Source organism: Balaenoptera ricei, chromosome 11, assembly GCF_028023285.1.
Source record: "Balaenoptera ricei isolate mBalRic1 chromosome 11, mBalRic1.hap2, whole genome shotgun sequence".
Lineage (NCBI taxonomy): Eukaryota > Metazoa > Chordata > Mammalia > Artiodactyla > Balaenopteridae > Balaenoptera > Balaenoptera ricei.
Window position 1 is genome coordinate 65,608,467 of NC_082649.1, and position 101,811 is coordinate 65,710,277.

The 101,811-nt window shown below is 43.8% G+C and overlaps 4 protein-coding genes and 1 long non-coding RNA gene across 7 annotated transcripts in view; 3 read left to right on the forward strand and 2 right to left on the reverse strand.

Annotated features, from left to right (window-relative positions):
* The first annotated feature begins 6,505 nt into the window (after window positions 1-6,505).
* On the forward strand, window positions 6,506-8,809 carry RTP3 (receptor transporter protein 3). Its single transcript, XM_059937622.1, has 2 exons — window positions 6,506-6,660; window positions 8,110-8,809. The coding sequence occupies exons 1-2, from the start codon at window positions 6,506-6,508 to the stop codon at window positions 8,807-8,809; spliced, it is 855 nt and encodes a 284-aa protein (XP_059793605.1).
* Window positions 8,810-18,758: 9,949 nt separating this feature from the next.
* Window positions 18,759-55,357, reverse strand: LRRC2 (leucine rich repeat containing 2). Of its 2 annotated transcripts, XM_059939438.1 has the most exons (10): window positions 55,201-55,357; window positions 48,489-48,578; window positions 43,817-43,960; window positions 37,915-38,122; window positions 32,565-32,721; window positions 28,186-28,322; window positions 26,124-26,269; window positions 24,362-24,517; window positions 23,419-23,555; window positions 18,759-20,719 (listed from the first exon to the last, which is right to left on the reverse strand). In XM_059939438.1, exons 3-10 carry the CDS (start codon window positions 43,939-43,941, stop codon window positions 20,670-20,672), a joined length of 1,116 nt encoding a protein of 371 aa, XP_059795421.1. In that variant the 5' UTR covers window positions 43,942-43,960; window positions 48,489-48,578; window positions 55,201-55,357; the 3' UTR covers window positions 18,759-20,669. The 2 variants fall into 2 exon arrangements, with proteins under 2 accessions (XP_059795421.1, XP_059795420.1); XM_059939437.1 differs by lacking the exon at window positions 48,489-48,578 and having other exon boundaries at window positions 55,201-55,356.
* A 12,143-nt stretch (window positions 55,358-67,500) lies between these two features.
* Window positions 67,501-70,674, forward strand: CRIPTO (cripto, EGF-CFC family member). The gene is made up of 6 exons (XM_059939439.1): window positions 67,501-67,529; window positions 68,322-68,374; window positions 68,457-68,591; window positions 69,050-69,164; window positions 69,249-69,358; window positions 70,562-70,674. Exons 1-6 carry the CDS (start codon window positions 67,510-67,512, stop codon window positions 70,672-70,674), a joined length of 546 nt encoding a protein of 181 aa, XP_059795422.1. The 5' UTR covers window positions 67,501-67,509.
* A 6,249-nt stretch (window positions 70,675-76,923) lies between these two features.
* Window positions 76,924-83,551, reverse strand: LOC132374939 (uncharacterized). 2 transcript variants are annotated; one of them, XR_009505834.1, is made up of 5 exons: window positions 83,189-83,551; window positions 82,339-82,450; window positions 82,131-82,205; window positions 81,644-82,031; window positions 76,924-80,557 (listed from the first exon to the last, which is right to left on the reverse strand). It is a non-coding gene; the product is annotated as an uncharacterized LOC132374939 (long non-coding RNA). The 2 variants fall into 2 exon arrangements; XR_009505833.1 differs by having other exon boundaries at window positions 82,339-83,551.
* A 17,024-nt stretch (window positions 83,552-100,575) lies between these two features.
* Window positions 100,576-101,811, forward strand: part of FAM240A (family with sequence similarity 240 member A) — a 3,988-nt gene continuing 2,752 nt past the window's right edge. The window contains exon 1 of the mRNA XM_059939440.1: window positions 100,576-100,724. Within this exon, the coding sequence (XP_059795423.1) occupies window positions 100,582-100,724 (143 nt within the window). The 5' untranslated portion in view covers window positions 100,576-100,581. The remainder of the gene's footprint in view (window positions 100,725-101,811) is intronic.

Here is a 101,811-nt window from a genome sequence, read left to right on the forward strand (position 1 = left end):
TTAGCCTCGGCCCCAGGGGAATGTGTCCTAATTTAATAAAGCAGCCCAATTATGACACCTTGGGACCAAGGGGATGAGAAATGCAGACTCAGGTTGGTGGCCCTACCCCTGGGCTGGTGGCAGGACAATCCCAAGTGTTGGTGAGGATTAGAGCAATTGAAACACTCATAAACTTTCAAAAAACTGGCTTATGTACCCAACTGTTGGGCTGCACCACACAAACCTACAAGGCCTGTGCCTGCCCCACTTCAAAACCAAAGAAAGAACCCGGAGTCAGCAACAGAGACGTCAGGGGTGTAATGGATAGGGGTGCTTACACGTCTGAAGCGAGGTCCTGGAGCGACACCCCACCGTGTGCGGTGGACGGGGAAAAGGATCATGGTGGCAGTCTTTGCTCCTCCTTCGCTCACTGGGAAGGGGAGATTACCAGTTACAGGGGAATTGATGTCAGGTGGGCTCATTAGTTACCAGGGAAACCAGCGGAGGGGCACGCCCGTCACCGCCCCTTTGATAAGAACAATCACCAGCTGGGGCGGGGGCAGGAGTTTAGGAAGGTCAGTCGTGTGTAAGATACAGGTGAAGCAGACACTGGTAGGGCAGGGGAGGTACAGAGAGCCATCTTGAGTGGCCCGACCATACACCAAAAAAAAGGCCTATAAAGGTGCATAAGAAGACATGTCTTAAGAATATGCATAGTCCCATTATTTGTAATAAGCAAACATTGGTGTGGATAAATACATTGCAATTTTCATTCAATGGAATATACACGATTAGGAATCAATAAATTATGGCGGCATGGCACAAGATGGATAAATCTCACATACATACTATTGGGGAAAAGAAATGTTAAAAGATAAACTGAGGCACATTAAAATTTTCAAGAGTTTGAGCATATATCAACTGGAATCAGGCAGCACCAAACTGAAGGTTGGCTGGCTATGCTCCACCGACAGGGGCTGGGGGAGGCTTTTCTAGAGAAGACACAGAAGCTAAACAAGGAGACCATCTGATTGGCTATAGCTTACCTGGTTGCCTAATTTGGGAAAGCCTAGTTGGCTATTTGTGATAGGTTGTTCTTAAGTTTCGTTTTCTCAGATTCCAGTGCGTTGATTCTGGCTGAGGTTTCAGTTTGCTTACAAAGACTACCGAGGCAGAAAAACCAACTCAGTCTAACGGACTCCTTGCTTAATTACCTTAACAGAAACAGGGGGCTGTGTTTAACATTTTAATAATAATTTTTATTTTTAAAAAAATGGTCATTTAAGTTTTCACTTTTTTTTGCACCATTAACAACAGAATTATGAAAAACTAAAACTCAAAACACAAAGATGCTCCAAGAGAAGACAAAGCGGCTGAGCAGTGAGGGTCCCTGCCCACGATAGGGGTCTCCATTTTCATGGCCAGAGCAGGCTGGGAGCTCTGCAGTCAGGTACCTCGGGCCTCAGAGCACCCCTGAGTACTGCACTGGCCTGTACACCTCATCCAGATGTCAGTAGGTGCCACTGAGCTGCCTCAACTGCTGTGCTGAGGAAGGCATTCATGTGGCCAGTCACTTGGTCTCACATTCCTTCTGGATTGTTCATTACATTAGCCCTGGCCCAGGCTCTGAATTTTAACTCACAGGGATAGTGAATTTCAGTCCATAAACAGATAATCAGTAATGAGAACTTTTATAATCTAGAGAGCAAGTTGTCTTAATGAGAAGTAAAAAATTCTCAGTTGAATGATAATAAAAACAGAAGTTCAAACGGAATTTTTAAAAGTCCCAAAGATGGAAAATTCTGTTCTTAGGAATTAATTACTGATTAGGAGACTGGTTAGGGTTTTATCAGTCTGAAGGAGGAACTAAATTGGTTTACAAAGCTTTTTTTTTTTTTTTTCTTCTTGCACTCAGCACAGGACAGGGACAGAGCAAAATGAAAGAAAAACCGTGGAAGACATTTGTATTAAAGTTGACTTAAAGAGCAATTTCCTTGGGGAATAAGATCCTAGAGGCTAAGGTGGTCAGATTTGAAAAAGAGACCTGTCCTGACCCAAATGCTCTTAAAGCTGAGACTCTGAAAGAGGGCATTCTTTTGGGATGGATAGATCAGGGATGATGACACGTCCCAGCAAGACCCAACAGGAAAAGAGGCAAATTATTAGAGAGAAAATGGAAATGATCCCGCAGAGTGGGAAACTGTGGACAGTTGCCCTGGAAAAACCCGACAGCAGCAATTGCAGGACCACGCCCATTCCTCCCTCACCCCACCCCCAGGCCCCGGATTGGGATTGTTCTACAGAGCGGCAACAGAATTTGGACAGAATTCATTTAACATTCATTCAAGTAATTCTTGAGCACCCAGGCACTCTCTGGGTGGATAAAAATTCCCTGCTCTCCTATTTCAAATTGGTTGTCTCCTAGAAACTAAGGCTATGTCAGGACGTGGTTTAAAAACAAACCCCCAAAAAGATAAATATAGAATGGTGAGAGGGAAAGAGTGTGGGAGGGGAGGTGAAGGGTGCTACCATATCTAGAGATTGAGGAAGGCCTCCCTACTGGGGTGACATTTGAGGGGAGACATGGAGGAAGTAACTGAGCGAGCCCTGCTCCAGCTTATCACGTTCATGGAGGAGTGAGGAGGCGGGCCTGGCCAGGGTGTGGCATCCGGATTGATTGATTGATTGATTGATTATTTATTTATTTATTTATTTATGTATTTTAATTTGGTTGCCCCGGGTCTTAGTAGTGGCAGGCGGGCTCCCTAGTTGTGGCTCAGGCGTCTGGATTTTAAAAAAAGCTCTTTGGCGACTCTGTAAAGGCTGATTTTTCAGAGAGAACACTAGGGGAAGAATATGAATCAAGGGGCTATCAAAATTGTCCGGCCAACAAATAATGAGAATCTTTTCTCATTATTCCAACAAATAACGAGGAAGCGGTAGCTGGTAGGGAAAAGAAGGAATGCACTATATGCTGCAGTTGCTTCCTGCTCCTTGTACCTGTTGGAAAAGCAGGCAGGTGGCCCCAACCCTCAGGACTGTTGGGAAATGCCAGGAGGCTTTAAACCCTTCTGTATTCATTTCTTCACTTACTACCACAAGCTGGGTGGCTTAAAACAATGAAAATTTATTATCTTACAGTTCTGGAGGCTGGAAATCTGAAATCAAGTTGTCAGCATTATGACTCATGTCTGAATGAAGCTCATCTAGCACACATGTTTTCTCCGTAGGGCACATCACAGCCTTTGCGCTCTTAGGAACTCAAGACACTACTTCAGCACTACACTTGGGGCCTCTTTAAACAACAGAATCACCAACAAAAAGCACAAAAATTCGAAAAACATGGCACAAATAGACCATGAAAAGGACACCTGTTTACAGCATGAGAGCTGATTCAAGAAGGCAGAGTGCTGTCTTGTTCCCTTTCAGCTGGGAGCATGTGCATTGGGTAACTCAAATTTTTCCCACTCTGTGCATGTCCCAAGCTTTCAGAGATGGTCTCCTCAGAGCAGCTGACCCAGGGCCCAGCCCAGGGTTCAGAAAGAGTATCAGGGAGTGTCTAGGCTGAGTCCTGACCCTGTTTGAAAGAGAATGGCTCCAGGCTTGGAAGCTGAGATGAATGTCCAGAGGGACCGGCCACAGCCATTCCCCATGAGGAAGGGACAGAATCCTGCTGTGCCCTGGCCAGCTGAGAGGCAGTGAGGCAAGCTCCTATTTATACACATGAATTTCCATTTCCGGAGTGGATGGGTCCCTGTGAGAGTTGAGGGTGTTCCAAATGAGGTCCTGGAAATTGTGTTTGTCAAGCTCTCCACATAAGAGACCAGCATCTATGGGCTCTTCTCTGTACCAGGCACACCTAGAATCCTTCCACATAAAAGGCACATTTCATCCTCCAAAAGCCTGAAGCCACTTGTTCACTGCCACACAGACCAAAGACCCCTGACTTCCAGTCCAGACTCTCCCCTGTACCCTCACCCTCTTCCTAAATCTTCTCCTAACCTGCCCTGAGGTTGAGAGTACGTGGGAGGAGCACAGAAAAAGAACTTGAAAGAGAGAAATTGATTAAGCGGGCTCCCCAAATCTGGTTAATTTGTGACCCGAGCCAAGTTAATATAGAGAAACAAAACTGGAGGGTGAGGAGGGCAGACTCAGATGGCCCAGGGTGGGCCTGCTGTTGAAGGAGCTGAACTCTGGTGCAGCAGCAGAGGGCGGGAGAGAGGTGGCTGTGAGGCTGCCAAATGCTGCCATGGCCAGCCCCTCCCCCTCCCCCTCTCTTCCTTTTCCTCCCCACCCACCCCTACTGCCTCCCTCCTTCCGGCTTCTGTCCCTTCCTTTTCCCTCTACGGCCCACTGCTCAGATTGCCAGTGCCTGACCCAGCTGGTGGATATGCCACCAGGCAGCCCTAGGGACTGGTTTCCCCAAAAGCAGGCTCTGTAAACCTTGCGGGAAGGAGGGACACCTCCGTCTCCCTCTCGTGTGATTGCTACCAGGATCTCTCCAGGTTTCCCTTCCCTTCCGCTTCCTCGTGTGGTCTCCACCGTAACCGAGCATCAGAAGCACTTGGGGAGCTTTTTAGAAACGCTGATGCCCAGATCAACTCAATGAGAACTTCTGGGGCTGGGACTAGTAGTGTCCCAGTGAGACACGAATATGAATACCCCGCTATCTTCTCTTCAGCCCCACGGAGCTTTCCCAGGCCTTGGCATACCCCACCCCTACCCCAGAAACCCAGAATTCTCTGGAAAAACAGGTTAAGTGATGTTACTCATGGTAGTTAGAGAGAAGACATTCAGCCTATGTTAATTTAATTGTGACAAACACTCTCACATTCTTTAATACTTGTGTTCAAATATTTCTATCATTTAAGTGCACAGAGTTTTCAAATTAGAATATTCTCACCAGAGCAAGCGGCTAAAGGTAATCTTTACGTGACCCAGAAACACTATCTGCGTATCTTTCAAGATCTCCTTACACAATTATTCTCAAAGGTGGTTTTAATGAAACAGAACTGGATATGACATTTTCACACAATATTTCACACCAGCTACAAAGTCAGACCGATCCTTTGTTTAAATATTCTCTGGTCACCACCTTATTATCTGAATGAGCTTTACGCTGCAGAAGAGTATTTGCATTTGTTCAACTGCAGGGGAAAAGGAGGAGGCCATTCTCCCCTTCAGGAGATCTCTTTCTCCAGCAGCAGTTAGGAGGCAGGCACAGGAATTTCTTTAGTTAACACCAGGCAGGCCCAGGGAGTGAACAGTGGAACATGTACTGAGCGGGCCCTAGAACCTGAAGGTGAGCAGGAGACATGGGAGGGAGGGAAGGTGGGTGCTCTGGGTGGGGTGGATCTGCGTACAAGGCAGGACGGTAGGGAGGGCAGGAGTGTTCAGAGGATGGCCCGGAGTGTGGGGCTGGGGTTTAGGGTGAAGGCGCGGATACGGCCTTGGGGGAGCATGAGCCTGGCGGGGCTAAGGCTGGTAGAAAGGCAGGGCTGGCCTGTGAGGGGTCTGAATGCCATGCTACACCCCCACGTAGGTGGGGGTTTCCGCCTCTGGAAAGACCTGCAGCTGCAGTGTGGAAAGTGGCTCAAGCAGCCCTGGAGGTGCCGGCAGGCCAGGACAGAGGCTGTTCTGCAGGCCTGGGCTGCGGTAGGAGCTGCCAGCCTGGAGGCCTCGCTGAGGGCAGGGCTTTCCTCGTGAGAGGTAGTGTCTCCCGCTTTAGCAGCCACCCCGGCGTCAGCCCCGCTCCTCTCTCCTTCCTCCTTCCCTAGGCTCTCCTGGAGGAAGTAGGCGATGGTGAAGCACCTTGGGGTGTGGCCATGGCCTCCCACCCACGTGGGGACTTTGTAGCCTCATCTCCGGGGCATGGAAACTACAACAGCTTTGGTCTCCAATGGGTGGAAGAGTGAGCTTGGGAGTTGCCTTGGACAGCTTAGTGTCTGTGAAACACGGTCCCACAGAGACTTGGCGCAAGCAAGGAAGTAAAGAGCCAGAGCGAGGATGCAGGGAGGCAGGAATTTGAGCAAAAGGTCCCAGGACGGCCATGTCCTTCTTTACGTCTCTCCTCCCGGGTCGTGAGCACAGCAGCCCAATGGATAAGGATTTTCAAATGTTACTTCTAGAAAGGGACACTGCAGCCTGTCTCCACCATCTATGGGGCTTCGGAGGTAAAAAGGTGTGTTCCCAGTTCAAGGTGGGCAAACAGCAGAGCCAAGCTGAGATCCACCCCTCCTGACACGGAGGCCGGGGCCCTCTCTTGGTAATATTTTGCTGGATGAAGCCATGCCTTCCGTGTCTTTCGAAATTCCCTGTGGAGCCTAGTGCTGTTCTCGGAACTTGGAGCCAGAATCAACTGACATTTGTCCTTGGGGCAAAGACGTGGTCCACGAGCCCAGTCCAGGGACATAAAGGGAGAGTGGGTCTGAACCCTTGCTCTCTAAAGTGGGAAACCTCATGTCCTGCTCCAGCTCCGTCAGAGCGCAGGAGACACTGTCGCACCCAGCTCACGGGGACAGCGGCAATGCGTCAGGACATGGAGGTGTGGAAGCAGGTGTTCCAGGAATTAATCCGGGAGGTGAAACCATGGCACACATGGAAACTGACACTAGACAAAAGCCTTCTTCCTAACATCCTGAAGCCAGGGTGGACACAATACCAGCAGTGGACCTTCGCCAGGTGAGTAGGGAATGCGAGAGCAATATTCCAGAAAATTCTTCCTTATTTCTTACGGTGTACACTCGTTACTTGCCTTCTTCTGCTCATGCTTGTAAATTGAAGATTACAGGAAGCAAGGTGCCCTTGATCCAAGACGTTTTGGCTTCATTAAAAATGTTTCCTTATTACACTGAACCCCAAAACAATTGCAGGACTGGGCTAATGCCCAGATAGAGAGAAAACAGGCTGCGAGGGGCGAGGGTGAGAAGCAGTGAGGAAAAGAGAAGGGGAGGAATGGAGGCTATTTCCCTCAACCGCAGGAGAGTTGGATGAGCAGGACGCCGGGCTCATGCTCCCTGCGTTGGGAGACCTAGGGTCCAACACAGAGTCTGTGGGGAGAGGCCCTGTGTGCTGAGGAGAGCCGTCAGGGAGGGGCGGAGGACGAGGAGAGCTGAGCAACACTCAGCAGCCTTACCCCTCTCTACTCCAAGCTGATGGAGTCTTTTTAAAATAGGGCCCTCAGAAGTCATCCAAAGTCTCACCCTCTCTTTTCCAGTTGGGAAAGCAGAGCCCCAGGGATTGGGGGTGGGAGGCTGGGACTCTATCCCAGGACTGGGGCCGTGCTCATTGCCTGCCCACCGACCCCTCGCCGGGAGAGGGTCCGGGCAGAGGAAGCAGAGCTCTCTTCTCCTGGTGGCGCGTGGTTTTCCCAGGCCAAGAGCATGGGAGCAGAGTCTCAGCTCATTTTTCCCAGCTCTGGAGGCTGGAAGTCCAAGATCAAGGTGCCAGCTGCTCTTCTGAGCCACAGGCTTCTCACTGTGTCCTCACATGGCAGAAGGAGCTAGGGCGCTCTGCGGGGTCGCGATTATAAGGGAACTAATCCCATTCCCAAGGGCTCCACCCTCACAACCTAATCACCTCCCAAAGGCTCCACTTTCTAACACCATCACCTTCAGCGTTAGGATCCCAACATGGGAATGTGCGGGGGGACACAAACATTCAGACTACAGCACTTATCCACACCCCCTTGTATCTATTTTTGGATTTCAGTTCAGGGTTCTTGGGTCTGTTGCACTTGTAGCCTTTGACCCACTTAAATCTACATTTGAAGAAGCCTTGATTTGGGGTCAAGAGACTGGAGTTCCAGTCCTGCCTCTTCCACTCACTGGGTCTCTGGGCGTGACAAGTTCCCAGCGTGTGCCCCATCTCTAAAATGATCACACCGGACTTCGAATTTGCCCAAGATTCCTTCCAGCTCTGATGGCTTGTGATTTGCTGTTTTCATGGCAGACACACCTGTGGGTCACAGAGCATGTTGGTGGCACAATGGAGATAGGAACAAGGGGCTCGGGATTTCTTCCCCACTAATCCATGACCCTGATCAAATCATGTTTCCGTGTGTCCCTCCGGCACGGCCCACAACTGGGCCGTACTGAGCCAAGCTGAGGGTCTTGTCTTCTTTCTCCACAGGTTCCAGTGCTCCTCATGCTCTCGAAATTGGGCCTCTGCCCAAGTTCAGGTCCTTTTCCACATGCACTGGAGTGAGGGGGAATCCAGGGGCCAGGTGAAGATGAGGGTCTTTGCCCAGAGATGTCAGAAGTGCTCCCAGCCTTCGTTTGAGGTTCCCGAGTTCACAGAAGAGAACATCTCTAGGATCCTGAACAACCTGGTGCTGCGAATTCTGAAGAAATGCTATAGAGAAGGATTTACGTTGGTGGAGATTCCTGTGATCAAGGAAATCTCTCTTGAAGGGCCACATGACAGTGACAATTGTGAGGCATGTCTGCAGGGCTTTTGCGTGCAGAGTGAGTCAGGTCTGGCCATGTGGTCACCAATATCCACATTACCTCCCACAATAAGCTCACCCGTCCTCGGGATCACCACCGAAATACCTTCTCCCACGAGGAGTAGCACCGGAGGGGATGCAGTGAAGAAAAAGAAGGTATTACCCAGACAGTCGTTTCCTGAGACCACACAGGCTGAGAGCCTCCCCACTTCCTGGAGCCCCGGAGCAAACACCAACCTCCAGGCAGAGAGAAGAGACCAGAACTCCTTCAACAATTGCACTTTCTATTCCCACACAGCCCAGCATACCAGGAGCTTAGGCATGAGCTGCAGCTGTCTCATCCTAATAATCATCATTGTAATTGTGGTGAAAACCACTATCTGAGCCTGGAAAGCATGATGTTGAGTTAAAAAAATCAGACACACAGTCATCTATTGTGTAATCCCATTGACGTAAAATATTCAGAATAGGTAAATCTAGAGACGGCAAGTAGATTTGTGGCTGCCAAACAAGGGACTGGGGGGAGAGAGGAAATGGAGAGCAACTATTTAATCTGTATGGGTTTTTTTGGGGGGGTGATGAAAATATTTTAGAGGTGATGGTTGCACAACACTGTGAATGCACCAAATGTCATTTATTTGTTCATTTTAAAATGGTTAATTTAATGTAAATTTCACCTCAATTTTAAAAAAAAAGAACGCTGCAATTTCATTCATTCTCTAGAGAACTGAGACTGAGGCGTTTATGGCTCACAGAACAGTTTGGAAATCTCATGAAACCCGGGGGCCCTCTCCCCAGACGATTTTGCACAGACCTTCTGATGTCAATCTGTGGAGGCGTTTGCCGTCCAAAGCATTAGTCTGAAAAGTCGGGTTCTAGAGCAGTGGTCTCCACCGAGGAGCTACACGCAGCTGAGGGCTGAGACAGGACCATCCGCCAAGGTGGGGAGATATCCTTACAACTCCATTTAATTTTTGTTTGTGCTTAACTATTTCTTGTCACATGTTTTATCATGTATGTTAATATATTAGTAGAATGGTATAGTGATATGATAAATAAATACACACCCATTTGGAGTGGGTGTTCAGTTTCTCATTGACAGGGTTGCAAAATCAAAAACATCGTTGCAGGGGGACCCTGTTCTGAAGGACCAAGGGTGGAAGTCTGTCCATGGATTCTCACCAGGATTCTGAAACCAAGTTGCTTTCTATACAAGTTTTCTGTTCTGATTAATGAGAATAATTTTAAGACTCATTCTCACATCTTTTTTAATCTAGAAATAGGAATCCTTCTGTATATGTAGCTAAAATGAAAGCAGTAGTCATTGACAGCAAATGCTCCTTTTCACTCGCCCTTGTCTCCTTCTCCATCTGCCTGCCTCTCTCATCAACGACAGTGGTTCCAGAAAGCACAGGGTTGGTCTGGCTGACCCCTAGCCTGCAGGCTGCTCCTGCTGGGACAGTCTCTAGAACTTTTTCATTTTGCAAAACTGAAACTCTGTAGCCATTAATCAACAACTCCCCTTTTCTCCCTCCCCCTAGGCCCTGCTAACTATCATTCTTCTTTCTGTTTGTATGAACCTGCCTACTTTAGATACCTCATACATGTGGAATTATATAGTGTTCGTCTTCTGGTAACTGGCTTATTTCACTTAGCATAATGTCCTCAAGGTTCATCCATGTTGTAGCATGTGACAGGATTTCCTTCCTTTTGGGGGCTGAATAATATTCCACTGTGTGTATGTACCACATTTTGTTTATCCAGTCATCCATTGAAAGACGCTTGGGTTGCTTCCACCTTTTGGCTGTTGTGAGTAGTGCTGCTGTGAACATGGGTGTACAAATATCTCTTTGAGACTCTGCTTGCAACTCTTTTGGCTATATACTCAGAAGTGGAATTGCAAGATCATATGGTAATTCTACTTTAATTTTTTGAGGAACTGCCATAATGTTTTCTACAGCAGCTGCACCATTTTACAGTCCCACCATAAGGATTCCAATTTCCTCACATTCTAACCAGCACTTATTTTCTGTTTTTTTAAATATAATAGTCATATCAATGGGTGTAAAGTGATATCTCATAGTGCCTTCGATTTGCATTTCTAGAAAATGCAATTTTTTATGATGTAAGTTTACACTTTCAAGGCAATATCAGAAATAATATTTGTACAACTCAGCACAGAGATAACTATTGGGAACACAACAGAAATGTGTAGCTAAATTCTTCACAGACTTGCTATTCATGTTCAAACGTTTGAGCATAGTCTACGTATCTGTATTAGGCAAACTCCAGGAACTTAAAATGTAATAGTGGGACAAGACAGAACAAACACATGCCTAAGAAACAAACATCTAAGAGAAAAGAGGGTGCCCCCCAGCAGCCCATAAATAGCTGGAAGCTGAGTAACCAGTGAGGTGGGGAAGGAATGCTGGGTCATTAATATAAAAAGGGGTTCTTAGTGGAAAGAAAATCATAAAATATTAAAGTGGGGATCAGCCTTAGAAATTGTCTTCTCCAACTCTATTTTTTGCAGGTGGGGAAAATGAGGCTCACCCAAAGTGAAGTGATTTTTCCCAGGATTATACAGTGCATTTGTGAAAGAGCTGGCCTTGCAATCCTGGCTCCCTTAGTTCCAATGTTGACTATCAGTCCCTTCAGGAGGTTACAAAATATGTTCAGAAAGTCACAAAAATAAACATGCTCTAAGTGAGAACCAGGGACTTCCCCGGTGGTCCAGTGGCTAAGGCTCTGCACTGCCAATGCAGGCGGCCCAGGTTTGACCCCTGGTTAGGGAACTAGATCCCACATGCTGCAACTAAGAGTTTGCATGCTGCAACTAAAGATCCCACATGCCACAACGAAGATTGAAGATCCTGCGTGCTGGAACTAAGACCCGGTGCAGTTAAATAAATAAACAAATAAATAATTTTTTAAAAAATCAGTGATGGAATTAAAAAAAAAAAAAAAAGTGAGAACCAGATCTTGTTTTGGACTACTTCATTGCTCGTACCTGGGGTTACAGGAGCTACCTGGGGTTGACCAGTCACAACTGAAATTAGACTGTAGTGTAGCAGCTGATTACTAAAGACTGAAGTCCTAACCCCAGACAGTGTCCATCCTTCCCTCAAAGCCACAGCTCTACTGGTGCAAGCTCAGCCTTGGGTCCTCTTTGTCTCCCTGGTGAATTTCACAATCAAGGCAAGTTCATCTATTTAACATCATATCTTCTTTGGTCCCATTACCAGTGTTTAGCTGCTTTCTTTCCTAAGAATTATGAGTGGTGCTAAGGCCCAATACTCAACTATAATTTGCTTCATCTGTAATTTATATTACGCTGCAATAAAACGACATAAGCATCTCAATTTTTCATCCTGATGAAACAGCTAGAGAACCTAAACAGAGATATTTGAGCTGCCTATTAACACTGCAGTTTGGCATCATTTCAAGTTTTAAAGCTTAGATTTAATTTCCTAATTTTTAGAAATAAATCCAATATACATACCATAAAATAAGCATTTAAACCTACATACACCACAGAACGATAACTAAGGAAACATACAGATGACCAAAAGCACATGAAAAGATACTCAACGTCACTAATTATTAGAGAAATACAAATCAAAACTACAATGAGGTATCACCTCACCCCGGTCAGAATGGCCATCATCAAAAAGTCTACAAACGAGAGCCTCCCATCAAGCCTCTTAGATAGCCTCAACCACCAGAGGGCAGACAACAGAAGCAAGTAAAACTATAATCCTGCAGCCTGTGGATCAAAAACCACAGTTACAGAAAGATAAAGAAGATGAAAAGGCAGAGGGCTATGTACCAGATGAAGGAACAAGAAAAAACCCCAGAAAAACAACTAAATGAAGTGGAGATAGGCAACCTTCCAGAAAAAGAATTCAGAATAATGATAGTGAAGATGATCCAGGACCTCGGAATAAGAATGGAGGCAAAGATTGAGAAGATGCAAGAAATGATTAACAAAGACCTAGAAGAATTAAAGAGCAAACAAACAGAGATGACCAATACAATAACTGAAATGAAAACTACACTAGAAGGAATCAATAGCAGAATAACTGAGGCAGAAGAACGGATAAGTGACCTGGAAGACAGAATGGTGGAATTCACTGCTGCGGAACAGACTAAAGAAAAAAGAATGAGAAGAAATGAAGACAGCCTAAGAGACCTCTGGGACAACATTAAACGCAACAACATTCGCATTATAGGGGTCCCAGAAGGAGAAGAGAGAGAGAAAGGACCAGAGAAAATATTTGAAGAGATTATAGTCGAAAACTTCCCTAACATGGGAAAGGAAATAGCCACCCAAGTCCAGGAAGCGCAGAGAGTCCCATACACAATAAATCCAAGGAGAAACATGCCGAGACACATAGTAATCAAAATGGCAAAAATTAAAGACAAAGAAAAATTATTGAAAGCAGCAAGGGAAAAACGACAAATAACATACAAGGGAACTCCCATAAGGTTAACAGCTGATTTCTCAGCAGAAACTCTGCAAGCCAGAAGGGAGTGGCATGATATACTTAAAGTGATGAAAGGGAAGAACCTACAACCAAGATTACTCTACCCGGCAAGGATCTCATTTAGATTTGATGGAGAAATCAAAAGTTTTACAGACAAGCAAAAGCTAAGAGAATTCAGCACCACCAAACCAGCTCTACAACAAATGCTAAAGGAACTTCTCTAAGTGGGAAACACAAGAGAAGAAAAGGACCTACAAAAACAAACCCAAAACAATTAAGAAAATGGTCATAGGAACATACATATCGATAATTACCTTAAACGTGAATGGATTAAATGCCCCAACCAAAAGACATAGACTGGCTGAATGGATACAAAAACAAGACCCATATATATGCTGTCTACAAGAGACCCACTTTAAACCTAGGGACACATACAGACTGAAAGTGAGGGGATGGAAAAAGATATTCCATGCAAATGGAAATCAAAAGAAAGCTGGAGTAGCTATACTATAAAATAGACTTTAAAATAAAGAATGTTACAAGAGACAAGGAAGGACACTACATAATGATCCAGGGATCAATCCAAGAAGAAGATATAACAATTATAAATATATATGCACCCAACATAGGAGCACCTCAATACATAAGGCAACTGCTAACAGCTATAAAAGAGGAAATCGACAGTAACACAATAATAGTGGGGGACTTTAACACCTCACTTACACCAATGGACAGATCATCCAAAATGAAAATAAATAAGAAAACAGAAGCTTTAAATGACACAATAGACCAGATAGATTTAATTGATATATATAGGACATTCCATCCAAAAACAGCAGATTACACGTTCTTCTCAAGTGCGCACGGAACATTCTCCAGGATAGATCACATCTTGGGTCACAAATCAAGCCTCAGTAAATTTAAGAAAATTGAAATCATATCAAGCATCTTTTCTGACCACAACGCTATGAGATTAGAAATGAATTACAGGGAAAAAAACGTAAAAAGGACAAACACATGGAGGCTAAACAATACGTTACTAAATAACCAAGAGATCACTGAAGAAATCAAAGAGGAAATAAAAAAATACCTAGAGACAAATGACAATGAAAACACGACGATCCAAAACCTATGGGATGCAGCAAAAGCGGTTCTAAGAGGGAAGTTTATAGCTATACAAGCCTACCTAAAGAAACAAGAAAAATCTCAAGTAAACAATCTAACCTTACACCTAAAGAAACTAGAGAAAGAAGAACAAACAAAACCCAAAGTTAGCGGAAGGAAAGAAATCATAAAGATCAGAGCAGAAATAAATGAAATAGAAACAAAGAAAACAATAGCAAAGATCAATAAAACTAAAAGTTGGTTCTTTGAGAAGATAAACAAAATTGATAAGCCATTAGCCAGACTCATCAAGAAAAAGAGGGAGAGGACTCAAATCAATAAAATCAGAAATGAAAAAGGAGAAGTTACAACAGACACCGCAGAAATACAAAGCATCCTAAGAGACTACTACAAGCAACTTTATGCCAATAAAATGGACAACCTGGAAGAAATGGACAAATTCTTAGAAAGGTATAACCTTCCAAGACTGAATCAGGAAGAAACAGAAAATATGAACAGACCAATCACAAGTAATGAAATTGAAACTGTGATTAAAAATCTTCCAACAAACAAAAGTCCAGGACCAGATGGCTTCACAGGTGAATTCTATCAAACATTTAGAGAAGAGCTAACACCCATCCTTCTCAAACTCTTCCAAAAAATTGCAGAGGAAGGAACACTCCCAAACTCATTCTATGAGGCCACCATCACCCTGATACCAAAACCAGACAAAGATACTACAAAAAAAGAAAATTACAGACCAATATCACTGATGAATACAGATGCAAAAATCCTCAACAAAATACTAGCATACAGAATCCAACAACACATTAAAAGGATCATACACCACGATCAAGTGGGATTTATCCCAGGGATGCAAGGATTCTTCAATATACGCAAATCAATCAATGTGATACACCATATTAACAAACTGAAGAATAAAAACCATATGATCATCTCAATAGATGCAGAAAAAGCTTTTGACAAAATTCAACACCCATTTCTGATAAAAACTCTCCAGAAAGTGGGCATAGAGGGAACCTACCTCAACATAATAAAGGTCATATATGACAAACCCACAGCAAACATCATTCTCAATGGTGAAAAACTGAAAGCATTTCCTCTAAGATCAGGAACGAGACAAGGATGTCCACTCTCACCACTATTATTCAGCATAGTTTTGGAAGTCCTAGCCACGGCAATCAGAGAAGAAAAAGAAATAAAAGGAATACAAATTGGAAAAGAAGAAGTAAAACTGTCACTGTTTGCGGATGACATGATACTATACATAGAGAATCCTAAAACTGCCACCAGAAAACTGCTAGAGCTAATTAATGAATATGGTAAAGTTGCAGGATACAAAATTAATGCACAGAAATCTCTTTCATTCTTATACACTAATGATGAAAAATCTGAAAGAGAAATTATGGAAACACTCCCATTTACCATTGCAACAAAAAGAATAAAATACCTAGGAATAAACCTACCTAGGGAGACAAAAGACCTGTATGCAGAAAACTATAAGACACTGATGAAAGAAATTAAAGATGATACCAACAGATGGAGAGATATACCATGTTCTTGGATTGGAAGAATCAACATTGTGAAAATGACTATACTACCCAAAGCAATCTACAGATTCAATGCAATCCCTATCAAATTACCAATGGCATTTTTTACGGAGCTAGAACAAATCATCTTAAAATTTGTATGGAGACACAAAAGACCCCGAATAGCCAAAGCAGTCTTGAGGCAAAAAAATGGAGCTGGAGGAATCAGACTCCCTGACTTCAGACTATACTACAAAGCTACAGTAATCAAGACAATATGGTACTGGCACAAAAACAGAAACGTAGATCAATGGAATAAGATAGAAAGCCCAGAGATTAACCCACGCACCTATGGTCAACTAATCTATGACAAAGGAGGCAAAGATATACAATGGAGAAAAGACAGTCTCTTCAATAAGTGGTGCTGGGAAAACTGGACAGCTACATGTAAAAGAATGAAATTAGAATACTCCCTAACACCATACACAAAAATAAACTCAAAATGGATTAGAGACCTAAATATAAGGATAGACACTATAAAACTCTTAGAGGAAAACATAGGAAGAACACTCTTTGACATAAATCACAGCAAGATCTTTTTTGATCCACCTCCTAGAGTAATGGAAATAAAAACAAAAATAAACAAATGGGACCTAATGAAACTTCAAAGCTTTTGCACAGCAAAGGAAACCATAAACAAGACGAAAAGACAACCCTCAGAATGGGAGAAAATATTTGCAAATGAATCAACGGACAAAGGATTAATCTCCAAAATATATAAACAGCTCATTCAGCTCAATAGTAAAGAAACAAACAACCCAATCCAAAAATGGGCAGAAGACCTAAATAGACATTTCTCCAAAGAAGACATACAGACAGCCACGAAGCACATGAAAAGCTGCTCAACACCACTAATTATTAGAGAAATGCAAATCAAAACTACAATGAGGTATCACCTCACACCAGTTAGAATGGGCATCATCAGAAAATCTACAAACAACAAATGCTGGAGAGGGTATGGAGAAAAGGGAACCCTCTTGCACTGCTGGTGGGAATGTAAACTGATACCGCCACTATGGAGAACAGTATGGAGGTTCCTTAGAGAACTAAAAATAGAATTACCATATGACCCAGCAATCCCACTACTGGGCATATACCCAGAGAAAACCATAATTCAAAAAGACACATGCACCCCAATGTTCACTGCGGCACTATTTACTATAGCCAGGTCATGGAAGCAACCTAAATGCCCATCAGCAGACGAATGGATAAAGAAGATGTGGTACATATATACAATGGAATATTACTCAGCCATAAAAAGGAACGAAATTGAGTCATTTGTTGAGACGTGGATGGATCTAGAGACTGTCATACAGAGTGAAGTAAGTCAGAAAGAGAAAAATATCGTATATTAATGCATGTATGTGGAACCTAGAAAAATGGTACAGATGAGCCAGTTTGCAGGGCAGAAGTTGAGACACAGATGTAGAGAATGGACATATGGACACCAAGGGGGGAAAACTGCGGTGAGGTGGGGATGGTGGTGTGCTGAATTGGGCGATTGGGATTGACATGTATACACTGATGTGTATAAAACTGATGCCTAATAAGAACCTGCAGTATAAAAAAACAAACAAAACAACTAATACTAAACTTTCATTGGGCTATTTGTATGGAAATATGTTAATATAAATGTTTCAGACATTACATGAAATTTCTAAAAATCTTATATTTGTATTTGTATGAAAATATGTATGGAAATATGTTAATATAAATGTTTCAGACATTAAAAAAAAAAAAGTCTACAAACAATAAATGCTGGAGAGGGCATGGAGAAAAGGAAACCATCCTACACTGTTGGGGGGAATGTAAATTGGTACAACCACTATGGAGAATAGTATGGAGGTTCCTTGAAAAACTAAAAATAGAACTACCATATGACCCAGCAATCCCACTCCTGGGCATATATCTGGAGTAAACCATACTTCAAAAAGATACATGCACCCCAATGTTCATTGCAGGACTATTTACAATAGCCAAGAAATGGAAGCAACCTAAATGTCCATTGACAGAGGAATGGATAAAGATGTGGTACATATATACAATGGAATATTACTCAGTCATAAAAAAGAATGAAATAATGCCATTTGCAGCAACATGGATGGACCTAGAGATGATCATACTAAGAGTAGTAAGTCAGACAGAAAGACAAATATCACATGATATCACTCATATGTGGAATCTAATTTTTAAAAATGATACAAATGAACTTATTTACAAAACAGAAACTCACAGATTTCAAAAACAAACTTATGGTTACCAAAGGGGAAATGCTGTGGGAAGGGATAAATTAGGATCTTGAGATTAACATACACACACTATAAAATAGATAACCAACAAGGACCGACCATATAGTACAGGGAACTCTACTCAATATTCTGTAATAACCTATCTGGGTAAAGAATCTGAAAAAGAACGAATATATGTATATGTATAACTGAATCACTTTCCTGTACACCTGAAACTAAAACAACATTGTAAATTGACTATACTCCAATTAAAAAAAAAAGATAACTAAAAGTATCTAAGTTTCCTTCCCACTCATAAAGGGAAAGACAGTAATTGACAGAAAGGGAAAGACAGTAACTGATTTCCGGAGATTACTGCTCACAATCATCATGAGTTACCCTAAACTGGTGTTTGGCAAGCATGCCAAATGGTCATTCTAGAAAGCTAGAGTCAAGAAATCTGGTGTAGGTCTTGCTATTAATTAAAATGCTCTACTCAATGATTTCACCTAAGTGTCTTTGCCCCTTAACTTCCAGCATATGAAAAATGGGTATAATAATAAGCTTTTGGAACCAGAACATTTTTCTCCTAAGAATTATATTTTCTTTCATTCATATTGCTTTAATGTTCATACATATATTCTACTATGCAAATTACTTTTCCAAATTATGAATCAGTCCATAGGCATCATGCAAAATGTTCAAATCTCTATTATTTCCACTAAGATGCTTATTCTACTTTAGAATCTTTCTGCGTTTTTATGTTAATATGAATAAAGTAAATAGTATTTCTACAAGCCTCATATTTAAAAAATATATTTCTTTGGGGATGTTATGTAACATGAAATAATTATATATCAATGTAGTACTTTTTCAGTTATTTTTATGTAACATCGAGATAAGGTTTTTGCACAAAAGACTGGTTTTATTGAAATAAATTTTACATGAGTTATGGACAGTCAATTTATGTGAAAGCCCTCATTTCCTCCCTTTTCAGATATATTTTCCATTTGGCTGTATGTAACATATACTGTAGCATGAAATAAAATTCCAAAATCATTCACGTAGTACAACTAATAAATCTGCATTATATTTGTAAAGTGTTATAAAGAAAAATACAATTGTTTGAGGTTCAGTTAAAGTGATTTCTCATTTTCCTACTCTTTCCATCTCTTAACCTACTTCTCAGAGTTTGTCTTTAAGTTGAAGCAGTACTCTACTGAAGCGTTACTATGTGGCTTTAGACTGTTCTGCCTGCTTTATGTCTGTTGAGGATAAAATATTTAGTTATGATTAAACCTATTAAGACAAAATATTGGGTGTCAGTATTAACCCCTCTGGGGGTAGACTGGTTCTTCAGATAAGAAAATGAAAATCACTGTTCATTTCTAGACCAGATTAACTTCTGAAAAACCCAAATGGCTCGACCCTGTTGTACAATATGGTAGCTACATTTGGCTATTTAAATTTAAATGTAATTAAAAATTTAGTTCTTCAGTCACACCAGACACTGTTCAAGAGCTCAAGAAGCACATGCATCTGATGGTTACTAAATTAGACAGCACAGGTGCAGAACATTTCCTTCACTGCATAAAGTTCTACTGGACAGCACTGGGCTAGACCATATAGGAGTCGATTCATATATAAATATATGTGAAGATATGCATTTTTTCCGTCTTAGTCACAAAAGCTACTTGTTTAAACTTAGCTTCAACACATTCACAATCCTGTTTATTTTAGCCCAAGATAATAGAATAAAAATAGATATTTGTACAATTTCTCCAAATCCTACAATGTGATATCAAAGTTCAAAGCCCTGTAATGAATACCTTCTTTGCCAATGTAAACCCAGTCTCCTGAGCTCCCTCTGGACCGCAGCGTCTTGGCCACAGGCAGAGTTCTCCTGTGGTACCTGCAGGGAAGCCTTGCTAGGAACTCCTCATCAGTGTGGGCTAGTCATTCCCACTACTTATATGGCCACCTTGGAGGACAGGTCCCTGGAGGCAAGGCCTCTGCTCTGTGCTCTGGCAGGCGACCCAGGACCCCCAAGGGGCCCACTCAAGGCAGGCTGACCATCCATGCAGGCCACGCAAGGCCTCCCAGGACCCCCAAAGGGCCCACTCAAGGCAGGCTGACCACCCATGCAGGCCACGCAAGGCTTCCCAGGACCAGCCAGGCCCACACTTACTCCACTAGGGCCACCAGCACACCATCTAAGCCCCATGCCTGGACAGACAATCCAGCCCTTCTTTCTGCCTTCAAGGTCCAGATTATACCTAAAGTCTTTCCTAAAAGCCTACACTTGTAAAATATAACTTAAAACATGAAAATAGGCATTTGTATAAACCCAAGGAAAACTGTCCTCAGTAAAAGAAATAATGCATTAAAACTCTTTCAAAATAACAAAATAAAATAAAGTCTCATCTGACTAGTCCAGTATAAATATTCTTCTCACCATCCCTTTATCTTCAGATTCCTGAAAACAATGCAATCAACTTCAAAATTTGGTCTTTACGTGATAATTTTTAAAAAATAACACATTTTCTAAAATATTAAATGTGCATTATTCGGAAACAAGTGTATGCAAATGAACCTTTAAATATCAATATATAAACCCATTTATCAATTCTCCAGTCCACAGAGAGAGGTACTCACATATTTGAAATTTGAATATCATCTTTCCTAACAACTATGACCGTGGTTTCTAGACTTTGTCTTTAAGCACAAGCCATTATTCCTCTATGACATGACCCACAACAGGAAGATTTACAGCTCCGCAGGTCAGGAAAATTCTGTAGTCTTCTGATGGATGGCATCAAAGCTGAAGGCTGAAAGATACTTTAGTGGTGTAGCTGGGAACAGATTCTGTAACAAAAAGAAAATATATACTCAACCATTCCCCATTTTATTATGAAGTGTAACTATGTCAAAACACAAATTATTGCCACTTCATACTTCAAGTATAGAGATAAATGCATTTATTACCACTAAGTCAACCACTGCAAATGTATAGTCTGGCGTTAGAGATATTTAGATCTAAGAAGAATACATTATTATTAACTCTCATTCTTTTGCAATCTTCCCAACCAACTCACACAGCTACATCAACATCTTGGAAACTGTATGATCCTAAAATAATAAAAGTTGACAAAACAGAAATAGATGGCCAAGGATTTGGGACTGGGGTGCCAGGTGGAAGGGAATACAGTTTACAAGAGAAGTTTGGGCTATTCCTAAATGAAGCACCATCTTATTAATAACCCTTTTATCATTCTTACTCTTCCCACTGGTTACTCCCCACTCTCTCTCTCTCTCTTCACAGCCAATTTTTGTCAAAGGATGGTCTATACCAATGGTTCTCAAGGTGTGTTTCTCAGACACAAGGCATCAGTATCACCTGGGAACTTGTTAGAAATGTACTTTCTCAGGCCCCACCCCAGACCTGATGACTCAAAAACTCTGAGAGTGGGGCCTGCAGCTGATGCTTATGTTCACTGAAGTGTGAGAACCAGCGAGGGGCTTCACTTCCTCATCATTCTTGAATCACATCAGGTTAGACGTCCATGTAGACTCACTAAATCTACTTTTGTTCCTTAGAGTGATGAACTCTCTAACTCAGACGTTAGTCTTATGGGGAAGGAGGAAAAAGAGAGAAGACAACATGATGAAGAAAAAAGAAACAAACTTAAAAAAATTCAGAGCATATGTCCAGCATAGGTTGAACTATTAGGAAATCACCGTTTTCGTCGGTCAAAACCAGCTGAATATTGGCAGTATCATTTAGTTCAACCTACTATGAATGTGTGAAGGATAGAATTATGATAATTATTTAGAAATAAATGAATGGAATCAAAATCTATCATCACTAAAGTTAACTTTGAAAATCAAATTATTTTATTGCTGACCACATAGATCGAAAGATTAATACTTATTTTCTCTAATTTGTTCTTGCATTTTTACATAATAGCACTATAATACAATTATGAAGAAATGAATAAAATACAAGGTTTTTCACAAGAGGAAAGTTATATGACCCAAAGATAAATTTTGATAAATAAATGGTTCTGTTATTTCAGTTTCATGTTTAACATAAATTTCTAATTTATTTCATAATATTTCAGCATTCAAGATTAGGGATGGACAAACAGATTAGAGGTAACTGTATAGAAATTTTCTTAATCTAATTGAAAAACTTTTAATTTGCCAATAAATGGTATTTTTCATTAATGTCATGAGACAGCCGAGTATCTGAATGTGACTCATCATCTTCGGACACCTACTAAGGAGGGAGGAATAAGCTCACATGCATGTTTTCTGAGCGTGACTGATGGAACCTGCCCCCAGGTGCTTGTCTTCAAAGTTTTGGGGGCCAGGGCTACCTCCTCCCTAAACCCACAGGCATGACATCTTTCTTTCAGGTCTGCACCCAGCTTATCAGAAAAAGAGACCTGAAAAATTAAGGGGTAACTTGCAGGCATCCACACCCAGAAAAGAGGTGGGGATTAGAAGAACAAAGGCTGATTTATGCCTTTTCCTGTGTCTAGATGTGACAGAAGGAAGGGGTTCTAAGGCTTCTGAAACACTTCAGAAATAGCCACTGGGGAAAACACTTCTGCCCTTTCCTGAGGTACTGTGACCGCCCTGTTTCTCTGTATCTTCACCACCCTATGGGAAACCAAAACTAAATGCATCTACTTACTAATCTGCCATCTTGTTTTTTCCTTTTGTGATTTTTACATAGGTGTACCTTGACTTATACGAGATGACTTTTTTTTTTTTTTTTTTTTTTAAAGAAGTTTTTTTTTTTTTTTTTTTTAAAGCACTTTTCTTTTTTTTTTATAGCTACTTTATTTATTTATTTTATTTTATTTTTGGCTGTGTTGGGTCTTCGGTTCATGCGAGGGCTTTCTCTAGTTGAGGCAAGTGGGGGCCACTCTTCATCGCGGTGCAGGGACCGCTCTTCATCGCGATGCGCGGGCCTTTCACTATCGCGGCCCCTCCCGTCGCGGGGCACAGGCTCCAGACGCGCAGGCTCAGTAGTTGTGGCTCACGGGCCCAGCTGCTCCGTGGCATGTGGGATCTTCCCAGACCAGGGCTCGAACCCGTGTCCCCTGCATTAGCAGGCAGATTCTCAACCACTGCGCCACCAGGGAAGCCCAAGAGATGACTTTTTTTAAAGTTGAATTTAAATGCGTTTTGACACGGAATCTTTTCCCATTAACTAGAATACTGTTTTATTAATATCATTTCATTGAAAAGCCATGTAAAGTTAGTAACACAATCTTCACATTTTAAGTGCTTGTTTCCCAGCCTCTCTGTCACATGGTTGTAGATGTATTAAGCATGCTAATGCACTAGGAAATTTTCATTATTTAAGGAAAGGCAATGTGTCTTTTTTTTTTTTTGGTAAGTAGAAAAATAATTTACAAATTATTTTTATTTATTGGTTATTGCCCCTAACCAATTAACTTTTTGTCAGTTTGACTTATAGCAATAAATGTGTTGCATGAGTGAATGGAATACTATACACTCATTTTAAATAATTTTGAATATAAGTAACCTACCTCTTTCTTTAAGATCTTCAATATAGGCTTTCATAAATTCTTTATCAAAATGTTGGCGATCTTGTTCACTTTCCATCGTTTCATTACCATCTTGACACTGGGTATTCTCAATAGGATTGTCCATAAGACTTACAAATCTATTCAAGAGAGTATGGAAAATATCACATTTTCACCTATGTATTTGTATTGCGCAAAAATCCTCTCAGAAGAAGTCAACCTTTGTGGCATTAAATCCTAAGTTCTCACTTCTTCTTAGAAGTCACAGCTAACCACATAATATGTGTCACCAGTGGAATTCTACTGTGCAATAATCCAACAGGATTATGGAGTCAGTTTACAGCAGAGACTGTACAGAGGCTTGATGGGGAAATGACAGTTACTTAGCCACAGACAGAGGACAGCGGGCAGGAAGCCATGAGGTGAACAATAACATTTAGTTTCCCTGTCATATATGATGTCTTACTATGTTTGTTTGATATTACTCCCAATTAGTGACATCAAACTCTAAAATGATGTGGCTCCTTTGAAAAGGACTCATAAAATCCCCACCCAGGAGGTATTTAAAAGATGGACTACTGCAACAAAAAAAGAAGCTAAAGGAGACATTCCAAAATGGCATTTGATCTAATTTCTTCACAATTTTGAAAGATTCAACAGCCACTGACCCATCCAGGTCAGCGGTGATGGGAGTGCTGAGTATCCGACCAGGGAGCCCTGGTGCCTTCAACCAGCAGGTAGCATTTGTCCAGAAATCCTCTGAGCTCTACCTCCCCATGCCATTGGCCAAAAACTTCAAAATCCTGTAAGAAGGCACCAGAACTTCTTGTTCTCAGAGTACGAGAACCATCTAATCTGGTTCCTGACACGGGCACCCAGGCTCCAGGTGCTTCTTGCTCTTCCCTTGTGTCTGAATGGGTCTCTACTGGGCTCTCTGTCTACTCACTTTAAAGGTGTGGATGAGTCACAAAGGGCTGTCGGGAGCTCCACCAAGTGGTCCCCGCTGACGACTAACAAGGTGAGCTTCTTTAAGTTAAGCAAGGCAAAGGGAAGATAGGTCAGCTTGTTCTTATACAGGAGCAAGGTCTGCAGTTCTTGTAGCCTAAGAAGATGTAAAAGGGATTAGAACACAAGGACTTAGCCTCATAGCAAGAAAACCAAAGTGAATTAAAAATAAATTCTAGTAGGAAATCCCTAGTGAGTTTATTTTTTTTAAGTGACTCATAAGAATAAACTGACTTTACAATTTAAATAAATAAAGTCATGCCAGGTGACATGATTTGGGTTTCTTTTTTAAGTTTTTACTGACTTAACTGACAGTTGAAGGCAGAGATATAGCAGCAGGATAAGCAAATTACACAATATACAGTAGGTCAAGATGGAATTTAAAAAATCAATATATTCAAGTGTCTACTGCATTCCCAAGGGTTAACAGGTCATGGGAAAGAAATCATATTAGAGTTGGAGTGAGAATAAACAAATTTTGGCAACATATTTCCTTTCGTATGTCTTGAAAACAGTTATTCTTCTCTCCTCATATTTTAACTTTAAAACAGGAATAAACCTGCAGAGTGAAAAGGAAGTGAGAAAAATATGCTCCAAATATGTTTTACTCTGTTTTCCATTTTGCTCTAACTCAGTGCCTCCCTCTCCAGTTTTTTCTTTCATTCATTTGCAAAATTTTGACTGATCCCACAAAATATTTCACAAAGTTCCCCTTGTGTTTCAAACTAAAACAATTCCCACTTAGCCTCATAAACCAGGAAGCATCCATACACATCATATGTACCAGGAGTAAAGAAAGGTCATATGAGACGGCATTCGGGACCAAACCATTTTCGGTTCCTATGTCCCAATAGCTTACTTACGCTACTTTATAACGAAGACTGTGGATTCCAGGAGGCCAGAGAGTTTGTTTCATTTACCACCTTGAACCCAGCCCACTCTCTGGGCCTGCCTAGTAATATCGGTAGAATGAATGAATGAAGGAATCTTACATGATTTAATATAATAGTTACTTTTTAAACAAGAAATAGTTGTAAGGATATAATTTGAAGACATTACTAAGCACATCAATCAAAGCAGTAAATGAAACTTATAAAAATTATCCTGATATCCCAAATAGAATAATATGTTCTGATTCCGTACATAATAAATTTACTTTTCTACTTCTGGGGAGGAAAGGAAAGTTAATGGTTCCATTCTACTGAGAACTAAAGTAAATTAAAGATGTGTTCAAACTATATATATACATATATATATATATATATGCACATACGTATACACACACACATATACATGTGTGCGTGTGTGTATATATATATATATATGTATATACAGTTGACCTTTGAACAACACAGGTCTGAACTGTGCGGGTCCACTCATATGCAGATATGTTTCAGTAGTAAACATTACAGTACTGCATGGGTCCATGGTTGGTTGAATTCACAGATGCAGAGGAACCCCAAGTACGGAGGCTGACTAGAAATTACATGCAGGTTAACCACCTCGTTGTTCAAGGGTCAACTGTACATGTATATGTATGGTGCAGACTGGGAATTGTCTTATTCTATAAAGAATCAAACTGATTTCCTGGAAACAAGAAACTCTGGAAAATCAGTTGATCTCAGAGAACATTCACGTGTTATGCATGTTTAAAATGTTAGTGACTAATTCATATACCTCACCTTCAGAATGCAAGTAGCTACCTGTCTATGTCTTGTGGCAGGTCATTCAGGTTATTGTTGCTGATATCCAACCACTGCAAATTAGACATCCGCAGGACACAGATCGGGACACTGGAAAACTTGTTTGCTGAGATATCTATGAATGAAACTTGCTTCAAATTACTTAACTAGGAAGGAATAACAAAATATTCTAATTACTTTTTAAGAGTGGGAATTAAGTTCAACTAATAATTTTGAGATTGATGTCTCTTCCCAAAGGCATTTCTATGAACATATACAAACCAGATCAATATAGTATGTATGTTGAGCATCTACTAGGTGTCATTCACTGTGCTACACGCTGGGGGTGCTAGGATGAAAAGCACACAGTGGCTGCCCTTGAGGAGTTTATACTTTCATAAACAAGCAATGAAATTTTATGTAGTAAGAACTAGTGTGAAGTTTCCAATTTGCAATGTTCAGTAACACAAAGAAAGAAGTGGTTAATCTGCCCAGCATCACAGTGAGGTGAGGGTCAGGGGTCAGGAAAGATTTCACAGAGAATGGAGTACTTGAATTGGGTCCTGAGGTTCCCTGACAGATGGAAATGTAGGGGAGGAAACTCCAGGTGGGGAACAGCATGTGCAAAGTCAGAGAAGACAGAAAGTGCAAGCCTCAAAGAGTAGGATGACCTGGGGAAGACTGTCTTAATGGGTTTTGGCAAATCTTCAGAAGACTCACATGTGAACCGGTAAAGTGATGTGGCAAATGATCAGAAATCTCCCCTGTTACTCTGAAGGGCGTGCCCAACAGGACTTACTCACGGAGTGGACATGGGGCATGGGAGCAAGAGAGGTGAAAGGTGAGTTGGCTTGCTTCCAGCCTGCGCATCTGAGAGAGAACTGGGCCTCTCTCTCAGATGGGGAGGACTGGGGAACGAGCAGCTTGTGTGGGGAATCCTGAGCCCTGGCTGTGCACCCTCACCGGGACCACTGCCCAGCATTTCCTGGGTGACATGGGTGCTAAGAGCGGAAGTGGCCTCTTCCTCCCACCCGGAAGTTTTCAGGAAGGGAGAAGAATACGCCTTCTAGGACTAGATAGAATCAGTGGCCATGGCCTTGTCAGAGCCTCACCAGCGATACTATTTTTAGCCTATTCACTACCAGCAGAATTTGTGAGATCCCTCTCTCTCTCTTCAAGCACAAGAACCTTGTTGAGTTTTATCTGGCAATAAAAACTGTTCACTTTCATATGTTCTGTTTTATCAGAAAAATAATTTAAAATCATTTCCCCAATGAATACAGACAAAAAGAAACTAATGGATACTTTTAAATTAATGGACTTCTCAAATCCTATCTGTAGAACTGCTTTAGTTATCTATAAGTTTTGTTACAAGTAATATACATTTTTAAATTTTATCCCCTTTATTTATTTCCAACTGTTTTCAATTTATTCCTCCATTATGGATAAATAAATCGGGGTCTGCATTACAGACAACAGGCATCATATATTAAGTAGGCATTAAATAAAAATATATTGCATGAAAATAGGATTTTTTTTTTTTTTTTTTAATAAATTTATTTATTTATTTATTTTTGGCTGTGTTGGGTCTTCGTTTCTGTGCGAGAGCTTTCTCTAGTTGCTGAGAGCGGGGGCCACTCTTCATCGCGGTGTGCGGGCCTCTCACTGTCACGGCCTCTCTTGTTGCGGAGCACAGGCTTCAGACGCGCAAGCTCAGTAGTTGTGGCACACGGGCTTAGCTGCTCCGCGGTATGTGGGATCTTCCCAGACCAGGGCTCGAACCCGTGTCCCCTGCATTGGCAGGCAGATTCTCAACCACTTCGCCACCAGGGAAGCCCGAAAATAGGATTTTTTGCCTAGTTTTCCTTTGATAGCTTTTTTGAACTTAAATTCAGGTTGTGGCCGAGTGTAAGAACATTTTTAAAGACTTGATAATAGCTGGTTTAGGGTGATTAAAATGTCTGGAAAAGTGATATAAATAAAAATGAATTTCATCTTTTAAAATTCTTCCCCATGTTACAGACCATTCCATGTCATAAACCAAATAAAAGTAAATCATAGTACAAACATGTTTCTTTCTTACTTCAAAGGGGAGCTCAGTTAATTCTAGATTTCCAAAACAATCCAGTTTCTCTAGATTTTCACAGTCTCCCAGTTCTGGAGGAATGCTCTTCAGACGGTTGAAACGTACATTGAGTTCCTTCAGGTTCTTCAAACGACCTGTCATCAGAAAAAGAAAACATGCATGGTGTAGGTCCATTAAGGTCTTTTAAGGACAAAAAGCAAAACGAAGATGTAGATCATTTGTATAAATGATGGTGGGAAAGGCATTAAACATAATTCTGTGTTTGTTTTTTAAGCACTCTGATTGAATGTCTGCTCATCTTTTATCCTGAGCATTTTGGTCCTTGATCAGAGCATTTTTTGCTTATTCTTTATCTGTTTAACCCTTTGTGAAACTACAGGCTAGGTGAGTGTGGGGGATTTGTTCCCTGTGTAGACTGGGTCAGGGCCCAGCACCCACAGAGCGCAAACCCCTTTGAAATCACATGATGAATGAAGTAACAGGCAATGGCTTTGAAATGGTCCAGTTCCTAGGAAGCACAGTGACCAGCTATGGCCTATCGGTGGACTCTAATGGGAAGTGAGCTAGGTACTGAAATACACACAAAGCTCTATGTACGTGCTAAATGACTCAAACAAGGAGTCATTGTTTATAGGCTGCATGTAATTCATTTATCTTTGGCTTCAGATTTGCATTTACTAATTATGATGTATCATGCTTCCTAAAGAATATGCTTTAAAAAAGCCTAAGTCCATTTCACAGGCAGGAAGTGAACACACTAAGAATATCAGGCAATAACTGGATTGATGGAGAAACATTGAATCCCAATTCTGTCTTGATTGAATAAATACATGACCAATTCCAAACCAGAAACTAGCACAAGAGTAATATTTAATATTCCAAAAATCATGTCATGTGTGTTCTAAGGCATTGAATACCTTAACATTCTTAACCTAATTTTAAAAATTAGAAAACCAAAATTATTGTTCCCTTTTGCAGAGCAGGCACTCAAAATACAAATTTCCTGCCATTTTATAAATGAGAAAGGGAAACATACAAAGACAGTATGTTGGAGGCAGGGCCACTTCTGAGTCAACTTTGGTGGTCTCACTGTTAGAAGATAATGGTGATGCTGTAGAAATCAGTGGCCCCTCTAACTTACCCACCTGGTATACACTGCAACCTTACAGTCAGCTATTGGTGTCAAAATAGCAGGATGGATATGGGGGCTAATAAAAAATAAGGAAAGACTGCTTTTCTGGGGAGGACTGGAGAGCATGTGATCAGACTAGTGATCGCCACAGCCCCAGCTTCTGTAAGACAGTGTATTGTACAATCCTTCTTTAAATAAGGAAAGTAGAAGATTGGCATAGATGGTGTGAATGTTCTAAGCTGTCTAGTTTCCAGACACGGGAGAGTAAACTTATCTATGAAAGAGTTACCTGATCTGGTTGATGGAGGCATTTGCATTAGGGACACGTTTATACCAACTGTACATGCATTTGTTTATCATGAGGGGATGCAAAGAGAAGGTGAGGTAACTGGAGAGAAAGCTGTATATGAGCTCCTTCTAGCTAGCTCAAAGAAAAAGCAACTTTCCTAGCTCAAAGGAAAAGCAATAGCTTTAGAAAGTCTGTCTCAAATATAACATTTTAATAATGTATAGACACTAAGAAATTATATATGTTTGCATTCAAATTGTTGTTCTCCATGCCACTTATTTCCACAATGCCTGATCTCATTATAGAAACACTACTTTTTCTTTCTCAACATCCTGGTAAGAACTTGGCATTATTCATCTGAGATGGGCTCAGTTGTCTCCATCAGACATGGTGAACAGCATTATCTTCAAGCACCATGAGCTTGAGGTTCTGGAAAAAACAGTTTTTCGGTGTGACAAGGGTCCCACGTCACAAAAACTAAAATAAAACTTTTAAGGCACTGCTATGGTCTGAGAATTCGTATGTTGAAATCCTAATGCCCAAAGGTGATATTGTTAGTAGGTGGGGTCTCTGGGAGGTAATCAGGTTTGGATAAAGTCATGAGGGTGGAGTCCCCACGATGGGATTCATGCTCTTGTAGAAAGATCCCACAGAGCTCCCTGGCCCCTTCCACCATGTGAGGATTCACCGAGAAGTCTGCAACCCAGAAAAAGGTCCTCAGCCCACCATGCTGGCACCCTGATCTCAGACTCCAGAACTGCGAGCAATAAATTTATTTTGTTTATGAACCACCCAGTCTGTGGTATTTTTTTTATAGCAGACTGATCGGACTAAGACAGGTGTCATAGCTCCAGCACGTTATATTTCTAAATAGCTAATGAGTCCATCCCTTCCTAGAATGTTCCAGGATCTTTTCCAACTGAAATGAAATCTCCCTACTTATAGCCCATTCTCCCAGGGCCCTCAGACCTAATTTCCAGTGAGGGGAATATAACCCAACTGAGGCACAATTTGTTGTCCAGAGGCTTCTTGTTTCTAGAGCCCAAGGAATACCTTAAGGAATTTACATACTTTAAGTTATTTGAGTAAACATTATTAAATGATTTCAACAATTAGCTATTTTAAACCCATTTAATGATACTTTCTCAGGAGTTCCACAAAGGATTTAAGAGGACCACCCACTGCCATGCTTAATTCCTTGATGTCAAATGTCAGAAATAATTGTCCTGATAATGAGAAAAAGAACACCCCATTTGGTGACCACTTTCCCTGCACACCCTCTGCTCAGCCAATGCTCAGTAGTTCTCTAAGACAGCACTGTAAGAGATCCAACTCTACCTCCTTTACAAAATACAGCCATTCAACAGAAAAGAGCTCAAAACTCTTCATTCCCATGGTCCTCTTTCTTGACTATCTCATCCTGTAGCTGAGTTTTTTTTAAAGTATTTGCCCAAGTTACTCAAAGTCAGACTAGAATCGTACCTTCAGAATCTCAGACCTAGTATCCAATTACTTAGTTTAAATTTAAAATATTTGAAGAACAAGTTAAATAAATCATGCCATAATCATCACTTAGCCATCACTTAGGGAGAATGACGAAAGTTTGGATATTCTAATATTGAAAAATAACATTTATGTAAAGACAACAATAGAGTGGTGGTGGGATGAATTGGGAGATTGGGATTGACATATACACACTCATATGTATAAAATAGATAACTAATAAGAACCTGCTGTATAAATAAATAAATTAAGGAAAATTTTTTAAAAACTTAAGAAATAGACAATGATGATGATGATGATGGAGGTGGCTAGCAAATGTTGTGGGTTTACCTGTTCTAAATGCTTTCTTTGTATTAACTATTTAATCCTTACAATAACCTTGTGAAGTAGGTACGATTATTATCCCCATTTTACAGATAGGGAGACTGAAAACCAGTGAGTGACCTGCCTAAGGTGACCTGCCAGTAAGTGAAAGACCCAGGCAGCCTGACCCTAGAGTCCACCCCCACCTTCATGGTATGATAAGGGGAAACAAGGCTTAGGCTGAAGAACATGCTGTAAGCCCTCGTATGTAAATATGTTTAGCGTGCGTATATTTTAGCATATGTGTATATAAATATTTTTAACATGCATATATATTTTAACACATATTTATAAATAGATATGGCTACAATGTAGATATCTAGAAGAACATGGGTTGTGTGTACAATTTTGATACCCAGGAAACCGTTAACGGTCCTTACTGAGAGAGTTGACTTTACATTTTATTTCTTTCTAGAATGTTTAATTATTTTGCCCTGCTCATGACTGAGGTTTATGGGGATGATATGTCTCCAAGAAGACTTGAGTGTCTTAGAAGAATCATAACAACTATATGCCCAGCACAACTATGTGCCTCACACACAAGACAAAGAGAAACAGTGATGATGATCGCTGTGGACTTCACTTACGGTAAAGCAAGTGAACAACAAAATGATTGAAAATAATAGAACCTTGATCAAATTAATACAGTAAGCTAAACTAAACTTATCAATGGACTAATATGTGGAAACAATATACTGTTATATTATGTTTACAATAAATATATTATTGCATGTTTATTTCTAAAACTAATATGTGGGAACAATATACTGTGTCTCATGTTTACAATAAATATATTATTGCATGTTTGCATTTCTAAAACTAAAAGGAAGAAAAAACAAAAAGTTTCTAAACACAGCACTGCTCACTCATGAGTCTTGTTTCTGAGAAACTGGCAGATGTCAGTACTGCTGAGTTACATAGGTGAGACCCTGGCATCAACATCCAGAGGGGACGCCACGAACCAGCAGCTCTGGGAACACCCAAAATAGCCCGGCCCAGCAACTTCCTGGGGCAGCAAGAGGAGGAAGAGTTCTTAGTATTGCCTGCTTCCCAGACAAGGGGCCTGAAGGCTCCAGCTAAGCAACATACCAATTTCAGCTGGAAGACAGGAGATTTGGTTTTTTGGCAGATCCAGAACCCTCATGGCTTGAAACAGCTCGATATACTTAGGAATGATCTGAATCAGGGTATTGCTTATGTGCCATTCTTTCAGGTGCGTCTGCTCCTTCAAGGAATCTGGGAGCTCCTGGAATAGAATGGATCCCATCGATCAGAACTAGCTCCTCCGTATGTCGCAGTTCAGAGGCAGGGCACACAAAGCCAAGGAAAATGTGCATTTATTTCAAAAACAAGAGGTGAGAGAGCATGGGTGAGAGCTTAACTGCCAGCTCTATAGCCATTCCAAAAAGAAAGCAAGATGCTGCCAATGTCATTAATTTCATACTAGCAGATTAGCCAAATTTCAAAAGGCCCATGAATTCATGATTCTATTAAAGTCAAATGCCGAGTGAATACTGACAACCAGGCTCCCACCCAAAGCCACACATGTATTATTTATTTACAACATATGGATTTAACATTTTCTAAAAATAAAATCTGGCCACGTCTTAGATTTTAAAATGTGTGCTGCATTTCCTTTCCTCTGTACTAACTGCTTTTCTTTTTTTTCAGCAGACATCTTTTTTTTTATTGAAGTATAGCTAATCTACAATGTTGTGTTAGTTTCAGGTGTATGGCAAAGTGATTCAGTTATACATATATACACAAAAGAATATATATATATTCTTTTTCATATTCCTTTCCATTATAGTTTATTATAAGATATTTAATGTAGTTCCCTGTGCTATACAGTAGGACCTTGTTGTTTATCTATTTTATTTATAGTAGTTTGTATCCAGTAGACATCTTTTGAGCCATGTTATATCCAGGCAGACATCATGTTTGGCACTAGAGATACAAGAAGGAATCAGGCAGCTCTGAAACTAATCGCTTTTTAAAATATTTGATCAACACCCAACACTTGCTATGCCAAATTTCTAAATGTTTTTATGAGTCTTTAACAGGGAAAGAGCCCAGAAGGACAGTGTGGAGACCTGGAGGCCGAGCCATGTTCTAGGGGCACCCCCTCCCTGGGCCCTCACTTCTGAAGTGACAGAGAGGGACTCGGCCGTATCCAGGGCCTCCCCTGGATCTAGTGTTCTGGGATAAAATTGTAAAGGTGTTGAGAAGTGCTTAAGGCTTTAGAGGGGGCTATTTGTCCAGTTGAAGAAATTCAGTTCACAGGATTACGAGCCCCCACTGCACTGAGGTGTACTGAGCACTGAGAGACACACATGTCCCCTGACCTCATGGAGCTGACCACAGCACATCATCAGCAAAGCGGGGCAGGAATGTACAGGGGAGAAGTCGGGTGGGGTGGAGGTAGCAATCAGAAGGTCCACAGTGACCCTTGCTTGGTACCTGGTGCTTGTAATGGGCTTTAGGATCATTGCTATTGGATATGTGGATTAAGCTTTTAACTTGCAAAAGTACTTTCACCTTAAATATGCTTTCACGTAACAGTACCATAAGATAGGCAGAGTGGGCATGATTAAGGCCCACTTAAAAGAGGGACACTGAAACCCAAAGGCATTTAAATGCGTCACTTAGAGTAAGGACAGGCTACATAGTTTCAGGAACTAGTACAAAATGAAAATGCAGGCCCTTTCTAAAAATTAAGAATTTCAAGATGGTGACAGCAGAGCATTAAATCAAGCACAGGGCCCCTCCCAGCATAGGTCCCTGTGTGACTGCCCCCAGCACCTGGGCCTGGCAAACCCATCTCGGCACCTCCTGGTCCTGATCTGAATGCAACCCACACCAGATCAGATGGTTTCCTCCTGCCGCTGAGACAAGATGACGAGCTGGGGCATCAGGGAGCTGACCCTAGGTAATAAAAACACTCTCTCTTTTGAAGCTTCAATTATCAAGTGTCTCATAAATAACTTCTCTCATATTCCTCTTCCAATAATGGCATACTTGGAAAGGCTATTATGCCTTCTAAAATTATATCCATAACTATTTTTAATAACATGGGAAAATCTTAAGATAGCGTGTTAAATAAAAATAAAAGGAACAGGGTAAAGATGGCAGATTGAACACAACACATACACTTTTGCTCCTCTCTAAAATTCCATGAAAGATGACAGTAAAGGAATTATTTTTTGAAGATATAAACCTTACAGAGGGCAAAGAGAAAGAGAAGGGAGGCAGCAGCAGGAAAATGTTGGTAGCTGGAAAACTGGAAGATGGTAACCCATCTCCCTTGATCTGCTCAATCTTAGACCAGCAGCAGCAGGAACAATGAGACACAACCTGAACTTCTCACCAGAGGCCCCCGAGGCTCAGGAAGTGGAAGAGCTGGGCATGTCTGGAGGTGAGAGTGGAAGGCAGGGCTAAAAGAAGGAGGTCAAGTTCAAAGTCTAGGACCAGATCTCTGCCCCCGCCCATCATGTCACAGAACTACTGCCCCTGTAGAAGACTGAGGCTTATCCACTGGAGGGATTAAACAGAGTGTCTGGATTGGGGACCATCAGGTACATCTAGGGAGGGAGGCAGCAACCACAGGATGAGTGATGGATGCTGAGACTTCCCCACCCAGCCCTCCTCTCTGTCCAGAGCACTGGCTGCCGGGCCTCTCCCTGCCTGCAGGATGTGAGAGGATCCTCTCTGTGGGCACCCACCAGCTGCAGACAAATCATAAATATGCACTCCTGGGGCGGGGGGTGGGGGGAACGTGCTGGAGACATGGGGCTCTATAGCAACGCCCTCCAAAAACGAAGCCCTTACCTGACACACACTTGGAGCTTCCAGTTTCTCAGTGCTCCCGACACCCCGTGTCTCCAGACCTCCCAGAGAGCCCCAACATGCCAGACCAACACAAACACCCCAGAAGAAAAAGGAGACTCTGAAAGATGGAAACTTCCTCCAAAAAAAGCTATCAATCCCAAGATAAGTAAGAACAGCCCCCATGAAATGAAAACAGGACAAAATTTTTAAAGGAAAATTTAAGACTCATCCATAAAAGTAGAAATGTAAAGCCACATTACAGGACTCATTCATTCACAAAACAAACAGACAGCTCTTGGAAATTAAAAACTTGACAGTAGAAGTGAAATTTTCTATTGAAAAGTTGTTCAGTAAAATTAGAGAAATCTCCCTGAAAGAGCAGAGCCCAGGGCCTGGGGGCTTCCAGCTCACAAAGAATGCTTGACTCCCAACACCTCCATCCTAATCGGGTACCCAAGTCATAGGTCACAGCCCCACAGCCGCTCCAGGGAACCCCAGGGGAGCTCTCCCCACCCAGTTCCCAAGGCCCCAGAAGCTCCACCGCCCTGTCCACCTCTTGCTGACCTCCTGCAGGGGCCAGACCTGTTGCCTGGTGCGATGTTAGAGGCCAGAACTCCCTCGCTGCCGTGAGCACTCTAAGACAGCGAACATCCTTTAATGGAGCTTATCACTCCTTAAGTAGAGGCAAGACTGAAACACAAATCTCTCTGGGGAAGGAGAACAGCAACTGAAATTCATACTAATGAATGCCTGAGGCCCCAGAGTCTTGCCTTCAGTGGGTACCCATGAGGATAGGGTACCAGCTCAGGGAACCGAATGCAGGGGACAAGAAGGCTGTAAGTAATGAAGCCAACATCCACATAGTTCACCCTGGGGTCTCCCTAGCCTGCTGACTCATAACCCTCTTCCTATCCCCCCGACCACACTCGGCACTCACTAAATGCCCTTTAAAGTGGTTTTCCAAAGGTGCTGTGAGCCGAGAGGACTCAACAGGTTCCCCAAGCGGGCTGGGATCGTGCTTGACCATGGCACACGAGAATGATTTACCAGTGGTATTTAATTAGAAATCCAGACAGGCCCTCCCTCTTGCCCCAGAAAAGGCAGTATCCATGTATCCACTGATCTCAATGATGCGGATGCAGGAGAAAGACCACCAAAGAGGTTTCAGTCACAGCCTCTCCCAGTTTTATAGGGCTGTGTCGCTAACAAGACAGTGTCACAGAATATCCGCTCGTTTAATCCTCACAACAGCCCTCAGAGGGGGTCAAGGCAAGCATTAGCACCACTGAACAGAGAAGGGGATAAAATGTATACAAATGGAGCAAACAGCCTCAGGTCACACGGCCAATAAAGGGCCACCCAAATTATATGGTCTCCCAGTCCAGAGTCCTTTCAGCCACAAAATGGTGGGATAAAAAGAGATAGAGGGGGCTTCCCTTCCCTGGCGGCGCAGTGGTTGAGAATCTGCCTGCCAATGCAGGGGACACGGGTTCGAGCCCTGGTCTGGGAAGATCCCACATGCCGCGGAGCAACTAGGCCCGTGAGCCACAATTACTGAGCCTGCGCGTCTGGAGCCTGTGCTCCACAACAAGAGAGGCCGCGATAATGAGAGGCCCGCGCACTGCAATGAAGAGTGGCCCCCACTTGCCGCAGCTAGAGAAAGCCCTCGCACAGAAGCGAAGACCCAACACAGCCATAAATAAATTAATTAAAAAAAAAAAAAAAAAAAAGAGATGGAGGGCAGGTCCCAGACAACTCTGTCCCACTGAACGGAAGATAGCCCGAGCTCATTTGTGCCGCCACTCAGCGCACACATACCATGTGCTGCTTCAACCAAGAAACATCAGAGCACAGGCAGCCCTGAGATGCCTCTCCAAGCCAGCAGCAACGTGGGGGAGTGGGAGCACGAAGCACCTGTACACACCTGAGGAAAGAAAGAGGGGACATCTTTGTCCTGGCCTCAGAAACTGAGAGGAAAACTGGCTAAAGGGTCTGCGAAATTCCTTCGCGGCTCTACACTCTGTGACAAGTCAGCAAAGTCACCGCCCACGGAGGGGTGTTAGGCAAAGTCAAGCGCTCAGAGCATTAAAAAAAAAAAAAAAGGCAAGGAGTTATTTTTAATGGGCGGGGAGGGGTGGCGAGGAGGCGGCAGAATCGAGCGGGGTTTTTTTGTTTTTTTGTTTTTTATTTGGCTGCAGCCCGCGGCTTGGCGGAATCTTAGCTCCCCAACCAGGGATTGAACCCGCGTCCTCGGCAATGGAAGCGCGGAGTCCCAACCCCTGGACCGCCAGGGAATTCCCAGAATCAAGCATTGTAAAGGCTGTGCCATGCTGAGGAGCCGCTGGGTCCCTCCCAGCGTCGCCGTAAAGATCCAAAGGGATTCCGCTGTTCTTTTCAAGACTGCACAGTCTTTCACCGCGGAAAAGACGCGCGAACCCGGTTCAGAGCCGGCAATGGCTCCTCCGCATCCAGGGGGAAGCTCTCTAAAGACAACAGCAACAGCGCGCACTGGGCCAGGGTCAACGGCCTGAGCTCAGCCTAGCAGCAGACGTCGGCCGCAGCGCTGCAAAGAGCCTCGGCGTGCTGTAGGGACCGAAACGCATGGACTCACCTTCCAGTGCTCCCCCGTAAGTTCAAACACAAACTCACTGCTCCGTTTGTCTCTCTCCTTGGAAACTGCACTCTGCTTTGCGAGGGAGTTCCTTTCAATCTTGTCCAGAAGCCTCACGCTGGTGTCTATGAAGCCATTCTTGCAGTACACAGCCTGGGGGATGCCCTTCCTTCTGCACTCGGCCACGAAGCTCCACTCCTCCTTTATCCTAAAACGGGCAGCAGAGGTCTCCGTTATCTCCTGGGGAATCGCCATCACCTGCCTGGAGAAGTCAGGTGGGCCACCTGGGCGCAAGGGCAGTCCTTCTCATCACCTGCAGTTTCCCAGCAGGAGACAAGCCCTCCCCTCCACTTCCGCCCCCTCTCCCGCCCCTCCTTTCTTGTTTCCTCTGCTGTGGTGGATATGGGGTGCGGGGGAATCTTAAACCCTCAGAGTTGTAAAGTATTAGCAAATCTGACTTTAAAAGTAGAGGAGGTGAGTTAACATGGCTAAAATTTCTACCAAAATTACCTATGCCTTTGATTAATTACAATATCCCTTGATATTATGAGGTGACACCCAAATTTTTTAAAAATGCAAGGCCACAGGAATCTGATGATCTTTCAGGAGCATATGGATAGAAATATACAGGCAGCCCCAGTTTATAAAATTCGACTTTAGAAGGTCATCCATCACCCACCTTGGGAAACTTCACTCCTGTAGATGAACCTGTTATTCATAAGCTCCAGTTCCAATCTGACACTGGAGCTGGCCCAGGACTCCTCAGCCTCCCCATCACTCCCAGCACCTTCTTGTTGCTACTTCTCTGACACATTATTTTATAGTTGTCTTATCCCCCCACCTTGGTCATAGGCTCCATCATGATGGACCACGTCTTGCTGCCCTCCAGATGCTCACTCAGTCATTAGAACAGTGTTTTGCACCTGGGGGCCTTTCTCCATGTAGAGATTTGATATCTGCTTGGAGACTTTAACAGGTTAACATTCTATGTGGTACAAAAACAAGGTTTGTTGTGGTTTTCCTTCAAATCTATCACACAGAGACATTGTCTCAAAATAAGGTAGCCTGCCTTGGATAGGAACTTGGTGCATTCCACACTCAGGAAGGCATCTGGGCCCTACTCAGCCCAACTCAGGGACTTGGTGACAGGCAGGATCCCAGGCTTCTAAAAGAGGGCTCTTTTAGAAACAGGCTGCAGATGCTGCCCTGGTCTCTACAGGGCCTGAAGCAATACAAATGCTGAATAAAACAAAACAAAACAAAACAAAAAACCCTGTAGTAGAGGGTCAGTCCTAGTACGGAAACTCTCAGGTGGTACCTGAAGGAAAAGTGCACTAGAATCACAGTGGCTCTGTTGTCTCAGGAAAGCCCAGGAGCCAAGTGGTCAGGACAGGCAGGAACAGAGGAAAGAGTCTGGGGCAGAAACATCTTTGAGGACTGGGCATGTGGAAAGTCCTGGCCTGGACTACCAGGCACTGTCAATTGTAAGAATAAATGTAAGGCTGAAAAAAGCAAGAGACTGGTGGATATCCTTTTTCTGGAATACTGGAGACTTGGTGGATTTTATCTGATCCTATAGGGGTATGCACCTTTGTCGTTGACTAAGCTATTTTACAACTCGGCAGAGATTGAAGTTAACTTGTAGAAAATTGATAGCAATACAAATCATTCTTGTCTACAGACATTCTTGTCTCTTGGTGTTAAATACATCTATATGCTGATGACGTGCAATTATATATCTCCAGCCAAGACGTTCTCAATGAATCCAGCCTCTTTGCCTCCCAGCATCTCCACCTGAATATCTAAAAGGCATCCCCCAAATTTACATGTTCCAACCCAAACTCCTGATCTTCACCTGCAAAACTTGCTTCTTCCTCCATCTTAGAAAAAGCCTGCCAGTTGCTCTGGTCAAAAAGCTCAGGGTCATCTTTGACTCTGTGCTTCCTTTCATATCTCACATCAAATCCATCAACAAATAGGGTCATTTCTACCAGAATCTGACCATTTCTCACCACCTTCACTGCTCCCATCCTGGTCCAAGTCACCAGCATCTTCATGTAGGCACCACTCTTGCCTCCCTACAGTCTAAACTCATCCAGCATTTTGAGTGAGCTTGTGACAGTGTCAGTCACACCATGTCATGCCTCTGCCCATACCTCTCATTGGTTTCTCATTTCACCCAATAAAAGCAAATGTCTCACTATGGCCTACAAGGTCCTGCGGATCTGTGCACTCCCCCTTGCCTGTCTGACCTCATCCACTACTGCACCCTCACTTACTTTTTCTGGCCCAGTCACTCTAGCCTCCTGGTTCTTCCCTGAACCACCCAGGCAAACCACTGCCTCAGGGTATTTGCACTTGCTGTTCCGTCTACCTGGAGTTCTTGATCCCAGATTTCTGCAGGGCTGGTTCCCCAGCACTATGTGCAAATGTTTCCCCCTTAATCAGACTTTTTGCTATTCAGAAACCACTTCAGGTATCAGTGGAGTTTCGTGCTTGCCATTCATCTAGGAGAACAGGAGCACTTGAAAAAAACCATCTTGCTGATGGCATTGGCTAGCACAGCTACTACCCTACCCAGGTCCTAGTCACAGGTTGCTGAGCTGGGGAAAAGCACTGGGTAATCAACTACCTGGGGCTTCAGGATCTACATATGAAGTCTACAAATAATGTAATAAAACAGATAAATTTTAAAATACCAGCACATGGAGAAATAGGAATTTAATACCAGGAGAAAGTGCTGGAAGAGTTAGAAGTGAGCTCCTCTGGGAAATACTAGCAGGGAATTGGGGTGATTTGCTTTTCATTATTAGCTCTTCTGTGTAATTTAAATATTTTTAATACCATGTGATAAAAATAAGTTTAAATATCTACCTGTAGCTCTAGCTCTGACTGTAGCAGTCAGGGATACAGGGCAGACCCTAGATCCAAGACACTGATTGAAATAATAAAAGAAATCCTCCCAGAATTTTCACAACCAGCAGCACAGCCACAGTGAGTTCTTGTATTCAATGAGCACTTTTCAGATTAATGTCTCTAACTTTTCTTTCTTCATTTCTTAGACTGAACCTGAAGGTAGAGTCTGGCAAGGTAATGAAATGATACCGGTTAAGCCCTCCCCAACACATCTTTCCTATATCACAAATTACAAATTGATGTAACTATTTCACATATCTTGGTACAGCCAACGTAAGTGGAGGGAAAAAGGAAATTAGATGCGCTACTTAAAAAATAGTTAAATACCAAATCTTTTTTGGATTTCTGTTTTAAATGTTTGATGTCTTAGTCCCTTTGAAACCTAGAGAAAGTCACAATGAGAATATAAACTATTTTTACAATTCCATTCTCTTCCTTGAGAGTAATTAACATAAATAAAATGTCATTGTCTTTATACTTTATCGCTCATATAATTGAATAATGGTCCCCTTAAGTCAATTTTAGTAGTATTTCAAATACAAGATAAACATACAAAACAATGCCATTAGAGCTCTATTAATTAAATCAGTAAGTGTGCAAATAAAATACTCTTTCCTTAGGAAATGAGCCCACAATCTTAGTCTAGATGGCAAATAGCCTCACTGGATGAAAAATTCCTCACTTAGAGCCTAACGAAAGCATCTCTATCTCTCCATCTAAATGACTGAGTTTCATTCAAGTAGAGTGATGTTCTCTACTCATAACTTTTAAGTGTTGGTATATACCTCATGGAACAAATACAGTATTACAAAATGAAATACCATGAAGTGAGGTAACAGAACAAGCTAAAGGGTTTTGCCTGGTTTAGTACATTTAAATTAACCAGATTACTGCCTTTTATACAAAGCAGTCATCAGTACATTAACTTTCAGGACTTCCCTGGTGGTCCAATGGTTAAGACTCCGTGCTCCCAATGCAGGGGCCCAGGTTCGATCCCTGGTCAGGGAACTAGATCCCACATGCATGCTTCAACTAAGAGTTCACATGCCACAACTAAGGAGCCCACCTGCCACAACTAAGACCCAGTGCAACCGAATAAATAAATTAATTAAAAAATATATATATATATGTATATATTAACTTTCCTACAGGCAACAAATTTTGAGAAACTAAAGGGTAACCTTCAAATAGTCCTAACAACAACAGTATAAATCATATTATGAAACTTCAAAAATACCTGCCAGAAAAAGGTAAATTCACTACATTCATTTTTGCAGGTCCTGGGAAATTAATGCTTCTTCCTGAACATCACATTCCTCCAGCCACCCTCCCAGTTCCTCCTCACCACCCAGCCAATTTGGTGGCTGTTTTTCTTATCTTGAGCTAGAAAATCCTAACAAATTCCCAAGAAGTTTTCTGTCTTAGGTTAAGATAAGGCACAGCACAAGCCCCATGGCACTGAGCCTAATGCAGGACCAACCCTGTGTACATGAGACGTGTGAATGTGGACACAAAGCCATTTGGCACCACGATGGAAGACAGAGATCAAGAGTCAAACGCGACTGCAAAGTGGCTTCCAGGGCACGGTTCTCAGACCGAAGCTCTTGCAGGTGGCTGCTGTTCCCAGAACCCACAGGGGGTTACCTCAGCTACAGACATCTCCATAAACCTCCCAGGGCTTGGGTCCCCATTCAGCAAGTTGTCCCACCCTAGAGTAACCCCAGATGCTGGGGGTGGGAGGAAGCTGGAGCAGGGCTGAGAACCACTTCGGGCTCATAGGGCCTTGGGACCTGTGTAATTCATGCTCATGTAGATCCCTAAGATCCTCTGCCATGGGTGTTGCCTGGTCTGAGGGTTCCAATTCTTAAATTTAAGATTCATGTCATATTGGATGATCTCATATTAGTGGCAAGTGAAAAGACAGGCCAGCTATCTGTGATTACAGCATTATATCGGGGGAAAGGTTTGGCCAAATCCTCCATTTACCAGCCCTGTCATTTTGGGCAAGTTACTTAGGTCCTAACTTCGTCTTCAGACTGGGGATAATTATAACCACCTGGAACAGCTGTAATGCTTACAGCAGCAGCTTAATTATCAAGCATGATCAGAATAGGTATTTGTTTGATCGAAATAGTTCATAGAAGTGGAGAACCAAGAGTAAAGAGACATTCATACCCTACACATTTTGTTTTTAACCTAAAGCATAGACATATGTCACAATTTGCCAATTTGATGTAGGGTCATGGACCGCCTTTGAAAATGGGTCTGCCAATTAGAATCCCACTCTGCCTTTCTTGTATAAACCACACCCATAACGCATCATCCAAGACTTCCAGTTTGGGTTTCCTCACAGGGCATAAAAATTACAGACGTGCAAAGCCACCTGAATGTGCAACCTTTCTAGCTCATTGTACTTTTATCCGTCTTGTACAGTGTTAATTCAATTGGGTGGTTCGTACTGATCACACACATAGTTTTTCCGAAGCCCTCAACCTAGTTTTCACATACACAGTAACTCTCTTTTACTCATACTTCATGAGTGTATGACAGTAGTCAAACCACATCATTCCAATCCAAGTAAAAATTGCATCAACACAATGAATCTTATCTAATGTTCAGCTCAACGGGCAAGAGCTGAGTGCAGGACATAGAGCAGCCTCATGTGGTCACATGGGTGGATGGCATCAGCCTGCTGAGGGCAGCTGGCGGTCTTTCAGAATTTCCTGTAGAGGAATTTGTCATGTCATTGCTGTCTTTTCCATGCCTAGCACAGTACCTGGAATGTATGTGGGTCCTTATAGCTATGAGTGTTACTGTTATAGGAATCGAATGTCCATTGTAGGCAACAGCGTGAAGACTCTGAAGTCCAATGAGCAAGTGTCACGGACAGGAAGAAATCTCGGAGGAAAGGCATCCCCCTCCACAACACAAATGCAGCCTGTCTTATTCGCTAAAGAGCTACAGAGCAAGTACAGAGAACACATACTTTTCCAATGCGCTTTTCTCGAGCCTTTCTGCCTCCTGCTTCTGCCAGGCTTTGTGCTTCTTGACACGAGTTTCCCACAAGGCTCTGATGACAGAAATGTCGAATACGACCACTTTAGGCCCCATTTTAAGAGCATGAAATTACCTATTTAAAAAAAAAATTATATATATATGTATATATATATATATATGTCAGCTTCATACACACACAGAAGAAAATAGTTTTAACTTGAACTTTAAAATAAAATATGAGTGAATCAATTTCATCAATAATGATGAAATGCCTTGTTTCTTCCAGGATGGCAGTTGCTAATGTTCTTAGGGTCTGAGAGTACTCTTGTTTGTAAGTCAAAATTCAGCGCTCAACTGGGGTCCTCTCCTCTAGAATGTCACACTTGTCTCTCTACCCCTCAGCTGACACGTGGGTTCCCAAAGCCCCCTGGGCATTCCTCAAGCTTTGTGGTTCCACATTCTATTGAATTTACTGGCATCTGATCTTCTCAGTAGGTTGTAACATACTCAGAGGTAAGTTTGATGAGTTAATTAGAAGATACACACACACACACACACACACACACACACCAGTTATCTGAGTCTAAACACCAGTCACCATTAAGTGCACCAAGCATTGTACCAAACCCCACTGAGCACTTTTCCTCCTGGGACTGACCACACAGCCTGGGCACTAGTCCTGTAGGTTTCCCCTGCAACATAAACCCTCAGAGCTGCTGATCTCTGTTTATGTGGTTTCTCAAACACAAGGAAAGTCAGACTCAGGTACATCTTGGTCATCACCTCTTAGTGAGAACTAGCACAGTGTCTGGCACATAGTGGACCCTCCATTAATATTTGTTGAAAGACTAAGTGAGTAAATGAATCAATGAAAGTGAATAAAAGATTTGCATCCAGGTTGCTTCACTCTCAGCCCACTCAGTGAACTTTCTCTCTTCTCTTTATTTTCCCACCTCATATTTACTATTTGTTTTAAGTCATTATTTGCTCACTGCAAAAAAAAAAATTATCAGGACATAAAAGTGCATTTCAACATTCATTCCACTAAGCTATGCTTATCTCCCTTATCGAAGTAAAATAAGTTTCTTTATATTGTTTTAAACTTCCCCTACCTACAGCATCAAAATCTGGCTAAATCCATTTCCTGATGTCCACAAATACACAGAGTGTCAGTTGGCAAACAGTAAGGCTATTGAATATTCTCTGTTCCAATTCCAGACACTTCTAAATAGCAGTCAGTGGGGATACAAAACCAAATATTTAAATCTTCTGACTCGTTTGTGCTCTCCACAAATGGCTTGCCAATATGAGTGGCAGAACTGGCTTATGTTTATGCAGCTGAACATTTGAGGTCAATAAGTTTAGTCTGAAGAGCTGAAAACACTGACCCCAGTTGATTTCCCTCTTTCCTTTAATTTCTGACATCTGGGACTGTCTTTTGTCTCCCTTAAAACTCTTTTACCTAAAGGAGATTTTTGACAAAGATGCAAATGGTGCAAGTTTTGTGTGGACATAAGTTTTCAATTCTCTTGGGTAAATACATATGAGTAGAATTGGGGGTCATATGTTAATTCTATGTTTAACCTTTTCAGGAACTGCCAGACTGTTTTACAAAGCAGCTGCACCATTTTACATTCTCACCTGCAGTGTATGAGGGTTCCAGTACCTCCATATCCCTGCTGACACTTGTTATTATCTCTCTTTGTATTGTAGCCATCCCAGTGAGTGTGAAGATTGTCTTTTTTTAGCATTTCCCTGATAGCTAATGATGTTGAGCATCTTTTTATGTGCTTTATGTGTTAAGCATCTTCTTATGTGTATACCTTCTTGGGGGAAATGTCTATTCAGATTCTTTGCCCATTTTTTAATTGGGCTATTTGTCTTTTTAGTGTTGAGTTGTAATAGTTCTTTATATAGTCTAGATACTGGTCCTTTGCCAGATATATGATTTGCAAAAATTTCTTCCTATCTTGTGAGCTGTCTTTTCACTTTCTTGATTCCATCCTTTTACTTTTAACCTAAATATATGGTTATAATCTATATGAGATTTTATAGACAGAATCTTGTTGATTCATTTATTTAACTCACTTGGACAATTTCTGTCTTTTAATTGGTATTGTTAGGCAATTTACATTTAGTACAATTAAGGATATATTTAGATTCAGGTCTACCATTTTATTATTCATTTTCTGTTGGAGCCCTCTTTTGTTTTCCTCTTTTATATTTTCCTGCCTTCTTTTGTGTTATCTGAACATTTTTTACTATTCCATCTTATTTTCCCTATTGTGTTTTTGACTATGTTTCTTTGTCATTTCTTTTTCATGGTTGCCCTAGGGAGTATAAAATACATGCTTAACTTATCGTGGTCTACTTAGAAACAGTATTTTAACCACTTCAAGTGAGATATAGAAAGCTTATTACCTGGGCTTCCCTGGTGGCACAGTGGTTGAGAGCCCGCCTACCAATACAGGGGATGTGGGTTCGAGCCCTGGTCCGGGAAGATCCCACATGCCGCGGAGCAACTAAGCCCGTGCGCCACAACTACTGAGCCTGCGTGCTACAGTTACTGAAGCCCGCATGCCTAGAGCCCGTGCTCTGCAACAAGAGAAGCCACCGCAGTGAGAGGCCCGCGCACCGCAAAGAAGAGTAGCCCCCACTCGCCGTAACTAGAAAAAGCCCACGAGCAGCAATGAAGACCCAACTCAGCCAAAAATAAATAAATAAAATAAATAAATTTATTAAAATAAAAAAGAAACCTATTGCCATATAGGTCCCCTTATGCTCTCACCTTTATGTTGTAGTTGTCCTATGTATTATATCAGTGTTAGATTTCTTGGCTTCAGATCATCAAACTTGTTTCAAAGAACTCATGAGGAGGAAGCTAGCCTGTCATATCTACCCTGATATTTACCATATCTGTTGTTCTTCCTTCATTCCTATTGTTCCAAGTTCCCCTCTGGTATCATTTGCTTTCTGTCTAAAAAACTTCCCTTAACAATTCTTTTAAAGGAGATCTGCTGGCAGATTCTCCATTTTCCTTCTGAAGGAGGGCAGGAGGCCCACAGAGCAAATGGGCCACACAAGCCTCTGTTTTCTGCGTCAAGAGAGCTGCAGAAAGTTATTGCTAGCCAAGGCTGCCAGGTTGCAAAGGGACCATATTCTGTGCCCATGACTGGGGCAGGCTCCAGTAGATGTCCCACAATGCTGATCCTCCCCTGGGAAAGGCAGGAAACCTCTTCCTACTACACTGTCACTCCAGTGTCCTTTACTGAGAAAGGTTAACAATGGTGTTCACTTCAAAGGACAAATACTTAAAGGAATTCCATTATATATCACAGAATACACACATTGAAGAGTGCATTCCAAGTTGAGAGGCAATAAGTTGATAACTAACACAGTAAGTGATCAATTTGGTTGGGTTCAGACCTCACATTCCAACCTGCCCTCGGAGGTTGTGATTCCCACGTCAGATCAGTCTTCTGACTTTGCAGTGCTCTTCAGCTGTTCTGTGGGCGCCACCTAGTGGCCATCTGGGACAGGGGTTCTAACAGACTGCCAACGCTGGTGAGGGTCAGATCCATGCAGGTGCAGCTCGGGAATGAGCCCAGGAGCTCATAAGCAACCTTTTGGGGTTGTTCTCCAGAGCTTCTCCCTCTCGGTGATCTCTCTGGTCCTTCTAGGTTCCTGGGGCTTGCTTTTCAGTCCTCTGGCCAGAGACCTGGTGCTTTAGCTACCCTGCTTTGCTGTGCATGTCCTACAACTGCACTGTGTTGGGCCAAACAGTGGGAGGACAGTGCAAGGAAAAAAGCAATGAGAGTTTCCTCCACCCTCTGGGGACCACAGCTCCTCTGCTCAGAAAGGAAGGATCCCTTATCCCAAAGTCTGGGTGACTGAGGTCCTCCACTACCAACCTTCTCCCCATTGCCCCTCACTGCTGCTACTACTACACAATCCTACGGGGGCCTAAGGCATTAGAGGGTGGAGAAAAGAAAAAGAAAAAAGACAGGGATTTACCCCCACTCTCTGAGCATTAGGAGGCTGTTTTCACTCCTGGAACAAAATTAGGTGCTTTGTGCTCAATTCTGGGTTTCAGGCTGCCTTGAGTCCAGGCTGGGGAATACTGGAGGGGAAAAATGGGAAACAGACCACAGGTTCTGTTCTACTTTGAATTAGGGTGTCCTTCCCTTCTTCTCTTGCAACTGCTTACTTTTCAGGGTCTTCACATTGCTGTTCTGTGTAATAAGCCCAGGTTTTATAGCTACATTTAGTGGGAGAGACAAGGTGAAGTGTGCCTACTCCATCTCATCCCAAACCATAAATCTCTGCATTTAATTTTTCTTTTACCACTTTCCTTACTCTGTTACCTTCAGCTCAGGAGCACCTAAGCTGCAAAGGTCTTAAGGCTTTGACTTTTGACATAAAAGCCTCCATAAAGCAATGCCAAGCATCAGCCTGAGAACAAGAGATTAAAGACTTTAGCCATTAATGGAGAAAATTTTTTTAAAGAGAAAGAATTAAGCAGCCTAGCTCCTTTGAGGAAATCTCTGCATATAATCCAAGTCTACACATAAAAGCAAACCAAAAAGCCAAAGTACAATGAACTGCTTTTGGACAGTGTGGACAGTCAGTCATCCAAGAGTACCTGAAGCTGGAAGACCCACCTGCTGTCCAGGGTGTGTGTGTTCTAGATCAGCCAGTCATGGCTCTGATTCTTTTGTGGAGTTTCCTTTATTTTCTTAGGCCAATAAATCCTTGAAAAGTAACCAGATCTGTACATTAATATGTACATTAATTTCTATGCATTAATTTAGAGAAATATAATTCAAGTCCCTACATTAGAGAAATGGTCTATTCTTGATGCCTTTATGTTCTATTTTTAAATATTTGTAAACCAACATTAGTCTCAGTATTTTGGTGGAAAAGAGTCTATCCTGTCTGTCATCTAACCACATTCACTATTTTCTCTGTGTTTTTGCCAAGCAGAGAAAGAGGTACTATCCTTCAACTAAGGGGGTTTTGAAAGTGCTAGGATTTAAATCAGGGTTTTGCCTATCAGAGGTTCTGTTTACAAATGTGTGTAATGAAAACTAGAGACTCTAAGGATGGTAAGTGATGACCATGTATGGTGGGGATCTACACTGTAACCTCCAGAGATCCTGCGAAGCTAAGAAATACCAGCTCCTAAATCCCAGGTCCAGCCCAGCTGCTGGCATCCTGTGCAGGACAGGGCTGAGTCCAGGCCTCCCTGGACAACTGGAAAGGATGGACCTTAACCCAGGAGGTAGTAGCCCCATGGGCGGGTGCTGAGATTGGGAAAGTGGTTTTATGACAAGAGCCCGTGAGTCATTCCATCCAGGAAAAAAAGCCCCTTTGGGGAAGAGAGAGGAGGCAGATTCAGGGACAGATGCAGATGCCAGTCACTTAGCAGCTTGGGGGAAGGAGAGTCCCCTGGCAAATTCACAAAGCTAATCTCTTCTTCATAGCATGAACTCCATTCAACCCAGTCTTTCAGGCAATTACATAAGATGTAATTTTCTAAGCATTAACTTTCTGCAGAGCTATAGAAATATCACCATGGTATGCTATACCAAAGCAGAAGAGAGGAAAATTACCCTCTCCAGGATCCAGTCTGGAAGCCCTCAACACAAATAAAACAATAACCTGTCAGAGAAAATGTTTACAACCAAGGAGACGTTTCTGAGACAGCAAAAGAACGCAGAGCTTTAGCCTGGGCCTGCACTGAACTTGACAGCAAAGATGCATGGTTCCAGGACTCTCATTCCAGTTCTTTGCTAGAGATCTGGCTTCCCATGGTGAGCGCAGAATCACGAGAACAAGCCTCCCTAGATTTGGCTGCACTGTCCACAGCCACAGAGCATCTTCCAGAGAAGAAAACACTTGGGACTATGAGAAAGGAGGGAACTGTGGTGTCCCTCACTGCAACAGAAAAGACACTGGCACAGAGTGTGGTCAGGTTCATTCCCCTCCAGTGCCGAGTGTTTCAGGCTCTGAATGAAATGTCAACAATCAGAGACTCACAAAGGTTAGATTCACAGAGGAAAAAAAAATTTTTTTTCCTGGAAAAACTGTTTGCTTTATTGCAAGGGTCAGCAAACTTTTTTATTAAAGGGCAAGATAGTAAGTATTTTATGTAAGTACAATACTTACATAACAAAAGAGCAAACGCTTGGCCTCCCTGCTTGCCTGGGATGGGCCTGCCTGAGCACTGACCTTGCGTCCACGCTTCTGCCCAGTTGCCACCTACTGGAGACATTCTCAGGATAAGAGCGACTGGCCCAAGAGGGAAAGGCCTGGCAGGCCATGAGCGTGGAGCAGGCGAGGGGGGACCTGCTACAGTCAGCTTCGCTCTCTGCCCCAGTGACACCCAGGTGCCTGTGCGTCCTCTCCTCCCACTCACCTCAAGTTGGGCAGCTGGTAAGTCACCAGCTCTTGCACAGAGATTCGACTGCTTGGTGCCTGGCAGTTGCCAACAGTGGAGTCTCCAATATGTGAATGGCAACCAGCGCGGGCCTTGGGCAGCAGTGAGATACAGCTGGCCAGGTAGACAGGTGCCGAGAGTCTGGGGGAATGGGGACGGAGGGGGTTACTCCAGTTTGGTCTCCATGGCTCACAGTGCTAGCCTGCTCTGGCAGTGCCAGGCCTGAGGGTGATCATTTGCTGATCCCAGCTTTCGTGAACAATAAATGGCAGCAGCTTTCATTCCCCCGAGGTGCTAAGTGAGTGGCACCTGCATCTGTCCCTGAATCTGCCTCTTCTCTGCTCCCGAAAATGCCTTTTTTTTCCTGGAAAAAAAGCTTTGGTGGATGTGATGGCTTTAAATTATATGCACAAATTCTTTGACATTCTTCCCTCTAAAAAGGTAGAGCTTAATTCCTCTCTCCTTGAGCTTGGGCTGGACTTAGTGACTCACTTCTAATGAATATAATGTGGTGAAAGTGATGGTGTGTGACTTCTGAGACTCAGTCCCATAAGGTATTGCTCTCTCTGTCGGATTACTCACTCTGGGGAAAGCCAGCCACCATGTCCTGAGGATGCTTAAGCAGCTCTATGGGGAAGCTTCCTGTGGAGAGAAACTGAGGCCTCCTGCCAACAGCCGTGTGGGTGGACGCTGTCTTAACAGCAGATCATAAAGCCCCAGTCAAGCCTTCAGATGACTGTAGCCCTGGCCAAAATCTAAACCTCATGAAAGACCCTGAGCCAGAACCTGAGCCAGAAACCAGGTTTCTGACCCTTAGAAGCTGTGGGATAACAAATGTTTATCATTTGAAGATGTTAAGTGCTGGGGTAATTTTTATGCAGCACTAAATAACTAATAAAGTGAACAGTAAAATAAGAGGCACTTATAGGGGCTTCCCTGGTGGCGCAGTGGTTGAGAGTCTGCCTGCCAATGCAGGGGACACGGGTTCGAGCCCTGGTCTGGGAAGATCCCACATGCCACGGAGCAACTGGGCCCGTGAGCCACAATTGCTGAGCCTGCGCGTCTGGAGCCTGTGCTCCGCAACAAGAGAGGCCGCGATGGTGAGAGGCCCGCGCACCGCGATGAGGAGTGGTCCCCACTTGCCGCAACTGGAGAAAGCCCTCGCACAGAAACGAAGACTCAACACAGTCATAAATAAATAAATAAATAAATAAATAAAAGAATGTGAATTTCTAAAAAAAAAAAAAAGAAAAAAAAAAAAAAGAGGCACTTATAAAAATCAGTCTTAATTTACAGTGACATCTGGTGTCTATATACAGCTGCTTCCTTCACATACCCACTTGGATATCTCACGCATATCTCAAAAGAAACACGATTCCCTCCAAACTTACTCATTTAGAATCTATCCATCCCTGTCTGCCTTAATTTCCCATCTCGACAATGACTCCATATTTATCTGGAGGTCACTCCTTTATGCTTTCTGTTTCCTCACCCTGACCACCCAATATATGGACATGCACACATACACACACATACACACACACACACACTCATTCACACATCCAATTTATTCTGTAGGGGCATGTGTTTCTCACCACCAATTACTGCCACATCTGGCCTCAGTTGTGCAAAAGCCTCTCAGCTGGTCTCCTGACTTCCCACTCACCCACATCCAATCCATTTGCTACACGACGGTGAGCATCACCATCACCAAAGAGAACTAGATCATGCTGCCACCTGGCCCAAGTCCTCCAGAGACTTCCCTTTGGAATGAGAGGGAGATCCCAGCTCCTCACAGGGCCCAGTAAGACGCTGGCACGACCTGCCCTCAGCCAGCCCCTCCCACTCACCCCCAGTGCTCTCCTCCTCCGAGCCCGTCCACCACCTGCTTCCTCCCACCTCAGACCCTGCAAACGCTGCTCCCTCTGCCTAGACGGTCCCCCCATTCACACGACTCCCCCCACCCCGACACCCCTGAACTCAGCTTCTGCATTCCCTCCTCAGCGTGGCCTCCCCTGACTCTTCATCTAAGGTAGAGCCTCCTGCTATTCTCTCTCTCAGACTGCTGCTTACTTACTTCACAACACATAATACAAGTTGAATCATCTGACCATTTGTTTAATTTTACTTTATCTGTCCATGGACGGAACCAGGGTTTACTGACGGGAGCAACCACCTGAGGGGCCCCAGACTTGGGCTCAGAGCCTGGCCCCTCAAGTCAGCCACCGACACTAGGTCACGCAGTAACAGACGCCAGGCTCCCACTTCTGAACCTCAACCCAGAAACCCTGGGTATGGAGCCAGTTTATTACTTGGTGTGTATTTCTGTTCTTTGATTCCCAGGAACCCTAAATAACTGACATTTGGGGACACTCATTAAATGCAGAAAGATGAATGTCCTTGCCTCTGAGCTCTCAATTTGGAGGGGCGAACAGATGTTTAAAGGGATACATTTCAGTGCAGCGTGTGGATTCGACAACAGAGACTGAAGGAGCTGCTGTGCGAGCCAGAAGAGGAGAGATGTCCTCCAGTGCGTGATGGGGGGTGGGAGTAGGGGGTCAGGGAGAGTCCTGCAGGGACTGTGAGGAAGGCGAAAGGACCACTCTTCCGGGTTTGGTAGAATAGTTTTCCATGCTCCCTCCCCAAGCCAGGTATACCAGAATCACTTTACAGAACCATCTGCGATCCTGAGCCAGAGGGCATGACTGGAAAAACACGTCCTTTGGCAGCGGAACACTAGTCTCCACTTAGAATCATATGCCAGGGTTCCAGGTGGGAGGGGGGATTTTCTGGTCACCTAGTCCTCTCACTTCTTGTCAAATGACAGGCTGGGCTGGAAGAGGGAGGGGGTGGGGTACAGGGCTTATATCTCAGAGAATTTGACATGTGAAGGCTCTGGGAGAGTCTGGGAAGAGACTCAACAAAGTCCACAATACAGGTGCCAAGCCATCCTTGATACTCCCTCTGTGAGGCTGGGAGGGGGACAGCAGCAGAGGGGGAGAGGGGAGAAGGGCATGGAGCTGGTGCCAGGGCGGTCACCTGGACCAGCCATGGGGAGAGAGGCCTGGCTCCCCTCCTCCCCACCTGCCCCTTAGAGCCCCCCAGATCCCTCTTCCCTTTGGACTGACCAGCTCCAGGCCTTCCACAGCATTTTCCAGGTGTATCCACCAGGTGCAGAAGACACCTATCATCAGCCTTGCTGGATCCAAGGGAATGACTGTAACCAATGGGAACTTCTGGTGACACTAAGGTACAGTGGAGGCAATAACATGACAGACCAGGGGCTTTAATGGCCCACAAATTCCTTTCTATCCTCACATAAGGCCACTGCCTGGACCCCAGAGGTGGAATGCAGAGTGAGTTTTCTGATAGAAACAGTGGGGGAAATAGAGGGTAAGTATTCAGGTGAGGTCAGTCACAGTAGTCACAATATTTCAGCCAAATTCTAAATTAAATTACATTTTATGTCACCTGATCAGAGTTCCCCTGGGGACACCCATTATTTTACGGTAATTTGTTAAACTAGAAAATCTGACCAAGGGAGGCAGAGGCTCCAGACAGGATCAAGAGGACAATCTCAGGGCTGGAGTCCTGCCTCCCCCGCCGACTGCTGCATGTCCCTGAGATGGCGACCTAACCTCTCTGAAACTCGGTGCTCTCATCCGGACGCCGTGTGACAGCAGCACTGAGCTCATAGGATTAGTGGGAGGATCACGCGTCATAATTTGTGTCACGTGCTTAAGACAGTACCTGGCACCTAGTAAACCTCAAAAAATGTCAGTTATTTAAAGAAAAAAAAAAAAGAAATTAAGACAGACCTTGTTCCCAGTTATATATAAGAACAAAAGGTGCATGAGCATCTGGGGATTTTTCTCTATCAGGTATGGTTACAGAGGTTCTTTGGGAGAACACCCAGCTCCTAAGTTATGGGAGAGGATTTGGTCCATCAGAAGAGCCGCCACGCAGTGGTTAAGAATCCACCTGCCAATGCAGGGGACATGGGTTCGAGCCCTGGTCCGGGAAGATCCCGCCTGCCGCAGAGCAACTAAGTCCGTGCGCCACAATTCCTGAGCCTGCGCTCTAGAGCCCACGTGCCACAACTACTGAAGCCCGCCCGCCTAGAGCCCGTGCTCTGCAACAAAGAGAAGCCACCACAATGAGAAGCCCGTGCACAGCAAAAAAGAGTAGCCCCTGCTCGCGGCAACTAGAGAAAGCCCGTGCGCAGCAACGAAGACCCAACACAGCCAAAAATAAATAAATAAATAAATAAATATATATTTATATAAATATATATAATATATAATAATATATTAATAATATATTATTATTATATAAAATATATATTTATATAAAAATAAATATATATATATAATATATATTTATATATATATATATAAAAGAAGAGCCACCAGCACAGTCAAACTGCTTACAAAACTAGACAATTCTCTTCCGGGTTTCCAATCACTTTCCCACCCTCACCCCCATGCCTCTCCTGGAGGACAGACTTCCCCGGCCAGATGTCAATCATCCCTTTCAGGGCACTGAGGAAGCACAAACAAGTTGATTTATCACCCCTGGACAGCACTGTGGACCAGAAAGTTTTGCGCTCAGCCTTGGGAACAAGGGTGATGCTGGGAGTAACCCACTAACAGGAGCCGGAGTGTGGAGACCCGGCCACAGCAGCAGCCCGGCTACCTAGACCTGCCCGCTCACAGGCTCTCCTTCCCCATTCAATTCCAGGCCTTGCATAATCCTCAATCCGTGTTCGTTTGGGAGGTTCACCCCTGTCAAGCCTCAGCACAGCAGGGACAGACATAAACAAGGAAGCGCTGTCCCCCGCCCCCTCCACAGGTGCCCCATGCCCCTACCCTCGCCTTCCCCACAATCCCCCAGTTTCAGGAGCAGCCGCGCACTCACCCCCCACGCCCACCTACCCGTGAATGGGCTGCAGCCCTGAGCCCCTGCCGCTGCCTGCCGAGTGGAATCCGAACCTGTTTACTCCGCAGCAGTGACACACCGGGGCCGGAAGCGCTCCAACTGCCCCAGCTTCCCGGCCTGTGCGCTAATGCGCTATGTTTGTAAGATGATAATATGATCTGTAGGACATGTGCTGATAAACTATCTATCTATTCTATGTGACTCAGCCCAGCATGAGTCAAAACACACTTGGGCGGGGAGGGCTTGTCACAGCGTAAACGATGTGCCGGCCAATCTGAGCCATATAACCCGGGATTATCTGCACCTCCCTGCAGATGGCGGGGGCCTTTCAACATTGGACATCCTGAAGTGTGCTAAAAAAAAAAACGGGTCAGAGAAGGCAAAGGGTGCCATATTCTTAGCCCGCTAAGCTGGAAACCAAACTGAAAGCAGGATGAGAAAGCCATATGACCAAGGAAATGTAATTTTTTTTTTCAGAATTTGAAGCAGATGTCCAAGGTCTTGATTTCATCCTTACATTTTTTTCTTAATTTAATTTAAGAAATTAATTTCCTAAAACATATGTGAGTTTAGGTTCTCTTTAGAGATTTTACTATTTTGGCAAATATGTTTTCCTGATATCCAACAGTGGGACAATATGACAGTTAATAAGCAGCAATCGTGCCTACACAACCCCTTGGTGCCCCTTCACGGCAACAGTTCCTCATACACCTTCACCCAAAACAGAAAAACACCTTTTGTCTAATATATACATAATAACTCTAATTACAAAATAGTTTGATTTCTGAAGGACTATTTTCTATAATGGAACATTTTCTGTTTGTTGACATTTTAATTAAATTACCATTTTTAATTGTATACTAAGTTAGTGGGGCTCAAATAAATCTTTGTGACTATATTGAATTATACCTCTAAAATGTTAGATGTGCTTTTTACTACTTAGGATAGAATTTTCATATTATGTTCCTCTTTTGATAAATAACGTAAGTTACCTATTTAGTAATTAATGTTTAGTTTGCATTTTGTTTTCTTTTTTCTTCTGGTATCCTGAACTAAACAATATAAATTGAAAAAGCAGTTTCAGTTCAGATTCTACTTGAATACTATTTCAATTTATAAGAGAAACATTCAAAAGCTTAATCATATTTAAGTGGAAAAAATTTTTTCCAACAAATGCATTCAGAATACAATGGGATTGGGCTTCCCTGGTGGTGCAGTGGTTAAGAATCCACCTGCCAATACAGGGCACACAGGTTCGAGCCCTGGTTCGGGAAGATCCCACATGCCGTGGAACAACTAGGCCCGTGAGCCACAACTACTGAGCCTGCACTCTAGAGCCCGCAAGCCACAACTACTGAGCCCGTAAGCCACAACTACTGAAGCCCGCGTGCCTAGAGCCCATGCTCTGCAACAAGAGAAGCCAATGCAACGAGAAGCCCGCGCACCACAACGAAGAGTAGCCCCCACTCGCCGCAAATAGAGAAAGCCTGCGCGCAGCAACAAAGACCCAACACAGCCAAAAATAAATAAATAAAAATAAAATTAAAAAAAAATACAACGGGATGCCTTTATGATGCTGATTGGAGGAACAGGCCATTGTATAGTGCAGACTCCTCAGACTATAATGATGTGCACTCAACAGGATTGAGAAATTTAGCAAATGAAAATAATTTTCAGTTACATTTGAATTTCAGATAAATAACAAATAATTTTTTAATATGTGTCTCAAATACATGAGTCATACCAAAAAATTATTTGTTGTTTCTCTGAAATTTAAATATAAGTGAGTGTCCTGTATTTTACATGGCAACCCCCCACCCAAACCACCCAGGACCTTACTAAAATGCTGAGTCTGATTCAAGAGGCCAGAGAAGGGCTGAGAGTCTGTATCTCTAACAAGTTCCAGGTGATGTGGAGGTTGCTGGTCCAGAGACCATATTGTGAGTGGCAAGGATCTAGAATTAGCATAGTCTGGTGCAGTGATACCCAGGACTGGCTTCTCACTGGCATGGCCTGGATGGACCCCTCTGCCCATCAGAAGTTCTGACTCAGTAAGTCTGGGACAGGGGTCCAGGGGTCGATATTTTCAGCATGCTCCACAGGAGTTGTTGTTTCTGATTCACAGGCAGGGATGTGAACCAGGAAATATTTTAAAATACAAAAGGTACTATGTTCATGCAAGGAATTGTTATTATTGCATTAAACTCACCCTGTGCAGATTGTTGTATCGCTGGGCTAAGTGTGTCCAGAAAGACCTTCCAGTTTCTGAGCTCCCAAGGGGCAGCAGATAGGATTGTGCCCTGAGGTCTTCACATCCCAGTGTCCCCTTACAGCTGGAAGCAGCCCAACTCCTAACAGCCTTATTATTACCAACCCTGGCCACTTTCTCAGAGCTCAACACTTTTTTGTGCAATTCAGCTCCAGCTGGGCTTGTAAACTCATGAAACGCAGTCCAAAGACCACAGCTCCAGCTTCTCCATGGGGAGGTGTATATGTTTGCCTCACATCCAAAGGGGTTCCACACACAAGCTCACCCAGATACCCACAGGGGACTGAATGCTTTCTCACAGCCACTCTGAGTCTAGGATTCCTGTTGGAACATTGAGTCACACGCACCACGAAGCTTTCTTCCAAGTAAATACCTGGTCTCATCAGACCGTTGCCCCTGATTCATGACATAATTATAGAAGAATGAAAAACCCAAACTTTTATAAACTGCTTCATCCTACTTCAGTGACCATTACTAAATGTCTCCCACTGAAGTGGGAGCAAGTGGTAAGGGCTCCTGACTCACCACTTCACATTTGCTGGCTAAAAATCCTGAGCACAGCACCCTGGGTTCAGGAAGGCTGCGCTGGTTATTGAATTCGGGTGATCTATTGATTATTAAGCCAATTTTTCAAAATTATTTTGTCCAACTTTCTAATTGTTTTCTGCAGGTCTGAATTACCTATTCTATCATTACTGAAAGTGGAAACTACAATCATAAAAATAATTTAAAGAAATCTCTCATACATACTTATTTTCCTTCAGTAGGGATTCATTTATTAATTTACCAAATATTTATTAAGTGCCTACTATGTTCCTAGAAGTATGTTTGGTATTAAATATTTGATAGTGAATTAAACAAGGAAGGATCTTGCCCTTTTGAAAGTCACAATTTGTTGGAAGAGGGTCCTCTAAACAAACATTTAAATATCCAACTGTAAACTGTGGATAATGCTATGAATCAAAAACACTGGGTGTTATGAAAAAGAGAATAATGGAATAGTCAGTGATGATCTGATCTCTTGTGTTGGTCAGAGTTCTCGGCTTGTAAAATTTCTGGGAGACACAGAAAGAAGATGGCCATATGCAAGCCAAGGAGAGAGGCCTAAGAAGAAATCAAATCTGGTGATACCTTGATCTTGGACTTCTAGTCTCCAGAACTGTGAGAAAATAAATTTCTGTTGTTTAAGCCATTCAGTCTGTGGTATTTGTTATGTCAACCCTAGCTGACTAATAATAAGTAAATTTCCTAAGTGTATTGGATACAAGATCAATATAAAAATCAGCACCACAAAAATAGAAGTAAAAGATACCATTTACTTTAACATTAAAAGAATAAATATTTAGGAATAACCCAACAAAACTGTACAACACCTCTATACATAAAACTATAAAAAGTTATTAAAAGAAATTAAACAGCACCTAAACAAATCTTCATGGATTGGAAGACTCAATATGATACAGATAGTAATTCTAAAGGAATGCACTCTAATCACAAAATCCTGGCAGAATTTTTTGGAAATTTAGAAAATGGTTTAAAAATTATATGGAAATTTAAAGGTCAAGAATAGCTGATATAACCTTAAATATGAAGAACAATGGGAGAGGACTGATTACCATGCCAAATAGCAAGGACTTTTATAAAGTATAAAGCTACAGTACTGAAGACAGAATGGTATTAATATAAGAAGAGACAGACAGAATAAGGCATTAAAAAAGAAAAAACCACCTCAGCCACACAAACACATGAACAATTGATTCCTGATGAAATAGCATGATAGATCAGTATTATAGGAATGATCTTTTCAATAAGTGGTGCTGAATCTTTGTATAGATTCAACGCAATGGAATACTATACAACAATGAATATGAACAAACTTCTACAAACAACATGGATGACTTTCACCAACACAATGTTGAGCAAAAAGAAGCAGACATACATGTACACTGATGATTATAAAAAGGTCAAAACCGTGGAAAACCAACCTATGGGATTAGAAATTAGAAATGTAAAAGCTTTGGGTAAGAGGGACTGGGCAGTGGTTGTGAAGAAGCAGGAGGTGAACTTCTGGGGTTCTAGTAATATTCTTTTTCTTCACCTGGGTCGTGGTTCCATGGTACTGACTTTGGAAAAATTCACTAACCTGTAACCCTAACTATTTGTACACTTTTATGAAAGCACAATATACTTCACTAAAAAAGTTTTAAAGTGTTTGTATTTGTTTTATATTGCTGTAACAAATTCTCACAAACTTAGTGGCTTAATAGAACATCATTTATTATCTCACAGTTCCCATAGGTTTCCAGAGTTTCCAGAGTGGGGTGCACTTCAAAGGGCCCAGGGTCATTTGCATACAGGAAATCTTCTCCCTGGAGCACCTTAACCCATCTCTGACACAGCTTGGGTTTTGCACTTTGGCCTCCCTCCACTTGCATTTCATCCATTTCAAAACCATTAAGAGCTGTGAAGAATGCCTGAATGCAATCAGATACAAAATCCACTTAAGAAGCACTTTAAAATGAGATCCTCCAGGTCTTGTGAAACCAAGTGGGACCCCAGCTTGCCTTCCCAAGTCTCACTCCAAGAAGTCTGTCTGCCCATCCATTTGTCTGTCAGGGGCCACTGACCTTGACGTGGTCAGCAGCCATCAGGAAGTGACTGCTCCTTCCCCATCAACAGTTTTTTGATAACACTAAAATGGCACTTGGCATAGATTACTGGGCTCATTTTATCTAGCGGGAAGGGGAAAGGGAGCAGGAGCCCAAACTTGGAGATCGCTGTCTCCCCCGATATGCTCAGCACATATAGCTGGTCAGTGAATATTTGTCGAATTAGATTGGAAGGAAAAAAATTTTGGTGAGAATTCTAAACTACAGTCATGTCTACAAGTCTAAATCAGAATCCCCTACCCTAACACGGTTTCCAGTAAATACATCAGGACTATCTCGTCTTGTATATGGTGAACTCTCTTGAATAAGTTGCCCAGAATTTGGCACTGCTTGGAGTACTTAGGATTGACTTTTTTTTCCCTTCACTGTTGCGGGGAGGGAGTATTCTTTGTTGTATTTCCTGGCTCAGGCTAGGAGGCGCAATTTGTTTTCCTTTGGAGCTTCTCAAAGACCTAGTCCACTCCCGCTCCACCTTCCCTTTTAGAAAGTAAGGCTGAAATGTAACGCTGAGTCAGCCACAAATGTGGCAGATGGAATAAGATTTAGCCAAAAGCAAACCAGCACAGGCAGACACTGCACTAGAGGCTGGGGAAGCGAGATTTCCAGAAGACCAGGTTTCTGGATCTCCTAGTCTAAGGGATAAGGCATAGGGGGAGGGGCTGGTGAAAGACAAGAAAACCAGCAATTTACCACAGTGTTGACAAAATGAGGGAAACTCCAGTTCAAGTTCCCTCTAAGAACCACCTGCCAGTCCCTAGAAAAAGAAATACAAGCATCCAATAAACATAACAGTGCAAATCCAAACAACAACAGGATACTATCTTCACATATAGAATTGGCAAAAATTAAGATGCTTCCTGCAGCCAGCTGGTAAGGATCTGGAGGATATGTGGGGAAGGGAGGAGAAGGGAGGGACAGGAGACCGGTGCTGCCTTCTAGGAAAATAATTTGGAAATGTCCACCCTTTAACCAAGCAATTCCAGTGCCAGAAGTTTATCGGCTAGATATATTCCCAAGCAATCACCAGGATATACATATGTATATATATGTATATAAGGGAGTTCACTGCAGAACACAGAAACACACCAAGTGATTCCTGATAAGATAGTTTATGATATGTCTACATAGAAATTCATATGATATAGTCCCCACCCCCTGCACACACATACACAAATGGAGCCCCCTCTTAAGCCCTTCTCTGTCCCTCTTACCCAATTTCTGTAACAGTATAGCTCTAAAATGGCTCGTTTGAGCAGTCTTCCCTACTGAGATTGAAGATTTTTGAGAGCAAGAATGTATTCTTCTAAAACCCACACAGAGGTCTGTAGCAAATACAGAATAGGTTTCCAGCCGCACAACACAGAATAGGGTTTGTTAACTGGTGAAAACAGAAAGCCATTTACTTGATGAACGGGCGAGGGCTCCACTTCTGACAGAGTGTTACTTGAGTTTTATCAGAAGCTGTTGGGCGCTGAGCTTGGTGGGATAAGAGGCCCCGCATTCCTCAGCTGGAGAAATTCCCCAGCCTGGCTTGCCGCTCTCCCCCATCCTCTGGCCTGAGGGGACAATGACAGGAGCAAGACACAACGTGTCCCTAGGAACCCTATGATAAAAGTAGGCTTTGACCTTAAAACCGCCTCATTGTGCTACAGAAATGGCTGCTCTGTTTATTAACTATTCAGTTGGGGTTTAATTCTAAATGGTCTCGACCACTGAAATGTTCAAATTGGCTTTCTAAAACTATCCTACCTCCAAATGTGTTTTCTTCCTTGAATTTGAGACACACACTGGAAGTTTCTCTTTTGATTACAATGTTTTTTGGTTTCAACTATTCTTGGTTGGTTGGATGGTTTTAAGGCAAATTCTTACTTGTATATTTTAAACACACACAACTCTGTCTCTCTTGCCCCAGTGTTTAACACAGGACAGCTCAGAGTTGTCGAAGCCAAGTTCGTGTGCCCAATGCATGTTTCGGTCTGTTTGGCCCCTTTGTGCGTTGGCACACAAACTTGGGTTTGACAACAAGAGGGCAATACCGAACCGTCCTGAGACCAAGACCATTTGTTTGTCAGTGCCCTCCATAAGGGAGGAGGTGGGCTGCCGGTGACTGGAGAACCCGCATTCCAGGGTCTCCCATCCCCAGGCCCTCCGTGGGTCTCTAACACAGTACTCACTGGCCAGATGCTGGGTGGCATCTGTCAGTCAGCAGTGACTGAGCAGAGGTGTCCAGTGGCCATCCTAGAGTCACCAATCAACTCCCCACCCAGAGACAGCCGCACAACTACCATCACTGATAATCGTCCTTTATCCCCCCAGTATGCAGTGGGGTCGCCTCTCACCACTGTGTCCCCAGAGCCCAGCCCTTGACCGGTAACATAGTAGGCTCATTAAATACTTGTTGAATGAACAGTCTGCAGGCCGCCAGCCGGATAGCAAATGTCTGGCTACTCAGGCACCTCTGCCCTCCCCTCTCCCTCATCTTCTTCCTAACTCAAAAGTTTGCCCAGATTCTGTCTAGTGCATACACTTGCCTTTCTTTGCCCTCTGTGCCCGTGGGGAATGCAGATCTTTTCAGTGAGTTCCAGTCTTTGGGTACGCAGAGATTCTGTGTGGGCTGCAGGCTGAACACACCAGCCATGCAGACTCAGGGCCTTGGTTCCCTCCTGAAAGTGGGGAGGTGATTTCCAGGGATCCTAATTCAAGTTCTAAAAGTTCCACAAGAGCCCCTTTAAATAAGGAAGTGTCAATGCAGGGGTGGTGTCCTGCTGCCAGTTCTGCCACAGACCTGCCCAGCCTCTGTGGAAAAAGACATTTAAGTCCACAGACGGGATTCTTTGTTTCATCCATAAAATGAGACTAATATTGCCAATGCTGTTATCTACTTAGCACACCGGATTGTTGAGGACTGTGAAGCACAAAGTGCACTAAGAATGTACTGTACTTTCTTTAAGCCTCCGTGCAACTCCTGGGGTTGGGTGATTAGCTTTCTCCTCTGCACTGGCCTTCCCCATATCCAGCTTCTAGAGCTTCAGGCCAAGTTCCCCATTCTCTCTGAATCTCAGCGTGACACTTGAAGCTTTTCAACAAGTTGAAAGGCCACACAGGGAGTTGAAGCACAGCAGGAATTAGTGAGCTGCTGTGGAGTAAAAATGCCACCAGCTATAAGTAAATGGGCTGCATCGCATCCCACCATTGCTTTGATGGGGACCTACCTCCCACTAAAAATAATTTAAAGTTTAATTCTCCCAAGATGCAGGTGTAGAAGCAAATAACGGCTCTTCTTTAGCACCTGTGGACCTGTTGCCTTCACAGAGGTAGACACTGATGCTGAAATGGCTTCAGATGCTGCTGCCAATTCGTTTTGCCACGGTGTAAATCCAATGGACAGAGATGGGTGACAAGAGAACTGAAACAGGAGGGAAGGGGGCAGGGCACAACCCTTCAAGAATAACACAGTGGTCGAGAAAAGCTGGAGACGACAAAAACTGGTTAGATAAAGATGCAGGTGTAGAGAATGGACTTGAGGTCACGGGGAGGGGGAAGGGTAAGCTGGGACAAAGTGAGAGAGTGGCATGGACTCTCTCTACATACACTACCAAATGTAAAATAGATAGCTAGTGGGAAGCAGCTGCAGAACACAGGGAGACTAGCTTGGTGCTTTGTGACCACCTAGAGGGGTGGGATAGGGAGGGTGGGAGGGAGACGCAAGAGGGAGGGGATATGGGGATATAAGTATACGTATAGCTGATTCACTTTGTTTTACAGCAGAAACTAACACAACATTGTAAAGCAATTACACTCCAATAAAGATGTTAAAAAACAAAACAAAACTGGTTAGAGCCGACCAGGCCCAAGATGGCAGAAGATCTGACTCCCGGTAGACCTTGAGCTCATTATGCACTCATTGTAAACATTAGCATATGCTAAATGACACACCCACAGGCGCCATGACAGTTCCAAGGCTGACCATAAAAGGCCAAAATGTGGGCGGTGGCCCAACTCCTGGAAATCCCTGCCTCTTCCCCACTCGTTAGCCTGTGAAATTACCCAGCCCATAAAAACTAACCAACCCATATTTCGGGGCCCTCTCGCCTTGTGAAATGGACTGCATTCTGCCTATGGAATGTATATCTCTGCTTTCACTTTACTGTGGTTCACTCTTGAATTCCTTCCTGCTCAAAGCCAAGCACCCTCACTTGGTGGCCCATCCCGAGACCTGGGACATGACCATCCTTTCTAGCTCCGTTTTCCTGCAACCTCTTTACATTAATAAGTCTACTTCTTACCTATCACTTTGCCTCTCGCTGAATTCCTTCTGCGCTAAGACATAAAGAACCTGAGCTTCATTAAGTCCTGAGACAAGTTGTGCCATTTCAGCACCAGATAAAAGCTTCACACTTGTGTGCCTGGCAATATTATGTAAACACTGGGCTTTTACTTTAGAAATTAGGAGTGAATGATATTGAGAAACTACTTATGATTTTGGACATATTTAATAACGAACTAAATGATCTGGAGCACTCAGATGTTAGGTCAGAGTGCTACCAAACCCAGGCTCCGTGGCTCGTTGCTCAAGAGTCCAGTACTGAAAGACAAGTGTAGGGTAAAAGGAAAGATAGCCTTATTGAGGAAGCCAGCAACCCTGGGGAGATGGTAGACTTATGTCACAAAGACCTAAACCCCCAGGTTTTGCTCGGGAAAAGAGGGAAAGGGGTTACGTGCAGGGGAGGGGTCAGTCTTCTATTTTCAGAGATGATTGTCTCCATCACGCGGTTCCAAGTAGTCGTCAGGTCTCGCTTGTGGTTGGAACATTATCTGACCCATAAATCTTTGGTCACTTAGTCCTGGAGAATAAGGAACAAGGGTGAAGCCTATAGAAAAACTAATCCTCAATCTCGATACACATCAACAGCTTTCTCCATCAGCAGCAAGCTAAGCTAAGCTAATGGTAGAAGTCAGGCATAGTAATAATTAAGAAATATATTGGGGGGAACCCCCTGCCAGTCCAGTGGTTAGGACTACATGCTTCCACTGTTGGGGTCATGGGTTTGATCCCTGGTCGGGGAACTAAGATCCCACCAGCCTTGTGGTGTGGCAAAAAAAAGAGAAAGAAATAGATTTGGAACAATGCTGAGTTGCTGACAGTTCCTAGTTACAGTCTCATCTCCTCAGTTACAATCCCCACTGCCAGATTTTCCTTCCATGTCTAGGGAAAAGGGGTGAAGACGTCTTCTGTAACTTCAAGCTGAGCATGGGCGACGAAGGATTCTTAGAGTGGAAGGATCTGACATGGTGTAAGAAATATTCTTTGGTTCCCTTAAGTGCCTGTTGAGATTCCAAAAGAGGCATCTCATTACTAACGTTTTAAGTAACTGTTTTGCAAAGAGTTGGCGTGCCAATTATGATCCCTTGACTAGAAGATAAAATCCCAACTTAAGGATTCCTTCAAGCATTGACCTAATCCCAGAGGGAATCCAAGAAAATAGGTTCATAAACCAATCCCATCCACCTTGAAATAGGGGAGTATGGTGGGCTAAGATCTGTTGGAGCCAGGTAGCCTGTTGTGTCAGCATCATCTTGATTGTTTTAACCACAGTTAATCTTCAACTCCAGGGTCAGTTTTTTCCCATTCTCTTGAGGCCAGTTCTTGGAATTGTGCTAGCCATAGATTCAGTGCTGCTCAAGACGGAGCAGCTTACGTCATGGCTACAGTCTGGTCATCATCATGCAGTTAGCTTTTACCCTCTGGTGGCAGTTATAGTATCTGCAACACAGCTCAGGAATGTGCATCAGACACGGTGTCCTTCAGGGAGGAACTGAAGATTCTGTGACTCTATTGTCCTAATCATTAACTGCTTGAGCCTGCTCCTTTGTGACTCAACAGGAGACAAGGGATATGGAGGGGCTTTTTGTACCTGGGAAGGCCCCTCAGGGTCCTGCTTGGTTTCAAGAGGCCATGGGCTAAGTGACATGCCTCTCCAGCAGCAGCGTCTGGGGCTTCAGGGAACCACCAAAAACATGCTTATAGGGTAACAGGGGACACAGCTGAATCTGGGGTTAATTCCCATGTTGTTGGGGGCAGGGCGGAGAAGGGATGGAAGAGGCCACACTGTGGGCGCTGGAAGACTGTTAAAATGCAGTGAAACCCAGTGGCAAGGCTGAAATGGCCTCCCAGGCCGGACTGCCATGTTTCCAGAACTTTTTCCTAGAGCAGGCCTGGCACCCCGATGTGCAGGCCACCAAGAAGGCACGGGCCCTGGACGCACACTCGCACCTCCCTGCCCGCCTCCCCTCGCCCCACACCCCACCCCTGGCGCCGGCTCCGCTTCCTTCCAGTTTCGCTTGCAAATTCAGGTGCTCCTGGAATTTACACCCACTCACTCCTGAGAGGGAAGGAACCCCCTCCTGACCCTGAACTTCTATTTGGACTACCTGCTTCCTCGCCTTTCCCTCCCACCCGCTGAGACACACCCTTCTCGACCACCTGAGTCCGCCTGGGGCGGAGCACGGGCTCAACACACCTTTCTTGGAAAGCCAAAGATGAAAGCAAATTTCGGGAAATAAAACTTTTCAATAAAATATCAAACGCCTTTCCCTCCCACCCGCTGAGACACACCCTTCTCGACCACCTGAGTCCGCCTGGGGCGGAGCACGGGCTCAACACACCTTTCTTGGAAAGCCAAAGATGAAAGCAAATTTCGGGAAATAAAACTTTTCAATAAAATATCAAACGCCTTGGGAGAACCATACATGGTGTTCAGGTTTTCCCGATTACAGCAATAGTTTCCACCACTCCTCCACTTGGAATCACCACCCCGATAAGAGTAATTGGTTTGCTCTTTTTTTTTTTTTTTTTTTCTTTCTTTCTTTCTTTCAAAGAGTAAATCTGATCTTTTTAACTCGAAACTAATGATAGAGACATTAGGGCTAATTAACAACTGTTTTACAAGAATGGCCTTTTCCATTCTTTGTTTGGCCGCTTCACCGCCTCTCACCTCCACCCCCGAGTGTTTAAGCATTGTAATGCGAATGGACCTCCGCCTCCCCGCCCACCAGAGGGCTGTCCCCACCACCCAGGGGCATGTGGCTGAGGAAGGAGAATCTCCCTGAAGGTTTTAGTCAAAGCGTTTATTAGGACCGACCTGTCTGAGGAGGAACACCCCAGTTTCTTCCGACATCCTGGCTCCTGCTTCTGAGACCTTCTGGGGAGACGATATTTCTCATCTGGGATATTTTTCTCTTTAAATGCCCATTTTCACTTCAAGAAATTAACGTTTTCCTTTGGGTGTTTTGGCAATGACTGCGAATTAAAAACAGGCTAATATCTTTTTCTTTCTAAATTGTTAGGAGCCGTGGACCAAAGAAAGATGGAACGCTTTTCTTTCAGGTATGAACCAATCTTGAGTGTGAGCTTTTGATTACTAGTTTCCCAGCTTAGGAAACATGTCCTACACCTCTCTGTTGTTTGATTTCATCTCGTTCAAACCTTAAAGAGCTGCCAACAGTGCTGCTGTTTTTCCAAAAGACCTGGAACTTAAGGTTGCATCCACCTTTGCTATTGGCTTTTAACATCTTCAAACGGGTTATTGGCTCTGCCTCTGAAATGACTAGTGTTTTCCTACTCTTTTGTTAGAAAAGGTCAATATTACAACGAAATTAAGAAACTGCTTCTGAGAAGGTTAAAGGTATAGGCAGGTTTTCAATATTTGGGAACCGTTAAGAATAATGGGAAATTTTTTTAAACCTTGAATATCTTTTAAATGACTGGTTTAAATGAAATAGTTTGTAAAATGTGATTCATAAATTACATAGAATGTCATCCAGGCATTTAAAATTCCTATATGAAGACTATGTGCAGGAGAAAAAACATACGTGAAATAGAAGATAAAAGATTTATACCTACTTAAAATTATGTGCATATGAGGACAGAGCCTAAGAAGTAATAATACATGTTGGAAAGAGTTGGAGATTAGGTGGGCTTTAATCTCATCATCTTTCTTTGTGTTGTTACATGAATTAGTCAGCCATTTTAAAAGAAAGGAAAAGAAAAAAAGGAAAGTGGTGCTCTACAATTTCTCCCTAGTGGTCTGTGGTCCTGTGATGAGAAGACCCAGGTGTTAACTCAAAGGGATTTTATTTGCTTTGTTTTGCTAATGGAGGTCTGATATCCTCTTCCTAGTGTGATTTTGATCCTGGCCTTTTCCAGAGCATTTGAACTGGGATTAGTCACTGGTAAGAGACTTTGTTTTTTTGATCACTAGCAATTTTCACGTGGCCTGAAATACAGATGCAAGGAGTTAATTTTGTCATTCAGGATTGGGCCACTGTGAACTTGCCCGTCCGTCACAGGGAGACCTGGCCTTCAGAGACGATGGCCTTCAGTCCCGGGAGGAGCCTGCAATTCGTCATCGGCCTTCCCAGTTTGTACCATCCACGGGAATCCAGAACAGTAAGACGTACCTGCCTTAGATCTACAGTGCGGTATTGCTATCCTGGTCCTTCACATGTCCTGAGTATCTTTTAGACCCTCCTTCACCTAAGAGAGTGGGCACCTGATTCTGGAGCTGGGCAGATGAATAGTTGGACTGGTTTTGATTCTGGGGGCCAGACAGGCATTGTGTACTTCACCTCCGCAGAATGCAGTTTCCCTCACCTGATCCCACTTCATGCTGGGGACTCCAGGTACCACCACTGGCTTATGCGTGAAAAAAGATTTCTCTGATCAAAAGCACAGGTAGCCAAAGGAACACTAAAAAGGAGAGTCTTATTCTGTGAGGTTTACAATGTTTATAGACATCTGTCAACACTTTGGGGAGATTAAGTCCTTACCGCCATATTAACCTTGGCTTATGGGAACTCAGCTTTTCAATCCTTCCACCCTCTCAGCCACCTTTTCTTACATTTCAGGTAAGGAGCTAAACAGAACCTGCTGTCTGAATGGGGGAACCTGCATGCTGGGGTCCTTTTGTGCCTGCCCTCCCTCTTTCTATGGACGGAACTGTGAGCATGACATGCGCAAACAGTAAGCCACTGAAAGGGGCTGGGGGTGGAGAGGAGAGGGAAGGAGAGGTGGGGATTTAAACTCCGCATGTCCGTTCATCCTCAGGAACTGTGGGTCTGTGCTCCATGACACCTGGCTGCCCAGGAAGTGTTCCATGTGTAAATGCTGGCACGGCCAGCTCCGCTGCTTTCCTCAGCCGTTCCTACCTGGTTGTGGTAAGCGGAGGGTTGCCTCTTTTGCCCTCTCAGGTTAGTTAGTTGCCTGTGGACACTTAATTAACAGGGTCTCTCCTCTTACCTCATGGCTTGCTGAAGACTGGCAGCCAAAGCTCTGCTTGTAAAAGCATCGAGGACTCCAGATGGGATGGTCGCCCTGGTGTCCTTGATATTTACTTCCTCAATATGTAGCCAGTCGTGCTGCCTTTCAGGTGGAGAGTTATTTCAAGTCTATCTGACGTTCTACAGTATGTGAAATTCTATAGAGGCAAATAAACAAGAAAAGACTTGGCCTCTTAAACACGAAGAGACACTCTCTGGCGTTCCTTTCTTTGGGCAGGGAGACCCAGACAGGCTCTAGGGGGGCAGCTCAGTTAGTGCCCACCCCACAGCAGGGTTGGGGGCACCCAACTCCAATTATTGCCCTTAAATTCCACCAGAGGAATTGACCCCACTCTCCTTTCTTAGGAACTTCTTCAGGGATCCTAAAAGGCCCCTCTAGGGCGCCCCCTGGTGATTGGTCTCATAACTCTTTCACCTCATTGATTTTTACTGATTTGAGGAAAACAATGACAAGGGCAGGGACCTAGAAGAGAACAAGAGGAGAGGGTTTGCTCCCTACCCCAACCTGAGCCAGATTTCTAGGGCCAACTCAGTTCACAGGCCTCTCCTACTTCTGACCCTGCAGATGTCAGAAATTGAAAATGTTCAACAAATTGAAAATGAAAACAAATGCTTCACTGAGTACAAGATGGGACCCCAATCCAGGCAGGGATTGTCTTTTCCTTTTGCCTTGGGTATCAGGCCCAGGATAGGCGACTGGAAGGTGTGGGTGGAATGGCTGGATAGGTGGGGACCATATTTTCTCCCTGCAACTCGGGACGCAAAATGTGCTGTCTCCTTAGCATCAGAGCCTAACCAAGTTCTGCCACACGCCAGCAATTATAGGCGTCACCAGCTGGGATGGGTTACCAGGTGGGAGAGCATGTATCCAGGGAAGATCAAGTTAACAGTCTGTCAAAATATTTTCTCGGGGGAGTCTAATCGCACATAATCGGTACTATTGATCCCATAAGCACATTGTACTCATCAAATCTTGGGCCCTAACTGCTTTTGGGTTTGTGTAGATGTGCCACGTGTGTGGGCAACAGGATGAAGTGCCAGAGGGATTTCCTTTAATGACCAAGTGTCCCTACCTTCCAGATGGCCATGTGATGGATGAGCACCTCACAGCTTCCGGGACTCCAGAATTAACACTGTCTGCATGTGCTCTTATGCTACCTGGCATCTGCCTTGCTATACAAAGTTATTATTAACCCACATTTGTGTGCAGCATTTGCCATGCAGGTTTCATGACCTTTAAAGGCTGTCTCTCCAATGTCCCAACTGAGAGATGATCATTTGTTAGTAGCCTTGAAATGGTGACTAGATTTCCCTATGGTCCCTAACATTTCCTTAAAGTACCAACTACTTTCCTCTTCCCTGCCCTCTCCAAAACACTACTTTAAAAAAAAAAAAAATGCCATATCTTGTTCCCAAGTCCTGTGTTTCTTGATACATGTAACTCTACCAGGGCTTATTAATAGTTTCCTTTAAACAATTGAATTCTATCTTCAGATTATTAAAGGTTACTCCCAATGTGGAACTGAGCATAAAGCATTGAATAGAGTTGTGATCAGAATCAATTAAGATAGTATCTTAAGGACTTCCCTGGTGGCGCAGTGGTTAAGAATCTGCCTGCCAATGCAGGCGACACAGGTTCAAGCCCTGGTCCTGGAAGATCCCACATGCCGCAGAGCAACTAAGCCTGTGCGCCACAACTACTGAGCCCAGGTGCCACAACTACTGAAGTCCGCGCACCTAGAGCCCGGGCTCTGCAACAAGAGAAGCCACCTCAATGAGAGGCCCGCGCACCGCAACGAAGACCCAATGCAGCCAAAAATAAACAAAATAAAATAAATTAATTTTAAAAAAAGATAGTATCTTGAAAAGGAAAGGAAAGGAAGCATTTGTAAGGGGAGCAAAGGAGAAGGGAGGGGGCAGACATCAGAGGTGAGAGACAGGATGCTGGAGTAATGGAAATGTGTGTGTATCACTGGGAGACTAGGTAGAAAAGTGGGAGCAAATGAGAGATTTGAGAAAATAAAATGCATTACTTGATTGATCAGATGGGTACAGAGAAGCAGATTAAAAAGCTAAGCTGAAGGGCAAGTTTCTATCATCAGTAGGAAGCTGTATAAGACAAGGACACCTGTTTTCTCAAGGATTTGGAAAGAGAATAAAGTTTCCTTGAAAAAAAATTATATCTAAATTCCCTCAATGTATTAAGAGTGCTTAATACCTTATGATTTCTCCATACTATGCAATTATTTTAACAGTGGTAAAAGAGAAAATGTTCACAATATATTTAGTTGTAAGCCAGGTGATAAAACTATACACTGTAAAGCCCATTTTAAAAATATGTATCTGATGTATCTGGTCTGCCCAGTAAAAGTGGGAAGTACATTGACCAATGTGTGAACTGTGGTTATTTCTAGGTGGTGGGATTTTTCCTCTGCACTTCTCTGTTTTCCACGGTGAGGGCGTATTTTTGTTTTCATATGGAACGAGATGACTATAACAGGCTTAAAACTGAGGAAACTGGAAGAGCCAAGAGCTCAGAGTGGTGCCCAGTTTTGTTTCTGGCTTTAGTGTGTGTGTTCTGCTGTGAGGGACAAGATTTGGTTCCGTTATTTATGTACTGCTGGATCCACAATTCATGTTTTTCCAAATTAATGCCCTGCAGATGGAAAATTCCAAATGAGTGGAATTTTTTTTTCAATGTCCAGTGACAGAAGGTGAAAATGGGATAGGCAGAGAAGCAGTGAGGGATACCCCAGAGAGCTCAGAGCGTGAGGGTGGGCCGCCCAGCGGGGAGGGCTGTTCTGTCCACTTACTGGCAGTGGGGCCCAGTTTCCCAGTTTGAACCGGGTTAGTCCCTACACCACAGTGTTGTTAGAATGAAGTGAACAAAATAAAACACTAGCACAAAAAGTTTCTCAACAAATGTCACATTTCTTCTCTTTCTACCTTCCTATTTACCACAAAGTAGTGTAAAACATTTTTTAGCCCAGAAATGGAACAATTTTTTTTAAAACTTCAGAGTATTGAAAGAAGGCTTCTCATTTGCATGCAACTACTGTAATCCCTAACCACACTGTGGGCAAGGCTGGACCGTGTTTTGCAAAGTTGGGCATTCACACTCTACCTTATACGGGCCACATCACCTGTGCTTAATTTTTTTCTTTACATCAACTCATTTGTGTATTGCAGTAAAATATACATAACATAAAACTTATCGTTTCAACCATTTTTAAGTATAAAGTTCAGTGGCATTACGTACATTCACATTGTTGGGCAACCATCACCACCATCCATTTCCACAACTTTTTCACCTTTTCGAACTGAAACTCATTAAACACTAACTCCCCATTCCTCCTCCCCACAACCCCTGGCAACCACTAGTCTACTTTCTGTGTCCATGAATTTATTCTAGCCACTTCACATAAGTAGAGTCATATATATCCTTTTGCGACTGGTATATTTCACTTAGCATACTGTCTTCAGGTTCATCCATGTTGTAGCATGTGTCAGAACTTCATTCCTTTTAAAGGCTAAATAATATTCCATTGTATGTATATGCCACATTTTGTTATCCATCCATTAATGGCATTTGGGTTGTTTCCACCTTTTGGCTATTGTAAATAATGCGCTATGAACATTGGTGTATAAATATCTCTTCCAGTCATTGCTTTCAGTTCTTTGATCTATATACTCACAAGTGGAATTGTTGGATCAAATGGTAATTCTATGTTTTAATTTTGTGAAGAACCACCATACCATTTCTCATAACAGCTGCACCATTTTGCATTCCCACCAGCAGTGCCCAAGTCTTCCAATTTCCCCACACATCCTCACCAACACTCACTGCTTTCTGGGCTTTGCTTTTATTCTTTCAAAACAGCTATCATAGTGGGTGTAGAGTAGTATCTTACATGGTTTTGATTTGCATTTCCCTAATGACTGGTGATGTTGAACATCTATCCACTTAAGTGCTTTTTACTCATCCCAAACAATAGCATTTGTGAAGCCCTGGATAATTTACACCAGTCTTAAAATTAAAAAAAATAATAATCAATAATAATAACGTTCACCTGTGTGCCATCTAAAATCATGAACCAGAGGTACATTTTGGGAAATGGTGTGCAAGGGGATGCAAAAGACTCTAGATTCTACCCTCAAAAGCCTTACAGACTTCTCAAAGCAAAGTGTCCACATGGGAACCAATAAAGACACACCTGGGTCCACACCGACTGGAAAGCATTTTGGCCTTTGACCCTGTTACTCCATGTGGGTGGACTTGCCCTGGGTCACTCAAATCACTGTTGCTGACCTAGAGGCCTGACATCAGAGAAGGGTTTATTGCACAAGGACTCAACCTTAACCTTGGAATACGACCACCTTTAAAATACCATCTTTAGAAAGAATTTTTAATGACATGAAATGTATAAAACACAACGTCAGGTGAGAAAGGCAGGGCACAGTATGACCTTAACCAGAATTCTTAAAAGGTAGGAAACATGGAAATACTGAAGTGGTCATTTCCAAGTTGGGGGATTATGAGTAACTTTTCATCCTATTTTCTAAACTATCTACAATTGCATATAATTGATTTTATAACTGGGAAATCAAGGTTTTGTAAAGAGGAAAGGCAAGCGTTCTTTATGATGTTTGTATTTGTGAGGTTACAAATAATCCTAGTGAGGTCCATGGAGGTGTTCATGGGAGAGTGAGGCAGTTAGCCAGGGACAACTATGAAATTACAAGGAAAGAAAATCAACTTCAAGATGAATGGCTAGATGGAGAAGAGTTGTCTCTTTTTCAGTGAAAATGATGACAGAATTATTCTATGATGATGTCAATAAATAAAAGGAAACAGTGTAGGGGAAAATGGTTGCTCTGGGATGAGTCTTAGGTTCCCAGGAAGCTGCGCTGTTGGTGTGCAGGAGGGGATTCCTGGGGGGAGCTCCCGGGAGTAACACTTGAAGGGAGAAGGGAGCTGCCTCCGGGAAGGAGAAGTTAATTGCGATGTTGCAGCACAGCAGCGATGCTACGTGTAACGGAGGCCTCGGCTGATGCCATGGGAGTTCCAGGGCTGGTTGACCCTTCAGAGCCATTCCCAGGTGAAGCAAGGGGCTGGGCCTTTGGACTCCTGAGTCAACAAGTCAGTATGGAGGTTCCTCAAAAAACTAAAAATAGAGTTGCCATATGATCCAGCAATCCCACTCCTGGGCATATATCCTGAGCAAACCATACTTCAAAAAGATACACGCACCCCTATGTTCATAGCAGCACTATTTACAATAGCCAAGACATGGAAACAACCTAAATGTCCATCGACAGATGAATGGATAAAGAAGATGTGGTACATATACACAACAGAATACTACTCATAAAAAAAGAACAGGGCTTCCCTGGTGGTGCAGTGGTTGAGAGTCTGCCTGCCAATGCGGGGGACACAGGTTCAAGCCCTGGTCTGGGAAGATCCCACATGCCACGGAGCAACTAGGCCCGTGAGCCACAACTACTGAGCCTGCGCGTCCGGAGCTTGTGCTCCGCAACAAGAGAGGCCGCGACAGTGAGCGGCCTGCGCACCGCGATGAAAAGTGGGCCCCGCTCGCAGCAACTAGAGAAAGCCCTCGCACAGAAATGAAGACCCAACACCGCCAAAAATAAAAATAAATTAATTAATTAATTAAAAAAAACCAAACAGAACAATGCCATTTGCAGCAACATGGATGGACCTAGAGATGATCATATTAAGTGAAGTAAGTCAGAAAGAGAAAGACAAACACCATATGATCTCACTTATATGGAATTTAAAATATGACACGAACTTTCTTATCTACAAAACAGAAACAGGCTCACAGATGTAGAGAATAGACTTGTGGTTGCCAAGGGGGCAGGGTGGGGGCGGGATGGATTGGGAGTTGGGATTAGCAGATGCAAACTATTATATATAGAATGGATAAACAAGAAGGTCTTACTGTACAGCACAGGGAACTATATTCAATATCCTGTAATAATCCATAATGGAAAAGAAAAAAAAAATGTAACACCCACCTTGGCAGAGATAGAGCTGTGCCTGTATAATACAAGTATCTTGCATGAGGGGTGGTGGTGAACACAATCTGCGCCTCCACCCTTCCTCCCCCTCCCACTTTTCCTATCTCCCCACCCCCACTCCAACTACTGTGGGGGAAGGACCACTCTGTGAGCTGAATCCCCCCACAGGTCTCTCATAGATCCCATAATACTCCAACACCCTGATTTGTTTTCATGTCTGTCTCCCCGGCTGGTCTGTCAGCATCCTCAGCCCCTGGGTGCCAACCTCCAGGGACCCTAGAGCTGGTCTGTGGATGCTGTAGATGGAGGAGGGAGGACAGGAGAGGGAGGGAGGGAGGGAAGGAGGGAAGAAGAAGGGGAGGAAGGCAGGAAGGGAGCTGGTTCCTTATCTTCTTGTTTCTCATTAATGGCTGTGTTAAAGACAATTAGCACTTCTTGAGACCATCTCCTACATCCCCACATAGAGGGAAGATGATAAAGAGAGGAAGAAGAAGGCAGCCTGCTGTTTGACAAAGCTGTCATCAGCATGGTCTGGGGCTCCTTCAGAGAAGAGGGTCCTCTCCAGTTCTGGTTGCTTCCAGGAGCCTCGGCATCTCCCAGCAGACTTGGGCAACTTTACCCACTATGTCAACTCTGAGAAAGAAAGGAAGGAAGGAAGGAAGGAAGGAAGGAAGGAAGGAAAGGAAGGAAGGAAGGAAGGAAGGTAGGAAGAAAGAAAGAGTGAGAGAGAGAGAGCGAGGGAGGGATGGAGGGAGGGAGGGAGGGAGAGAGAGAGAGAGAGAGAGAGAGAAAGAAAGAAAGAAAGAAAGAGAAATGAAAGCAGAAGAGGGAGCTCACAAATCTTCTCCTAAGTGATACAGCACTTCTAAGCCACACAATTATGTCTTATGCTCAATGTGTGATGTAAACGAACCCATCACAGATTAGTCCCAGTTGCACAGGGAACCCTCCATGCACTAGGAATCAAAAGACAAGGGAGAGGGCTTCCCTGGTGGTGCAGTGGTTGAGAATCTGCCTGCCAATGCAGGGGACACGGGTTCGAGCCCTGGTCTGGGAAGATCCCGTTGCCGCGGAGCAACTAGGCCCGTGAGCCACAACTACTGAGCCCGCGCATCTGGAGCCTGTGCTCCGCAACAAGAGAGGCTGCGATAGTGAGAGGTCCGCGCACAGCGATGGAGTGGCCCCCACTCGCCACAACTAGAGAAAGCCCTCGCACAGAAATGAAGACCCAACACAGCCAAAAATAAAATAAAATTAATTAATTAATTAAAAAAAAAAAAGACAAGGGAGAGATTATCTATTGTAATTCCAAATCACTCTGGTCTGTTTTTATTTGGAAAAAGAAAAAAAAAAAGCCGTGATAAATCATGTAATCAACGTCAATCAGAAAAACTGACATTATTATAGGATTTACCAGACTAGCCCATCAAAATAAAATCCATGTGCTATGAAAAGAAAATCAAATCTTGTTTGGTATTGTGAAAAGTAAGATGTTCATTTTTCTATAGTACTTGGACATTTGGATAAAGGGTGTTTCCCCCTCTAAAGTGTGTCCCGGTTGTACAAATGCATCAGTTATAAACAGAAATGTCGACAGTCCCACCAGATAAAAGATGGTTAGATCCTTTGCATAAGACCCTTGCCTTGAAGCTTCGGCTCTCTCTCCACTCACAGCTGCTGAGTCTTGGCTCCATCTCTGTCAGCACAGGCACAGCCTAGCCAAGGGTCAGTGTCGTCCCCAAGTCCAAGACTCCTCCGTCTCTGGGCAGGGGAAGGAGGAGGGAAGTCCACAGAGGGAGATAAGACTAATTGCTTTGTAACTCCATGAGCCCCTAAAAGCCCCAAGTGAGAAGCATCAGGCGATTGCAACGGGTGATGTGCCCTCCAGCCTGGCAAATGCATGGAAGCTTACTCTTTTCTCTGCAAGAGTCACTCAGAGCAGCTCTTTGGAGCTAGTTCTGAATTCAGCTGTGCTTCATCTCACTTCTTAGGAGAGGGAATAAGAGCTGCCAGGTGTGAGCTGGTCTGCAGGGCAAGCAAGCACACCTAGTGTGCAGAGTTGGAGAGACTGCACCTTCTCCCCATATGGCCATGTTACCAGTCCCCAGCCTCCTTCCAACTTGAAACTGCTAGGTGGGCAGACCTGACTGATGTTCTTTGAGATGGATGTGGTCCTTCCCTTGGCGTCTGTCAATCACTGGGGCAGGTGCTCACACTGGGAAGCAAGTTGTTCCAACCGCCCATTGAAAAATGGCCAAAAGGAGGTTCAGAGCCATAGGTAGCTCAACAGATACATACATACACCCATTCAAGCGAGCTCCTGGAGATCATGTAGCGGCTCGGATAATTTTTTTGAAGGGCCAGTTTCCCCTTTGGACCTGGAAGAAATCAAGTGAGCCCTTTCCTGGCACACAGGGAGAAAAGCCTCCTTCTTAGGTGGGGCCTCTGCTGGGAAGAGGAGGAGTGGTGAGAAAGAAGGGCATTTAAACAGGATGGAGGAGAGCAGGAAACCGCAGACACACCTTTTCAGGCTGCCAAGAGCTGGCCATCCAAACCTTGGTCTTTTTCCCAACACAGTGGGTTTGGACTCTGACAGCCTAGAAGCAAGTCTCAGCCCCGCCCATTGCCAGCAAGTCACCTTAAAGGCCTGCGCCTCCACGTGCTGTGGGCAGAATGAGGGCCCGGGCAGTCTGTTCATCGTTGTCCCCGTGGTACTGGTGCCAGCACGTAAGTGGTGCTCAAGAAATGTTTTGGAAGGGAGTGGGGGAGGTCCTACCACCATGCTTCCCAGTAATCACCTCTCTTCCTGTAAGTCTCTTCCAAATATTTCCCCTGGGCTGCCTTGCTGCAGCGTGTGCTAAACACTCCTCGCCAAACCACAGGGCAGTGCTGAGCACGTGGCCTGGTTCTAAAGCAATGGCTTTAGAAAGTAGGCAGATTAAAGGGGGGAAAGTGGCGGGGGGGTGGTGGTGGGATGAACTGGGAGATTGGGATTGACATATATACACTAATATGTATAAAATGGGTAACGAATAAGAACCTGCTGTATAAAAAAATAAATAAAATAAAATTCAAAAAAAAAGAAAGTAGGCAGATTAGGTTCTCATTTTAATTGGATTATTAAGAGGGTTGTATCCCTTTCTACTTTCCTTCCTTTTGTTTATTTATTCTTCTGCAGTTGTTTTGGCAAAACATTTGAGTTCAACCCCCACAGAGCAGTGCTGAGTAACTTGAGTTCACACCTCAGGGCAACTCATTCAGCTCCCAGTGCCCTTCTGCTCCGCTACTGAGCTGGACACGTGGCGTGGCAGGAGGTGGCCAGGCTCACCCAAGCCTTTCTGTGCCCCGCCTCCACCTCGGAAGATATTTGGATTAAAATCCAATAGCTGATTTCCCTGAATATGTCAGGGGTAGCTCACTCTTTGTTGCTCTTGCCTGAAAACAATGTTTGCACCTGCCCAAGGTGGTGGCCCCAGCAGGTAGAGGGGTTCATCCTTCCCCAAGGTGAGGGCAAAGACCAGGCCCACCTCCTGGCTCCCAGGCTGGAGGCAGGAGGAACAGCAGCTGCCTGGGACTCCACTCTCTGCCCCAGCTGGTCTCTTCTGACCCACCAGAATAGCAGCCCTGTGTCCCGGAGCCTGAAAGCCCAGCCATTCCCTCCCTGAACTCAGCACCCCAACTGTGGGCTCCCCCACTTTGACGTGAATGGGGGTCCCCTCAATGAGGGCTCACCCTCACCATTTGGGGCCCCACTGAGAGGTTTTCTTTTCAGAGACCCCTGGCCTCTCTAAGGTCACCCCTCCCGACACCTTCCATCACAAGGTCTTTCTCATCCTAGTGTTGGTTCATTGTCGTCATACTTACTTGTGTGTTGTCTGTGTTGCTCCACAAGGACAGGGATTTGAGATCCATGAGGCTGAGATCTCTTGTGCTTTGTTCACTGCTGTATCTAGAAAAATGCTTAGCACATAGTAATGTAACCAAGCAGGACCCTATGGGGCCTTCCTGGTACAGACCCCCCCCTCCATGTCCTCCACCTGCCTCTTGTTTGTAGTAAAACTTTAGGCTCCCAGGCCTTCCCCGAGTTCCAAAGAATAAATTTAATCAGAGAAGTGAGAAAATGCAGAAACAAAGGAAAACAGTCAAGCAAGACAAAATAATAATAGTTTAGCCATTAAACAGTCAGGGAACTTTAGTTCCTTCTCAAGGGCTATAGATAGTATTCTGAGCCATGTCCTTTGAGCTGTTTTGCAGACATTGAAAACCTCACCAGGGGGAAGAAGTTAACTCTATGCTGACTACCAGCACATAGACCCTAGACCTATAGGAACCAGAAGGTTGATGATGTTGACTCCCAATTACCTCAGCACCAACCAATCAGAAGAATGTCCATGAGCTGACCACACACCCCTCAACCTTCTCCCTCACCCTGTCTTTAAAATCCTTTCCCTGAAAGCCTTTGGGGAGTTTGGGTTTTTTAAGCACTAGCTGCCTAGACTAGTTGTTTGGCACCCTGCAATAAATGCTGCACTTTCCTTCATCACAGACCAGTGTCAGTAGATTGGCTTTACCGTGCAAGGGAAAGTGGACCCAAGTTTGGTTCGTTAACAGTAGGTGACAAACAAATCATTGAAAGAGTAAGTGAAGGAGCCCTGTCCTATATTGTTACCTTGAAAGGTTTTGTGTTTGGGGCTCTTACTTCTTTAATCAGGGTTTCAGCTGTTTATTCAGCTACCTTATAAAACATTGTTAGGCCCCACCAGAGCCCTCAGCCAGCTGAAGGGGCAAGGCAGGTGGCCTAAGGTCATACTCAGAGTCACACGTTACCTTTCCTCCAGCTGCTGTCATGACAACGGTACAGCAGTGACTGAGCATCCACCAAGTCCCCTGGGACCCTGGAGAGGCCTGGACCAGGCACAGGTGAGGAGTAAGGAAGTTGCCAGATCCTGAGCCCACCTGGCCTCCAGGGCTCAGTGCTGCCCGCTGCTTCTGAGCTGAGTGGCTCAAGGTAACTGCCAGAGCTGCAGCTGTCACCTGCAGAGGGAAGATGAGATGTGCCCAGCAGAGAAAGTGCCTGGGGTTCCCATCGGTCATCGGTAAACCAGCCGTCCTTGTCTTTATCTTCATTGCACATAAAACCAGTCTTTATTAGGCAAATGCCATGGATAAAATGTGTGGTATCACAAATATATAACCAGGCGTACAGCCAAGGAGGCATTCGGTCACCAAGCAGCCAGGCAGTGGTGACTGATCAGAGTTTCGAGTCTGTACTGCCTTGTATGGAAACTTTCTTAACAAGGCAAACCACCTCTAGAAACTCTGAACAATGATGGGTTCACTGTGGAGAAAACCCAGTGGCTCCATGACCATGGGCAGACATTAATTCTCTAGATCTCACTTTCCTTGTGTCTATACTGTGGATGATACCAATATCCACGACTGAAGGATTATTGTGAGGATGACGTGAGAGCAAGAGCAGGCAGGGGCCCCGCTAGACTGAGTCCTGCACCCAGTAAGGACACAATGCCTCATTCAGAGTCAGGACTCAGGACAGTGCAGGGCAGGGGCTTCATGCCCAGCAATGCCCAGGATCCGCCTCCAATGCAAGAGACATGGGGGTGGGAGGAAGTGACTCAAAACCTAAAACCAGTTCACGACCCCTCTGTCCCTCCCTGGCCATGAGGCCCCGGGGCACATCACATCACTTCTCAATCTCTTACCAGTGAGTTGAGACCAGCTGACACACGGGCTCCAAAATCTCTGTGGCTCTGACTTTTTGCGTTTCTCAAAGCATTTGGAACTAAGTGCAAGATGGTTTCTGACTTGTCGCCCAAGAGCCCAAAGCCAACGCCAAGTGACCCCAAGTGACCTTCACAGACCCCTTTCTGCCTTCTCCCCAAGTTCCTGAACCTGACAAGCTTTCTCACTGCTTCCCAAGGCTTTTTTTTCTTTCTGTTTCCTTCCTGACTTCTTCGGCTGCTCCACTTTCCTACTTGATGTGCTTTTCCCAAACTCTCATGTTAGCACCTTCATGGCCCCAATTCCTCTCATTGGAGTTTTCCATCCACATTACACTTTTCCCCCTTCTTTTTCAGAGTGCGATCGAGATGCTGTTCTCACCCTCGAGATCCTGTTTCAGCTCTTCGACTGCTCCTCTCTTGAAGCGCCTGGTGTTTGGACCACATTCTAGGCGTCTCTAGTTCGTGCCGACTCCTTTAAGATGTGCCGTAAAATATGAACTAGAAGGGGATCAGCTGGCAAGTGGGTTTTGCGGTTTCCTTTTCCTTCTGTGGTCTGTAGTTCTCCCAGTCAGCTTTCTGTAGGTTTGCTGAACATGGCCTGGCAAACTGGGACCTGTGCTGGAGGACCAGAAGGAGCACCCTGGGGGTGAGGACCAGGGGCTGCTGTCCTAGCAGTGAGGTCCTGGAGCAAGTCAGTCCAGCCCCGCAGGCCCCTCCAGGTCCCCCAGGGTCACCAAGGCCCCTCTGGGCAGCAGATAGTTTTTCTCCTGTCAGGGAGAGACACGGTCTGACCAGCTTGGACTTTGCCCCACACCCAGAGGAGAGGCAAGCCCCCCCCCCCATGGCTTCTGGTCAACTGCCTTCACCTGGAAGTTTAGAGAATGAAGCCCAGATCCACTCCGTTCCCTGTGCATCTCAGGAGAACATGATGCCCAGATAGCCTTCAAGGTAGCGGTGTTACCCAAAAAAAGTGCAGAGAGGACAAGGAAGGCAGGACAAACATGTGTGTCACCATCTTCCCAGAATCCAGGGCTGCCGTCTGTATTCTTCAGGGCAAACTGACCACCCACCTACCTCACCACCCTGGTGTCTTGCCCAGACTGCACGGTGAGACTGGTCTCTTCATTCTCTGGGGCAGGTGAGGCCCAGGTACCTGAGGAAGTCCTGGTTTGCTCCTCCGCTAGGCCTTGCAATGTGATGGGAGATAAAGACAAATTATTTAAGTTCCTAACACCCTCTCTCCCCAGATATTTTAAGGTAGAACTTCATAGACTAACTAATGAGAGTGTTCTTCATTTATTTATTCTTAGGGTCAGGCCTTTCTTTATGTGCCTGTTGCATTTTTCCTACTTCCTTTCTTTTTTAAAATTACAAAAAAACTTGTGCCTGCCCAACACTATTTGCAGTGCACGGTTGTACGCGAGGCAGGACGTGCAAGGCAGAGCGGGGAGGCTTCTGCAAGCTGTATGGACTCTACTCCTAGTGGATTTGGGTTTGCAGAGTGCTTTCACCACTTCCCCTGCCGTGTTGCTGCGGCAAACCCCGAGGAAGGGACCGTGGAAATAGGACAGGTGGTGCTCCTACCGCAGGTGAGCCCGACCCTCTGTTCACACACCACAGGGGCCTCTGCAGCTCTGCGAATCCACAGTTCCCGGAGCTGGATTGAACCCCTGCCCAGGCTTCATCTGCCCAGTCCTGAGCCCACCCAACAAGTCACCAAACTGTGGCCCCTGATGGCTGGTGTGGGATCTACACTGGGTTGGCCCCCTGCCCCCATCTCAGCATAGAGGGTACTGGGCGTGTTCAGGGAGAGACCCAGAGGCGCTGGGATTCTGTGAAGCTGAGCGCAGCGAGGGTAAGGTGCATGGGCTTAAACACCCCCTCCCTACCCTGGGGCTCTCCTGACACATCTAACCATCCTTACCCTGCACACAGGACAGAGGCTCCTGGAATTTTTATCTTTTGTGGGGTGTTTGGTTGGTTTCCAGCTCTTCACTGTCTCTGCAAAGATCATCCTTATGCCTGTATATTTGTACACTTGTGTAATTGCCTTAGTGGAATTGTAAAAGTTGGACACGAACTACCAAATTATCCTTAAAAATATTTTTTTGATTATAAAAGTAGGCCTTCTTATAAGTCTGTGGTGAAAATAAGTTCCTAGAGCCTTTGTTAGGACAACCTGGTGGGATTGCCCCCAATTTACGTGGGCTACACTTTGAATTTATCCTCCCCCCAAAAGAATTGCACATGTACGTATAAAATTCTAGGAATAACCTAAATGCTTATAAATAAGGGAACGATTAAACAGGTATCATGTATCCATAACAAGGTATATGGTACATCTTAACATGTACCGGTTAAAAAGACATCATGAATCTATATGCATAGACTTGGAAAGAACTTAAGGGTAAAACATGTGTGTATAACATTGCACTTATATTTAAAAAGCCACATGTCTTATTTCTACATATATTTGTACATATACCTAGAAAAAGGACCAGGAGACACATCAAATTCAGGAGTGGTTGTACCTGAAAAGGAAAGCGGGATTGAGTTGGGGCAAAAGGATGTGGTGGTGAAGGGGGGCATTCATGTCTAATTCTAGGTATCTCTGTGTTCTTTCAACATTTTATACCAACACAACAAAACAAAAAACAAAAAAAGCATGCATATATTACTTATTATAAAAATAAAGCAACTCATTAACCCTAATAAATTGATGTAATAGTATGTTTTTAAGCTTACTTTTCCACCAAATGACTCTGAAAGTGCCTGTTTTCCCACATCATCTCAACATTGGGCATCAGCCCTTTTAATCTTCAGCAAATACTTTAGTCTAATATTACATTATTATTGTCATTAGCATTGTTTGAAAATGAGGCTGAACGTCTTTTTGTGTGTTTATTGACTACCCGTATTTCTCCTTCATGTCCTTTGCCTAATTTTGTATTAGATTATCTCTTAAAGATTTACATTAACCTTCTGTCTGTGTATATATAGCCTCCAGGCCTGTGCTGCTTTTCTATTGGCTTTTTATCCCCACAATGCAGTGTAATGAAACAAATACTACTCATTGGGGCAATTCATTTAACCCCTCTGGTTCTTAGTGTTCTCATAATTGCTTCTAATACTCATCCATCTATTGTGGGCTTACTCTGCTAGGAACTTTGCTAGAAAACTTGTACACACATGATCCCATTTGATGCTTTCAACGATAGTGTTGGGTAACTATTATTACCTCTATTTCACAGAAAAAGAAACTGAAACTCAGAGAGGGTGACTAACCTGCCCAAGACCACACAGCTGGTAGGTGAAGATAGATTCCAACACTGATTCCACATTCTAGGCCCTTAAATCCCATACTACATTATAACTCTTCATCCCCAGCCCCATCTCATCCCAAACATGTGGGCTTGGATCAAAGTAAATCTACTGTTATTGATTTTCTTTAAGCTAAAAACATTTAGTAGGGGGAAAAATAAAACATGCTCACTATATGCAAAGCATTGTCCTAGGTGCCTGGGGCAAACACACCAGGACACACAAGACATAACCCCCACAGACCATGGTGCCCGTAGCCTGGGGTGTGAAGAGACAACTACACAAAGGGAAAAAGCACAGAGCAGGAGGTGCTGAGTATGGAGCAACTGGAAATAGTCAAGTTCACCATTCAAATCTGAAACAATAGTATTATCGCTCTGTGGGGTATAAAGCCCCATTTTATGCAGCAGGTCACATCTCATCACTACAGTGAGCAGACCATTGACAGGAAATCCTGGAGAGCACACGGTCCTGACTGTGGGTGGAGGGAGGGCCTCAGGTCCAACTGCTGGCATCACCACTGTGCAGAGGCAGCCCTGGCTGGGTGCTGGCTCACGGATCACCAGCTGCACTCCTGACAGAGGGCATCAGCAGGCCGCTCCCCGCACACATGTTCTCACTCACCCACATCCTGGGCGGAGGGTGGAGGAGGAGTTCCATCACACTGTTACCAGCCCGACCCCCTCTCCATGCAGCCAGTCTAGGGGCTTTTTAAATATAAGCTGATTTAGCATCAGCTCTCTAGCTGCTGCTCTGTGGGCCGCCTCCACCTTTCCCGAGCTGTACCCTTGAAACAGTAAGGACGTGCTTGGCAAGAGGTGCCTGGACTCAGCAGCCTCATTTTTAGTGTCTGGAAAGACCTCATAAAATCCTTGCCCAAAATAATCTTCCCCATGCCACTGCCAGAAAATCTTCCCCTACTCTCATTTTTCTTTAGAGGATGACAGGGAAGACTGGCGAAAATGCTGGTGTAATCCAGGCAGCTCACTCACTGGCACCCCCTCCCTGCCAAGTAAGAACAGCTTCTCTGAAGGTGATGGAATATGGATCAGATTCATAAAGGGGTGGAAAAGGTCAGGCCAAGAGAGACACAAGCCCAGGCCCTGTCAATTTCACAACTCTTATCTTCTGCAAGGCATGTTTCTAAATGAGGTTCTTAAAGGTAAACCTCCAGGGGGACAGATAAATGCATCACAAAGCGAGCCCGTGGTCCTGACCACATGAAGGCATTTGAAGCCTCAGAGGGAAACTTCTGTCAGCATTTGCCGTGGATGTCTCTTAGAGAAATTCCAGTTCCCGGCTCTGTATCAGTTGGCGTCTGCTGTGCGCAAGGGTCTTGGAAAATCACTGACCTATGGGTCAGTGATTGTCAAGTCCTGTTCTGCTTCTGCCCAGGCTGCCTGGCACTCAGGGGCCGGCTCACAAACATTATCCTCCTTCACCAGAGGAGCGGCATCGTTTAGGTCACTTCCCAAGCTCATCTTACGCCTTTTGTCATCTTTGCCGCACTTCTTATCACTTCTCCTCACCCTTGTTGATAACTCATTAGACAATGTGATTGAAAGCACTTTGTAAATTAAAAAATATCCTACAAAACCAGTATTAAACGCTTAGCTATGCAGGATCACAATCATGACTCAGGGCTCCTGACCGCTCCACTAGGGCAAGTGGAGCCTGGAAGTAAGGAATCAGGCCTGGGAAAGGAATTGCTGAGAGAAGATAGAGGGAGATGAAAGATGTTCAGCTGCTTCCTATTTAACAACCCATGGGTCCTGGTGAAGGAGCACAGGTTTAAGGTTAAAGCCACCCAGAGATGGCAGAGTCAGGGACAGAGCCCTGCAGTAGACTCCTAACACAACCTCCAGACTTCTCTTGGATTTGGCCCAGCCATACAGAGACCTCTTTGCTTATGGTGACCATATTTCACAAACTGAAAAAAGACAGATCATAATCTTTAAGTAGCATCATCCTCAAGGGATAATAGGCTGGAATATTTGCAGTCAGGACTTTCCTCAAGATGCTGTGTGGGAAAGTCATCATACCTTTGTAATCTTGGCCATGTGCACCCCTTTTAACTGTCTGTGCTTGGTGGTATGGTCTTTGGGCTGTACACTCATCAGAGTTTCTTGTTTCCCATTCAATGCTCGGCCACATCTTAACGGAGATTGCACAGCTAATGAAGATGAGCTGTCAGGAATCACTTGGAATAAACTGGATTCCAGAACCCACAGTGTTAGAATCCAAGCCCTCACTTTCTGTTGATCAAACCCCAACAATCCCACTCTATTTGGACATTTATTTGGTCATCTGTTTTTTTAATTGACCACATTGGCTAGAGTCATTTTCTATTTAAGTAACAAAGATTTAACTTTGAATCCCCTACCCTCCTCCCTATGAAGATGCCCAGGGATGTTGACATGTCTTAGTCAAGTATGGCTCAAATGACACAATGTTAATCGTGTTTTATAAGGCTAGTTACTATTTATATTCTGTGTGCCTAATATATGGGCCAATTTCAACCAGATACAAACATACCAGCTTTAAGAGCACCTGCAGGCTTTGAGGTCAGACTGCCATAGGTTTGAGCCTCAGCTCTGCCACTTACAGCTGTGGGATCATGGTCATGTTGTTCAGTCTTTCCCAGACTCAGTTTTCATGTCTATAAAACAGGGACAAGAACCTCATGTGAGGACAGTCAGTGAAGAACCACAATATAACATCAAATGCTTCACAATATAACATACATAAATATTAGTTTCATCTTCCCCTACCCTCTCTCATAGAAAATTAGTCTCCTCTACTTAAATTCAAACATTCTATCTTCTTACTAATTTTACATTCCTTCCAAATAGTAAACAACGGGATAACTAATATGTCATATGTAAAGCATTGTGAGCTTTTGCAGGGAATGGAACTCACTCCATGGAGCATTAGGAAGAGAGACCATCATTACGTTAACAGGAAAGTTCGGGGCTACCAGCCCTGGGAAGGCCTTTCCTGGTCCAGTCAGCTTAACCCAGAAAAGCAGCAAAATAAGGGCTAGAAACATCATGCAACCGACATAAATACTTCCAGTGTTGCAAAACCCAGGTTAGTAAGAGGTTGGGATCAGCTAAAGAAATGTGTTGGCTCTCCACTTTCTGCCTTATTGACCTTGAACTTGCCTGTAAAAGGCCTAACATTGTTGAGGGGCAGTACTTGCAGCTCAGCGTTGAATGAAAGCACCTTCCTCTAACGAGGGGCTTCTTAGAGCCCCATTGCAAATGACAGAGATGGCCCTTCCTGGGGGCTCTGCCACTTCCTCAGTCTGGGCTGCAAGTGTGTTTCCTGCCAGCCCTCTTCTGACCGATGACTCATAACTTCTTTGCTTCCACTCAGCCTCCAAGCTTAGTAAAGTAGCCCCCTTCCTTATACATGGGGTGTCTCACAAAGTCTCATTTGTGAACCTGATGGCTGGACCAGGTCCCCACGTGCCTGGAGCTGAATGACTCTTGATGTTTAGGGTTCCTGGTGTGCAGCCTGGTCTCTCTAACTGGGTTTCCCTTGGACTGTTTGGCGGGAGGGTTTTTTAAGCTGGGTTGTTATCTCCTGCAGGAGAGGCATGTTTTCATGCTATTTATTTCGCTCTCTCCCTGCCCATCCCCACCACATCTAATGACACAGTTCTCAGAGCCAAGACTATATGCTACACAGAATGCAAACATCTCAAGATTCAGTTGGGCCCTGGCAACCCCTGGAATTCTCCTTCACCATTCTGGGACAACCCATCTCAAAAACTGAATCAGTACAAATCCCTTGTTTCCAAGAAAGGAGAAAGACTGTGTACGATGATAGCGGAAGCAAAAACATCTCCATCTATCAGGGTCTCCTCTGGGACAAGAGCTATGTGAGAAGCAAAGCAGCTGCATTCTCCAAATGCTCTGCCTGGTGGCAGAGTCTTCTCCTAGGACTGTGGCCTCTGCTTCTCTCCTGTCCTCCAAGGACTGCTTCAGCCGCACGGCTCTTGCAGTTGCCCTACTAGGTCAGGCCAAGTTCAAGGAGGGAGTTGTTCAGACCCTCAACTCAGAAAATGTCCCATTTCCACTGTATTGGGCTGTCTTAGGAATAAATGCAACTAGAAACCAACCAAGCAGCATCAGGCTCTGCAGCGTCCCCACGACTCGCTTCAGAAAGCCTGAAACCTGGGTGCTGAGAGGGCTCGGAAGCTGTGACTCTTCCACTGCAAGCACACCCAGCACCCAGGTCTTGGTGCATCAACACCTTTCTCCATAAAAGGAGCCAGGGCTGCAACGAGAAATGGCTGATTCCAGTGCAGGGGCAGGAAAGGTACAAGATGAGCCAAAAAGTAAGGAGGTCCTCAAAGAAGGATGGGGACATGTCAAAAGACACAGAAGCCAGCTTGAAGAGGCTCCCCCTGGCCAAATCTGCAAGAATCTGGGCATCAAAGTTTTAAATGGTAGTATGGATTATAATCCATTGAATAAAATAATAATCTATGAATCCATACTGACGATATATAGACAGACCAATAGACTGAGAGATAGTTGAGAAGAGCAAACTCTACTGTAAAATGCCAACTAATACATGTAGAAGGAAAGATGGTATTAGAAAATTACAGTTGCAACCATTATAATAAAAAATGTTTCAGGCAGGAGTCATCAGTGGGTGCTAAAACTGAAGGCTGAAAGTTTGATGAGCAACAGGATATTTACAGTCTCCTACTTGTTCCCCACAAAATACTTATTAATTAAGGGAGAAATAATAACTTTACAGTGGATAAAACTGGCAGACACTACGTTAATCAATGATCAACAGAGACACCACCAACATAGAAACAAATGGCTATCTGTGCGTCCTGCTAGGGTGCCCTGAGCAGGAAACATCACTCCAGTGATACTTATGCCAAAAACCCATAATCTGATTCTAACGATGACAGGAGAGCAAACAAAACCAAGTTGAAGGGTATTCTACAAAATACTGACGTATAGAATTAAAAACTGTCAGTGTGACGAAAGACCCAAATAAATAAATTAATTAAAAGGTTGAGGAAGTGTTCCAGATTAATGGAGATGTGACAAGTGAATGCAGTATACACACGATCTGGGATTGGATTCCAAATTGCTATCAGTTGCATTGAGAAAATCTGAAAAACATTTGTAGGTAAGATAATAATTTTATATTTCCTCATTTTGACCACTATATGGTGGTTATATAAGTGAACGTCCTTGTTCTTAGGAAATACACACTGAAGTATGAAGTATTTAAGAGTAAAGGGGCAGGATGTCTGCAAGTCACTTTTAAACAGTTCAGAAAGGAGATGATGTATGGATGGATGGATGGATGGATGGATAGAGATGATAGGTATAGAGAGAGAGACAGATGCAGGAAATGCTACAGCAAATGTGGCAAAATGAACATTTGGTTAATCTTGGTGATGATATGGAATTCTCTGTACTATTCTTACAAAGTTTCTGTTAAGTGTGAAATTATTTTAAAACAAAAAGTTTGGGCTTCCCTGGTGGCGCAGTGGTTGAGAATCTGCCTGCCAATGCAGGGGACACGGGTTCGAGCCCTGGTCTGGGAGGATCCCACATGCCGCGGAGCAACTAGGCCCGTGAGCCACAACTACTGAGCCTGCGCGTCTGGAGCTTGTGCTCCGCAACAAGAGAGGCCGCGATAGTGAGAGGTCCGCGCATCGCGATGAAGAGTGGCCCCCGCTTGCCGCAACTAGAGAAAGCCCTCGCACAGAAACGAAGACCCAACACAGCCATACATAAATAAATAAACAATAAAAATAAAGGAATTCCTTAAAAAAAGAAAAAAAAACCAAAAAACAATATGCTTAAAAAAAAACAAAAACAAAAAAACAAAAACAAAAAGTTTTTAAAAAAACAAAGCAAAACACGACAAGTGAAAAGGAAGATACTAAAAAAATATATGCAGGATGGGAATATAAAGTGGTACAGCCACTCCAGAAAGTAGTTTGGCAGTTTCCTAAAAACCTAAACATGTACTTACCATATGACCCAGCAATTGAACTCTTGGGTATTTATTCCAGAAAAAGAAAACTTCTGTTCATAAAAAGCCTGTACACAGATGTTCATAGAAGCTTTGTGTATAACAGCCCCAAACTGGAAAGCACCAAAACATCCTTCAATAGGTAAATAATTAAAGAAGCTGATGCAGTCACATCATGGAGTACTACTCAGCAAAGGAACAAACTATTGATACACACAACAGTTTAAATGGATCTCAAGGAAATCAGGCTGAGTGCAGAAAGTCAATGTCAAAAATTTACACGCTGCATGATTTCCATTTATATAGCATTATCGAAATGACAAAATTGTAGAGATGAAGAACAAATTAGTGGTTGCCAGAGGCTGTGGGTGGAGGGAAGGAAGGAAGTGGCTGTGAGTATAAAAGGACAATACAAGGGATCCTTACGATGGGACAAGTCTGTATCTTGACTGCGATGGTGGACACATAATCTGCACATATGATAAAACTGCACAGAGCTACACACACACACACACACACACACACACACACACATGCACACACACAAGTGCGTGTGAAATGGGTGAAACTTGAAGAAGCTGTGTGGATGGTACCAATGACAGTTTCCTGGTTTTGCTATTGTACTGTAGTTATGCAACGTGCTAACTCTGGGGGAAACTGGGTGAAGGATGTGCAGTACCACCCCGTGCATTTCTTTGCAACTCTCTGTGAATCTATAATTATTCCAAAATAAAAAGTTCAAACCAAGAAAACAGCAAGCCCCCGACAGAGCTTGTATGGGCTGCCCTGTTGACACTGCCATGGCCTCTGCTCCCAAGAGATGTCCCTTGGGGAGTCTGGCCTGTGTGGTGTCCTTTCTTCTCACTTTATCTGGCAGCCCCACAGCTTTGCATGAAGTCTCAACCCCCTTCACTGTGTAACTTATCGCTGGGGAACAGATGATGGAAGCACAGGGCAGAGACCCAGAGAAATCTGGGTATGACCTTTAACAATACTGGAGCTCACGTTGGATTAAGGGCTTTGAAGTCAGGCTGCTTGGGTTCAAACCCCAATCTGTCTCTTACTATCCATACGGCCTCAGATAAGATGCTTACCCTTTTGTGCCACAGTTTTCTTATCTATGAAGTGGGAGTGATGATAGTCCCTGATCACAGGTATATGATGTATATCATACTGTGTTTCTACCTATAAATCTTAGAACAGTACCAGACACCTAGAAAGAGTTAATAAATGTTAGTTGTTATTTATAATACAAATAAAAACAATTGTTTACCATTATTATATCTCTCTACAGGTTTAATCATTCCTATTTTACAATGAAGAAGCTGGGACTTAGCAAAACTAATTAGCTAGTGTGGGTTGACTAGTGACAGAGCTGAGATCCAAATCCAGAGCCTCCAAGTGCATGCCCTTTCCAATACGTCTGTCTGAGTCAGTGTGTGTGGAAGCCTTACCAGAAAGAGGAGGAGGGAGAAAATTCAGAAAGCAGAGAAAAGGAGAAAGAATAGATTATATTCTAGGAAGAAAGATGTGAAAGAACATCTCAACTGACTTAGACTATAAAGGAAATTTACGTTCCCACTTATTATGAGTTCCTAAGGTAGGGAGCCTCTAGGGTTGGTGAATTCAGTGGCTCAGCAATGTCATGGATCATATGGGTCTATCTTTCGACTCTGTGCTGTCAATTCAAATTTCAGTCAAATTAGGAAAATCATAAATGTTTGTCCTTTGGAGTAAACAAATTATAGAGGCTGTGAAATTCCATGCCAGGGCATTAAGTAGGTTTTCAGATCACTTGTGAGCACAGAGGAAATAGAAACATTTCAGAAGCTTAGTTTGATAAGTTTTTTCTTAAAGGACTTGCTAATGGCTTCACTAAAATTTGAGGAAGCTCATGTAACCAAAAAGGTTTTCCCAGCATATAACATGTCTGTAAAGAACAACAACAACAAAACTTTCAAGTTAATCTTTCACCTATTAAATATTGTTCCACTGTGGATTTCTCTTAAGGAGGAAAAGGGTATTAAAAACTTACAGTAGAAATATTTTACTAGCTTTTTTATCCTATCCTCTCTGTTTGCATATAACATGTATCAAGAGAAAAACACTAAAAGCAAAATGGGTATTTTTACTTTACATATAATCCAGTGATATCAGCGTTGCTCTTGCTATCATCTTGAATAGGTGATGCTTTGAGGGGTTGCTTCCCACTCTACCTCCCTCTTTCCCCGATGAGAAAACCTCCACTGCACTATCTGGTTCTGCTGCGCCATGAGGCATTCATATTCGGAGAGAAAAGGCTTATTAAAACACCTCTGCAGATTCAACATCAGCAATTCCACTTGCTTCACTGCCCTCAGATTTTGCAGTGGAGGTTTGAGCTTTGACACTGAAACTCATGTAACTAAGTTATAAGCATGCTTACTAGTAGCCTAGCAGGGTTTGATGATGACCTGACTGTTCTCAGACAGGGACCATCCCAGATGTTTAACCCAAGAACACAACAAGCTCCTTGAAATAGCTTGAAGGCCCCTTTCAACTGAAAAGCCCTTCTCGGTTTAATGCCTTTGCTGGAAGATGGTCATGGGTGTCCAGTTCTTGCTCTTGCTGGGGGACAACTAAGCAAACTGTGAAATGTTATCACCAAGCTCCCCGAGTGGATTAGCAGCTCCAAAGGGCAACACACATCTCTAAGTCATCCTGTAAAGTGACCCCAAAGTGTGACTTGTCACACCATCCTGGGCTCATTTACCCTCTGAAGGGCAGAGGGCCGTTGTGCCTGATGCACAGCAGGTTTAAGCTCACGGATAATCCAGAGAATGTTCTGAACAATAACTGTGGTTCCAGCCAAGTCATGGTCCCTGCAGGGTCTGCCAGGGCAGAAGCTCGCCTGCCCTTGGGTGGGCAGGGGGAACAGGCAATGGGAGCTATTTTTCAACAGGAAGCAGGTCACCATGTCCCTGGAATGAGACCTCTGTGATTCTGCTACTAATTTGGTGCCTGTAACCTTGAAAGGCTGAGGCATTTCTGAAACACCTCCACTCGGCATATAAAGGGTTGAGGCCCTGAGGTTTCAGGACAGGCCGTGGACTTTGCAAACTCTAGAGCTGCAATACTCACCCTCCTTGACACTGTATCAAGACAGCAGCAGATTCATCTCAAAGGTAAAGGATTTTGAACTTGAGTGTGCCAGGGATGGAAGTTCATCTTGAACTTCTTGGGGGAAGCAAATGGATAGACTCCTCGTAACCCTGTCTTTTTCAGCCACTGGGGTTCATCTTTCCCTCTGAACGCTCACCTTGCATCTGCTTGGGAATGACTTAGAAATCTTAATGGGGCTTTTCCATATCTAATTTATATATTTAAGTGATGCATTCAAAACAAGCTAAACTCTGTGAGAGCGCCAGAAATCAGTGCCAGTGTTCATTTAACACGGCACTGATAAGATGAAATCTTGTAAATGAAAACAGTGCATATGGAGGGAGAGATGCTGAAACCCCCAGAGGAACCAACATCCTCAAGGAATGTTCAGATAGAGACTCTCAACCACAGTCGGCTCCTCAGAAGACTGATGCTTAAGAGGATGTGCTAAATTCTGGTCTTTGTAATTCTGAAGCAGAGCTTCTTGAACTTTCCTATGCACGTGAATCATCTAGGGATCAGGTTAAAATGCAAATTTTGATTCAGATTTTGGTCTTGATAAACTCTGCATTCATAACAACTCCTAGGTGACGCAGGTGCTGCTGGCCCATGCGACAACTGAGAAGCAGGGTTCAGTGGTGTTTCAGGGATGGTAAATAATCTTTAGACTTTGCAATGACTGAAATCTTATCAAATAGCAAAAAGTCAAAAATATTTCCGCTCTGTTTTTAAATTTTGATTTTTATATTAACATAGAGCAAAATGACTCTTTTGTGTGTTCTCAGTTCTAAGAATTTACCACACATTCAGCTCTGTGTAACCACCATCACAATCAGGATACAGAACAATTACATCACCCCTTCCCCCCACCCCACCAGTTTCCTTATGCTATGGCTTTGCATTTATACTCTCCCCCTCCTCTAACCCCAGGCAATTATCATAGCCTTGTCTTTTTGAGAATGTCATATAAATGGAATCATAGAGGGTATAGAGTCTACTGAGATTGGCTTCTTCCACTCAGCATGAATGCCTTTGAGGTTCATCTAAGTTATTGAAAGTAGCAACAGTTTGTTCCTTTTTATTACTGCACAGTATTCCATTCTATGGATGTTCAACAGTTATTCACACATTCAATGACTATTGGTTGTCTCCACATTTTGGCAATGACAGATAGAACTGTGTGTGGGGGTATAGGTTTTTGCTAGAACGTAAGTTTGCATTTCTCTAAGCTAAATAACTAGCAACGGGATTGCTGGGTCATATGGTGGGAATATGTTTAACTTTATAAGTTATAACATATGAGAGTTCCAATTGCTCCATACCTCTCCTCTCTAGCACTTGATATTGTCAATACATAAATTTTTATTTTGGCCATTCTTATAAGGATGTAGCAGTATCTCTGCACTTTCCATTTAATTTGTATTTCCCTAGTGGCTAATGATGTTCAACATCTTTTAACATGCTTAATTGATATCTGTGCATCCTCTTTGGTGAAGTGTCTGCTAAAGTGTTTTGCCCATCTTTTAACTGGGTTGCTTGCTTTCAAATTGTTGAGTTTTGAAAGTTCTTCATATATTCTGGACACAAATCCTTTATCATATACATGATTTGCAAATATTTTTTTCTCAGTTTGTATCTTGTCTTTTCATTCCTTTTGGAGAGCAAAGTTTTCTAATTTTGGTGAAGCCTAATTTATTAATTTTTCTTTCATGAAGTGTGCTTTTTGTCATGTCTAAGAATTCTTTGCCTAGCCTCAAGCCACAAAAAAAATTTCTCCTATATTTTCTCTTAAAAGTTTTATAGCTTTACATTTTATATTTGATCTATAATCCATTTGAGTTAATTTTTATATAAGGTGTGGGGTTTAGGGGGGTTTTGGTTTGGGTTTTTTTTTTTTTTTGCATATTGGTATCTTATTGTTCCAGCACTATTTGCTGGGACATATCTCTGTTGTGTCTTTCTTTTTTTTGCCGATATCACACATCTTCATTATTGTAGTTTTATAGTAAGACTTAAAATCAGGTAGTGTAATTCCTTCAACTTCATTCTTCATTTTCAAAAGGGCTTTAGTTACTCTAGTCCTTTTGCCTTTCCATAAGTTTTATAATCAGTTTGTCTTCATCTATTTTTAAAAATCCAATTTGGATTTTTATTAGAACTGCAATAAATCTATAGATTAATTTCGGGAGAACTGATATCTCTGCTATGTTGTCTTCCAATCCATTAACATGATATGTCTCTGCATTTATTTAAGTTTTCTTTTATGTCATTCATCAGCATTTTGCAGTTTTTAGCAACCATATTTTGCACACGTTTTGTTAGATTTATATCTAAGTATTTAACTTGGGGGGAGTTATTGTAAATGGTATTGTCTTTTTAATTTCAATTTCCAATTGTCCATTGGTAGCATATACTAATTTCCATGTATTAAACTCATATCCTGCATCTTCGCTAAACTCACTTACTAGTTCCAGGAATTTATTTTTTGTGATTTGCTTCATGGGCACTTGAAAAGAATCTGTATTCTGTCGTCACTGGGTAGAGATCTACCAACTACACGTAGATCTAGGAGGCTGCTGCTGCTGCTGAATTTTTCTATATTGGTGATTTTTCTCTCTACTAAGTTCTGCTGTTTGGGATCAGATCCACACATGTGCAGCCCACAGGCCAGCCTAGGCGCTCATGAGCAATTTTTAAGGATACCCACCTCCGTGGTATCCCTGGTAGTTTCCAATTCCCTGGACTCCCCTTTTTCAATCCTCTGGCCAGAAACTTAGGGCTTTAGTTACCTGCTCTGCTGTGCACTTCTGGTGGCTGCACCCACACCTGGGTCATGTGCTGAGAGGACAGAGAGAGAGAGAGAGAAAAGCAGCGAGGGTCTGCTCCATCCAGTAGGACCACAGCTCCTCCTATCAGAGCAGGTGGGTTTTGCGTCTCTGCAGGCCCTGCTGCTGGTCAGTTCCATTGCTGCTGCCAAGCTCCCTCGCCTTGGAATATCCTGGAGACCCGCAAGAATGGGGAAAAGGAAAACTAGTGATTTCCCTCATTCTCTGAGCCTCAGGAGTCTCCTTTCTTCCTAGAATCAGAGGACTGCTTGGAGCTCTCTCTGTCCACGTTCCCACTTCTGAGTTTCCTGTTGACTTGAGTCTAAACTGGGGATACCAGGATAAAAACAGAAAACTTAGCGCCATTCAATGGTAATTGCAATTCTGGCCTTCTTCTCCAATCCACCTGCTACTGTTTACGTCTTGGAGTCCACAAGCAGTTGCACTGAGTATTCTGTCCAGGCTTTGGAGCTGCGTTCTTTGGAGAGATGGGTAGAGTGTGCCTTCCTCCATTTTATCTGGAACTGGAACCCTATTTCAAACCATGATCTTTATGAAGCTTTTTGAAATGTTGTTAAAAAAAAAAAAAAGAACCATGAAATAGTTGCTCTTATGAGGTGTTGGGTATGCAAGAAGTGCATTGGTGGCACACACAGTCGGCTGGGATGCAGTGAGCCACACTAGCCGAGAGTCACAGGAATAATTGATAGGTCAAAATTCTTCTTAAAATAACGCTCACATTCCTCAATTTGGGTTTAATACTCTGAGTGACCAGAGACTTAGGAGATTAAATGGTTGGCACAGCAATTAGCGCTCACAATGGACAAATGTGCCTTTGTTTCAGTTGACTCACTAACATCATTTGGCACTTTGTGCAGCACAAATGCCTCACAGATGGTGACAAGTTCAACACACTTTGTTTAACTGAATTCTGTGAAGGTGTTACACACTGTCGCTCTCTTTAAGCACTCATTAATTTTGTGAAGTAAAGTTCATAATTGTCATTGAAGTTATGGCTTTTCTGGGTTGGTGGTGATTGACTGGAAGGAATACTATTGATTCTCTTGAGAGGAGTGCAGTCTGGTGGATGGTATTCTTGGCTGAGCAGATACAGACGAATAGAGCCATTTATTTATCAAGGACAATCACCTGTGTTTCCAAAAGGCTTTCCAACTATTGATATCTTCCTCATCACATTTCTGCAAGGTGGAGTAGTTGTCCACATTTTAGAAGCCAGAAAACCAAAACACAAATGCTCCCAGAAACATGTATTACCTGTGAAGGAGTGGGCTAAACCCTAACAATGAGATGCTGGGTCTCCCAGGAGGTTAGAGCTGGGGAGCTTGGATGAATCTCCAGTCCAAAGAGAGAAGACAATTTTTCTCTACGCTTATTTTATTTTATTTTTTAAATATTTATTTTATTTTATTTCTTTTATTTTTGCTGTGCCGGGTCTTAGTTGCAGCACACAGGATCTTTTTGTTGCAGCATGAGGACTTCTTAGTTGCGGCATGCATGCCGGATCTAGTTCCCCGACCAGGGATCGAACCCAGGTCCCCTGCATTGGGAGCACGGAGTCTTACCCACTGGACCACCAGGGAAGTCCCTTCCTACGTTTATTTAGGCATAACTTGTGTGTAATAAAATCCACCTGCTTTAGATGTACAGTTTGATAAGTTTTGGCAATTGTATACAGTTGTTTAACCATCATGAGAAGCAAGATACAGAACATTTCCACAAGCTTAAAAGGCTCCCCAGGCCCCTTTGCAGTCAGTCCCCTCCCTCACCTCGACCCCAGGCCACCCCATCTGCTTCTGTCACTCTGGTTCTGCGGGGCTCCCACCACAGGCCTCTGCACAGTCCACTTCCTGCACCCTGGGTGCTCCTACCCACTCATCCTGCGTGTCCCTGCCCCGAGGAAGCACCCCGAAGCCCTCAGACCAGGCCAGGTGACTCCAGGGTGCCCCTCACTGGCCCCACAGACTTTCCCTCAATGCCTGAAGCACTGCCACAGGGATCACTGCCACTTCCAGGCCAGCTCTTCAGGATAAAGATAACTTGGAGATGGGGGGGGGGGGCATTTATTCAATTCAACAAATATTTATTGAGCACCAGTACATGCTTTAATATATTTAAATAAAACATAGGATAATCACATTTCCTAAAAACTCTGGGGGCTTACTGCAAGGTCAGTTGGATCTCTGCTCTTTTGCCAGGAAAGTATGAGATCACTGAGCACTTCCAGGGGATAAGAAAGTCACTTTCCTCCTCCCTAGGGAACAGTTGGGGGCAGTGGATGGGGCCTGGGCCCTGAGTACGACAGCTGCCCCACTTACCAGCTGTATGACCTCGATAAAGCCAAATTGCTACTCAACTTTCTTATCTGCAGAATAGTGCTTACCTTGCAAGATGGCTGTTGCTGTGACCTCCCTATGCTCAGCCCTCACTACCTCAGTGTCCCTGGGGCCAGCTCTGACCCAGACGTGACCATCGCATAAGAGGACAGGATCAAAGACCGAGTTCTCACCTTGGCTGCACATTAGAATCACAGGGGGTGCTTTTAAAAATCCTGACACCCAGGCCACATCCCAGGCTGATGAAATCAGACTCCCTGGGGACTGGCATTTGTTTTTTGTAAAGCTCCCCAAGTGATTCCAAGGTCAGCCAAGGTCAACAGACACTGATCCAGAAAGAAAAGAGAAGAGAAGTAGAATTATTTCATGTCTATAGAAAGAAAGTTGGGGGAGGTTGTGATAATTACTTATTGTTAATTATTACACTATGTCCTATACAGTTTGAGGTTTTAGAACTACAAAAGTTATATTTATTCAGAACTTTATAAACTGTGAAACAATTGAATATTCATGATCAAATTTAATCTTCAGAGAAATTTTAAAGATGAGGAGTCTGAGGCCTGGAGAACTTATTGTCAAACAGAAGGTGCATCAAGTTAATGGACAAATAGGTCTGCAGTGAATGTCTGGCTTCAAACCCCTCTCTGCTTCCACCCTGCCCTTGTCAGTCCCTCTGGGAGAGCTGTGATCCAGACCTTCATGCTGATTCCAGACCCAGGTGTCCAGACGCCCCTTCAGTACTTCCCCTTGGATGTTAGCGCCCAGGCAACTCAAACTCTGTCCAGCACTGCTCAAGGTCACTCTGCACGGCCCTCCTCCTCTGGTTGCCCATCTTTGCACAGGCACAGCCAGTGCAGCTCCACTGACATCCCTCACCTTTTTTTACCACATGGCGCTGACCACCTCCAGAATGCCTTCATTACCCTTGCCTCTACCACCTGGTCATAGCTCCTCCCTGGACATTTCCAGTAGCCCACTAACTCCTTTCCCCGCACCCACTCTCACCCTCCAGCCCCTGCTTTTGACCTGTCTGCTAGACCAACCAAGGTCTAGGAGTTGGGCAGGGGTTTCTTCGTGTAAAAAAGTGAGCATTTTTGAGTATCTGATATGTATGATTTCACACACAAGCTTGTGCACACACACAGGCACGCACAAACCTCAAAGCTGCTTGCTCGGTTGTGTCAGATGTTGGGACCATTTTCTGTGACAAACCTCTTCAGTAAAGGGCTTGAAAACATTCAGAAGTGTGAAGCCTGCCTTCTGCCAGTTACAGTTGTGGGACCACAAGCAAATTCTATCACTCCTCAAATGTCTCACCTATAAAATGAGGAAGGGAATGTTGACTCATGGGGATGTGGTGATAACTAAAGGCACAAAATGCCTGTCACACACTACTTGCTGATAAAAAGCTGAGGGGCCGTTCATCTGTAAGGAGGAAGGAAGGACAGAGGTATTTGCTAGGTGCCTGTGACACGCCAGGCTCCAGCAGGGAGCTTCTGCCTTCACATCCCTGGATCCTGTCAACAAACCAGTGTACCCCCCCATGAGGTTCTGTGCCTGACCTGGGTCTCCCTCAGGTAAATAGCAGGGTCTGTACCGTCCAGAGTCCAAGAGAACGTGTTCTACGGGGGTTCGACTGATATTTTCTTTTTCAGGTGATGAACAATCAGTACGTCCGCCGGGAGGTCTTCTGCCGGAACACCTGTCACGAGCTCAAACGCTTCTGGGAAAGAGAAATTGGCAAACAGACTTATTACCGAGAATCAGAAGAGCATCGCCTGGGAAGAAGTGCACTGGGAAAGTATGTGGCTTGTCTATTTTTTATTATTGATAATTAATTTTTAAAAATAGACTTTAATTTTTAGGGCAGCTTTAGGTTCACAGAAGAACTGAGCAGAAAGTAGAGAGCTTTCATACACCCCCTCCCTGCCATACACAGCCTCCCCTACCAGCAACATGCCCCACCAGAGAGATGCATCTGTTACAATCCATGAACCCACATGGACACATCATACCCACCCTTACTTGTCTGTTTTTTAAAAGCAAAATTGATTTCCCCAGAAAAATGTCAGATGGGCATCCTAAAGGACATAATTATTTTGATTTTCCATGCATATGGTCCTGTCACCATCTATGGTTATGGGCAGTAATTTTAAAAATTCTTTAGGACTTCCCCGGTGACTCCGTGTTTCCACTGCAGGGGGTGCAGGTTCAATCCCTGGTGGGGGAACTGAGATCCCACATGCCGCGCGACAGCAATCAATCAATCAATCAATCAATCAATCAATCAATCAATCAATAAATATAAATTCTTCTAAGCTAACAAATGTACACTCTAGTTCTTATCTGTATAAACAGAAAAATCTCTCCTCTCTGTCACCATTTCTAGTGTGTGAGGGTTACACTAAATTTGGGGAGCAGATCAGCAGATGTATCCGTGAAGAGCAATCAAGCAAAGGAGACAATGACCAATTAATTCTCAGTGCTCGTTTGGGTAAAGACACAGGATGTCCTGCGTGTTCTAGGAGGAGGGCCAATGGGCTCTCAGCCCTCTGGTGTGCATCCCTGTTCTAGCCAAGCAAGTCGAGTGGAGAGCAGTAACTCACGTGAGCAGACCAGGGTTGCTGTCTCTGGAAACAGTGGCACCTCACCACCCTCACACATACTGCCTCTCGATGACTGCAGGGGGTCACCCACAGGACACAGGGAAGGACAGGCCGGGTCGTCTACCCCCTCATAGGGAACAGCTCAGCTACTGTCTGTTCACTAAGACCACAGCTAGTGTGTGGCCAGTTGCTGGTGGGGCAGGTGTGTGCTGGCCCAATGGCAGGGCCCATGACCCCATACTGTCAGTCCATGGTTGCTGGGCTGAGAACATGTGTGAACTC

Coding starts and splice junctions, on each gene's coding strand:
- CRIPTO (XM_059939439.1), top strand. CDS start 67,510: ATGGAACGCTTTTCTTTCAG. Junction 68,375..68,456: donor TGAACTGGGATTAGTCACTG/GTAAGAGACTTT, acceptor TTTGTCATTCAG/GATTGGGCCACTGTGAACTT. Junction 68,592..69,049: donor ATCCACGGGAATCCAGAACA/GTAAGACGTACC, acceptor CTTACATTTCAG/GTAAGGAGCTAAACAGAACC.
- LRRC2 (XM_059939438.1), bottom strand. CDS start 43,941: ATGGGGCCTAAAGTGGTCGTATTCGACATTTCTGTCATCAGAGCCTTG. Junction 38,123..43,816: donor GAGAAAAGCGCATTGGAAAA/GTATGTGTTCTC, acceptor TGCCCGTTTTAG/GATAAAGGAGGAGTGGAGCT. Junction 26,270..28,185: donor TAACTGAGCTCCCCTTTGAA/GTAAGAAAGAAA, acceptor ATTCCTTCCTAG/TTAAGTAATTTGAAGCAAGT.
- RTP3 (XM_059937622.1), top strand. CDS start 6,506: ATGCGTCAGGACATGGAGGTGTGGAAGCAGGTGTTCCAGGAATTAATC. Junction 6,661..8,109: donor CAGCAGTGGACCTTCGCCAG/GTGAGTAGGGAA, acceptor CTTTCTCCACAG/GTTCCAGTGCTCCTCATGCT.